The sequence below is a fragment of the Sceloporus occidentalis genome, unplaced genomic scaffold (genome assembly GCF_023333645.1).
Source record: "Sceloporus occidentalis isolate IW3139 unplaced genomic scaffold, rSceOcc1.0.p SCAF_4, whole genome shotgun sequence".
Taxonomy (NCBI): Eukaryota; Metazoa; Chordata; class Lepidosauria; order Squamata; family Phrynosomatidae; genus Sceloporus; species Sceloporus occidentalis.
Window position 1 is genome coordinate 107459630 of NW_028316984.1, and position 141341 is coordinate 107600970.

Sequence of the window (141341 nt, forward strand, 5' to 3'; positions counted from 1 at the left end):
GGGAAACCTATCCTGGGGTTTTCTTGGCAAGATTTGTTCAGAGGAGGTTTGCCATTGCCTTCCCCTGAGGCTGAGAGTGTGTGACTTGCCCAAGGTCACCCCAGTGGGTTTCATGGTTGAGCTGGGGATCGAATCCTGCTGTCCAACACTCAAACAACAACAACACTACTCCAGGAAAATCCAAACAAAAATCCACCAAACGGCGACACTTTTATTGGACAACCGAAATGCACAATATACTTGTTGCAAGCTTTCGAGGCTCCACAGGCTTCTTCACCAGGCAAGGTGTCACCTAGCAAAAACAGAAGAGAGAAAAATTGGGAGATAAAATAATAGATAAAACTTTTATTTGTAACCCGCCTCTCTGTTTATGACAATCGAGGCGGCTTACAGGTGAAAACTTACATCCAATCCCATATCCCCAATCCCACCCTCCCCTTCAAACACCAATTAAACCTTCACCATTTAAAAACCATACATTAAAAACATCAGGAAAACAACATCAACAAGATCAGGCAAGAAACGGTAGCGAATTGCAAAGGCGCGAGAGGGTCTCCGGTGGAGGAGAGACAGACTCCGCCAGGGGCTCTTCCCTCAGCCAAACCAAAGCCCCCCCCCCCCTCTCTCTGGCCAAGAAGCAGCCACTCCTTCCGGCTGGAAAAGTTTAGAAGAGTTTTTGGGGCTGGAGAGGGAAAAGGTGGGACTGAGGCTGAGGCTGGCCTGCTTTTGAGAGAGGGAAAAACAGCAACTCCTTCTCTGGGTGTGTGCCTGAGAAAGCCAGAGAAAGAGGGAGGGAAGAAGGAAGGCGGGAGGAAGGAAGGGAAAGAGTGGGGGGGGGGGCGCAGAGCAGCCTCCAAGCCTCGGAGCCCTTCCCCTTCCTCGGGGAAGAAGGAGCAGGAGGCGGGCAAGGAAGGAGACCTTTCTCCTGGAGTTGTTTTTGGGGGTCCTCCTCCGCCATGGCCACCTCTCCTCAGAAGTCGCCCTCGTCCCCCAAGTCGCCCAGCCCCAAGTCCCCCCCCTCTCGGAAGAAAGACGACTCCTTCTTGGGGAAGCTCGGGGGCACCCTGGCCAGGAGGAAAAAAGCCAAAGAAGGTAAAAGGAAGGAAGGAAGGAAGGAAGGAAGGAAGGAAAGAAGAGTGTGTGAGAGAAAGGGAAAGAGGGAGGGAGGCCGAGGGAAAGAGGGCTCTGGTTGTGCCACGAATGGGGAAGGGAGGAAGGCAAGAGATGCAGCGTAAAGGCGCCTCACTCTGGCACAAAGGCCGCCTGGAGCTGCTGCTGCTGCTGCTCCTGGGTTACAAATGGAGCAAGAGCCTGCTAAAAGGTCGCCTCGCTGGAGCTGCTCCTGGGCTGGGTCTCCTCAGCCGCCTCTGCGCCCAGGAAATGGCCTCTAGCCCTCCCCGAACCCTCCAGAGGCTGGCTCCCCTTCAGCCCCACTGCCCCCCCCCCCCCTCCAGCCAAGTTGGACAGGCCCTGGCTGGGGAAAACCACCACCACAACAACAGCAAGTACGTTTCAATCCCGCTTGTCAGTGCACTTATGCACTCCCTAAGCGGTTTACAAATGCATACCCTCATTGCCCCCAACAAGCTGGGTATTAGCGACCAGGCTAAGTCCACCCTGAGCCCCTGGCTGGGATCCAACTCACAACCTTGCCATTTGAGAGTGAGTGGCTGCAGTACAGGCATTTAACCACTGCGCCAACAACAACAACAACAAAGGGAAGACCTTCTCAAAATACAGTATCCACAGATTTCTGTACCCACAGGTTCAAGCATCCCCAGGTTGAAAATATGCTATATACTGTATATGTGTGTGGGGGTGGGTGGGTGTGTATTAGTTTAAATGGCAAAATTAGCACTTAAATATTAAATTGCCATGTAATAGATTAAATGGCAAAATGGCCCTTCGATCAAATGGCAGAATTATATATTACATAATACATAATGTTATATATATATATATATATATATATACATACACACACACACATACAGTCTGCCCTCCCTATATGCAGGGGAACCACTCTGGACTCCCCTGCATATGGTGAAATGAGCGTATGCTCAAGCCCCATAGGAAATAATGAGATGCGCGCTCACAGCAACACGCAGGGCGCACACTGCGGATACGCACCTCATTACCTCTAATGGGGCTTGCCTTCCACATAAGCTCAAGCCATAGAAGGCAAGGCCACTTATGAGGAGGGCCAACTGTATAATAAAATAATATATGATTATTTATATGAAATTATATGAGGCAAAGGTTTCCCCTTGACATGAATATCTAGTTGTAACTGACTGTAGGGGGTGGCACTCATCTCCGTTCCTAAACCAAAGAGCCAGAGTTGTGCAGAAATGACCCTGTGATCATGTGGCCAGCCTAACTCCATCAAACACTGTTACTTTCCCACCAAAGTGGTACCTATTTATCTACTTGGATTTGCATGCTTTTGGACTCTTAGGTTGGCAGAAGCTTTGTTCTTTTAATATTGTGAAGGCATTCTGAGTCCCAGTTCTGGGAAAAGATATCCTTCCATATAATCCACCCCACAGATTTAGGTCTTCTGGGAAGAATCTGCTGCAGCCAATCAAAACTAGGTGGGTTGCAGTCACCCAGATGACCTTTTCATCGCCTGCTCCCAAACTGTGGAAAGGCCTGTCGGAAGAGATCCAAACCATTACTAATCTTGACAGCTTCAAAAAGGCTGCCAAGATGAATCTTTTCCAATAGGCCATTCCTTGAATAAATCACCTGGTCTCCCAGAGATATGGATTGTCACACATAACACTCCAAATTGGCCGTCTCCTCACCGTTGATTGCTTTGATTGTTTAGATTGTCTCAATGGTTTCGATTGTTTTAATGGTATTTTATTAAGGTATTTTTTTGAGGGAGGAAATAATGGGTATTTTATAATGTATGATGTATTTTATATTGTATTCTATCGCTGTTGTGAGCCACCTTGATCCTGTAGAAGAGGTGAGATAATAATAAAAAATAATTATTATTATAAGTGGGATACAAATATATTAATAATAATAATAATAATAATAATAAGCTGGAACTAGTGGTAGGCACTCACCCCATCATGCAGCACTAAGGCCTTGCACTGCCAACCTTCTGATCTTACAATCATCAGATTTGGAATCTTAACCACTAAGCCACTGCATCCGTATATATATAATTAATATATGTATAAATTCTAAATAGCAAACCTTGGGTTTGCCACTTAATATCTCTCTCTCTCTCTCTCTCTCTATATATATATATATATATACACACACATACATACACACACACACACACACACACACACGCTAAAACATCCCTATACATTCAAAGGTACAGCCATGCTAGTCTGTAGAATCAGTGTGTAAAGAGAGTGTGTGTGACTTGCCCAAGGTCACTCAGTGGGTTTTCTATTACTTGAGCTGGGAATCAAATCCCGATCTCCAGATTCATAGTCCTATGCTCAAACCACTGTTGTTGTTGCATGCCTTCAAGTTGTTTCTGTCATAGGGAGACCCTAAGGTGAACCTATCATGGGGCTTTATTGGCAAGATTTGTTCAGAGGATTTGGTTTGTCATGACCTTCCCCTCAGGCTAAGAACATGTAACTTACCCACCCAGTGGATTTCATGGCCAAGCTGGGAATTGAACCCTGTTCTCCAGGAGTCACAGTCCAATACTCAAACCACTACACCACACTGGCTCATGCTTCTTTAGCCCTGATCCGTATGGAAAGCATTTTGGAATGCCTCCTGGGCAACATGGGGTTTTATATATTTATTTCATTTTTATACCACTTATCTCCCACAAAGGGACCTGGCTTCTCACAAGTCAAAAAGAAAAACACTTTAAAAAACTTTGTATTTAAAAAAATAATCCAGTTAAAACAGTATAAAAAACATTAAAAACATACAAAAGTTTAAAAACATAACTAAAACACCCCCACTCCCCACAATATAAAAAGTTGAAATGGGGGACACATCCTGCAAAAGGAGTAAGGCTGCTCACCTCTCCTCTACTCCTGGATCTGTTTGAGGGAAAGATGTCCAATTTGAGGGGTTCTCCAGAGAAGAGTTTGTTCAAATCCCACCAGAGCAGCTCTGTGGTAAGTTTCTCACAAGTTGGCTGCTTGGCTTTTCCAGCACACCTCTGAGGCCTTTTTGTGTGCCTGGAAGGGAAAGGTGAGCTCCTGGCCTTTCCCACCCCCTCAGAATCGGATTGTAAAGCTGGTTTGTTCCCTGAAATGAAGAGGTGGAGAGAGAAATGCTCTTCTGGAAACAACATAACAGTGGTGGCTGCTCTGTGTTTCTGCATTTAGACTCAGCTGAGTATTAGACAGAATATTAGACATATAGACAGGAGACTAAGGAGATTACCACACAAGGCAGTAGTGATGAATGCCCTTGCATAATTGCCCTTGTATCTTATTCACGGATATGCAGGATTTAAGATTTCTAAGAAGGAGGTATTTAAATCAATCAAAGGATGCCTTAAATCGCCTGACCATCTTCCCAATTCCACTAGACACAAGGGCAGCAAACAGCCCCTCATAGTAGTGTGGGCAGGGTAACCTATGGCCTTCTAGATTAGAGCTTGGGGAGTTTTAATTTTTTTAAAAAAACTGCAACTTATATAGACTTCCAGCTAGCAAGAGGGTTCTGGGAACTGTTGAAAAAATAGAGGGCTCGAACAGACAGGCCAAAATTAAGCTGCTTTGGGTCACTTTGGAGGTATACTCTTTAAATGATGATGCATCCTAAGAGGCCAGAAGCCATGCCAAAGCCATGCTCTCCAGTCCTAAGGACTGGAGTGCAGCTTTGGTGCAGCTTCTGGCTTCCTAAGATGCATGTTTCATTTAAACAGCATACCTCCAAAGTGATCCAAAGCAGCTTTATTTTGGCCTGTCTGTTCAGGCCCAGAGTTTCCAAGTTTTGCTACCTTAGTTGTTCCATTTCAACTACTCCTAGTCCTGGTGAGGTGTGACAAGCATTCAAGACCAGTAACGTTTGGAGATTGGCAGGCTTTCTACTACTGCAGTAGGGCATGCTTTTGGATGAAATGACTAGCTGTTGCAAAGTGTTGCAAAGTGTGTGTATGTGTTTTCAAGTTCCCTGTTGATGACTCATGGTGACCCCATGGTTTTCTTTGGCAAGGAATACATACTCAGAGGATTGCATTGTCTTGCTCTGAAATATTGCCCACGACACTTGGTATGCATAGAGCCAGAAGGAGCACTATGGGACATCAGGTCCATCCACCTCCTCAGTGTAGGATCTCCTGCTAGAACATCACAAGCAGGTATCTGTCCAGCCTCTCTTGGATTCTCTCAGGGCTCCCCATCCTCCTTCATTTTTTGAGCAATTGCCATATGTGCTTCTGGGCAAAAAATACTTTTATGAATAAATTTTTTGTTTCCTTCTTTAAGAGTAAATCCAGTGCTGGTGAAAGTAAAAATTTTGATTTGATTTTTATTGAAAATCTCCACCCAAAATCTTTGGGCTTTTGGCCAACACCACTACATGTGAAAGGAAGTATTTATAGCATCACAATTTTTCCAACATTTCGAAGCTGTTGAATTGGCTTACAAAGAGTCACAACCATGTCATATGCATAAAGATTTAAGATGGAACTCTTACCATTAATCCTGATACCTTTAAGATTTAAATCATATTTGCCAAAACCTAAGCCAGAAGTGGCAATGGACCATCCCTGCTTGCTTTCTCTTAAACAGAATTGGGCACACTGATTTCACACATTTTTTAAAAAGCCAAATGGGTTACCCATTGCCAACAAACTTGCAATATGTAGTACCAGGGAATGCTTTGCATGACCCTAAGTTTGTTTTTGACCATGTGTGTCAAACTAAATTGTAACTGGATTTTAAGTATTTATTTTGGAAGTAGCGTGGTTATGTAGCTGCTGTATATGCTGTATAGAATGGTTACTGTTGTATAATTCTTGATTGATACATTGTAAACTGATGTGCTAATGTCTGAGAGAAAAGGAATTTTGCTTTTAACAGTGTACTAATGCTTTACAAAATGATGGAGATGCACTTTTAATATCTTGTGGGAAAAGTCAGTGGTGGCAGACAGTTGATGCGAGCTGCATCCGCACTCCAGAAACAATCCAGTTTGACATCACCTTAACTGCCATGGTTCAATGCCATGGAATTCCCAGAATTCTTAGAATTCTGAGAATTCAGTTCCCAGAATTCCATAGCGTTAAAATTCATACAGTTCCCAGAATTCCATAGCATTGAGCCAAGGCAGTTAAAGTGGTTTCAAACTGGATTATTTCTGCAGTGTGGATCCAGCCATAGAGAAACATGATGAGATATTGCTGGCTGTAGGGGGTTAGGTGGAATAGAGTTATTAAAGCTTAAAAGAAGGATTGACACAGTTAAAATATTTACACTCTTGAATATGCTAAGCATGTTAACAAATGTTGCTAAAGAGAATAGAAGGGTATATATGTATTTTTGACTAGCTGCTGGATTCTCAAATCTCACATTGCCAAAACAAATGTTAGATTTTGCTGTTTTGGTGATGTTTTATGTTTCTCTGTTTCTTGTATAATAAAAAAGTTTAACTGATTATATTTAGCAATAACCAAGTTCAGTTCTTATCAAAGAAGTGGCAGAAAGTGGGGAGTTCTTTGACAAAGAACTTTATTGAAAAAAATGTTTGACTGCATTTTTATTATTATTATTATTAAACTTTATTTCTAAAGCGCTGTAATTATACACAGCGCTGTACAAAGTCGGTAAAATTAAAGAGAATATAAAAGCCTGCCCAAGGTGTACATTCTAAGATAATAATAATTAAAAGAGGAATAGATAAAATTACCATATAGAAAAGAAAAAAACAAATTAAAAACATCAAATATAAAACAAACCACATCACATCAAATAATTTTAATTGTGCAGTGTAAGGAAAGACTCTGTTGATGGCAACAAATGTGAAAGGTAGAAGGCCAGGCAGGAGATGGTGAAATTGCCTTCTTGGGGGTCTTGCGTATAGTAGATATGTGAAGGGCTGTTAACCAGTTTGCTGCATCATACCAACTTAAGCTGAGGAGCCAGACACCCGCTAGTGCCCTGCACAAAATGTGTGCACGCCCTTGATATATATGGGGCTAAATACCCTCCCCCCCCCCAAAGATGTCAAATAATGAAGTTCACTCCTTGAAAATAGTTTAGCTTAGTGTTAAGCATCCCACCATTTTGGAGAGCTGCTCTGCTTGTTTTCTCTCGTGCTTTGAATCCCCCTCCCATTCTGCTGATTCTAGGCAAGCCTTCCTTAAACTGTCTAGTAGACAGCATAGCATAGGGCCTGACTTCACATAAAAAGTAGTTTCTATGACTGCCAGGGCATTGACTCAGATTCCTAACATAGCAGTCAAGACTTTGTCAGCAGAAAGAATTTGTTGCTTTAATTGGTATGTTTTTCAGAGAACTGCTGTACTGTAGTAGGTTGACAGTGACATGGGTTATTAACCATTCATTTGCCTAAAGTAAGAGTACAAAGTATGAGATCTTTTGGATGTTTGTTGGACTGATGCTCCCATTAGCTGTAACCAGCATAGTGATGCAAATTTCCATCTCTGCAGAGATATGTTATTCACTTAAAAAGGAGTGATTTTTTTAAAAAAGCAATGGACTACATTTTCTAAAGCAGTGCTGTCTCAACTGTGGCCCTCCAGGTGTTTTGGACTTCAGCTCCCAGAATCCCAAACCATTGGCCAAGGTGGCTGAGGCTTCTGGGAGCTGAAGTCCAAAACACCTGGAGGGCCAGAGTTGGGACATTGCTGCTCTAAAGAGTCTCACACTGAAATCTTACTGGTGGTTCCTGGCAAAACATCTTTACATACTGAGGTATTTCTGTTGTCATTTTTAAAAATTGTGTAGCTTGTAAACATTGTGTTTACTTTTTGTCAAATGATGGCTCAATGGTATCTTGTCCTGAAATCAAAACAGAATGAAGGGTTGTATGGAAATATTTTTAAAACAAATAAATTCAAAGGTAGAATCTGCATTCCTTTTAAGTTAACTCAAACCTCACTTGTAATCTCTGAAGCACTTTTGGTATGAAAAAGAACAGACTGTTTTGACCCTTTACATACTATTACAGTTATTATACTGTATGCTTTCATGAATGGCAGTCTTCTTCATAAAATATTAATGCTAAGTTGTGATACATATGTACACATGGTTGCATGCACCTCCTTTTTTATGTATGGTAAATGGAGATTAGATAATGGAATTGATGTGTGAATTGAGTATCAGGTATGAATAGATCTCCTAATGCATTCATGACATTACTTCTGTAGGTTCAATCCTTGTAACAAGAAGACATAAATCTATAAAATCCAGAATATTAACAGTGATGATTTCTGACAGTTAGAAATGCTGTGTTTTTAAAACCTTTTTGTGGTGTTAGAACCATTAGCAGAGAAATCTTCAAGGTAATGGTGAAAGAGAATAATCTCCCCTGCTCCTTTTCTTCTTCTCCTGGAGTATTTCATTATTATCTTATATTATGGGTTTCCAGGGCGAGAGTAAAGCCACATTGATTGTGCTCCTTCACTGTTTCTGGGCTTGACTGGCTGACATCAAAAATCCACACCTTGTAATAACCTGCCCTAGAGAATCTTAACAATTGGACCCTGACATTCTAATAAATCTGTGATACATTCACCAAGGGAGAGCAAAGTTCAAAATTGCTTAAATTGGTGTAGGAACAGATGGAAAACAGACAGTTTGGGCCCATGAATTTGATGGCAGGCAATTATGGTGCAGTGTATGGTCTCAGTCAGCTTCCCAATTGATATGACTTCAATTTAAGTAATTTGCCCACTCTTCGCCTTATTTGGTTTTGATGGTGCAAGAAAAGGGAATCTGGCTCCAGCTTTTGTAACTCTTTCTTTCTTTCTTTCTTTCTTTCCCCACACCCTTTGGTCTTACTGCTGAAGTTGAAAAAGCTGGCAGTTTGGCCTAGCTCAGAAGTGAATCTGGTGTTCCTAGAGATGAGTTGTTTATCTGAAAGGCCTGTAGGTCATAAAAATATATGAGATAATCAGAAGACCTGAATAAATTTGGTCTTTGAGATCAACAATAGTATGACATTTGGGGGAAAATAGTGCTTGTTAGAGGTGGTTATCCTGTGATAAGCACATCTACAAGCCAGTGCACTTTAGGCAATAGAAAGTTTGAATTATTTTACTGCTATTCAGAATAAATCATAAATGTTTTGTCTGTTTAACAGAATTTAGCTTCACCAGTGCTGCGTCTTGTCATTTTGAGGCAGTCATGAAAATATTTAAAAAGTAATTCCTTATAATTCTAACTGGAAAGAACTTTAAATTAGTCGTTGGACTTTCAATTAAATATAAATCAGGATTTACATATAAGATGATCTTGATATCTCACTGGATATTTATGGAACAGTTTTTGTCTGATGAAAGACCCTCCAATTATAAATTATGAATGCTGTGTAGTTTTGTTTGGTTTGCATTGTAAGTTAGTCTGTGGATAGTGACCCCAATAGTCCTTCACTATCAAGTGCAGTTTTAAATATTTAAATGGTTTGATTAAATTTGATGGATAATATCTGTTGTGGTTCACATGGGTCCCATTGTATATGGGACATCTAATATTGGGATCATATGGGATGCGCCAAATCCCATAATTAAGAATGTTCACCACCCATATTCCCACCAGACTGCCCTCAAGCTTTTGATATGTATACAACAAGCACACCTTACATACCAAATGCCAGTGATCCATCTACTAGGATTGTGCCTGGCATGGCACCACTCTTCATCTTCTCTGCCCTGCTGGGCTGATGCTGAGCAGTGGACTAAAGTTCTCATATACTGATGGCTGGGCAGCCACTGCAGGATTTTCAGGGGTTTTGGGGTTCCAGTGAGATTTGAAATTTGTGTGAGCCCTGAGATCTAGTGTAAAGCCCTCCTCTCGTGAGGCTTTATTTTTATGTACACTTACCTCTTGAATCTTGTATTGCTTTGATGAAAACCTAACTGCTCTAGAGCTGATTGTAGATGATGACTCCTGTAACAAATCTGATTTGACCACATTGGAGAAGCTGAAAGAAAGTCAGATTACTATTTCCTTGTTCAAAGGGCCTGACAAGTCCTTTTGTTGGATGAGACGTTTGGACAGAATGGACTGAAGATGGGCTCCCATTTTCCTTGTTTGTTCTGGGGGCTGGTTACATACTGTGGAATGAAATTTGAGTTCAGGGTGTACTTGGCTTCTCGGTCATCACACACATGGCTATCTGGATGCATTTTAGATTTCTCAGGCCTGTGACCATCTGATTTTCCATAGATGGTCAACAAAATTACCTTTTGTTTGTTGTGAAAGTGTTGAGTAATTGCAGATTCTTTGGCGCATCCCATATGATCCCAATGACAACCCAAGAAATTTCTCTTTTTGTCCTCTCTGTCTTTCCTGACAACTTCAGCTGCTGAGTGATAGTTGCAAGGCAGTTATAGGTTAACTCTGAAGGACAGATTTATTGAATTTGACAGAGACAGATAGAACTGCCTCATGATTAAAATGCTGGTAAGATGCATGAGCTGCCTTTTCAGACAGAGTCATTTTCAAAAATAGCCATGTGTTTTTTTTTCTCTCTCTCTGTTTGATTTGTAGACAGGTTGATCCATTTTTTAATTCAAGCCTTTTTAAGCTCTCTTGATAGTTTCTTCATGGCTTGGTTGGGAAACAGGTAATTTGAGAAATTTTGTTTATGTTTTTCATAAATTTGCATAATAGTTTCCTTAGAACTGAGCTTTCTAAATCAGTTGTGAATTTCATGCAGAAAGTATTTTATCATCTTTGATGTTCACTGTTTATTTTTAAAAACAATAGAATGTTGTTGATGTTTGTTGTTTGCCTTCAAGTTGACCTCAATTCAAGGCCTCTGCTTAAACCTTGTTCAGGCCTGTGGTCTTCCTGATTGAGTCTAACTATTTGGTATGCAGTCTTCCTCTCTTTCTACTGCCTTCTACCTTTAAGCATTATTGTTTTTTTCTAATGAGCCATGCTATCTCATGATTTGGCCAAAGTACAACAGCCTCAATATAGTCATTTTGGTTTCCTGGAAGCGTTCAGGCTTGATCTGCTCAAGAACCCACTTGTTGGTCTTTTTGGCCATCTTTGGTATCCTCAGCACTCTTCTCCAGCACCACATCTCAAATGAGTTGATTTTTTGACCATTCACTTTCTTCACTGTCCAGCTCTCACATCTATCTGTACATGGTGATTGGGAATACCATGGCTTGGACAATCCTAACTTTATAGAATATTGTAGAACATGATAAAGGAGTTTTAAATATGTTGTGTTATACAGTTATACACTGTACTCAGATGGATATATTTCTTGATTGTTATTATTTTTATATGATTATTGGCTTGAATCTAATAGTGTACTTCCACTAGATCCTACTTGATTCTACCAGAATTTCATACAACCCTGCCTTCTGTAATTGTCCAATTTTGTTGTTGTTGCATGCTTTCAAGTTGTTTTGGATTTACAGTTACCCTAAGGCAAATATGTGATTTATTATTTATTTATTTTTGGCAAGGTTTGTTCAGATGGGTTTGCCATTGCTTCCTGTCTGGTTGAGATAACATGCCCAGTTGAGTTTTATGTCTAAGAAGGGCTTTGAACCCTGCCTACAGAATCTTAATCCAATGGGCTAACAACTACACTATGATGACTCATTTGTCCAACATACCTTTAAATATACTCCTGAGGCTGGGAAACCCCATGGAGCAGGGGCAATTTTTCTGGTGTTGTAATTTGGCCAACGTTGTATTTTACTTTTATTGTTTGGTTTTTATATCTTGATGGTTGGTTTGTGGGTCACAACTGGAGGAAGAAAGTGAATAAAATGTTTAGTAGAAATGATGATAGATAGATAGATAGATAGATAGATAGATAGATAGATAGATAGATACTCCAAGTCTCTGTAATGAGTTGACTCAGGGTGCCTAGTGAATGGATGACTGAGATCAGAAATTGGGACCTCTAGCTATCATTGTTTAATTAGTAATGAAAATCTATAAGTATGTTTGTTCCAGAAAGTACACTAAGGTACAGAAAATTTACAGTGGGATAGAGGAGAGCAGTGCTTGCATTCTGCCCATGTGGTTCTGACGACAATTTGCTATACAACCAGCATGCTTGGGGAATGATGTGTAAATCATGTTGATTCTACTGTAATTCACAACACACATTAATAAAATTATAATTTAAAATTAGAGTTGTAGATAACCTGCAGCAATTAAAAGGATGGTGATAAAATAGGGGATTTTTATAACCTTTCCCCCCCTTTCATCTTGATCTAAATATGCTAATTTTTGTCTTATCCTCTCTCCAAGCAATTCAGGATAGCATGTCACACACACACACACACACACACACCCTGCAGCAACAATAAGCCACAAATATATATATAGAAGGAACAATCATAACATCTCCTACTGTGTCACAAATATTATGAAAAGATTTTCTTGACCTGACAAGTGATTATTAGTGATGACAGCACTAGCACCTGGAAGACCACCTTTGGAGGAATATTTAGAAACTGGAGCATTTCACAGAGCCAGCCTCACCATGAAGCAAAATGAGTTGTGGGGGGATCTCACCCTTGTGCCCAACCTGCTCATGTTCTTCTTTACTCTTTCTAAGCCATTCATCCAGCATATACTCCATGAAAACAGTATGGCTGACAGGCAGGCAGCAGGTGGTTTCCTTGTCAGTGGGATTCCAACTACTGTTCACACTTCATTTCTGTAGAGTAAAAACCTTTGTTTTGTATGCCATGCCTTCCCATTTTGCTCTGTCAGCTCTTTTTCAGCAAGTTGTTTCTTTGTTTCTTCATTTTCATTGCTTTCCCTTGTTGTATGACCCTGCTTTCCTTCTACGTCTTGCTCCTGTTTTTGTCTCTTCCTGGCTTTCCCCCATTAATGCCTTTTCTCTATTCCTTGCTTTCCCCCACTTTTTCTTTCTTTCTTGCCTTTTTTTTATTCTTTGTAACTGTTAGAGATCCTTTCTCCCTTAAATAGGTCTAACCAGACTGAGGGGAAGGAGATTTATTGGACAGGTGGGATTTTGAGATAAATCCTGAATCCCACTGTAGTGTGTTCCACTAAATTCAGCAAATTGTAGAGTTAGCTTTCCACATTTGTGGATTTGATTATTCACAGATTTGATCAATATGCTCTCCCTAGGAATCTCTAGGTCTTCCAGCATGACTCTTCCAGAGGTTGACCATAGAGTCACACTAGAGGACCTGAACATTTCTAGAAAAATATTTCTCTAGGCATTTGTAGGCCCTCAAGTGTGATTCTATGGTCACCTTCCACCAGATATTGACCACAGAGTTGCACTGGAGGACCTAGAGAATCGTAGAGAGATTTTAAAAATAGTGGTTTGTTTTTTTTAATTTGCAGGTTTTCCACTTTCATGGGGGCGCTGTGCCCCTAGCTCTAGTGAGTGTGGAGGGCCCACTGCATTTCCAATTAAGTGTACATAGTACAGCTTTTCTTAGAAAGCAAAGGAGAGATGAAGGCAGGACATGCTGCAACAAGACTTTTTAAACAGGTGTGGGTAGGGCTGCCATAATTGTCCACTTTTACCAGGGACAAAATGTAGGACAAATTCAAGACCAAACTGTAGGGCAACTGCAGGACAAAACTCAGCTCAAAATGTTGGACATTTAAGGTCCACCATTTTTCTTCAATGTCCTACATTTTGGGCTGAGTTTTGTCCTGCAGTTGTCCTACAGTTTGGTCTTGAATTTGTTCCACATTTTGTCCCTGGTAAAAGTGGACAATTATGGCAACCCTAGGTGTGGGGGAAATACAGCTTTCGGGCTGCATGCAGATCTTGAACCTAACTTATGGCTCCCAAAACAGTTCCCCTAAATCCTACATTAAATTATTTATTTTGGGGGTGATATTTGCACCCGATGGGGGGGGGAGTCCCTGGTTTCAACTCCACCAAATGCATCTGAGGAAGTTGGCTAAAGTCTATGAAAGCTCATGCTGCCAACTTCTTTCTTCCAGTTAGTCCCAAGGGTGCTACAAGATCTCTCTACATACTCACAGATATATCTGTTTTTCTCCTCCCAACCTTCCAAAATTCCAAACAACCAAAACTGCCCCATCACTTTCAGTGCACAGGATGCATTGGTGTGGCCTGCACAGGGGCCATGGGGGTGAAAGTTGGTTCTCGCTGGTGCAATTGCCCATTCCTGTTACAAAATGTTGACAGCCAGATAGAAAGATAACTTTGGCTAACAATGGAGGAGGACCTCTCTCATTTCTATCTGATATACCATGGAAGAGGAGCTACTTTGAGAATGTTCCAAAAGGGCATTCCTAAAAGAGTTACTGGATATAAGGCTACAAGCCAACATTTTACTGATCTTGTTCAAGTAAGGTCGTCTAGTGTGCTTTATGGCTGACAGGTGTTTAAACCCATTCTCCATATATTTTGTCCACTGCAACATACTAGTTCTCAGTTGCCAAATGGATTAGGAAACAAAATGTCTGTGGACTAAAACATTCAATGGTTTAATCTTCAAAGATGAATTAATCCTTTCTTCCAGGTCTGTTCAATATATAATGGTAAATATGCTAATTAGCATATTTCATTAATTCATCTGTACATTCAGTCCAAAAATTGAAAACAGCTTTGAATCTTATAAGAATGCTATTTAATAACCTCTTCAGGTCTGGAGTTAATCTCCCTGATTAAAGAGTGAGAATTATATTGCTTCTGCAATATTTAAAATAGGCTACTTACAGTTTACTTTCTGTCCTGTTCCTGAACTCCTAGAAAGTCAAAATAATTTGAAGAAGGCATGGCCAATTTTAGTGCTAGGTCCTTATGTACTCCTGGCCGTGGAATGACCAATACGAAAAAATCCTTTGGTAGCAATTTGGTAGCCTTCATTGTTGCTGCAATTGTATTTAGATTTGATTAAACCTCTAATTACATGCTTTTCCTTCTGTTCCCCTCCATTTATAATCTGGCATATTTATTTTATTCGTTTCATTCATTTTTATTTCCCACATGGATCCCAGCAAAAATTTCAGTATGAAGAGCTTCAGGACTCAGTTTGCTAGGACAGATCAGGAGCCTCTGTATGGTGTAGTGTGTAGAATAAAGGAAGACAATCTAGATGCAAAGATCACTCCCCTTCCAAACTGGAATACTGTAATGCTCTTTAAGTGGAACTGCTCTGTAGGACCAGGAGATGCCGCAAGTGCAGAATGCAGTGGCTAAATTATACCATGGAGTTTCTTAAGTGCATGTAAGATTCCTGTACTGAAAGCTTTGAAGTAAATTTCAGTTAGCTATTAAGCCATGTTATTTTGGGTTTGGAAGGTGTAAAAAACTATGGACCATGTTTCCTATGTAAGTACCCAACCTTCATATTCTCGAGGGAAAATCTTGCTTAGCATTCCACAATTTATTGATGCTCACTTCACTGTGGCTGCATCTGCACTGCAGAAATAATCCAGTCTGACACCACTTTAACTACCATGGTTCAGTGCTATGGTATTCTGGGATTTGTAGTTTTGTGAGATATTGAGCCTTCTCTTTCAGAAGGCACAACAAGCTACAAATTCCAGGATTCCATGGCACTGAGCCATGCCAGCTAAGGTGATGTCAAAACTGCATTAATTCTGCAGTGCAGATGCAGCCTGTATTAAGCAGGAGAGCCTTAACCATCATAATGCCCATGTAGAATGATCTCCCTTTTGAGATCAGGTAGGTTATATGGTGAGGTTTCATGAGGAATATGTGAGACATTTGTTTGCCTGGGTATTGTTGTGACTGTTGTTACTGCTAGCTCTCCCCCCTAGTTAGTTTGAGTGGGACATTTTTTATTTTGTTTTATTATTCTAGTCATTGATCAGTTTTATTAATTATTTTCTTTTGTTAACTGCTTTAGATTTTTAAAAAGTAACATCTAATTTTTTTCTAAAATATGCTATTATTCTGACTACAAAAGTGGCAGATCTGTGAATTATGTCCAATAATAAAAACAATACTTTTTTATTACGAAGTCACTTATTTCTTGTCTGGATATGTCTTTGAAAGTGCTACCATTGCCCCCACTGAAATGAAGGTTAATGCTAGGAAAAGTAGTGAATACTAAGAAGACAATTCATGTTTCTGAAGTCTTAAGGCTTCATGTTAAGCTTTGCTGGAAATGTCTCCGCTGCTATGTTGGTGGCAGTTTGATTTTAAATTTAGTTCATGATAGGTAGAACTAAGGGAATACTGAGGTTTGTTTAATTGGAACTGAAAACTGAGTGCTGAAAGGGTATGATGAGATTTCAAACTATAGTCACTTTTTCTTTTGACAGTAATATGTGGAAAATCTTCTTTGAAAATAGCTAGCCTATTTAATCAAAGGTATTGTTATCATAAAGCAATAATGTAAAGTATTTATTTATATTTGGGGAGTTTATTTTAAAAGAATATATCTTTGTATATACCTTTTCCCTAAACATTTCAAAGCTTACATAAAGCAAAATGGTTCTTGTTCTGAAGTAGCCAGTTAAGAACAGTGGAATATTTGTGTCAAAATGCTCTGATGTTGCAGATGGAAAAACACTAAATAATTCAGATTGTTCATAATCAAAATAATATTACCACAGTTGTCATAGCTGCTAGGCAAAAGTATAATCACGTTCCAAGGGCACTGGAAATAAAACATATCTGAAAAACTAGATTTAAAAGATAACTATCTTGTTTATATTGTTACATGGGTTATGTTAGATAGAGGTTTTTATACTGACAGTGCAATGCTGTACATGTCTGTGCATTACCCTATTGCCCTTTGTACAGAGGTCCATTATATGTCCACATTTTAAATAAAAGTACATTAAGTGGATGGCCATTTTTATATACTAAAGTTGATTTAACTGCTGCAGTTAACATTGATGTAGATTACCTGTATATAGCTGAATTCAGCCAATCTTCACAAGCAGTTAACTATGCGTATTAATTAAAGTTTGCAGAGTATAGCTTTGTTCAAACTTGCTTGCTGACATTTCCTGTCCTGGGATGAATTTTCTAATTCAAGATATGTAAGCTGCAGGTGCTTCACAGGGCACCAGGTGGCTCCAGTAACCAGTGCACAAGGAATGTTTTGACGGATCTGAGTAGTAGAGGGGAAAGGTTTCATAGGAATTGGTTAAATATGTGTCATCATGGAGATTTTTTTTTAAAAAAATTCAGTTTTAATTGGGTCTCCTTAGGAAATACTATACAGCAGATCTTCACATAAATGGTAACAAGTTTCTCACGAGTTTTACATGCCTCTGTTTTTTTCTATTCAGTGTAAGTGTTTGTTTCTGCTTATAAATAAACATTCTGTTTAGAAACTGCATAGTTTTTCATTATAAAATGAGCATAAGTAAGAAGCATAATATAGCTATATTACTACCATACAAAATTCTTGTTAGATAACGGTGCAAACTTTTCATGTTTATTTAGAAGGAGTTCCCAATATGTGGTAGTGGATCTCTCAGTCAAATCTGTCGCCTGTTACAGACTGCCAAAATAAAGCTGCTTCGGGTCTCTTTGGAGGTATGCTGTTTAAATGATGCATGCATCCTAAGAATCCGGAAGCTGCACCAAAGCTGCACTCCAGTGCATAGGAATGGAGTGTGGCTTTGGTGCGACCTCCGGACTCTTAGGACCCATGCATCATTTAAATAACATACCTCCAAAGAGACCCGAAGCAGCTTTATTTTGGCAGTCTGTAACAGGCCCATGTCTTAAGGCTACATTCTTACCTGAAATTAAAACTCTTGGAACTCAGTAGGACTTACTTCTAATTAAAAATGCAAATAATTGTGTTCTCAATTTGTATAATACACATCTGTTTCACAGTTCAAGTTTATATTATAGAATTCAAAACATAGTTCAAAAGAAGGATTAGGGTTCTCACTAATTTATTTGTGCTCCACAGTTCATGGAACATGTAAGTGAAAGCTATTGCTCACATAACATGCAAGGAAGTTAGGGAAGTGTTCCTACAGTCTAATGTATCATACGTTCTTATGTTTCTGGGTACTTGGAGCTGAGTATTAAGAAGAAAGTGAGCATGGAATAGACAATAGAACTTCTATTCTTCTTTGGAACATGGATGTACTTCTGGCTCATCTATTAAAGCCAAGATCCTAGAATGTAAATTGAATTTGTACAGTATTTGAAAATGAAATTGAAAATGATCAGAAAACATGCAGGGGGAGCTGCGTTGGCCATATAGCAAATCCAATCAACAGTCCACCAAACAGGGATACCTTTATTGGCCAACAAAAATGCACAATATACATGTTGCAAGCTTTCAAAGCTGCACTGGTTTCTTCATCAGGCAAGGTGTAACAAACCAAACAGGAGGGGGAAAAATGAAGATGTTAGTCATAGGCCTACATTTTGCTGTTTCTCTTCTTAGTTAAGATGGTATGGAGGTGCATAGCTTGCAGGCTGGCACCTGCTCCTTTTGGCCATGTGGCAACTGGGAGATTCTCAAAGTCCAGGAAATTTGCAATATCTTTTCCATGGTTTTTCCAGATCTGTAATTATAGCTTCAAAGTAAGTTCACTTGTAACTTTTGGTCTAACTGTATAAATGGAGATAAATGTGACACACACACACACACACACATTTTTATTGGTGTTTTTCATTTGAATTAAATGAGTGAGATTAGCCATTTCCCCCTTTATTACTTGTAAATAATATATTTTCCAAATGACTTTGATGTTCGTAGACAAATTTTGTGTTATAACAAAGTAGAATCCCAAATTAAATTAATAATAAAAGAATAGCTTACTTTCTAAATATGACAGATAAGTTTCCCCCCAGAAAATGTTAATCAGGAAATATTCCTACTGAGTATAAAGGAAACTTGTCATATCATGGGTTCAGCATTTGTCTTAAAATTTATCATAAGGTGACATCATCACTTCTCTATATCTTATTTTTGTTGTTGTTTAAAACATCAGTGATAGGTAATTGGGTATTCTTTCAAATTAATGCACAAAAAATGATTTGACTGATATTTAAAAAAAATACTGATATCTGGTAGCCTATTGTTTATTCTGAGCAAGTCTGTTTTGTATATTCTGTGGATATCTGGTTAGGCCTTCCAATCTTGTTATTCAAGAACATGTCAGAAATCACTCTGAGAAGGTTTTAATACATCTGTTTGTATTGGACATTTTGGTCTTTTATTGCTAACATGTTATATTAAATTATAATGTTACATTTTTGTTATTGTTTGCTGTCTTGGTTACAATTTGTTTAGTGACGCTTTTACGTTTTTAAATATCAGAAGACAGAATGCTGGGTTGACTTGGACTGAAATGGTAAGCAAATGGCATAAAGAATTAACAGCATTTTGAACAGAGATTCCTAAGTAAGGCTCAATAGAATGCTTAATGTAATTAAAGTTTGTAAAATTAAAACAAGCGAAACCAGCCCATTAGCTTATAGTACCTTGATCAATGCTTAGAGGGAAATTTCTTTCAGAATTGTTTAAGGTGAGACTGTTTACAGGTTTTCCCTTCCTTTCTGCATTATTGTCAAGGCAGTAATTCTTGACATCAGAATCTCAAACTACTTGGCAATAGTGTATTATTAATACTCTGATTTCCCTATTAAAAAGTATGCCTCCAAGAATAGTTGAGCTAAACAGCAGAGAAATGATAGTATATATAGTGTAATTTTAAGGCCTTAATGTTTGGTCTGTGTCATAGGTTATGCAGTGGTACCAAAGGTCCCCTCAGAAGGGAATGTACACCTAAATGCAATGCCTAAACTGAAGAACTAACCCATCAAATGTAGAACTTTTGTTGGCAAAATTTACCTTCAAATAAATAAGTAATGTCTGTTGGCACATTCTTAAGACCATACCATTTTAGATGTTCAACCAGCACACTTGCAGTAGCTTAGCAACATTTGCATCAATAGTAATCACTACATGCATTGTAACACTTCCTATGTATTACTGTGTGATGAATGAGCACAGCTGAAATAGGTCTGAAGGTGAAGTATGTTAGACATGGGAGTTTATCGCATGCACTTTTCAGCCTGATCCGGGCACTGGATAGGATTGGGCTGGAATGGGGGAAAACAGGTTTTATCACACACAAAATTTCTGCTGTACTGCCGCCTGACCATCACCTATCCCTCAGCAGTGCTCTGCCAGCCAATTTTGGTGGTACAGAAATAGCAATAGCAATAGCAAGTACAGTGCTCCCGCATTATACACGGGCATGCTATATGCAGCTTTGAGTGTATGAGCTCAAGCCACGGGGAGTGTGTGGAGTGCAAGGGGTGGGGCATCCCATTCAGACGAATGGGGTGTGCACCCATGGCGCCCCGCGTGCTCCTGTGCCGCCACACACACGAGCCCCATTCAAATGAATGAGGCTCCAGTATAGGCGGAATTCACCTTGTGGGGGGGGGGTCTGGAATGGATCCCTGCGTAAAGCGCATTTCCACTGTACATTTCTATACTGTTTATCAGTGCACTCCCTAAGTCAGGGGTAGGCAACCTTTTTGACCTAGGGGCTGGGTTGCTGTCCCTCAGACAACTCGGGGGGCTGAAGCCAAAAAAAAGTAAATAATTTTTTATAAAAAATTATTTAATTAAATAAACTGGGACAAATGTAGGACAAAAATTTAAAATGGAGGATACACAAAAAATCAGCTGCTTTTTAAAAAATGTTAATATAAATGCATGTTTCTGAGGCTTCTATAGACAATTGCCCCCCCTTGCTCCCCCTTGCCCCCACTTGCTCCTCCTTGCCCCCCTTGCCCGCCACTTGCCCCTCCTTGCCCCCTTGCCCACCACTTGCCCCCACTTGCTCCTCCTTGCCCCCCTTGCCCCCACTTGCTCCTCCTTGCCCCCACTTGCTCCTCCTTGCTCCTCCTTGCCCCCTTGCCCCCCACTTTCTCCTCCTTGCCCCACTTGCCCGCCGCTTGCCCCACGCGCAAAAGCCCCACGCACCTGCGCTGGTGGCCAAAGCCCCTGCATGCTTGCGCTGGAGGCCAAAGGCCCCGGCGGCAATCTGTGGCAGGGCCGGGTTGGAGCCGGTCCCTAGGCCTCGGCGGGCCGCATGTGGCTCGCGGGCCATTGGTTGCCGACCCCTGCCCTAAGTGGTTTACGAAGTGTCAGCTAATTGCCCCCAACAATCTGGGTACTCATTTTAGTAACCTTGGAAGGATGCAAGGCTGAGTCAAGCTTGAGCCCTTTCACTGGTATTGAACTCACAACCTTATGGTTTGTGAGTAAGTGGCTGCAAGTACAGGCATTTAACCACTGCACCACCAGGGCACCAAAATCTCTGGGAGGAGCATGACTGAGGGACGGGAGATGGTCGGGCAGCAGCGCAGCAGCAATTGTGTGTGTGATAAAATCCATTCTCCCCCATTCCAGCCTAATCCCGTCCCTTGCATGGATTGGGCTGATAAGTGCATGTGATAAACTCCTTCCTGGCTGGCATAGGACAAAACTGCTTTGTGACATCTATTCTCATAATTTCACTATCAAGTTCTATTACTTTGTTATTCATTCATAAATATAAAAAATTCTAGACCATCCATTGTTTGGTGGTACATTTTTAAAATGAGTTTAGATCTGATGAACTGCATAGAAAGATAAATTTGTTCTACATTTCCTACGGAGAGGAGGATTATTATTGCTTGCATATTTTTGGTTGGATAGAAGGATTTATTTCTGTTTTCTTCCACCACAGATACACACTAGTTATGATCATGGCATCATATGTAACATTGGCAAATTTGCAAAGAGTCTGGCAGTTCTTAGATCTCACATCTCAGTATTTATTAGCATGTTGTGACAGAGAAATGAAAATGTGAGAATATGTCTTCAAAATATTTTCCTGTTTTCCTGAACTAACGAAGAAAATACAAGTAACAAAAATATGCTGGCATTTGGTTAAATAATATATCTGAAAATGCAACATGCAAAATCTGTTAGATGAAGTTGTGATTAATAGTAATGTAATCATAATTAGCTGGCTTCCATCTGGATGCATTAAGCTTTGTGTGAAGCTCAGGCTGAGGGAAGGAAGGACATAAACTTCTGTGTTTGCCAGAGCTGCTAATACAACAGGTTAAAGATCAATGTTCTTTTTAGGTGTATATTATATGAGAATTCACACACAGAGAGTTGTTAAATGGGCCTAATCCCTTGCTCACTAGAATGAAGGTTAAATTTCACTTTATTCAAAGATGAATTCCCCTGGTTTCCTATTTAAATAACAAATTTGAAGCAAAAACTGCCATTGTTCTGACGTTTGTTGCAGATGGGTTTAAAGGGAGCCAAATGTGGGCAAGAGCTACAGTATTGTAGTTCATGCCGTGCTAGACTAGCATTTAGTGGCCTTCAGGATAGCTGCTTGTAACAAAAATGATTGACCAGTTTGACTTGGATGAAGGAAGAGAGAGCATGCTGATTAAATTTGTAAATGATACCAAACTAGGAGTGGTTGCTAATTCCTCAGAGGACAGGATTAAAATTCAAAATGACCTTGACAGATTAGAGGGCTAGCTAGGCTAAAGCTAACAAGATGAACTTCAACAGGGAGAAATGTCAGGTCCTACACCAAGACAGAAAAAAAAAAAATGAAATGCACTGATATAGGATGCGAGACACCTGGGTAGACAACAGTTCACATGAAAGGGATCTAGGAGTCTTAGTAGATCACAAGCTGAACATGAATCAGTAGTTTTATGCATCAGCCAAGAAAGTCAACACAATTTTTGGTTGCATCAGTAGGACTGTATAGTGTCTGGATCAAGGGAAGTGATAGTACCACTGTATTCTGCTTTGGACAAGCCTCACCTGCAATACTGTGTCCAGTTCTGAGCACCTCAGTTCAAGAAGGATGTTGACAAGCTGGAACATGTGCAGAGGAGAGTGACCAAAATGGTGAAAGGTCTGGAAACCATGCCCTATGAGGAGTAGTTTAGGGAGCTGGGAATGTTTAGTCTGATTAAAAGAAGATTAAGAGGGGACATGATAGTCCTGTTTAATTGTTTGAAGGGATGTCATATTGAAGAGGAAAGATGCTTCCCCCCCCCCCCCCCATGGCTCCAAAGACTAGGACAAGGAGCAATGGATTCAAACTCAGGAGGAACTTCCTGACAGCAAAAGCTATTCAACAGTGGAACACACGCCCTTGGAGAGTAGTGAAGTCTCCTTCTTTGGAGGTCTTTAAACAGAGGTTGGATGGCCATCTGCTGGGGGTGTTTTGATTCTGAGTTCCTGCATGAAGGGGATTGGACTGGATGGCCCTTGCGGTCTCTTCCAACTATGATTCTATGACTGTATGACATTTTAAGGCTGGAAGTAACACAGAGCTATTTGAAGTTAGGAGAAATACTAGGACTGGTTTGCTGTCCCTGGAGTCTGTCAGAGACACTGATGTGCTGTGTAGTGGAGAGTTAATTTATTTAATTTATTAAAATATTTATAGTCCACTCTACATCTTGAGATCTTAGGGTGACACACAAATAAAATGAATTTAAATAATTTTAAACAGTTTGGAATTTGAAACAATAAAATTGTTTAAACAAACTAAAAGCATATTAAACAATTTAACGAGTTAAAACAGTTTAAAATGTTAGAACAGTTGAAAATCATATACATGTACATTTTCTTAAAAATCTGAATTAGGCCTCAGAAGTTTATTAAAAAGTCATGTCTTAACTTGTCACCTGCCAATAGCCTCCAATAACTCAAATGGGTCTAGATAATATTTCCTCCATGTTGCCTAGACACTACACACTCAAGCATTTTGTCCAAAAAGGATTTTTTTGAAATGGGATGTTTCTGGATTCAGAGAGATTCTCTTAGCGATAGGGCACACTACAGCCTCAAGGCAGCAAGCCCATCTCCCAGAAAACTTGAGTCATTTACTGTTCTCTGGACCCACCTAATTACTCCACCTCTCTGCTACATCATATTCGCCAAGATGGGCAAGAGTCCAGATCCCAGTGATCTTACTGGGATTGAACCAGCCTGGTGAATAACATTAACCTACTAAGCCAGGGGTAGGCAACCTTTTTGAGCCGGGGGCCGGCTTGCTGTCCCTCAGACAACTGGGGGGCCAAAGCAAAATAATAAATAAATAAATAAATAAATAAATAAATAAATAAATAAATAATATAGGACAACATTTTCAAATGTAGGACACATTTTTAAATGGAGGACATGCAAAAAAATTAATGCTTTTTTAAAAAATGTTAATATAAATGCATGTTTCTTAGGCATGATCAAAATGGAGGACATTTGGGCATTATTCCTAGACATAAATGTACTTTCCTTTTGGCCACCCCCCCTCCCCCCATTCCAAACAGCACATTTGGGCATTGAACATGGCTTTACTTAAGATGGCCTCTTGCATATTTCAGAGGCTTACTGCATAACCAAACTCTTTGGGTTTCACACTGAACATGGGTCCACATGGCTATGCATATTTAACATGTCAAGCTGGTTTAACAAGAAGTGATTTGCTCTTGGGTTCAACTGTACTTCTCAGAAGTGTGTACTTGGTCAAGGGACTTTGGTTTTTCTTCACAGGGCATGAGTTTGTAAAAATCAGAGCAACTTGCATTGGCCGTGCCTCAGAAGCTGGCTCATATCAATATCACCATCATCACCACCACCATCATTGTCACAACAAGGCAGCATTAAAAGGACAAAAAACGCACAGAAAGACACTTGGAAAGTCAAACTCTTTCGGCTTCAGAAAGAGTGGGCCCATATCTCAAAAGCTGACAGATATCAATAAATAAGGGGGAATATATAAATAAGGGGGAAATGTACATGGGAAAATTAAATCCAGAGGGAAATGTACATGGGAAAATTAATCCAGGGGGAAATGTACATGGGAAAATTAATCCAGGGGGAAATGTACATGGGAAAATTAATCCAGAGGGAAATGTACATGGGAAAATTAATCCAGAGGGAAATGTACATGGGGAAATTAATCCAGGGGGAAAGGAGCATGGGAAAATTAATCCAGAGGGAAATGTACATGGGAAAATTAATCCAGAGGGAAATGTACATGAGAAAATTAATCCGAGGGAAATGTACATGGGAAAATTAATCCAGAGGGAAATGTACATGGGAAAATTAATCCAGGGGGAAATGTACATGGGAAAATTAATCCAGGGGGAAATGTGCATGGGAAAATTAATCCAGGGGGAAAGGAGCATGGGGAAATTAATCCAGGGGGAAAGGAGCATGGGGAAATTAATCCGGGGGAAATGCATATTGGAAATGGCACCTTCCTCCTTTCTTCTCCTCCTCCTCCTCCTCTTGTTGCTCATTTTCAGAGCCAAAGGGGTTTGGGAAACAGCCCTTTCTTTCCCTTCCCTTTGGGTCAGAGGTGCTCCTCCTCCTCTGCATCCTTCTGCTCTTCCCAAGTTTCTCTTCCTCATTGAGGCTGGCCAATGGCAGAGTGGGGCTGGAAACAGCCCGGCCCCCGCCATTTTGCTATTGGCCAGCCCCTGCCAGGCTTCCTCAAGAGAAGGAGCTGCTCTTTGCGAGCTGACTCCGGCCCCGGAGAAAAAGCACACAGAGGCACAGGAAGAGGAAGAGGAGGCTGCAGGATGGCCCAAAGGCCGCGGCGGCGGCAGGACAGGGCGGGGGCCGGTCCTGTCCCCTTGCCGGGCCGGATGTGGCCCACGGGCCGCAGGTTGCCTACCCCTGTACTAAGCTAAGAGAATAGTACGGGTATTTTGGAGGGAGAGAGCTTACTAGAGCACTGAGTCACCTCTTTAATGGCTCTCAATCTTTGCCCTGTGAAACAGGCTGGCACAGATGTGGTTTGCCTCAGTAAACTAGGAAGGATTATACAGGATTATGTCAACAAGCAATAAATATTGCCCCTGAAGAAGAAGGGATGGAGATATATAGTGCACCTGCGTCATATGTGGGCATGCCATATGTGGCTTTCAGTTTATGCTGAAGACATGTGCCAGAAGACAAAATGGTGCATGCACCACATATTTTCAATGGGACTTGAGCATACGTGGTATTTGCTGTATGCGGGAGGGTCCGGAATGGATCCCCCATGTAAGGGAAGGTCCCATTGTAATAATGCCAGATCAGATCCATCAGATTGGATCAAAATCCTTCCTGAACCGGTATCCCAGTCAGATGTTTCTGAGAAACTTAGAAGCAGGACAGTTAACTTTCTTCTGCTGATACATCCCGATACTCAGCAGCATATTACCACTGAACCTAGATGTTGCATATAGCTATTCTAACTCGAATAGGCTAACCCTCCATGAATTTGTCTGATTTTCTTTTGAACCATGTCAGCTAATTGGCATCTGTCTGTCTTGTGGTGCGAGATCCTATAAATACGTTATGTACTCTGTGAAAGATTTTGATTTTATCAATTCCTGAATTTTCTAAAAGTCATTTATATTGAATGATAGGGAGTTTGAGTATTCTCCAGGAGAAAGACATCACTAGATTTACGTTTTCCACCCTATGCATAATTTTAAAAATCTTATCATGTCGATCCCCCCCAACCATAAAGCTGACCTTTGTTGTTGGCCCCTTCATCTCCCACAACCAGATTATTTGAATTTAAACCCCACCACCACCACTGTTACAAGGTTTGCACCTTTTCTAACATCTAAAACAGAGCGGCCGAAATCGCATACACCATTGGAGCATGTGCCTACACAACAGATTTGCAAAAGGCAAATCTGGTACATTTGAAAAGTGACTTTCCTACATGCTTGTGGGAAAAGTGCCCAAGTGAATAATTATGTGATAGAGCTGTAAACTTTCATCCTAGTGGGTGCTACATTTATTAAACATTTATTAAAAATATTTAAAATGTCTTGCACTCTATTATTAAAACTTGTAGTCCTGTATTCTATATTGCTCTGAATAGTTAAGCTATTTCTTATGACTTCATTATGCTGGACATATTGTAAACAGCTGAACATTCACTCCAAGATGTTGTTGTTTTTTTAGTAGAACAGCTTTATATTAAAGGACACATCTGCAGTTGAAATCTCAACAGTACTACAGAAAGTTAATATAAAACACACTTGAATGTGAATAGGTATACACCTGTCATGCTAATAAAGACTTATTCCAATGCAGTATTTGCTTTTGTTACTCTATGGAAGAAGATCCATAAAAAATATTTGTGCTACAATGGAACACCCATATAGGTTGCCCAGAAACTAGATTCCTGTATCTTTGATTCCCTTGAATATGTGGTTTTTGAATTCTAATGCAACAATTTTACAGGTGTTCTGCTGTAACATTGCAGTGGAAATTTATCTAGGAGTTGTACATCATTTAATAACTTGATATTGTAAATTATTATTATTATTATTATTATTATTAACCTTTATTTATAAAGCGCTGTAAATTTACACAGCGCTGTACATACAATCTTTTTAATTGGACGGTTCCCTGCCCTCAGGCTTACAATCTAAAAAGACACGACACAAAGCGAGTGGTGGTGGGGAAGGGGCCTCTCTAGTAGGATAATACATATAAAATACATAGCAATACAGGAAATGATTCAATAAAACAGGCAACAACAACAACAACAATAATGATAATAATGGGCATTAGAGCTGTAGTCACTGATGCATTAATAATTGCTCCATTTGTTTCAGAGTTCCAAAACACACCACCAAAATAATCCAGTTTGAGACTGCTTTAACTGCACTGGCTCAGTGCTAGGGACTTCTGTGAACTGTAGTTTGTGAGACATTTAGCCTACTCTCTCAGAGAGATATGGTGCCACAATAAACTACAATTCCCAGGATTCCACTTCACAGAGCCAGGTTAAAGCAGTCTCAAACTGGATTATCTGCATTCAGGGATGTAGCTAGGATTTTAGGAAGGCGGGTGGGGGGGGGTGTCCAGACTAAGTGCCACCATTATAATGGGGCTTGGGTGCGGCGGCGCAGCAGCAAACACCATTCATTTTTCTAATGGAAGGGGGGGTCCAGACCCCAAGAACCCCCCCCCCCCCTTGGCTACGTTCCTGCTGCATTGTGTTTTGGACCAGAGTTCTGTTTGAGATGCAGAGGTATAACCTGATTGGCTAATAATTTTTTAAAAACGGAATAATTTTTTAAAAACAGAATACAACTGATGCAAAAATTAATGATTCCAAAGCCTATGCCCTCAGTTATAGTCCAATTTTTGTGGATATGTAAATTTGGGTTTTCTAACTGTTCACAGAAAGAAACATTTAAAAAACATAATAAGACAGAAACCCTCTTGGGGTGTAATTCTATCTGCCAGTGCTACTCAAGGCGAGGGCCAAGGGTGGCTGCTCTGCAACAAGTTTCTAGGAAACCAAGAAATAATTGTAGCCAATGTGCCCAAATATATCTGTCTCTGGAACATTTGGGGGGAGGGGGGATCCTGCTGGTGCCACACCTCAGTATAGAACAGTGTTTTCAAGCTATCCTAATTGCAGGCAAGATGAGAAGAGAGCTAAGGCTACTGGCCTGCCATCCATTGATGGGGAGAGTTTGAAAAGGGGAAAATTTACAGTAGGGGTCAGCAACTGCTGTAGGTCCAGTTTGCTGTACCTGGGGGGTACAAAGATAGCCCAAAGGGGAAGAGAGGTTTGTTGGTTTTTTGATAGTAAACTATGCAAGCACATCCTGCGATCTTTTTAAAAGTAAATTTTACTCCTAGAGGCTTTCAGGAGAGGTAATGCACAAACATCCAATTGTGCATCAGAAAAAGGCTTGACTCTGGAGTCTGGAGAAGTCAAAGGTCTCAAAACCAATCTGTGGACTATACATGGCTCAGAATTGCACTTTGTCCAGCTTGCTTTAGGCCTTATAAGTTCCCATTGTGCTTGAGGACAATGCCTGATTACAATTCTGTATCACCAGCATAATCACATAGGTAGAATAGGATCCCCACTTCAGACATGAATTTCTAATACTTGGTTATCAGAATACAATGGCCAATGGGATTTCTGTCCCCATCCATGTGAACATGATAGTTCAATACTTGAAGGCGAGCATTGTCTGTCTCACTTAGGGGGTGTTCCCACTTGGCAGATAAGACGGATTATATTGGCGCGATTCTGATTCGGATTATGTTCCGGGAATAATTCGAATTTTTTCCATCGTTTCCATTACGAAAAGGGGCAAATAACCTCGATTCATTTAGACCCTGTTTTCATTCCCATTTATTTTAAATCGCTTTATTTCAAAGCGGATTAATTTGCTCCCCGTTCCCATTTGTATCTGCAAGCTGTCAATTAAGCGCGTAGGCTTCAGACGTCACAAGTCTTGGGTTTTTTTGGGGGGGCAGCCAATGAAAATCGCCCTAGTGGCGGCCTATCCATTCTGATTTCGACAAGCATGAAACATGTTTCTTTTTCCATCCCACCATTAGCAAATTTGGCCTCTTCCTTACTAGTTAGATTTAATGATATTTGGCTGCTAATAATAAATGTTTATCTACCTCCTATACATCAAAAAGAAGTGTTAAAAAACACATGGTTAAAATTAGAAACTTACATTACTAATACACTAGCTGAACATCCTGAAGTTCTCCTGATATTGGCTGGAGACTTCAATGCAAGAATTGGTCCCAACGAGGCAGATTTGTATGATCATTTCCACCTTGTTCAGCCTGAAATAGATGTAGGCTTAGTCCTTCCCCACAGACAGTCAAAGGATAAAGGATGTAATTGGGCTGGTCTTTATCTTACAGAACTATCTCATAAGTTAAATTTAATTATAATGAATGGTTCTACAGAAGGAAATGATGAAGGAGAATATACATTTGTGTCCAACCGTGGATCCTCCACCACTGATTACTTCTTGAAAATCAGCTGCATCCAAGACTCTTCTGTTTTGTCTCCCCAGACTAGAAGGAGCCTCTATTCATCCTAAAGCCCTTGCTCTTCTGTGTCTCCCCATATTAACTGCCATAACTCAGTGCTAGGGAATCCTGGGAATGATAGTTTATTATGGCATCAGCACTCTCTGGCAGAGGAAGATAAATGTCTCACAAACACAACAGTTCCCATAATTCCTTAGTACTGAGCCAGGGCAGGTTAAGGGGTCTCAAACTGTATTAGTTCTACAGTGGGTTTTGAACTACAGATGAGGTTTTTTTCATAAATTGAAAAAGTTGATACTTTATAATTTACTATATATATACACACACACACACATACACATACACACACAAACACGCATACACACACAAATATAAAACCTTCTGTTTCAGTGGAGAGAGATTCTGCATCCAAAGCCCAGGGTTGGAATACACACACACACACACAAATATAAAACCTACTGTTTCAGTGGAGAGAGACTCTGCATCCAGAGCCCAGGCTTGGCAAATCGGATCAAGGGGGAAAGGCAGCAGGCTTCAGTGGGGAGAGACTCTTTGGGAAAGAGAGAAGAGAACGCTCGATTCCCCCTCCCCCCTCAGATCCCTGGGTGTCCAGGCTCCTGTGTCTTCCCATAGTTCCTCTGGGAAAGAGAGAAGGCGCCCCCATTCCCCCAAATCCCTTTGCCTGCCCCATTGCTCCCTGGGCTGTCTGGAGGGTGATCAAGCAGGCATGTACTGCAAAGCCCATCTGCTCAGGGGCTCAGGCAGAGGCAAAAAAAAAAGAAAAGAAAAAATAATAGTTGAAAATGGTGTTCAATGGGTCTCCTCACACATCGGTCTATGAATGTGAAGCAGAGGGGAGGTTGCAATCCACCGGAGTAAAGGCTATGCGAATGGAAGAAAATAGCGCTGGCGATGCAGAAAAAGAACAAAGAGGGTGACACCCCCAGGCCAGCCCCTTGAGCGCTGCTCCTCCTATCTCTAGGTTCCCGAATGAGACACCCTTGTCGTTCCCATTCGGATACTGCGAATCGGACCCCGGGAAGAAAAATAATCCACGTTAAAACCTACAGTTTTTTTAAACTGGTTTATAGGTATATAATCTGGATTATACAATAAAACCCGAATCAGATTCGAAACTGAATGGGAACGATTCCAGGGCAATGCAGATCGGATTCGGGGTTATATGGGAATGATGCCCCCTTAATTCGCATCCTAATTGGCGTTTTAGGCCAGTTGCAACGCCACCTTTGAGTATGATGGACAGTTCTAAGGGCAGTTGTGTAGATGGAGCTAAGAAGATATAGGCCCTGTACAGATGGGCCAAAAAGCACATACTCAGTACGTGCTAGGGTTGCCTGGAAGCGTCCTTTTCAGATGCTCCCTAACCCTAGTACAGGTGTAGGCAACTTTTTTGAGCCGGGGGCCGGGTTGCTGTCCTTCAGACAACTGGGGGGCCGAAGCAAAAAAATAAATAATTAAATAATTTTTTTTAAATTTAAATAAACCGGGACAAATGTAGGACAAAATTTTCAAATGGTGGACACTTTTTTAAAAAAAAATGGAGGACACGTGAAAAAATTTGCTGATTTTTTAAAAAATGTTAATATAAATGCATGTTTCTGAGGCTTCTATAGACAATTGCCCCTGCGCGCGAGAGGCCAAAGGCCCTGTCGGCAATCAGTGACAGGACTGGGCTGGGGCCGGTCCCAAGGCCTTGCCGGGCCGCATCCGGCCCGCGGGCCGCAGGTTGCCTACCCCTGCCCTAGTATGTACTCAGTACGTGAAAATGGCAGCACCCTGTCTACATGGGTGCCACCATTTTGATGTAATGGCCATGATGCGTCCAAATGGCATGGCGCGGCATGGCTATTACGTATTGGAACCGCTGAAGGTTGCTTGTGCCCTTTCAGCGGCACCGAAATGAGCTCCAAAACGGAGCTCCTTTCGCGCCACGTATTGCTGGTGCAGCCTTTACATGGCCACACCAGCGATACTGAAGAGAAAGGGGCCAAGTGGCCCCTTTCTCTGTCTCCCCGCTGCTGTCGGGGTGTCCTTGAGGCATGAAGCCCCAAGGACACCCCTTTCCAGGCTGTGGGGAAGTGGCATTTTGCCGCATCCCCGAGGCCTGGAAAAGTGGCAGATGAGGGCCTCTGGGGCTGCCACTGTGGCAGCTCTGGCCCCGATCCGTCGAGGAAAGGGGCGGGTACAGGCCGCCCCAAAGGGTAAGAAACATTGGATTCAAAGTGAGTCATTTCTGAGGAGACATGCATAGGATTGCGCTGCAAATTTCTCTGTCCACAAATACACTTCTGGTTAATATTGGAGCACAGGAAAAAAATAGCAAAATCAAGTTGAAGTACTGCCCTTTTGGTGTAGTATTGTGTAACCTGAATTGTGCCAAAACCTAATGGATCTTTTTTCCGGAAACTGAAAATTAAAGAGGATGAGTCAGTAGAACACTTCAAGGTTTCATAATATGCATTCAGCTTAAATAATGAATGCCAAAATCTGGAAGCAGCCAGTCAGCTGCAACACTTTCTCTGCAATAGTCTTTACCACTCTCTCTCTAATTAGGGGTCTTTTGCTTCCTCTTTATTCTACCAGATAATAGGTGTGTGAAAATGCAGATTAGGGGATGCTTTGAAAGAGTGGAGAGGAATAGTTCTGTGTCTAATATTAATACATCTTATCACCAAGAAAAGGATAAAAATGTATAATTTTCATTTTGGGGTGTTTCATTCTCTACCCCTTGCTAAAAAAATCTGCACTGTAAAAAAAAAACTTCACAAAAATGGGATTAATAAACAATCTGATGGATGAACTGATTATTAACAAAAGTTTCAAACTTTCTTGTTCAGCATAATGCAGGGCTGGAGAACAAATGGTGTTCAGGCTACATGCAGGCCAGCATCTAATTTTCCACATACCTCCCAACTCCCTTGGATTCCCCCTGTCTAATTTATCACAGCAGCAAAAAACTAGCCTCCCCCCTCTGCATGGGATGCTTCTTTTTTTCATAGGCTACCAGTGCTACCCAAATTTTCTATGGGGGAAAGTGTTGTCCCCTTTGTAAACAAGGCTTAAGGGCTCCTTTCCTGACATACCTTTCATCCAGTACAAGATCACTTCTATGAGCCTTCTACAAAAACAATTATCCTTGAAGACGTACTCTTTTTTACAGAGCCAATGTGGTGTAATGGTTAGAGAGTTCGAGTAGGATTTGGGGAAAACAGGTTACCGCTGGAACTCAGCCTCTTGAGCCTGTCTGGCTCAGCTCATAGTTCCTGGGAGTTAAAGCTGGTGAAGAGGAAAGCTGTGTATGTTGCCTTGAGGTCATTTGAGGAAAGGCAGGATGTAAGTGTAATTACAGAATGCTCTTCCCTTATCCATACTTGGGACCCTTATCCAAAATGCTTGGCAAGATTTATTCAGAAGAGGTTTTCCATTGCCTTCCTCTGAGGCTGAAGAGAGTAGATTCCTGTGGCCATAAGCAGATGGGTGGTTTGGAGCAGCCTCTGGCCATTCCAATCGTGAGATCACCCTCAGAGGTGCAGGACCACAGTGACCAGATGTCACGGTCCTGAGACCAGCTGCTGCCATGTTCTGTAATGGACTGCCAGCAAGGAGTGCTTTTTTTGCACTCCTTTTTCAGTTGGGTTTGGGCCGCCTTAAGCAGTCATGGCACAGTTTTGGCTCAAGCTTGCTTTGTGTGTGTGTGATCTGTATGCCACACCCTTGGATTTGCCCAAAGGTGGTGTTTTTTGCCTGTCTGTTTCGGGCCCATGATTCTGCTATCCCAGAGTCCTAGTCCAATATCTAACCACGGCATCATATTGGTTTTCTGGTTGGGGCATCACTAGGGAGTGTGGGATGTGCAGACCTCACTAGGTGACATCCCAGAGGAGGGTGTACACCCGGTGGGACTGGTGCGGTGTCTGGATGAGTGAGAAAGAATGTCATCTTCCTTTTTTGCTTACCTACCAGCTGTGCCAGATTCTAAAGGGGCCCTCCAGAGACCACAGCACTACCCTCTCAGTAGTGGGTGCTGCTGAGGTTGCTTTCTATTTAGGTACTGGTGTCGCTGCTCTCCCCGAAGCTGTGCCAGACCTCTGGATGCCTCAGCACCCCCCACCCCTCAGTAGTGTTCTGGCTGGCAGTGAGATATGCAAGCAAGGCAGTAGGAGGGAGAGAAGGCATGGCAGTTTGCTCACCACCCCCTATGTGTAGCCCTTCTTTGGCACCCACAATGGGTGACACCAAGCTCAGTGATTCCACTGTCTTTATACCATAAATCCCTTTATACTGTACTTTTTTCTGTTTTATGTAATCTTCCTTCTTAGTACTTTTATTTTTGGTTGTTGCTAACCATATATCTATTTCCTATTTATGATTGTCAAACATATGCTGAAAGAGAAATTATGTTAAGATTATGGGCAGGCTCAGGGAGAGAAATAGCAGAATCTATTACAGTTAATTTAACAGAATGGGTTCAGTGTAAATAAATTCCAGTTATGATAACCTTTTAATGTGAGGGTGAAGGAGAGGAGTTAGAACCACAGTGATCAGGAAGTAGGTGAAAAAAAATATGGAGGAGCTGAATAAAAGCTTAGCAGCATGTGCTGTCCACCTAAAAATCAGATATGGCAGTGTTTCTGTTTAATGTAGGGAACTAAAGCCAGAAACCCAGTGAATATGAAAATCTGCCTTTGTGTTGTTGTTTGCTTTCTGATAAAATGGGTAAGCTCCAGTTTAACATTTCTTTTGTTTTCTCCAAAACCAAATCACTTTGGGAATGAATACAAAAGAAAAGTTATAAAACTATCAAAGCATGCTTCGTAATTTTCTTTAACAAAGCAATTAATATGGGGCATGGGGAGGAGGCAACTGTGGAGCCAAATGCCTCTGTTTTGTTAAGCTAGCCAGCCAGAGTTTGCACAGCTGCATCTGTCAAGATAACTTTAACCCTTCTTCCACAACATTAGCCTTAAGTCTATTCTTTAAATACATATCATTTTTCAGATTTGAGTTGTGCTTTTTCAAATAAGAGCTGCTTTCACATTTTCTGAAAGAATATCCAAGCTGTATCATATGTAACAACCAGGCATAGTTTGACACTATGAAAAATAAGCTTTTGATTCCCTCCCCACCATGTGACAATTTCCATTTTTCTTCTGAGGCAAATTTAACTTGCTGTTTCATCCATATTGTCAAAACACAGTTGTGGACAGTGGCCTTCCATATTAGTGAGGAATAAATTTGATCTGCATTTTAGCTTGCATCTAAAGTGGGTTATTCAAAATTGGTGCTCCAGTGGGTCTTCCTGATGTTCCTTTACTTGGGGATTGGAATGTACTGTATATTGCGCATTTCCAATCTGTGGGTCATTGTTTTGTTTTCCATTGTTGAAAGATTTTAGCTAGAATTAAAGTAAATTCTGTCTGTGTAGTTTCAAGCAACTTTCAGTTTGAACTAAATCCCAAAGTATCCTCACCAATCCACTGACACAGAAGCCACCAGCCTCCATTGCTGGTAGTCGATCAAGCTTAGTGTGTTGGAAAAAAATCACAAGGCCTTGTTTGTCTCAAACTCAGTAGGGAAAGAAACACTGAGGTGAAAGAGATGAGCACGAAAAAGCGGCTTGAAGCTGCCTTTTCCAAAGCCACATTGAAACCCCACCAGCCGCACTGCCCAATCCCAAGGCAGCTAGAGTGCTCCTCATGGCGCAGCTTCAAGCTGCACCACTGGATACTTTTAAAAAAATCTTCCCACACCATCCCTGTGCACCTTTGCGGGAGGGAACTACAGTGACTGCCATCCCATTGTATGGATGTCTCTATGAACCTGCACACATGCGCATCTGCAGTGCTTCACTGGGACAGGGCATCAGAGCAAAGGAGTGCCCATGCAGATGGCAGCAAAGTACAATCATGCCCCCCTTCACCTCATGCCCCCTCTTTGACTGTTTTGTGTACATTGTACTCCTCTCCATGAGAAGTGTCATGATTTCTCTTTTGGGCATTACAACCCTCATCGCTTGGGTACAGCAGCTCCATCACTTTTAAATGCACTCCTGTGATGGGGCGTTTATATGCACAATTAGGGTTAGGGTTAGGATAGAGTGCACCTTTAGAACTGCCCTGGTGTCAGTGCTTTTATATATACATGCAAATGTGCACATTTTCTGGGAAGAAGCGGAAAAATTCAGCTACTTTTTAGTCCAGTTTTTCTCCCTATAGGGCAGATTGAGAGTGGTTTTGGATGGCTTTGAGGTGTGCATCATCTAAATGCCCCACCTCAAAGCAGGCCTGAAACCTGCTTATTTTGACCATCGATTTCGCCCCATTATTTGAATGAAGACTGAGGCTCTGTGGCACTGAGCCTCTTCGCAGGCTTATTCTTAAGTTACCATTATATCTGAATCAGCCCATGGTATTTACCTTATTTCTTTTGCAGTGATCTGTGACAGACAGCCTTCAAATTGCCCTGATGCTAAAATACGAACTTTCTGCCATTACAATCCTATCTGCCCTTAAACTCAAATTCTGAAAGTTGCTTCAGACGTGTCATCCCCTGAAAGCAGCAAAGTGTGGCAAGGTGATAAGTATGTCGTCTACACTTTCAATTTCACTCCTTTGGTTCTCATTCCATCAAGCGATCTGAGAAGCTTTCTGCATTTGATTTCAGATCCCACTAAATCTGGATAATGGTAACAGGATTACATTGTACTCACTTTTGGAATGGAAAGGGAGGAATCCAAACTATATTTACATTTTTTCTTAAATAAAACAACATAATGACCCAACTCTGTAGGAAATCATGGCAACAGACATTTCCTGTAAAAGAAGTAAGGGGCCATTTTCAGCAAATACACTGTGACACAATTTTCCATTCCTTCAGATTTCAGTAAAATCAAGATACTAGCCATAGAAAAACAGAAGAGAATACAGAAAGTCTCTGGTGTGTTGTGAAATCTTCAGTTTTAAAATAGATTTCAGGTAGCTGAAAACCGGCTGCCTAATTTTCTTATTTTACCTCAAGGAGTTAAAAACCCAGAGCTGTGCTGGATGAGCCAGATGGTCTTTAACAGTAACATAGTTCATATTGTTTAGATTACCCTGTTGGAAAGTACAGTGCCTCGTTTACCTTTTATGGAAGAAAGTGTGGAAAATTGACCACAGATGTACGCAACTAGGAGTGATGGCTCAGGCAACACTTACCAGGCCTCCCTCTCTAACGCACTTGATCCCACAGATAAAAAATACACACTGAAATGTGAGGAGGCAGCATGAGAATTCTGTAGCATTACCTATTTAAGTATTTACTTTTAGATCTCTGAGTTACTAAAGCTCTCATTTCCTTAAGTCAAATGCCATTTGTTTCACTTTTACATTTAATTACGTTTAAGCAGCTTCAGCACATAAATTTAACCAAGTACTAAACTGAACATGATTTGTAAACACACACACCCACACATTTAAATCATATAGGAAAAGAAGCCAAATTTACTGACTTCAAACGTAGTTCATAATTTAGAAGAAAGAAAATAGCTATTTTTATTGGTTCTGTGTAACAGAGATCATACACTTCCTATTCATATAGCTTTGATTACTATCAGAAGCTAAGCTTGTGCCAAATTAATTAGCTAGATTGTTGCCTTTTTTTTAGTCATGTGTTACTGAATTTGCTCTGTAACTTCAAAGGCGTATTAGAATAAAAATGTGTTTCTTCTTGGATTGGGTCAGATCTTGATTTTGAATATAGAGCATTTAGAACAGCATAAATGAGATTTACAAATGAAAAGCTAGATGCTCTGTTCTGTAAAGTCCTTTTGTTTCTTATCGCTTTCCTTTCTATCCCTCATTTCCTTCCTCTCCCTGATGGTTGATGTCAAGCTGCATTTATTTCTGGCAAGTGGGCTCCCTTTTGGAGTTCCATTGCTGACTCTACAGTATTTGCATGCAGGTGCGCCAGGCACAGAGCACAGCTGCTCAAATTTACTTGCATAACCCTAGGGAGCAGAGAAGGCCAAATATACAGACCCCTTTGGTGCTTGAAGCCACCAAATATGTAGTCTGATAAATGGAAAGTGCATGATAGAAATATAGATGAGAGGTTGGTCATCTATTTATCCAGCAAATGTGTTGCAACTTAAAAACAAGAAATAATGGACAGGCCTAGCAGATACCTGAAAGAAGTAGGCCAGTCCATAGACTACAGGGAGACTACGCTGTAGGAATGGAAGGAATATTTGAAAATATTTTCCAAAATGGTCAATAACATATTTTTTAAGTGTTGAGAAGGCTTGTTGTGAATATCTGCAGCCCCTTGCCATATTCTCTATTTCATAAGATGCTGTAACAAGACATAGACTCCCATCAGCAATGTTTTTCCTTCCTTTCTCTCTCATTTTGCTTTTAAAAAATCCTGAACCATTATGGAGAATGACAAAACTTGCACATTCTTTTCTGACTTTTAATGGGCCTAATAATGATATTGCCTAAATATGGGTCTGGGTATTATTCAAATAACAGATTTTTGAATTTCCCTTCCTTTCAGCACACAGAAATCATTTATGCACTTTAAACAAAATGGGAACTTGAGAGCAAAGCAGAAACAATGATCATAAAGCATTCTTTCTCACGTTGCGTCATATTTGTACAAGAAGGGCTCATAATAATCCCAAATAAATTGTATTTATTTATATACAGTATTTGCATTCTCCCTTCCACCTTTTTTCCAAAATGAGCTCTAGGTGGCTGTCAAAATCAAGAGCACTACATAATGTTAAAAAAAGTTTTAAACAAACACCATATTTAAAAGTAAACATGCATTATTCACATTGTAAAAATACAGTTTTGAGTACCATATTTTAAAAAATGAACGGTTAAAAAAACAACCTCAGAACATCAGCTACAACCTTTTAAAAGAGTTGAGATGATATTAGTTGTCCAAAAGCACAGAACATACAAATCTCCCTTGTTTCTCTGAGTACAATATTCTGAGTATAAAAATGGGTAGAATGCTGTTTCCCTTGTGTGTTGTCTCTAGGTTTCCAAAAGCCGTTGGCTGGCTACATTTGCAAGCAGAGTGCTGGGGCTAAATTAGGTGTTGTAGCTGTGGCTTTCCAGATCTTTTTGGCCTACATTGAATTACAGTCTAAAAACATCTGGAGGGCCCCTGTTGGCCAACCTTGGAAGGTCACAAAGGGTGGTGACCCTCAAAATACAAAACCATGATTTTGACCACCACTTTGCTGCTGCAATACCCTCCCATCACCATGCTAATCCAAGTAAATACTGGAGGGGGTGGGGGTGGGCTAGAGCCACAGGCAGGATGCCATGGGCTGGCCTGTGGCATCCTCCAGTGTGTTCAATGCTTTTATTTTTAGTCACTTTCCACTGCTGTTCCATTAAAGAAAGGAAGATGACTCCACTTCTGTCTTACATAAGTACAGCTTCAAAATATGATTATAATTAAAATTATTATTTAATGGGATTGTGGGGATTTGAGGAAATAAAAAACCCCTAATAAACTATCCTATTAGAAACAGCACTAAGTTTCAAAGCATTTAAAACAGGCATGGACAACTGTGTGGGGTCCCTGCTCTATATGGGCCACTCAGTCCCATACAAGACAGTAGATATTTGGGGTCTAGGTTGCTTGTGGAGGTAGGATTGAGGGTATTTATACATTTCCACATGCTTGGGGCACTTTCTACATGCTTTGGGAGGAAATATTAAAATACGTTAGAGAGTTGGTAGACTTGAGGACCACAACAGTGGGTTTTCAGGAGCTGCATGTAGTCTCCAGACCGCATTTTGCAATCCCTGCCTTTTAAATAACAGGGACAATAAAATACATCACAAACACACATACCATTAAAAGACTGTTATAAAATTAAAACAATATAATACAATAACCAAAACCAGTGTAAATCAAAAAGGTCTTTGCTCACTAGAGGAGAGCAGAAAGGGGGCCATGCTAGTCCCCCGTGGGACAGAGTTCCAGAGGCTGAGAGCAGCCAAAGAGGAGGCCCTGTTCTCACCAAACATGTCTGTAATAGTGGTGGGACCAATAGAAAGCTCTTTCCTAGGAACCTTTGAATTTGGGCAGGCTGACATGGGGAGGTGAAGTCTTTTGGAGCATCAAATCTGCTGTTCTCATTGACTTCTTAAAATAGGTGGAACTCAGCATAGACAGTATCACTCCTCTCCTCCACAGGTACTCTGAGAGCCAGGGTGCCCCAGATGGCATTTGGTTACTCCTCTTCCACTACTTTGTCACCATAGGGGTGCTTCTTCACCTCTCTGCCCCCTTTTCCAGGGATTGGTACCCCACAATCCATTCAAATCAATATAAACAGAAATTACAAGTTGGATACAAAGAAGCTGGGTGTAGTGAATAGAACCTCAAGCTGACCAATGAGAAGGCAGCTAGAGCTCAGCCAATCAGGTGCTGGCTGAAGAATTGGAAGATTCTGACAGTTGGTTTGTTCAGTGAGAGTTGAGAATTCTGACAGTGAGGATTCTGACAGCTGGAGGGGAACAGTTAAGCCTGAGGGAGTGTGTGTGTTCCGTGGGAGTTCCTGAGGGAACAGATTAGAGTTGTTGATAGACCATGGAAGGGTCTGATAAGTCCAGAGTGGGACGGTGTTAGGTACAAGCCGGACTCTGAAATAGGAGTTTGGTCAGTTTATATTCAGAAAGATAATAGTGCCTTTGTGGCTGAGGTAATATTAAGAGTCAAATAACAACTTGTAACTAAATAACCAAGTCTAAAGTAAGAAGTCAACAATAACAACATTGAAACCAAGTTAAAGTTTATTTTCTTGCCTTACAATAAACTTTTGTTATTACTTAAGAAATACGTGGCCAGTGTTTTACAATCAAACTATGCTACCAAACATTAGAAAGAGTGGTGTTGGCCATCATAGGAGAGACTTGTGGGTGGACGTCACATAAATTGGTGGCAGCGGTGGGATAAAAGGCCCAGGGTGTTGTCATCAATAAAACTTAGTTGTGTGCGTTACACTGGGACACCTCCCCCCCTTTCCAAAAGTCTGGCACTGTACAGCTTAAAATAGCTTTTTTACCCCTGAGATGTTATGCATCTGTGTTTTGGGCTTCATTCTGAATTTAGCAGTGAGAGTTAAGATGTTTTTTACTCTGCTTTCCCTTTAAAATACAGGGTACTTCAGATTAGTCTGTAAACATTAACCCAGGCTGCTGCCAAACTGTAGAATTAATGCAATTTGACACCTCTTTTAAAGCAATGTCAAATTCTGCAGTGTAGATGCAGCCCCAGTTATGTCAGATATAATTTGGGAATAAAATAATAATATAGAATGCACATAAACTACTTGGATCATACTGTTTGTGTCTGATTCCCACTCTGCAAAAGACCACATAGAAGACAAACATCAGCAGGTTGTTCCGTCTAAAAAGTCGATGTATGATTACTATCCTCACTCACTGTTTATGGGTTGACTACTATTTTCTGAATAGTTCTCAAAGGTTCAGCCTTTTCTCCTTAGACTTCTCAAAAATTAAAAGTTTCATTGATGATTTTGAGCAGCTTCCTATAGCTACTTGAAATGGAAAGAATGCATATTCTATATCAAATCCCTTCCTCCCAGTACTGAATTATCAGACCACAATTGATAAAAATGTACTTATATGACAGAAACCTTGATGACCACATCTCCCAGCTAGTATATTAGGTGTGACACACAGTCTTCTGTAATCAGCTTAAGCGTTATGCGATGAACGTTTTTGGATAATGTACACATTCCATTATCCAACAGAACAACAACAAAGAAGGTTTTGATTTCAGTGTTGAGGCAGTATCCACACAAGTAAGTCTGTATATGTTTGCGTTGGGGAAGGGTGTGTAGACTGAACATTCACCAAAAATGTTATGATACTAATGTAACACATACAAATGGATCAAAGCAGTAGGTTTGGTGATAGAATGACAGTAAAATAAATTCCAATATAGTTTTACTGTTTTTCTCCTCATTGGTGTTTATCATTCTTGTTACAATGATTTTGAAAGATATGGTCACTCTGAATGGATGCTAATTCACAAATTCCATAGCCACCAGTAAATAATTTACAGTGATAAGGGAGTTCATCTCTGGGGAACCACTGCAAACTCAGTACACAAAAGTTCTTCTTGAAATACAACACGGATATGGGGTTTTTTTTGGGACTTTTCACCTACCCTTTGGGGCATATTGCCCTCACCAAGTAGTTTATACAAAAATTAAAACATAAAATATCAGCAAGAAAGTAATTATGTATTACCATTCAAAGCATTAATTAAACCTAACAGCAGTTAAAAACTTTCAAGCACAACACATTAATATTAGATATACTGAGATTAAAGTGTATTGATTGCAGTCAAGGCTGTGCTAAATATATTTTGCCTGATCATTGTGAATGTCAATCTGAGCTATCTATGCTGTAATAGTTAATGTTGAGAATGTAGTAAACATTTAGGTCTAACTGAATGTCATGCTTTGAATAGGGTCCATTGGAATGAATAGGATCCACTGAAATAGCCCCACTGCAAGTATCTATAAGAGAATGGTCAAATTAAAGTGTGCTGCATGCCGAAGAGCAAGACTGTTATCTAGCTGGGATAAAAAAATATTGATGGTCTTGCACTAAACAGTTTGCTGCCTGCTACAGTATTTGGTGGGGGTTATGGTAGAATTCACCCAGCCACCATTATGCCTTTTTGTATTCCATGGTCAGCATTATAGTCTACGTTAACAAAAACATTACCACACACAACAGCATTTTAAATGTAGTCCAAGGCAGGATACAGACCACCCAAAAAATCTCCCAGCGCCCTGGTTTGCTCCACAGGGAAGCCGCAGCCTCCAGACTGCGGGGCTTCCCCATGGAGCAAAAACAATGCGTAAAAAGCGGGTTCTTCTTGCGGCGTGATTGTGATGTCACAGTGTGTCAATGGTGCACTCGCGGTGTCACAATGACGCTGGGACATACAGACGCTAGGTGTCCATCATGTCAAAATGGCGGCGCCCATGTGTACAGGATGCTGCCATTTTGACGCCATCGTCACGTGCGAGGGGCATCTGAAAGCGCCGCCCTTCACACGTCACAACGGCGTCTCATAGCGCCCGTCTGGAATGGGCCCAAGGCTTTTTTTCAAGGAACACCATGAATATGTATATTTATTCCATTTTATTTAGAAAACATAATATTGCCCTAAACAGATAAAATTCCAAATGTCTTTTAATAATTAAAGCACACAAAAAGAGCTCTGGCACTAAAAGTTAAAAATTATTCCTCTGAAATGATAGGAAGACTGGATAAATGTTCCCTAGGGTGTGGAGGCATTGCACCCAGAGAAATTGAAATTCATGCCTATAATGAATATATAGAGTAACACTTTCCTCTGTTGCTTGAAAAAGACAGCTCAGTGTAGCTAGGGAGCCAGAGGTCATCTCAGGGACTGTACAAACCATCTAAAAGGCCAGTGTCAGGGTGGAATAGGTGTTTGATGACTGCACACTGCACGCCTCGACTTCGCCCCTAAGGCACCATCACAGCACCACCCCAACCAGAAGGCAGGCAACATGGGAATGTTCCCGCGGCACAGCTTTTATACACACTGCGCCAAAGAAATGTTTAAAAAAATGCTGCCTTGGCAGCAAGGATGGCTTTTTGCAAGCTCAAAAAGGAGTCTTGTTTTGCTGCTTCTTTTTGAGCTGGCAAACCACCGGATCAGAACAATGGCATGCGGTTGCTGCTCAAAGGGGAGGCGTTAAGCCGCCCCTTACCCGCCATCTGTTTTGCCCCTGAGTCTAGAAACATTTTGAGGAGGAACTGAACCAAGACTAGAAATAAGGTTCCTAGGCATAGGCATAGAGACCAATCTGCTAGAGATGATGTCTAAAAATGAATTTTCTCTAGTCACTTGGTATATACCAAAGATGGCTAAAGGAGAAGATTAAAAATCTTTTCCTACTATGCCCTCACTGACACTTTCTCTAAAGTAATAGTGTGGTTGTAATTTCTTGCATCCTATCAAACAGAGAGGTTTGTTTTCCATTCTATACTTCAAAGAATGAAGAGTACAACAGAGGAATTTGGTTTAGTCAGGCAAAGGATCATCATCATCATCATAGTTTTCAGAGCTCCTTAGCTTCCCAGGGAATGTCCTTCTTTTGTTATTTTCCCCCAGCAGGTTACATTCTTCACCTCTACATGAATATTCCCTTTACTTCTAATACCTAATAGCCAAAACTAGGGGAGGTGATTGCCTTTGGCCTGGTACATACCTCTTTGAAGGTCTGGGCTGGCGTCGGCGGCTTTTCCGCTAGAGAGAAGCCGCAGCCACCAAACCACGTGGCTTCCTGCTGGCAGAAAAAACCCTGCAAAAAGCAGGTTCTTTCTATGCTGTGGTGGCAGAATAACAAGTGCGCCACAGTGTGCCAAAGGCGCACTCGTTATGCAAGTGCCTCATGGCACTGTGAAGATGCCGCACAGCGCTTGCATAACAATGGTGGCACCCTTGTGTACAGGGTGCCGCCATTTTGACACCTTCTTCACGTGCTAGGGTTGAGGGGCATGTGGAAGCAATGCCCTGAGGCAGTGGTTCCCAACCTGTGGGTCGGGACCCCTTTGGGGATCGAATGACCCTTTCATGGGGGTCGCCTAAAACCACTGGAAAACACCTATTTAATTACAGTTATGAAGTAGCAACAAAAATAATTTCATGGGTTTGGGTCACCACAACATGAGGAACTGTATTAAAGGGTTGCGGCATTAGCAAGGTTGGGAACCACTGCCCTGAGGCAACCCTAGCACGTGACAAGGGTGTCTTAAGGGGCCGGTATGTACCAGATCTTAGTCAGTGTGGTGCTGAGAATGTTACATTCACCCTATGTCAACTTGCTGTACAGCTGGATGTTTTTGCAATGTCTCCTCTTCTCTAGTTTCACATTTACTCAGCTGCACAGGGAAGAAACACATCTTGCCCTGTTGAATGTGTGGTGGAGAGAAAGTATCCCACACCTTGCCATAGGTAGTGGTAGTGGAGGCTTCCACACATAGCTCAGCGAAATTAAATAAAAAGAGAAAAGTGGAGAAAAGCCACAGATGATAGCAGTCAAAGATGACAGTGACACACTGTTGTAGAAGGAGGAGGCCAGATATCTTCCACTTCTTTGCATTTGGGCATGCAGGACTGTCACACCAGCACCTGGTGTAAGTTGCTTCTTTTCCTTCTCTTTCACCTTGTCCACACTTTATTCTGTGGTTCCAGAGTTGGGCATACCTCCATTGCGAAGCTTCAGGGTTCCTTTTGCCCTGATAATAAATAATGTTGATCTTGCTTACATCTTGATGCCAATTTGTTCAATTTGTTGTTCTAAACATCCTAAGTGAGTTGGTGTCATCAACAAAATGAGATACCTCAGTACTCACTTTAACCTTAAACATGATAGACACAATGATTTTTTTGGCATATATCAATGAAAATGTCAGATTAATAATTTTCAGTAAAATGGCATCATTCTTTCTGTCATAAAGGGTGTGTTGTTGTTTTTTAAAAAAGATAATGCATTATATTGTTTTGTTACACTGAACGTAAGCAGGTGATTCACAGAGTGGTTATGGCAACAAATATCAGGTGCTGTAAGTTATATTTCAGAGTAATGCAACCAAAAATGGCTATATTTCAGAGGAACTGGCAACCCCACCTCTGAGTATTCCTTGCTTATGAAATTCATGGGGTTGCTGTAAGTTGATAGGCAACTTGAAGGAACATACACATACACACACTGTAGAAGAAATGCCTCCTTTTTCTCTTCATCTTCCCCTCTGTCTAGATACCCTTTTGTCACCTTTTAAACTGTAATGTAAATACTCTTTAAGCAAGGCCAGGGAACAGGAGATTCACTTGAGTTATGCTTCTGGGTAAACTGTAGTTACCTGGTTTGCTTGCTCGATAACCTAACCTTCGTTGTCTACTTGCTCAAGTAGCAAAGTCAAATGGTTGTAATGCAATTAACATGTTTATTAATTCAAAACCCACAGTTGTTTTGTGTTGAGTTGCTTCTGTGGTGACAGTGTCACATTCATTCTCTGTGCTTCTTCAAGATGTGTCATTCTTGCCAATAGTCCTCTGTCTTGTGTAGAAAAGAAAAAGAAAGTAGTTATGCTGGGGAGAACTTCATACTCAATCTAGAGCATATTATCAAAGGCAATGAAGTAGAGTGGTTCTAGCAGTTTCCATTAAAAGAAAAATTGCCTGAGTACTTAAAAAAAAGCTTACTTATTTGTAAAGTAAAAAAGTTATGATGCTAAATATGTGTCATTAGTTTATGCATATAAATTGGAGCCAGGCTAGTTCTAATGTAATCAGCACTTTGAAGAAGATCTATTAGTAATTAAATTGGACAACATATGATGTTAGGTAAAAAAGCATTTTCTCCACACTGCTATCTGGATTTTCTCATAGCCTAGATAATTTATCCTATTAACATCAAACATGCAGGTAACTTTAGAATCCTGCATCTGCATTATTTCTAGGAAGGCATGATATAATTAGAAATGACAGTAATTGGCATTACATGGTTTAATTAAATTTCCTCCTCTATGAACAAAACCTTTTAACCAACCATTCCAGTGCTATTTCTGTATTTTTTTCTGTTATGTGACTAAATATGTTATGTGGTAGATATGGTATTTATCCATTTTCACAAATTAAGGTATTAGTATTATGTTGCCTCTAGATCGTTTCTTTAAATGATGAGCAGAACCACCTGAGAGAGACAGAGCTCCCACCATTCTTGCTAAATTTTCTGTTTTCACTAAGCTGAAAATTGCAGAGTTGAGAAAATCTGTGAAAGCTGATAAGAACACATTTTAAAGTAATGCTGTGAATCTTTTTGCTCAAGAGAATACTAGCCATGATATATTAGTAAGTGAAACTGATAAATAACATCTTATGTTTGTTGTCACCCGCCTCAATCCAATACAGGGTGAGGCGGGATACAAATAATAATAATAATAATAATAATAATATTAAAATGTTCTTAATTCAGTGGAGAGAGGCTGCTGAAAGAAACATATAAAATAAATAAATTGCAATGGCTGTGTCCAAATTTCCACTGGCACCAATACTTTGTCCACCTGAAAACCAGTTTTGGAGGGTTTATCAGGGAACATAGGCTGTAGTGAGTACAGCAGTCAATCCCCTTCAGTTTCACTAGATCCTGCTGTTTTGCTGACAGAATACCACTGTTGGATCATACCCTATATAAATAATTGTATGAGAAGCAAGATTTGGATTTTATAAATTTGAAAGTACAGTGGGCCCTTAGTATCCACTGGGGTTTGGCGAAACATCAGGAAGAAACTCTTCTAGAACATGGCCACATAGCCCGAAAAACCCACAAAAATCTATGGATGCTGGCCATGAAAGCCTTCAACTTCACAAAATTGAGGTTTGAAATTTTTGAAATTTGTGTGTGTGTGTTAAATATTTTCAAGCCATGGATGCTTGAATTGTGGATAGAAAGGACCAAGGAACAGTAGTCAGCCAGCTCATCCACATAGGTGAACTAGGCAGCCACCTAGGGTGGCAAAATTAAGGGGCGGCACAGTGGCTTTTTTTGGTATACTTTTTTGTGTAATTAATATTAAAGTGAAAACTCATTACAACAAGCGATGTAAAAGCAAGCTACCATATGACGGTTTCTTTGTACAATGGCCAAAACATAAATGTGCACCCCCTTGTGTCCTTGGAACCTCAAGGTCCATAGTTTAGTAGATAACCTAAGCCCTACATACAAGTCCAGTGCACTAGTATAATGAAATAGTTCTGCATTGGACCCTAGAGGAGAAATATTTTGGCACCCCCCTGTCGCCCCTCATTATTTTCACCCCTTGATTTCTGCTGTTTCATTTGTTACAGCTAAACATGACATAAAACTTAGGTTCCAATCTCTCATCATAGTATTGAGAATTAGTCAAAAAGCCAATTAGGTTTTTATAAGGTTAAAGATTTTTTATTGCTGTGACATTAAAGCAATAAAGTTTTGGTCTTTTTAATTATAATTTGAGATCTGTTTTTTTATTACTTTTATTGCTTTTAAGTTTAATATTTCTCCCTAGGATGGCCAAATACCTAGAGCCGGCCCTGACAGTAGTTACGGAAATTCTCAGTCATCCTATTAAGTTTAAAATTTTGTAACTTGAATAGTTAATCCTTACTATACAATGCAGAACTATTTCATTATACTTGTGCATTGGACTTGTATGTAGGGCTTAGGTTATCTACTAAACAACCTATCAAAAATGGACTGCATGTGAAGGGTATGCAATATAAACAGAATTTTCTCATGCTGCTTTTGACCTTGGATTGTCCATGGAGAAAGAGTGCAGCTATCCCATTGGGATACTCAATTTGGATCTGCATCAAAGATCTGACCACATCATCTTTGTGGTTGTTATTGCCTTCAGGTTGACTCCAATTTATGGCAACCCTGTCATACAGTTTTCTTAGCAAGACTCATTCAAAAGAAGTTTGCCATTGCCTTTCTCTTAGGCCAAGAGAGTGTGACTAGCTCAAAGTCACTGAGTAGGGGTTTGAACCCTGGTATGCCTGTGTCCTAGTCCAACACTCAAACCAGCACACCACACTGGCTCTCTGTGTCATCCTATGGCAAAGACAAGTGAAAAGAACCAAAAATATTATAGTGTAGTTATAACAGAAAAATTAAATATGAATTTAGTGCATTTCTGGTAAAGTTCTTGCTTTGCCATTATTGGAGTCTTGACTGGTCCAGCCTACAGCTTCGTATATTTCTGCCTTTGGCCTTGCAAAACAGTGTTATAAAAACACAGTTTTACCAGAGATGCCTTTGATGTTAGTAATAGGGGGGTGTAACTTATTGGGCTATTCCTCCCTGGTTACAATTCCCACTGCCCTCCCCTAAGACTAAAAACACAAAAACTAAAAGGCCTCCATTTACATTAGTGAGTTTTCTCTTCGGTTGTGTAGAAGCAGTAGTTTATGGATCATGGAGACTTAATGCCAAACCATAACCTTGCAGTTATCCCTTCCTTCCTACATAACCATATTATGACAATATCTTTCATTTATTTCATTCTCTTTTATCCAGCATGGATTCTTGAGAAAGGCAGCTGAGTCTTTTCACCATCATCTAACCTTGAGGTAGTAAGAGGAGGAAGTGGAAGAACAATAAGGAGAGACATAATCTTTGTAATATGATGGCCACAGTCTGTACACATGGTTGTTGCATTCTGAGGCTTTTGTTTTTCAGAGAACATTACATGTGTCCTATTTATTCCATGGGCAAAGTGATGGTGAAGAAGTGGAAGTGCAAGAGTGAAAGAGGAAGAGAAAGGGGTGGAGGAAGGTGAAACCAGGTGATAGGTGGGTAGATTATGATGTTACCATTCAAATGTCTGGTCAAGTAGACTTGAATAGACAGTGAAAGGGGTGTTGAAGGGAAGGGGTAGTTTACCCAGCATCCCTTAGTGATGGCTTAATATCTGCTTTGTAAGCTATTACACACATACACCGATGCTGCTGCTGTTGTTTAAATTATGTTGGACTTCATAAAACCTATTAGCCTAAGAATTCTGTAAGCCAGTTGGATAAAGGAGCTTGCACTGTATGTCAAACATTCAGCTTTCCAGAATGAAATTTGCCAAGATGGGAATGGCAAACTTAGTTTGTTCTGCAGATGGTCTATGAGTCTCATGTGGCATCATATTAAATTATATAGGCAGGCAGGCAGGCAGGCAGGCAGGCAGTTGTACGATGCATTGAGCTGAGAGTTGCAATGTGCATTGTGTATTCTATTGAGAAGCGGACTTGAAAGCACAAGAGTGCTACGTAGGACACCAAGAAGGAAGGCTTTAAATTAGTGGGCTTTTTAGTTCGCTGATAAAATGAGGGCTTGGATAGTGTACAATGGGATGTGGAGCCTTTTGCCCCAAAGGTAAGGGATGCTACAGCCCTTCCTAATGTGTCTTTCTTTGTTTTGGTTTTTTTCTTTTTGCTGTGTAGATTACTGTGACTCTGGCTGATTAAACTGTCTTAAGCATTCAGGTGTTTCACAAATGATGTTGGCTTTTGATTGTTGTATTTTAATTTTTTTTAGCAAAGTTGTTTTTACATAGCCTTACTTAGCTGCCACATTCCGGTCATATAGTTTCAGTAGATCTATAAATATATGTTTTGCTAATAGATGTCGTACTAAGGAATCGATTATTTTCCCATTTGAGGTTTGTGACACTCAGATCAGCAGTATCTGAACTGCAAAAAACACAATATGAACTTTTAAAAAAAAATTTCATAGTTTTGTGCTTTGGTGTAACAAAACCTGTCTTCATCTTTTCATTTTAGAACCTTTTTATTGTGGGAAGAAATATTTACTCACAACTATATTCCTATGTATACAGAGAAATTCCTTTCCATTTCTTTGTATTCTAAGTATGTTTATTCACATTTCCTAAAATGACTGTCAAGGAGAATAGGTGGTTATATTCGGGGAACTTTATACAACATAATTCTCTTGTGAAAGAAAATTATACTGTATAAACTGCCATTTGCAAATACATTTTTATGGTATCCAGAACAGGTTAACATTCTTAACATTAAACTGCTTGGTGGGATATGGTTTCCTTGAGGTTTTCTGCACTCCTGTGAAACTATATGGATAGTCATTCATATCAGAATTATATATTAATCACAGTGAGTTGGATCCAGAATTCCCATGGGCAGAAGTCCACTTTTAGGATGTTCCTACTGAGGGAGGTGTGGTGATTTCTGCCACTTCTCTTTTCCCTTCCAACACCCATTCACCCTGGAAAGCTAGTGGGTTTGGCGATTCTCTGGAACAGGAAACTGCACTTGGACTGTAGAGGGAAAGGGGGAATTAGTGAAATATGTCTGTCCTCATTTCCTTGTTAGAGCTTCTGCTGAATCTCAGTCCCTTCCCCAAATGGAAGAAGTCCTGTCATTTGTAAAAGAACAACTGTGGGTCCAGCTGAGTATATTGGAGATTGAAAAGTAATGTACAGTATGATGAAGTGAAGCATATATGATTTAATTCCCTATGTTCATGAGTTCAAATGCCACCAAAATCAGAGGACTAGCGATTAGTGTGTGCAAGACTATGTTGTAGGTTGTTGTTGTGTGCCTTGAAATTCTGACTTACACCGTAAAGTGAACCTCTCAGTGGCTGAGTGTATGTGACTTGTCTAAGTGGGTTTCCATGGTCAAGTGGGGATTTGATCCTTTGTCTCCAGAGTTGCAGTCCAATGCTCAAACCACTATGCCACGCTAGTAACTGAAGACAATTTTGTATGTGCTTGTGTGAATGGTTTGTGCGGTGTTGTCTTTCTCACTGGCTAGTGGCCAGTACTCACAAATTTTTCTCCTTTACTCTCATTTCAAACAACTAGAAATTTGGCTGAATTTTATTATTCCCACTCTGACTTGACATACCTTTTATTCTCTTTAGGTTTAGAAATGCTGACACTTCTGTCCCATGAATTTTCAACTCTAACATTCTGCAAAAGAATCAAGGGGTTTTGAAATAAACATATTTTATATGGGTGAAGGAAAATATGAAAAGATACTGCATGTTATGCGGCAAATTGAAGCTTTTTTCCTGTAGCAAAGTTTCTGCTGAATGTCAGCCCCTTCTATAAATGCAAGGAGCCCTTTTATGTACTTGAGAGGAACTCTGGATCCAAGTGCGAGTTCAGGCTAAAGATATTCTTGTGGGTAAACCTCAGGCATCTATTCTCAGTGAGCCTACCTATCTATATGATTCAGGGATGTGTGTGTGTGTGTGTGTGTGTGTGTGTGTTTGTGTTTGTGTGTGTATATATATATATATTGGGGAGGGATTTCATAGATGGGCCTGAATGTTCTGAAAGTGATTCTACTGCCTGGACTCTGATGCCCTGCAGTTTCCCAAATCCAGGCAGCCTAATTAGCAATTTATTTTAATTAGGCAAATCATTCTCCTTCCACCAGTTACTTACCAGTTGCTTTGTATCTGTTCTGGCAACAATCTCAAGAAGTTAAAGAAGAATCAAAGAAACAATCTTGCAGCTTGATTGTTTATTTGCTCATGCTTTCTTATCAGAAATTGGGAAAGCTAGTTTGAGAGAAATGCAGCCAGCTGCTCTGTCCTGGAGTCTCTGATTCTGTCGCTCCATCAGTACATGGCTCCGCATATGCTTAGTTAATATGCAGCTACATGTTGTAAATATGAAAGGCCCTTGTTTTTCTGCCAACTCTTGAACCCTGACAGCTGGGTAGTTAAAAACAACAACTAACTTTCCCTTAATATGGAGAAAGGAAGGGGAAGAGGGAACTGCATCCAAAGAAGTGGGTTTACAGTCGACCCTTCTTATACACGGATTTTTTATACACGGATTCAAGCATACACGGTTTGAAAATGTTCAAAAAAAGTATAAATTTCAATGATCAAACCTTGATTTTCCCGTTTTTATGAGGGACACCATTTTGCTATGTCATTATATTCAATGGGACTTGAGCATACACAGATTTTGTTGTACACGGGAGATCTTGGAACCAAATCCCAGCGTATAACAAGGGTCCACTGTATATCCACGGAAACTCATGCAAAAAGAAAAATCAGTTAGTCTTAAATGTGATACCGCATTCCTTTTTTTCCTTCCTTCCTTCCTTCCTTCCTTCCTTCCTTCCTTCCTTCCTTCACTGCAAGAGACTAAGATGGCTATTTCTTTGAAAACTATCACTTTCCCTTAATGTATAGGGTTTAGGCTTCATTAGGAGGGGGGGAAATGGAGGCCATTGGCAGTAAGACTTATTTGGAATGTCCTTTTCATGTTCATCCCCACTGGCTTCCGTGAAAGTTGTTCTAAGTGAGATGGATTGCATTGGAGACATTAAATAACTGCATCTTTAATATAAGGATAGAATGTTATTCTTACATTCAGCCCTAATTTATTCTAGAAGTAAGGCTCTGTGCATCAACAATTAGAGCCTGATAGAATCAAGGTATCTAATGGATCAGTTCATAAATTGTGTGCACCCCAGGCAGCAGTGTGCCAAAACCCTTGCCAATAATAGATCACACTACCTCCCTGTCTCCCTTCAGTTTGCAATACTTAATTATGCTATTTATTTTTCAGCTTAGTTTTGTTTTTTTGGTTTTTTTTGGGAGGGGGGGTTAAAGGCAGATAGAATGCAGAAAGAATAACAAAGAAATAGAAAGGGGGAAGCTGTATATTTTAATGCATTACAGTATTTCTTTAATTTTTAGCTAAATTCAATTGCTCAGTCTTTCACTCCCCCCTGAAAATGGGATTGTGCCATAGTGTAGTCTAGTTTAAGAGATATGAGGGGAAATGCAGCCAGCAGCTGATTACTGTTGCAACTCTTATCACTACTTGTACTGACTGAGCAATTGAGTTGAATAAACAATCTCTCCCCCCACCCTGCCACCCCAAATACACAATTATTTTTCTGTGCCTCCATGATCCAGATTGCACCCTCACACACAGAGAGAGAGACACACACACTCACCTTTTGCAGCCTAGGCATATTGAAAGTGAACACTTTGAGCTTTGGCCCAGAGTTGAATATACTCAGTGAAGGCATGTTTGCGGGGGGGGGGGGGGAGTTGTCAATAAATAAAAGTGGTTTGAGTGAAGACTCTGGAGACCAGGGTTCGAATCCTAGCTCAGCCATGTAAACCCACTGAGTGACCTTGGGCAAGTCACACTTTCTCAGCCTCAAGGACGGCAATGGCAAGCCAACTCTTTAAAAAATTGTCAAGAAGAACGCCATCATAGGATCACAATAAGTAAGAAATGACATGAAGGCACACAACAACCACAAGAAGAAAACATTCATTTCTGTATTGATAAATAAATCTGTGCTATTCCTTGGATCTGATTTTGAACAGGTTCTGTTGTGAATGGGGGGAAAAACATGCAGAAGGAAACTGTGGCAGGAATAGGTATGGATAGAGCTCAGTTTATTTCAAAATGTCTGTGAACTTGAAAGCTCTTGACATCTCAAAGCTTCCTTTCAAAGTTGTCCTGTCCACTTGAATGCCTCCAATTATCTTTTGAGCCCAGGTACTCTGGTGGCAGTTGAGTCACTTTCTAAAGGCTTTTCTCCCACAGTGGCAGGTGGTGGCTTCAGTATCAGTGAGGCAGTGAATCTGTTTTGGGTTTGAGTGTGAACTTTAAAGGTGCTATCCAAAGTGATTAAAGCTATCCCTAACTAGTTTCAGCATCTTGGAATGGATTCATTACCCCATTGCCATCAGAGGCACCAGGGACCCATTGAAGAGCCCTTTGGTCATAATACCACCATGGTACTGCAGGCCATTTTTATGGTTCATAGGTTGTTGAACTTTGAAACACTTCCAGCCTTTGAGATCTCCAGTCTTAACAATCTTAAAAGCAAGGATATAACAGTTGGCCCTCTGTTCACAGATATTGCATGTACAGGTTCTATAATCCACAGACTGAAAATTATTTTTTTAAAAAATTCAAAAAAACACCTTGATTTTTGTAATTTTATATAAGGAACACCATTTTTACTATACCATTGCACAGTATATAATGGGACTTGAGCATCCATGGATTTTGGTATTGGGGTGGGATAGGGGTCATGGAACCAAAGTCCAGCAAATACCAAGGGCCTGCCCTACTGTATATGCACAGAAACAGAAAAAGGACTTAATCCCTATGAAAGAAGTGTGGCGGTCCAAGATGAAGGAATTAGCAGAGATGACAAGATTTTGGAAAGACTGGAAATTGTTAATTCACTTTTTGAAAAACATAGAGGGTGATTTGATGATTGTTGGTTTTATTAATAAGAGTTAAATATGTAGATGATGTGTAATATGGTGAAGATAAAAAGGAGTGGAATTTATAATGAAATGTACCTGCAGAAGAGATAGTTGGAAGTAATCATTTTCTGTTCTACTGAGTTTTGTTACTTGTAGCTTGTTTGGTTTTTTATGTAATTTGTTTTGTAGATTTTGTGACTTGTAGCTGTGATTTGTGCTATTTATGTTATTCATTTCTTATTCCCTGTAGTTTTTACTTAACAAAAATAATGTTTATAAGATGCACATCTGCACTTTATTAAGTACATTCTGAAGAATACGGTGTTAAAAATTTTGGGAGTGCAATCAGGACAAAGTTCTTTTCACTATTTCATTCCTGTGTGAAGAAGTGATGTTTGTTTTTCATCCCATCCTCCCTCTTGAGAGAGAATGGGATATATTGAAGGTATAATTCAGTCATAGTGGTGCTGTGCTGAGAACTGAAATGAGTCAGTTTGTCTCTGAAATCTAACCACAGAAATAATTAGATAACCTTTGGTTATGGTTGTCTTTTGATCAACAACTTTGTAATATTTATTGGTTCCCTTTAACAGGACAGAGGAAAAAAGTAATAGTTTAGCCAGATGGCAGTAAATACTTCTCCATGGAACAAATTTAGGCAATTGAGAAAAGTTCAAGGCATTAGGCCTTTAATTTATATTATGCAGAAAGCAATTAGATTGTGTAGTTTTGTCTTCCTTCCCTTTTGTTATGTTTTATTTAAGAGAAAAATGAGACAGCCATTTAAAAAGTGTACTTTTTAGAAGGTGTACTAATGCATCACCATCAGATTGATGCATGTTGTTTGCATATTCACTTTTACAAGTGGTTGGCTTGGAGTCAGCAGTTAATGGATTAGGGACAGTACTCTGCCACAGATGGTTTCCTGAAAAACATTTTCAATTGTAAACATATCTGTGCTTGGTTTAGGTTCTCCATCTACCTAATTTATTACATCTTTTGAGAACGAATGAGTACGTATTGCCTAACAATGTAAGGTTTACATTCTGAAGACACTGTTTTGAATAAGTACCTCATAAAAGACCATCTGCATTGTTGCAAATATATATTTGTGGATTTTATGATGTCAATATTTAATTTTGAATCACACATTTAAACATTTAACTGTAGTTCCATCATTTCATTACTTCTCTTAGAAAAAGGTCTCCTGTGCATATGACACAACTGTTGTGTTTTTATGAAGTATTTAATCAAGATAATACAGTGGGCCCTTGATGTCTGCTGGGATTTGGTTCCAGGAACCATGGATGCTCAAGTCCCATTATATAGCATGGCATAGTAAAATGGTGGCCCTTATATAAAATGGCAATATCAAGGCTTGCTTTTTGGAATTAAAAAAACCAAAAAAATCAAGCCATTAGTGGTTGAATCAGTGGATGTGGCGCACAAACTGTATATCTGTAATATGTTAAATTAAGCTCACTTAATAAATGTGAATTAATATGGTGATTAAATATGGGTATCATTTTTACATGGTTATTTTCATTTTTACAAGGTCCACAGAATTTCTGAAACTGAAGCCAGAGTTGCCACTGAATTTCCATTTGATATTCCTGGTGGTAGGAACCAAGATTAAGAGAATAGAAAAGAATATTCTGTTTTAGAATTGTTTTTGATCTGCAGTACTCAGCACTGATTGGTCAACAGGGCTGCTGAAAGTTGTGGTTCAGTACTATCTGGCAGGCCACACAGTTCCCAGTACTGTTCTGTAATATTAGCTCATATTTTGTTACTAAGTGCATTTAGTTATTATTATTATATTTATCCCCCCCCCCTCCGCTGTTTTCCCAGAACTTGGACTCAGAACAGCTTCACAACATTAAAAAACAGTACAATTAAAAACATAGAAAAATACATTAAAAAGGAATTAAATTATTACAACATTAAAACAGATAGTTATTAAAAGAATAAAATACATTTTAAAAGATAAAACTATATATATATAAAACTATCAATTTTTATAAAAATGAAACCTATCATTTATCTGGGTTTTACATCATATCAGACTGCATCTACAGATAGAAAGGCCTCCCTACATCAAACATCTACCCAAACAACTAGGACAATAAGAAATGGAATGGAAGGGCTGCTCTTACTCATCCTGCCCCACCTCTCTCCAAGTTGTCCTGAGTAAATTTACAATGTCTAATGGAATCCAAAGCATCTCTTCTTATACAGTCACCTTTCAATGGTACCATGTCTAAAGGTTTTTTGTATGTTGCCTTGGTGAGGGCATAGCTCTTCAAAGGAGCTTTAATAGATTTGAAATAAAAATGAAATTGACACTTCAAGTACATATTAGACCCAAGGTATTGTTCTTACATTGTTGCCTCTATTGTAATGCTATATGTGCTAAGGAAAGCAGCAAGTAAGTAATACACTAAAATTGTTTTTATTTAACAATTTAAAGAAACCTTGAAGGAAGGACAGGTAATCATAGTAAGGCTTCTTAAGTTTTATCAGAATAGCTGATACCACTCTTCAGTTTCTTTTTCTTTCTCATGACCAAGACAGATATTTCAGTAATCTGTTTCTGTGCATCCAGGGAATTTTTGTCTTTCTAGGTTCTCCTTTTGGCCACTAGAAATCCATATTCTGTAACAGCTATGTGTGCTGCTGTATAATAATTACTGGAGTGGGGTAAATGCTCCAAGTTACTACATGCAGAAAAGAAAGGGAAGACAGAGTATACAGATATTTTAACTGGAATATCTACTCAACTATAAGTTGATTTCACGTATAAGTCAAGGACAGATTTTGGGGCCAAAATTATGGATTTTGATATGACCCGTGGATAATTTGAGGGTAAAACTTAGGGGCATGCAACAAAGGATCTAAAAGATGAAGATGGTGCCTCTTTGACAAGATCAAGGTGGCTTACATATTTAAAAATCATATAATACAATAAAATAAATCCCACTATCCCCTCCCTCCTTAAAGCAAATCAAAATAATAATTAAAACATAACAATAACTGTAATAAAATACAGTTAAAATTATTAGAAATCACAATAAGAACAGGACATCATGGGGTAGTCATTAGGATAGTCCATATCAGTGGGGGCGACTGAGTTAGTCATTCAGGGAAGGCCTGTAGGAAGAGATCCGTCTTGACAGCCTTATTAAAGCCATTAAGGTTGGTAATATGTTGGAATTCCTCTGACAAACCATTCCATAATTTGGGAGTGGCAGATTAAAAGGCCCTTTGGGTAACTTCAGCTAGCCTGGTCTTTCTTGGCTATAGTAAATTTTTCTCAGAGGACCTAAGTGCATGGGGCGGATTATATGGAAGAAGGCAATCCTGCAAGTAGGCTGGACCCAAGCCATAAAGAGGTTTAAAGGTCATCACCAACACGTTGTACTGTGCCCAGAAACTAATAGGCACCCAGTGAAGTGATCTTAAAATGGGTGTTATATGATCACCTCTAGATCTCCCGGTGACTAATCTGGCTGCCATATTTTGGACTAATTGAAGTTTCCAAACTAGGCACTACTCCATCACCTAGCCTTGCTCTCAAGACTCTGTGTCAGCACAGACACATAAACCATACAGTAGCATGAAGCACAGCCTCAAGAGCCAGCATTTGAACCAGGTGATAGAGATTAGAAATCCTGTATTCTCCTCCCTTCCTTCTTTTTCTTTCTGCCTTCCTTAATCACCATTTACAATGCATAATGAAATTATAAAGTAGATATTGTTTATGTCATGCCTTGAGGGAACGACTACTTGAGGGAACCCCCATACAATCCTTCCCGCACACTCAGGTCCTCTGGGAGGAACCTACTACAGCTGAAGAAAACCAGGCTGGTGGCGACTTCCCAGAGGACCTTTTCAGCCACCGCTCCAAAAATATGGAACGACCTGCTGGAGGAGATCCACCAAATTACATCTCTCTCTGGCTTTGCTTCGCGAACGAAGATTCAGGAAGGACTCATCCCGCGCTTTGTACAAGCGTGTTGGTGACTAAAAAGGCCAATCCGGGACAAACAGGTCCAGTTGAAGAAAGCACAGCGGAAAGTCTCCTTGGGTGATGTTTCCGGGTTGTGGTTCTTTCTGCGTTGTCGTTTCTCTTCGAGACTCGTTCGGTGTGAGTTTTCGAAAAAGGCTGCAGCATCGTGGATAGTGTGTCTCCATGCCTCCCGATGCGAGGGCAGGGCAGACCATTGTTGGTGATCAATTTGGCCAAGCCTGAGATGTTGTTTCAGGGAGTCCTTGTATCTCTTCTTTGGGGGCCCCCTCTTACGCTGACCCGTGGCGAGTTCACCATAGAATACTATTTTTGGGAGGCGGTGGTCCTTCATCCTAGAAACATGTCCTGCCCAGCACAGCTGCGTCCTCAATAGCACGGCCTCAGTGCTGGTGATCCCTGCTTACTCAAGGACAGCAACATTCGTCACATAGTCAGTCAGTCCAGTGTATATTTAGAATTGTGCGTAAACAGCGCTGATGAAAGCATTCAAGGAGTCGTAGGTGTTGGCGATAGGTGACCCATGTTTCAGACCCATAGAGGAGAATAGACAGTACAATGGCTCTATACACACTGATTTTTGTGCTTCGCCTCAAGTGTTTGTTACTCCAGACTCTTTTGTGAAGCCTTCTGAATGCACTATATGCCTTTGCCAGTCTGTGATCGATCTCTTTATCAATCTTGGTGTCTGAGGAGATGATGCTTCCCAGGTAGGTGAACTGCTGGACGGAATTAAGCACAGATGTGCCTACAGTGATGTGGGGATGGTAGTGTTCTTCCTGAGGTGCCGGCTGGTAAAGAACTTCCATTTTCTTCAGACTGACTTCCAGTCCAAAGAGCTCTGCAGCTGTTGCAAAGCAGGATGTTAGGTGCTGCAGAGCTGCTTCTGTATGGGCAACAAGGGCAGCATTGTCAGCAAAAAGCAGCTCACGGACTAGATAGTTTAGAGTCTTAGTGCGGGCCCTCAGGCGGCTTAAATTAAACAGGCTACCATCAGTACGGTAGCGAATATAAATGCCGTCTTCTTCTTTGAGATCTGCCGTAGCCCTTTGGAGCTGAAGAAGATTGTAAATAGAGTTGGAGCGAGAACACAACCTTGTTTCACACCGTTTGTTATTAGAAAGGGCTCCGAGAGAGCGTCGCCATATCTGACTTGACCTTGCTGGCCTTCATGTAGCAGGATTATCATTTTGAGGAATTTGGGGGGACATCCTAGTCGTTCCAGGATCTGCCACAGACCTTTTCTACTCACAGTGTCGAAGGCTTTGGTGAGGTTGACAAATGTTACATAGAGTCCTTTGTTCTGCTCTCTACATTTCTTTTGCAGTTGTCTAAGGGCAAATACCATGTCTGTAGTGTTCCTATTAGCTCTAAAGCCACATTGGCTTTCAGGGAGAAGTTCTTCTGCACTAGCAGGGACTGTATACACAGTCATATATGAGATGATTCATTTAATTGAACCAGATATAATTCTAAGCAATTCCCCCTTCCTTATTTTCATAATGCATGAATGCTTGCATTTTTGATGTGTGAGTGTGTATATGTATTGTTTACATCATGCTATCAAATTTCTTAAAACTAGTGAAACAAAAACCAAATAAACACAGATTTCATTCTAGAAAATGTGGAATTAAGGTTTTAAGGCCATGTCCTTATGGCTGCTGAAAATGATAGCAAGAAAAAATAAGGCAAATTTCACATAATTATTTTCTTTCTTTCCCTCAGTGTCTGAACTACAAGAAGAAGGAATAAATGCCATTAACTTGCCACTCAGCCCAATTCCTTTTGAACTAGATCCTGAAGATACTATGCTAGGTAATGTTAAATATTATTTAGCCTTAACTTAGATGATTGATGTAAGCCAAATCTCACCAGCATTTTATCTTTGTGATGAGTACCTTTTTCTCTCTCTCTCCACATTTTCCTGAAGAGGAGAATGAAGTTCGAACAATGATAGATCCCAATTCAAGAAGTGACCCGAAACTACAGGAGCTGATTAAGGTAATTATATCAAGATTTTAATGCTCTTCTGTTAAAACAAAACAATTTTGTGCTACCAGTTCTATTTTCAATTTTCTGTTGGCATTTAAGTACAGTGGACCAGATTCATCTTATTTTAACACCATCAGCTTTCACACATCCTTTTCTCCTTGCAATGTCCTATCTTCTAGAAAAATTAAGCTACATACCCTAGACTTCTTAAGGCAAAATTGCTTTGAAGACCACAAGCTTGATGCAGAACAATCCCTACTGTGCTTTTTTAGTATTTCAAATTGGGTTAGAGCATTTACTTATTTATTTAAAATATTGTACATCCTGCTGTTTTTCTCTGTCGGAAGCTAGCGTAAGCAAGTGTACATAAAATACTGACAACAATGGAATAATTCAGACTTGCATCAGAAATGTTTCAGATGACAGAAGAACAAATTATGTTTTTCAGAGCTTAATCAGCACTCACTGAAAGCTGGTGAACTTTGCTGCTGCTAACAGAATTGAAATTGTATTGTCTGTGTTTTACCACCCTTTGTCACCAGTCCCCCCATGGCCAAGAAGGGGAGTGTCTGCATTGAAATCCCTACAGATTTTGCCTCAGATGTCTCTCCTGTTGTCAGTTGAGCCATCTCAACTGACAACAGAAGAGACATCTGAGGCAAAAGCTAGGCCTGATTGTGTTAGGCCTCTAACGTAGTCATTTTTCAGTCTGAAACACGCAGCAGAAATAATCCAGTTTGAGACTGCTTTAATTGCCCTGGCTCCATACTAGGGAATTCTGGAAACTGAAGTTTTGTGAGACGTTGAACATTCTCTATCTGTGGTGCCACAATAAACTAAAATTCCCACGATTCCCTAGCACTGAGTCAGGGCAGTTAAAGTGGTCTCAGACTGGGTTATTTTTGCTGTGTGGATTCATTATGGGATTTATTCTGGATGTTCTTTAAAACATCATGTGAATTAAATCTTCACTGTAACTTATTGTTAACAGTGTTTCAGTCCTATTGACTTCATTTGGAGTTAAGTCCCTTTAACTGTGTTTTAGATTGCAAATTTACATTGTAAATTCATTCTGTAACTTGTGATATATAACTAAATAACATAAACTGAGTTTGCTAGGCTGTTAATAACAGGGTCTCTTGGAAGCTTTTCATTCATAGGATCTCTGTAGGTTCATTTTACACAGCATAGAACAGCAGCAGACTGTAAGCTATTTCTGTGTCCTACCTCCTCTTACACACATGGCGAGGGATGTTTTTGAAAACTTTGCATCTGGACAGATCTGTACACTCGTCCCTCCACGTTCACTGGGGTTAGGGGCATAGGACCCCGTGAATGTGGAAAAACCACAAATAACAAAAACACTTATGTTTTTACCTGAGAGAACACCTCTCTAGGAATCTCTGGGTCTTCCAATGCAACTCTGGTCAACATCTGCCAGACATTGACCATAGAATTGCGCTGGAGGAGCTATAAATGCCTATCGGAGTGTTCTTTCTATGAATCTCTAGGTCCTTCAGTGCAACTTTTGGTTAAAGTTGACCATAGAGTTGCACTGGAGGAGCTAAATATTCCTAGAGAGAACATGTTAATAAAATCCGTGAATAATCAAATCCGCAAAAGTCAAATTTGCAAATGTGGAGGGACCAATATACTTTTAAGTTGCTCTTCTTTCTCCTGCTCAGTCAAGATAGGTTTTTCTTCTTCAAAGCAAGACAAACATGTATGAGGCTTCTCTTCCCTGCTCAGGCAAGCAGAGGCCTACTACAGATTGGTCACTCTACTTTATCTGAACATGGTGAGATAGAGCAAATCAATCTATCCTAATATACCATGCAGGGCATGCAAACTAATACCTTTAATACCTCTGTTTTTTATGACTTTGTATAAATATTCAGTACACCTTTGATAACTTACTTTATTTGCTGTTGTCTCTGGTATTGTAGATTCTTGTGAATGTAAATATGTAGAACTGATAAATCTTTGTCTCTCACTCAGGTGCTAATTGACTGGATTAATGATGTGCTAGTGGGAGAAAGAATCATTGTAAAAGACCTAGCTGAAGACCTGTATGATGGACAAGTACTGCAGAAACTCTTTGGTAAGAAGTATTTTTATGCAAACTCTTTTGTGGGAACGTCATTTGGAGTTGGGTGTGACAAAGGAGATTATCACACGGGAGGCACAGTGTCCTTCTCCTGTCCTTAAACTCTGATACGTTGGGGGCCGAAGATTATCACACCTCCATGCACTTCTCCCATCCTTCTCCCATGTATAAAGTGTAATGGAGCCGTCCCCGTAAGGTTCTTTCATCAGTAAAGTGTGATGGAGCTGTCATTTGGTATTAACAGGAACTAATACCAAATGACGGCTCCATTACACTTTACAAATGGGAGAAGAATAGGGGAAGCACTGTGGGGTGTGATAATCTTCGGCCCCCAATGGCACAATTAGCAGAGTTTAAGGATGGGAGAAGGACAAGAGAAGGACACTGTACCTCCTTTGTGATAATCTCCAAAGTCTCTAGGTTGTAGTCTCCACACTTTGTATCATTCACCACTTCCAGCAAACAATAGCATAGCAATACTATGTCTGATGTTAGCGGTGTCTTTGCTTAACACATTCCTCAATTTATCTCAGATTTGCAGGATGGAATCTAAAAGCATAATTCTTAAAATTCCCAGTCACTCCACCTTTTACAATGACAGATCTCACTAGGTGCACAATCACTTCTAACTCCAATTTATTTACATTGGATATTTGAATATCCATCCATTTAATACTTCCAGGTGATGATATTTAAATTTAATACTGTAGAATATCCACATGTAGTAAGGATTAATGTAATTTTCTTTAAAACCAAGGTGGTCAGTTGTCAAAGACTGGGGAGCCCAACACTGGCCCCTCACAAGATCCTAGACAGCTTGAGCTTCTATTTTGCACCCCTTTTAACCCACTAAAACATGGAGGTGTATTTAATACACACACAAAACAAAATGCACACAAAATGATTAGTTATGCCCCCAAAATCTGAAAGGTACCATTCGCCATTTTTCTATGTTTGAAGTCCCTTTTGTACATCCACTCTTGTTTGGAAAAAAGCCCCAGACAGACCTTTAAGAAGTGAGTAAAACCCCTACCAATTACCAGAATGCATAAAAAAGCCAAGCTTTGGAGGCACTATTGGTCACTTTAGGGAAGGAAATAATTTTTGACCTCAAAATTCAGGGAGAAGGTAGGACCTTTAGGGGCCACTCCCCCAAAAAAATAAAACCAGGCATGGAGGCTAGATGTAGGATGCCTCTGTTATAGCAATCATTTAGGATTTCATCAAAAATTCTAATATTTTACTCTTTTTCTGCCATAGCTCTGTTTATGTATACTAAATGTATATATGTATTTTAGTAGACATGCTACACATTTTTCAGGATTGTGTTCTTGTAATGAAATTCATTTTTAGTGAGATTAGTAATATTTAAGATCCAGATTGATGTAAACAATATCTGTAAATACCATTAAATTTACCTGGATGCTGGACACATGGGAAATACTAGCTTGCATCCTCTTAGTGGCACATTTATGCACAAGATACCCCACACATGCAGAGTAAACTATTCACCATAGCATAATAGATGTATTCTGCTGACTGTGGTGGAAGTGGAATTGCAGATACAGCAACACTACACTGAGGGGATGTTGGATTCCAGCCACAATGTGTGCAGCATAATATTTAATTAATAATCCCAGAGCTTTCGCCATTACAGTCCATTTCTGCAAAAACAACTGAGAGTTTAGTATGCAAAAGGATCTTGTAGTACCTTTTACCCTAACTGTGCAGAAGATGTTGTAGCTTTCATAGACTAGGCCTACTTCCTCTGATACTTCCTCAGATGTAGAACAAGTCTACAACATCTTTCACTCAGTTCATTCCAAAGGTCCTACAAGATCCCTTTGCATACTGTTATTTCAGATTAACATCGGTATGTCTCTGAATGAAGAGTCTTGTGGCACCTCAAACATAGTAAGTTTTATGTAGCATAAGCTTATGTGGATTGCAGCCCACTTCATCACATCTGTTTTTTGTTATTCAGAAAATAAATAAATAAATAAATAAATAAATAAATAAATAAATAAATAAATAAATAAATGGGAAGTGAGTTGGCTGACTTGTGCATTCCATAATATAACACAACACAAACATTCCCATGCTTATTTAAGCTTGAGAAACTGTTAGTAGTTAATTCTAAATTACAAAACTAGTTATTGATAGAAACCCCACTGTAGTATGTGGGAACAGATTGTCTTTACACTGCACTTGGTTACATGGAGTTGTGGTATAAATTTGCTGTTTTTTTCTTCCATTATCACTTCAGAGAAGCTTGAGAGTGAGAAACTCAATGTTGCTGAAGTCACACAGTCTGAAATAGCTCAGAAACAGAAGTTACAGACAGTACTTGAAAAGATCAATGAAACCCTTAAACTTCCTCCAAGGAGCATCAAGTGGAATGTTGACTGTGAGTTAAGCATTTTATAGTGGAATTCTCACCTACTGATTATATTAATGTTACATTTTCCTACTGCATTGCATAAAATCTAGTTAAATTAGACAATAGCTAGAGAACACTATTAATCAGATAAATTCTACACCCAGATGTTTATTATCCAGAGTTTTAATGTGTGCAAAAGTAATTGTGTATATGTCCAATTAGTGAAGCAGATCGGTTGACTATTGCACACACACACACAAATACTAAGCAGCATTTCTTTTAAAGGGTCAGTGCTTGAAGATCCTGTTGCATACACAGTACACAAAGATTTCTAAAATGCACAGGGGGGAAAAACTTTTTCTGGCCAGCAGAGAGAATTATTTATTTATTTATTTAGCCATATCCTGCCTTTCCCCCAGTTTTGGGGCTCAATCCAGCTTTGACAGAATGGGGAAAAAACAAGTCATAGTTAATAGAATTGACGTAATTGATATCCACTTCCTTGTCTCCAGCACCACAGCCCCTGAGGCACTGCCACCTCCTTGTCCTCCTCCTTGTCATCCTCCTCTCTGTTCACGCCTGATGGAAGAAAGGACAGATGGTAGCAACTATTCCTTGTAACATGTCAGCACTACCAGCAATAATTGTAACAGAAACAAGCTGCTCTATGTCCCTATAAACAGTTGCTGCTATTTGCTACCATCACCACATGACCATTTGCCCACTCAGATGCAAAACATTAATGAGTGCTGTCATTGGCAGAGGGTGGCTTTCTGCCTCTCCCTTTGCACAATGATAGAGGAGGTACATTCACTGGTGGTAGCCCCTAGAGAGAGACCTTTCAAATCCTAATGTCAGCTTTATGCCCTTATTTATTAGGTTAACACTGGGCACCATAGTAAGGCACCCTGGTGCAGTGGTTTGAATGCTGGACTAGGACTTCAAAGAACCAGAGTTCAAATTCCTGCTCAGCCATGGAAAATCACTGAATAACGTTGGACAATTTACAGTTGATCAAAGTATCTTATTGGATCATGTCCCTCAGATGGGAAGAGAGGGCACAGTTTTATGATGGTTCCTCTCCTATCTGTGAGATCAGTTCCAGACGGAACTCCTGTTCAGCCCTATGGCCATATTGCTGTGGTATGCCTCAACATTTTCTCTTGTCTCCCATGCTGTTATGGGCTGAGTGCCATCAATATGCTGATGACATTCAGCTGTATGCTTCTTTCCTGTTGAAATCAGTTAGGGCTGTGCAGATACAGGACCAGTGCCTGGATGCTGCAATGGGCTGGATGAGGACCAATAAACTGACACTGAAATCAGATAAGATGGAAGCTCTCTGGATTGGTAGATGCTGGAATTGCATAAGCTACCTACCCTGAACGGAGTTACAGTTTCTTTGAAGGAGCAGTACTCTTGGACCCATCTGGCAATGGAGAGCTAAGTGGACTCTGTGGCTTGGAGTTCTTTGGGCCAGCTTCAATTGGTCCATCAGCTATGGCTTTCCTGGGGAGGGTAACTTGAGCAGGATAATAATAATAATAATAATAATAATAATAATAATAATAATAATGTTTATTTATATACCGCTTTTCCAAAGTAGATCAAAGCGGTGTACAACAGGAAGTACAATACAAAGTAAAACAAACAAACATAACAGGCCTCTCTCCCCCTCAAGATGGTGGCTGAAGGAAGGGCTTTTCTTCTTCAGGCAGGCAGTTGGAGCTAGCCTGCCTCTCTCCCCTCAAGATGGTGGCTGAAGGGAGGGCTTTTCTTCTTCAGGCAGGCAGTTGGAGCTAGCCTGCCTCTCTCCCCTCAAGATGGTGGCTGAAGGGAGGGCTTTTCTTCTTCAGGCAGGCAGTTGGATAACTTTTCATGTGCTGGTAACTTCCCGATTAGACTACTTCAGTGCACATGGGGTTGCCTTTGAAGAGGACTAGGAAACTTCAGCAAGTTTAGCAACAGCTAAAATGCTAACAGGAACACTGTGCAGAAACCATGTAACACTAGTTTTAAAGGATTTGCATTGGCTGCCAGTACCTGTCCAGTATGAATTCAAGATCTTAGTGATCACATTCAAAATCCTATGTGGTTTGGAACCTCAGTACTTGAGGAAGCACCTAGATATGCCTGCACAAGAAATGAAGTCTGTTGGAGGGGCTCTCCTGTGTGTCTCATTGGTGGAGCGATGCACTGTGGGAAAACATGGGAGAAGGCCTTCTCTCATTGGAATGTTCCATTGGCACCAACTGTGGTTGTCATTCCAGGGACAAGTCAAACCATTTTTTAAATTAAAACTTATAGGTCCTGATTGATTTTATCCAATTTGTATATATGCTATGGCTGGCATTATTTTAAATTGTTTATATTTTTTAAAAAATACTCTGATTTTAAATGACAAATTGTTTAACAAGTTTTTAGTCTTTTAAGATTATTATGTTTGTTAATCATTGTCTAATAGATTCTATTGTATGTCACCTTAGGTTAGGGCAAGATATAAATATTTACATAAATAAATTGTTCCAAGAAAACTTTCCAATAAACTTTTCCTATGATAAGGGTCACCCTACAATGCATTCAACTGGAAGGCACATAAGAACAAATCATGGTGATATTTGATCTTTTTTCCCCTTCAAATTCCTAGTGAGTTGGGTCACATAGAATAAAGGTGAGTTTCTCAGAGAGCTTCTTGGATAAGAGGGGAGTTCAGTCCAGAACATCGTTTACAAGTCCAGCACTTCAGCCATTACCCCACACTTGATCTTAAAGAACAGTGAACATCTAGTCTGTTAAAATGTGCTTGAAATTATTATTATTATTATTATTATTATTATTATTATTATTATGTATACCCCACTCTTCAGCCAAAAGGCTATTAGAGCAGCTTACATTTTTTTTTTAAAATTAATAGGTTTGAAACATCCAACCTTGGTAAGTGAAATGTTGTGTTGGTCACAGTCCTTTTTATGCAAATGAGGGATTGTTGAACCCCACCCCTTCCATAAAAAGCTTATAAAGTTTTTTCTACTGGAGTACATTGTGTGGCAGATTCAGAGAGGAATTTCTGCACAAAAATATGTAAGAACTAAGGATGCTGAACTTACCATCATACATTTCTTTTTTGTAATGGATACAAGGAATTTTCCTCCACTCTTAAAAAAATTGAGGTATTTCATTGACTCCTCTCTTATTTGGGTTGTTCAACAATATGTAGGCAGCCTAAAAGTTCAAAATGTTAGCAGCAGCCGCCACCACAACAATAAGAACAACAGTATGCAAAGGGATCTTGTAGAATCTTTGAGACTAACGGTGTAAAAGAAGTTGTAGCATAGGCTTTTGTAGACTTGGGCCCGTTACAGAGGGGCACCCTAATATGTGCTCGGCACATACTAGGGTTAGAAAGGGGCGTCCTTTCCGGACGCCCCTAACCCTAGTACATGCTGAGCGTGTACAAAATGGCGGTGCCCGTTCTACACGGGCGCCGCCATTTTGACGTCGCGGACGCCTAGCATCCACATGTCATGCGGCAGGAATGGCGCTGTGAGTGCACCATTGGCGCCTTGTGGCGTCATTTCCGTGGCGCAAAAAGAAGCCACTTTTAGCAGCTTCTTTTTGCTCCACGAGGGAGCCCCATGGTATGGAAGCTGCAGCTCCCTCACGGAGCAAGCGGAGGTGCCGACAGACCGCCCTTTTCGGGTGGTCTGTAAAGGGCCTTGGTTTACAAAAGTTATGCTACACAGTTAGCCTGTAAGGTGTTACAAGATCCCTTGATCCAGACCAACACAGCCACACAATGTACTCCAACAATAGTTGTTGAAATGTTTTCGGTAACATCTATGAGACTGAATAGGTTAGAAACATAATAATCCAGTGTACAGGAAGCAGTAATAAGAAAGCTACTGCTAAAATATAGTTGAAAATTATTTTCTTTGATGCTAGGAGTTTGGTCATGAATTAAAAATTTCCTACAGTAATCTTTTTTATATATACCTTGCAGTCTCATTCATATTAACTATACATATGAAACCTGCTGTGAATAAGCTACAATAACAAGAACTCTTAACAAGTTCATGAGGAATGTTTGAGTCATTCAGTTTAGTAAGTTATTGCTCAAGGGTACAGGCTAAATGGGCTCATTCATCTTCCTGCAGACATTGTGACACTTAAAAATGAATTAAGTGCATGTTATGAATACAGAAATATCCTTCTCATAGTTCATAAATCGACACTGGAATAGTGAGGATAAAGGAACGGCACAGGGAGTGCATAGATAGCACTTAATCCAGCTGCATAATAAAATCTGCCTTTTGAATCAAGCTTAGATTTCCATCTTTCAACCGAATGGAATCTAGGCATGCAACAAAAATCTAATCTGAGGAATATAGTTTATTGAGTTGTTTTCATAGAATAAGCTGATTTATGATAGGAAAAAGAAACAGAGGAAAATACCTTTTCAGTAATCTTTAGTGGGCAAAGATGCCAAAGGATAAAATATTGCACATAGTTAGGGAAAGGGGTACTGCATGTGAAAATAAATATTTATTTTAGTTTGTTTTACATAATATGAGTTCTTAATCTATTTCAGCTGTCCATGCAAAAAGTCTAGTTGCAATACTACACCTTTTGGTTGCGTTGTCACAGTACTTTCGGGCCCCAATCAGACTGCCAGATCATGTATCTATTCAAGTTGTGGTTGTCCAGGTATGAATAATAGTTCTTTAAAATTTCTGTGCATTTTTAGGAGCTTAAACACTGTATAAAACCAATCAGTTTAAGATATTTGCATTGAATCTTGCTGCTATTTCCTCTGTATGAAAAAGACAAAAGGATCACATCTTCCTTAGACAAAAAAATACACTATTCTCATTTTTAAATGACATAGCAGCTTAACTGTAATACACTCTGCCCTCCTTATCCACAGAATTTTTTATCCATGGATTCAAGCACCCACAGATTGAAAATATTCATAAACATTATAAATTCCAAATAGCAAACCTTTATTTTCTATTTTATGTAAGGGACCCCATTTTTTATACCATTACATTTAATGGGACTTGAACATCCAGGGATTTTGTTATCCACAGGGAGTCCTGGAACCAAATCCCAGTGGATAACAAGGACCCACAATCTATGGTCAAATTTGAGTTCAGTTTGGAGTGCAAACGTACAGTAATCAAGAAATCGGTTTTGGAATTAATATAGTGGTCTTTTCAAATGGTCCTCCTGTAGGGCATGCAGTACATTATGTGGAATACTCTGTAATCAGTTTTTTTCACTAAATAGAGATTTAATAAATGTTATATGGGCAATTGATTGCAAATATAGGTATTTCATAAACTTGGTGAATGCCTGTCAGTCATGCTCTGTAATCTTCATCCTTATACTTTATTTACTTCTTTTTGGTTCTTGTTGAAGTTTGCTTTGCTTTGTTGTAGCAGTTTTGGTCACTCTGTTTTCTTCCAGTAATGCATATGCAGAATGCATATGCAGAATTTTATATCACATCTCTCTCCATATCATCATCACCATCATCATCATCACCTCCTCCTTCTGCTGCTCCTGTGTTATTCAGCTAATCGTGTATTAGAGACTCTGGCGGAAAAACTTAGCTTGTTTGAACTATACACAAATTAAATCATGTTACTTGGATATACAAAACTCCTCTCCTTGATTGAAGTGTATATCATACATCATTTTGTATTAGGTGGTTTGTTGATAAAGGAAGTTTCTGGGATGTTTGCACAGATGTGCTGAACTCCAGTATTTAACTTCCAGGCTCTTTACATTCCATTAGGAACCTTTACAGATTAAAAATGAATTCCATGACAACTCTGAACTGATTTTCTTGACAGATATGCCTAACTCCAACTGGTTTCTATCCACCCTCCAAAATAGAAGTGCAAGTTTATATTTAAATATGAGTAATAGGAAAAAGCCAAGGATGTAGCCATGGATAACTCTATCAATAACAGTGGATAACTGTAGTAACTGTATGATTGTAGGACTGTTTCACCTGTGCTGGTTGGAGTTCAGATATTCCTGCTAATTATTTATACATAATTATTTATTCATGAAAGGTTGTTCAGGCAACATTTCTGGGAAATATCTTCTGATTCTTTTTAGTACTGACAAAATATGAGAACAAGTTACCTATTGAGTAGTGTAATTTGCTATATTTGGAGAACAGTACCAGAAATGTCATTATGGTCTGATTTATGCAATTATCCATGTTTTGGTAATCCCAGATCTCCCATGAGGGAGATTTTTTAGCAAAACCACCCAACTAATTAATAAAATGAATGAATTAATAAACACACTAGTTTTGCTTCTCTGATACTTATGTGTGATGAATCACCACAATATTGTTTTTGTGGGTAAGAAACCAGCTGTTACTCCACCTGCAGCCTACGCTCCCTCAAAATATAATCTAGAAGGTTGGGAAATCTCTGGAACAGATTTAGTGGCCTGTGAAGGAGGTGCAGCGGGAGAAAGGGAAGTATCATGGAGCACAGCTTTGAATTTGACACAAACACACACAATGAATAGTATGTTATAAATACTATAAATTATAGTATAAATAGTATAAATGGAAAACCTCCCTTTTTTTCCAGAAACGTGAAGGAATCCTCCAGTCCAGGCAAATCCAAGAAGAAATCACTGGCAATATTGAGTATGTCTAAACCTCCACAGACTGATGAAAATTCAAGCATTGCCAACATTTAATTTTTATTACCTGGGGTTCGAAGGGAGGGGGTTTTCTGACAGTGATTGAAATCCAGCAAATGTCTTCATGAACAAAAAGGCTTCTCTCTGTGGAACCAGAAGGGTGATTTCCTCTTCTTTCTTGCAGGACCCTCTATGCCCTGCTCTAAGAATGCTTAAGGTCCATCTGTTTCCCAAGTTGCAAACTTAACGTATATATTGGTCTATGTCTAAAAAACTTATGCCCCATAATTGACTCTAAAATCCCAGGTTGGCTTATTTACAGAGTGGTATGGTAATGTGACAGAAGTTCTTTCAGATTTCCCCAGTCAGCAGAACAGTTTATTTCTCTCTTGGGCCAAGGAGAAAGAGTCCTGAGTGATTAATTGCTGTTAAACAGAGTCCCTCTGGCTGCCACTATCTGGGTGAAGGCTGAAACTAAAGTTGAAACGCTAAAGCAAAAAGCCTCAGAGTTTCTCCTGCTGTACACACACATACACACACTGAAGGAGCCTCCAAGTTTTACCTTGACTTATCCATGGGTTATGGCAAAATCCATAATTTTGGCCCCCAAATCTGTCCTCGGTTTATATATGAGGTCAACTTATAGTCAAGATATATGGCAGATTTTACTAAACTGCATCCCAGAAAATTAAGGGGCAGTGCAGACTGACCCTGAAGGGGCAGCCTGCAGCAACCTCCATCTTCGCTAGATCGGAGCTGTGGCAACCACACACCATGACCCCAATGTGGCCTTTCTGCAGTGCAAAGATGAACTACAAAAAGTGGCTCTTTTTTACACCCTAGAAAGGGTGCCGTAACTGCCAGTGTTGTGGCTTTAGGGTACTCCTTTGGTGCTGAGTCATCAAAATACAGCACCAGAGGAGTGCCATGATTCCGCACACCATGTGGTGCAGTGTTGTGGACACCATGCCCTGACTCTTCTCCCAGGCAGGCCTTAAAGGCCAGTCTTTACAGGCTGTAAGGGCTGTGTAGACTGGGCCAAAGGCTCTAAGGGGCTGTACAGTTTGGGAAAGCAACCAAATGGCTGATAAGGCCAGCCTAGTTCCCAAACAAACAAACCCCCAGCTAGCAGAGTCAGTACAAACAACAGAGTCTTTGAGTTTAAAGGCAGTATCAGAAAAAGGATTACCAAAAGAGGTGTTAAACGTTCTGTGATATTAGATAGATGGATATTAGATATGGATTAGATAGGCAGGTCGATAAGACAGCCCAAGGTCAAGGGTTCCAAATAATCAAGAGAGGTCAGTAGTTTAAGAAGCAAGGGTTTGGTCCACAAAGCCATTGGGGCTACAGATAGTCTTTCCTCCAAGAACGTCGGATAATCACTGGCAATCACACACACATGCTCCAGCTACCTAAATAGGCAGGCAGCAGGCATTCAGGTGTGTATGATTACCAAATTGTTTCTGATAAAGCCTCAGTGACCTTCAAAGGCCTTCACTTTCAGCTCAAAGCTCCCTGAAGGTAGGCACAGTCCCCTGATTTTCCTCTATGTCCACAGCCTCAGCACCAGGCAGACTTGGGTGCTGAACCTCTGGAGAGGCCACAGACTCTGCTACAGGCTCCCCAATTGCAGGCTCAGGTCCCAGAGGCTCTGTCTCATCCTCTGAGTCCTCCAAGTCATCCTCCAGGCTGGGCATGACATCCAGATTGGGGCAAAGGTACGGTGGGACATTGCCTTTTTTTGTCCAACAGTGATCCGGCCTGTAGAGAGCGCAAAAAGAAGCTGGAAAAACCAGCTCCTTTTTGTGCCCTCTAAAGGGCGTTATAGCCACAACTGGACAGCATGAAGATGCCCCTTTGATGCTGCACTGAAGGTGTGTCTTCATGGCATGTGCCATGTGTCACCCTAGCATGCCAAAATGGCACCCTGGCAGTGGTGTGAGGGCACTGAGTGTGTGGACGCTCAGCCCTGACTCTACCCACAGTCCAGTGCTTTTTGCCAGTCTGTACAGGGCCTTTGTTCCCAAACTGAGACTAAGTAGCTGATCCCTTTCTTCCATTATAGATTTTGAAATACAGTAAGGGAAAATCTGCGTATGCTCTCATCCCATTGGAAACAATGGGGTGCGTGCACGTGGCGGTGCAGTGGTGTGGGCACACACACCATTGTTTTTCTCCCCATGTAAACTAGATTTCACGTATAGTGCACACATGTATGGCATGGGCGCACTGTATAAATGTTTAATCATCACCTTTCCCCCGCTTAAGTATCTTGTAGATTAATATTTGATTGACATGGTCCACCCTTGAGTGATACAGATTTTTGTGATCATACGTAATATTGCCTACTGGTAATCAACAGAGGTCCAAAACACAATGCAGAAATAATCCAGTTTGAGACCACTTTAACTGCCCCAGCTCAATGCTAGGGAATTCTGGGGACTGAGGTTTTGTGAGACATTGAGCCTTCTCTGTCAGAGAGCTCTGGTACCACAATAAACTACAGTTCTCAGGATTACCTAGCACTGAGACAGGGCTGGCAAAGCAGTCTCAAACTGGATTATTTCTGTAGTGTATTTTGGACCAGAGGCAGGGAGAATCCAGTTTATACCCACCACACAGCTTTCCATTGCTTTTTTGAGTTGTTTACAATTTCATCCACTCTCCTGGTGTTCTGTTCCATATTCCAAAGCCATAGCATCATTATCAGAAGGATATTTGTGTTGAAGAGATGGGCCTTTGCAAGACCAGCAGTTTGTCAAGAGTGAAAACATTGCCGATTTTCCCTAGCCCTACCTTGTATTTCTATTCAACGACTGGCCTAGATTCCACTGCCCATCTACAGAATCTGTCCTATTTTTGCTTAAATGGGATTTAAATAGGCAGAAAGAAATTGCAAAAGCATCCAGTTTAATTGAAGTCAGTGGAGATTATAGTATCTTATTGAAAAGCCTTTGGGGGACTTTTCAGTTAGGATAAATGTGAAGCCATACATATGGCCAGGTAAATATTTACTCCATATATATAGTTTGCTTTCTGCACTGAAAGAACTATATTAAATTACTGTAAGTGTGTGTACACATATAACTGCATTATTTCTTTTTTCTACAGGGCATTGTCAGGACGGCATGGTAAGTCTCATTTGTTTCCAGCCTTTTCCATAGGCTTCTAAAGTGTTCTTCCTTTCTGTTGCAGTTGAATTTAGTACCAGCTAAATTTGGATTAATAATTTTCTTGAGCTTGTTCCACCATTAGGAATATGAAAAAATACACAAAAAAGAGGAACTGGCATTTATATCTAGAGGGTAGTTTTCTGAATATGATAAATTCCTTTTATTTGTGGAGGCCCTTTATGCAATGTGGAACCTGGCATGGGGGAACACTGTTAAGATATAGCATGATATACTACTGATATTCTTGCTCATTATTTATATACCACCCCTCTGAAAATTTCAGTTTCTTAAGGTAAACAATGGAACATCTATACTTACAAAAAAAAAAAAAAAAAAAAAACCAAGACATATTGTGTAACTTTCAGCTTTTCTGAGAATGTTCAGTACATGCTTTAGAAGATGGTTTTTAAAAGCAAAGTACATGCAGCACAGCAACAGTCTTGAATATCTAGTATAATTTTTAATAAATAATTTGACTGAAATGCTTTTTTTAAAGGGCTGTTTAGATTGTACCTATGATATTAGACTCTTCCAATGTTCTTTTCTTCATGCTAACTTGCTTCATGTGCACACTGTAGTCTGAGAGAAAGGAATTTTTGATTATACTGAAATGTGAATTTGTAAAACAAAGATGGGAGATTATTTGGGCATGGGAAGTCTAGTCTCAATTAAGTGCAGGTGACAAGTCTGCTCCCATCCTGGAATTTTCATCCTTCAGCATTCCATTATCTAATAGTTTGTTGTCATCACCTGTATTTCAGAACGAGATGCATTTGACACACTGTTTGATCATGCTCCGGACAAACTTAATGTTGTAAAAAAGGTTAGAATTTTGGTGTATTTTTTTGAAAACATTGAAGTTGGCAAGAATTGCACATTGCTCAGCTCTTTTATTTTTGGTATTGCCTACTAGATGTTTTTCGCTGCCTAATTTGAATTTATTCAAAATATAAAAATGGATACAGAGAAGTTAGTGGGATGGTTTGCATTTTGTAACTTGATGCATAAGAGGAACTACAGCTGTAAACCGCTTTGATCTGTGGAAAAGCGGTATACAAATAAAATTTATTATTATTATTAACTCTCCTGTATTTCATTAAAAGAATCAAGCAGTTTTGTCCCTGGAGGGTTGGGGTATTCTTTTTCTTGTTGCTGCAACCACATTGTACAGAGCGCCCACACCGTAGGCGGGTGTGCCACACACAGCTTCCAGCCTATGTGGAAGTTGCGTGGGGGGGGAACAATGATGCATTTGCTCATGGTACACATGCCGCACCGCAGGCTTGCACCCCATTATTTTTAATGGGGCATGAGCATATGTGCTTTTTCCCTTATGCAGGGTAGTCCAGAATGGATCCCCCGTGTAAGGGAAGGGTCCACTGTAGATTGTTTCCCATCTGTGCTTCATGTTTTCACTGTTTTAATTACTGTTTTTAAAATTATTCCTTATTGAAATGTTTGTAATTGTTCTGACATGTGTTATATAGTTTTAAACCGCTTTGATCTGGAGGAAAAGCGGTATATAAATAAAAGTTTTATTATTTGTTATTATGTATAGTGCCTCCTTATACAAAAGTATACAACTTCTGCATGACTTCCTCAACGTAGTGTTCTTCAGAGTGCAACTCCTACCATAGAGAGTATGAGGAGTCTAGTTCTCACCTTTGCTTTAAAAAGTACTCTGAAGGTCTTCATTATATTGCTCCTGCAGTAACCATACAGATTTTAAAGTATAAACATTTCACAGCAGTGTGTATTTTTTGTTTGCTCTCTTCTCATGGTCTTAGAAATGGTTTTCCTATCTGTAATCAGATGACAGGATATAAATAAGAATATTCTGAACTTTAGTGTTTGCATTTGTTCCATTACCATATTTTTTTAAAAAATTAAAATGTGCTGATCTAAAAGTTACTGCATATGTTCTTTATTTTCAGACCCTCATAACATTTGTGAATAAACACCTGAATAAGCTAAATTTAGAAGTTACAGAACTAGAAACCCAGGTAGGATCACATTGTTTTATCTAGAAGATGGGAATATTACTACCTTGTGTTCTTCTCCTTTTACTTTTTGTGTTTGCAGATTTCTTCTGTCTCTTTTTTGTGGACATACTATAACCAGTTTCCAATGACATCAAAATTCAGCAGCTACAGTTCATACTTTAACATTGGTTTGCCAACCTACTTCAAATGATGATTTTAGTTCAATGAGGACAAAAAGAGGGCATGCCCTTCAACTGTCATAATTTGTTCAGGATCATTTTGATTTTCTGGGTCCTAACCCAGGGGAATTGTTGCTTTGGTATTGTCCCATGTTTATCCTTGCAAAGCAGTGCTTTTAAAAAGACATAGAATATTGTCTTTCTTCTTCCAAGGAGGTGAGAGTGAATTCCTTAAATTCCTGAAAAACTGCTCCCAGCAAATCTGTGGAGTGGGTTGTGCTGAGAAGTGTTGCGTTGCTTAGATTCACATATTGAGGTTTATGGCTAAGTGTATAAATGTGAGTAGTATGAAAACTGTTCCAAGTCTTTGCTGTGTTCTGTTAGCCTGCCTTTTTTTCTTAATAAATGCTGATTATTCTTTTGTTATTTCCTGTATCTCATTCTCCCCCCCCCCCCCAATATTAAGATGACAACCAGAAGGCCTTTGCATTATCTCCTGAGAAGGGTGAAGGGGCAGCTTGGTGTGAAGCATTATATAGGAGATAGTGTTGCCTTCTGCTGTAGCATGCATGCATTTGATGGTTGCAACAGCAGGCAAAATAATATGTAGTAGAGCTCATAATCCTAAAATCTGATTTCTGTTTTGTCACTGGCTAGGGAGTCGATATCAGAAGCAGCTCTAGGAAAATCTCATGCAAAGGTCTAGTAAGTCACCAACACATTTCAGCCTCCTTCTGTCAGAAAAAGTGTTCTTTGTGCTCTTACCGTATAGTATAGAGGTGGGGAACTTGCATTGGTGCTGTGAAAGGACTACATTGCCTCCCCCCCCCCCCCCCGAATCCACCAGAACCCTCATACTGACACAGTTGCCACTGAGCCACCAAATACACACTTTTTTAATTGAAGTAAGAAGCATAGTCCACATGTTTCCTCTTTTTAGGTTAAAATACAGTTTTGGTTTTTGGTCTACTGCAGCAGTTTTGGCAGGGGTAGGAGGAATGAACTCTACTGAAATAAGCAGTGGCACTTCAGGCAAGTTGTCTATCCTTTGAATTGTGGTCATCCACATCTCTTCATGTTTGCTCATAAAGGAGTTGGTTTCATTTGTAGCAGGGACCACTGGTGACATGGGATTAGATCCAGACTTAAGCCATACTGGGAACTGACCTATTGAAACTGATTGGAATTTGTTTATTTATTTATTTGCTTCCCAACCCACCAGGGCCTGCCTGCCAGTGGATACACAGAAATCACAGAGGAAAAAAGCTAAGAGCAAATTGAAATCCTTCTTCTGATCTTTCAAAAGAATCTAAAATCATCCCTAAAATATTTTTAAATTATTTAGTCACATCTTAAGAAAGTCCCTCTGAATTCTGTGCCTCTGCTTTCAGGGTATTAAGTTTAGATCAAAATCACAGCATGTTTAATTTATGTACAAATACAGACATAGACTAGAGGTGGAGACCAGCAGCCTGCACTCTGCAGACATTCTAACTCCCATTACATCCCCAGGTAGAAGCACCCTGAGAAAATTCCAGCCCACAGGTAACTCTGCTCTGTATCTACTCCTGTGAACTTTTTCCAGAACTTCACACAGAGAGCACATAGAAACACAGCCCCATTGCTGTGCAGAGAGGGGAAGAGGTGTGACACTTTCTCCAAGCTCTGACAGCTTTACATTCCAGAAATTCTAGACCAATCTCTCTCTCATTCAGATCACTGGAGACCAGTCTCCAGCTGTTTTCTAACCATTAGCTTCCATTGCAAAAGCATTTACCAGCCATTGGGCCTTAACAAGCAATTTGCCTAACAAAAGGTACCAGCTCTTTTATTTTCTGTTTGCAAGCTGCAAAATTAGAGAGTTCACAGGAAAATGGTAGGTTACAAAAGAATGTTTTCTTATGGGAAAGGAGGATATTGTGAGTGCAAAACAGTTTGTTTGTACACCTTTCCCTCTCTTCGTAACAAACATGAAACAGTTTTTTCCCCCTGCAAAATGCAATTAGCACACAGATGGTGAGTGAACCACCCAGTTTTATGAACTACAAATAGGAAATGAAAGGGTGCCACTGTATTATCTCCATAGCTACCACTAGGGATGGGAGAGAAAGCCATTGGTTTCAAATTCCCTATGAAAATACCGATTTTGTACCTCCTGAGGCTACCAACAGGATGAAGCACATCTTACCTCAGAAAGGCATACATTTACAAGCCTTGAAATGCATTTCAGCTAAGAAAAAAGATGAATAAAATTATGCAAAAATTTGAAAATATGAATGACTAAAAATGCAGATACAGATATGCCACACTATAACAGAGTTTGTGTGCTCCTGGAAATCGCTTTTAACAGAAAATTTGATACCAGAAACAAACCTAAAATGGAAAGAGTAGGAATAGGTTCCTACACCACAAAAAAGATAAGTTCAACATGTGGCAGGAAACTTTTTATTCAAAAGTAATAATTTGTATGTGTGAAATGATGCAATCAGATGAGGAATGTCTTGTGTATCTAAACAAAAACATTTTGAACTTCCTATAGACCATTTAAAGACTTCTTCCAAAATGCAGGGTTGTCTGCCCTTGCATTTCATTTCTTTTCTCATGTTGCATCACACTTAAACTATCTAAATGAATCCAGTTTTCTTAGGCTTCCATTTAAGGACTTGAGTGGAGTCACTGAAAACCTGATCACAAAGGCCACTAAATTGTTTGGTGGATTTTTATTTGAATTTACTAAATGGCCAAATATAGCTACCCCTGCATGTTTTCTGGTCACAAAGTGTTAATCTATACCCTACTGAGTTAGGAGGGTCTTTTGGAAATTCCCTGCAACCATTTCTTGTCTCTGTGTCCCTCTTGCAGTGAGAGTTAATCTGCTCAGTTCTGAAAATACATGTATGCTTTAGTTCCAATAAGACTTTATTAGCAATGGAATCTCCTGCCTGCTGTGTTAGAGAGAGCCAGCCTGGGATAGTGGTATGAATATTGGACTACACCGCTGGAGAAGAGGGTTTGAAACCTTGCTCAGCCATGGAAACCCACTGGGTGATCTTCAGAAGTCACACTCAACCTCAGAGGAAGGCAAAGGCAAAACCCTTCTGAACAAATCTTGCCAGGAATACACTGTGATAAGTTCACATTGGGGTCCTATGTCATTTCTGTCATAGGTCAGAAATTACTTGAAGGCACACAACAACAACTGCCTTTGAAAGACTGCATTATCTGTTTTGCATATTTTGGCTGGCCAATAAAGGCATCATTCCTTTGTAGATTTTGTTTTGTTTTGCTGTATGGCCAGCATGGCTACCCCTGAATATGTTCCCTTGCCTCAGATATAGAGATGATTCATGAATACAGCTTCCAGTGTGAAACTTTTCTCTTCCATCAGAGGAAAGGAGTTAGAGAAGCAGCTCACATCTAGCCATGTGTGCCCAAAAGCCTTGGTAAAAAGAAGCTTCATTCTCAGAGGCTTTTTAAACTGACGTATGCCTATATTTGAAATAGGCTGACATACGTACTTTACTCAGTAGGGAAAATGTTGGCGGGGGATGAATACATTATGAAATAATATTCATGATTTTCCATGCCAGAAATAGTAGGTCTTGGAACTAGATACATTACTGGAACAGAGTATAGATCCTAGTGGGATTCTGACAATTGCAATGAAGGATGGCACATTTTCATACCCCTACCACACATGTGGGCTACCATAGGTAGCCAGTTTCTCCTGTGTAGTAAAGAGTTACCTTCTCTTGATATAAAAATCCCTTCAAAGTACCACATTTACAGAGCTTGGGAATAACTAGTTATGTGTAATTATAGTTTTTTTGTGGCCATGTTCTAGAAGAGTTTATTCCTGATGTTTCGCCAGCATCTGTGGCTGGCATCTTCAGATTAATTAATTCCTTTGTCCAGTATCAAAGGTATGACTATATAAACATTATGACTGTGACTTATTGAAGAATAACTTCACTCCTTTCGAGGTGTAATGGTAACATTTCGGTTATAAAATAGGCTTGTATAACTATGTCAGTGAATATCAAATAATTCATGTACTGATGGATACTGATCCTTGTGCTCTGTCGTGGGTGTTGACTCAAGAATGAACTACACAGGAAGACAGTGTGCTTTGTAGCATAGACTCCCAGCTTATAGCATTAATGGTTTAAAGTAAATTAAAAGTTATTCATTACATTTTAGAAATGGAAAAGCAAGGAATTGTTTTTACAAAACTAATTATCATGGAAATGAACTACTTAGGAGGGCTTGGCACTGCAACTAATCACTTTTTAAAAAGTAGTTTCCCAAGCTCTGCCATATATGAAGCATTAATTTGCAGAAGAAGGGGAAAGGAACATGTTATATTCTTATTAATCTTGTTTGCATTGTGGAATGCCAAGTAACAAAATAAGAGATGTAATGAATTTAGGAGATCATCACAGATTCAGTTCTAAAGAACTAGATTCATCAAATTTTAGAGGCTAAACTCCATGAGGTTTGAAAGACAGGGGAGGCTGTTTTTACACAGAGGATTACACCAATGTTAGCACCAAAGAGGCTTTTATTAAAGAGCATTATTAAATATTACACACACACACACACATACACACTCACACATTTGGAGCTATTTGAGATTTGCTGTTGCCAGTGGAGCCAATTTAGACTTCTTGTTGGGTGATTACTTACAATGCTTGTTATTTTATACATAATGAAGGGCTAAGAGAGTGGTTTTTGCCATTGCCATGAACAGGCAAGCTATTTTCTCTGAGCTTCACATGTCAGTATGCAGATAATAATAGTGATTTATTTTACAAGGTTAATATCTACAAGTGAAATGTTGTGAACATGAATCAAAGCAATTGTATTATAGTAGTAATAGTAATGGTGGTGATGGTAGTAGAAGTAAAATGATTTAGCTTCAATTTGGTACTGCACTTAATTTCAGATTATTTGTTTATTATTTAGTGATATAAGAACTTGCAGCCTATCCTTCTTGTACCTCCCTCCTACTGAGGACAGTTAACAAAAATTAAAATACATTTATTGACTAACAGTAGAAAGATAAAGCAGATGAAAAGAATTAAAACAGTTCATAAGGCAACTGCCTGCCTAATTAAGAAGGTCTTCAATGTACAGCAAACTGCCATGAAAGAGAATGCCAATCTGGCAGGGAAAGGATTCCACAGTTTAGAGGCAGTCACGGAGAAGGCTCTTTCTCCTGTCCCCATCAGTCATTCCTCCCAACAGCTGGGACACAGTGAATGGCCTCTGACTCCAGTCTTTAGGTTCAGACAGCTGTCACCCTAAGGTATCCAGAACCCCAGCTGTTTAAGGAAGAACATCACAAACACTTTGAACTGTGCCCACAAACAAACTTGTAACTGGAGCAGCTTTTGCTTCCTTACATGAGCACCTACCAGCGTTTTAGCTGCTGCCTTTTGGACCAGTTCAAATTTCCAAAGTCAGTTGTGCAGAGCAGTGCTCAAAGTACTGGTCCACAAGCCATTAGCTGCTGGTCCCTGGAGAGTTTTCAGGAAAGAAAGAAACAACTTTAGCCATTGGACACAAATATATTACCAGCTCCCCTCACACAGAGGTTGGGAGAACTACCATTTTGCCAGATCAGTTGTCTTAAGAAGCTTTGATGTAGAGCGCATGGGAGTAACTCATATTACTTTAAGGCATCTGTTACCAGGGTTAGGCCTGGTACAGGAGATCTTGCTTATATAAAATATTATTTGTATGCCATCCTATAACTGTATTCTCAGGATGGTTTACAGCAAAGATGAAAAAATGCATATAATAAATAAGCAAAGCTCATATGAACAGCAATAAAAATCACAGCCCATTTCTTGGGGAACATGTCCTATCATTTCTAGCCAACAAAGGTCCAAACACACTGCAAAAATAATCCATTTTAACTGCCCTGGCTCAGTGCTAGGGAATCCTGGGAATTGTAGTTTATTGTGACACCACAATACAGAGAACTTCTGAGAGAAGACTAAATATCTCACAAAACTACAGTTCCCAGAATTCCTATCATTAAACCAAAGCCATTAAAGTGGTCTCAAACTGGATCTTTTGCAGTGGTCACACGGGTGGTCAGACTTCGTCCTCTGTTCCCCTATCTTTTGGAGTTCCCCAGGGCTCTGTCTTGGGTCCCCTTCTGTTCTTTCTATACACACTGTCCCTAGGTAAACTCATCAGTTCTTTTGGTTTCTCCTATCATCTGTACGCCGACGACACTCAGCTGTATCTCTCCACCCCTGACCTTTCGACGGGGCTTGAACAGCAAGTTTCTTCTTGTCTGACTGCCATCTCTCAGTGGATGTGGCTTCGGCGCTTGAAGCTCAACATGTCTAAGACTGAGCTTCTTGTCTTTCCACCTAAACCCACCCTTCACAATTCCTTTTCTGTTTCTGTCGACGACACTTCTATTCAACCGGTTCATCAAGCCCGCAGTCTTGGCTTCATTTTTTACTCTTCTCTGTCATTTATTCCCCAGATCCAGGCCACCGCCAAGACCTGTAGATTCTTTCTCCACAACATTGCCAATATCCATCCATTCATCTCAGCCTCTACTGCCAAGACTCTGGTCCATGTCCTAGTGGTTTCGCGACTAGATTATTGTAACCTCTTTCTGACAGGGCTTCCTCTTTCACACCTCCATCCTTTAATCTCTGTCCAGTATTCAGCTGCCCGTATTGTCACATCCACTTGCCGCTTTGATCATGTTTCTCCTCTTTTATCCTCCCTTCATTGGCTCCCCTTCCCCTTCCGCATCCGGTACAAGCTTTTGTTATTGACTTTCAAAGCCCTCCATGGATTGGTCTCTCCTTACTTATCTGACCTTCTTTCTCCTTACATTCCTACTCGCACCCTCCGCTCTGGTAGTCAAAGTCTCCTGTCACAGTGTAGGACTACCACTGCCCCCTCCCAAATTCGTCCCTTCTCACTTGCTGCCCCTTACTCCTGGAACCTTCTTTCCCCACATGCACACCTCATCACTTCTCTACCTAGTTTCAAAACTGAGTTAAAACTATATTGTTTAGAGAAGCATTCCCAGAGGCGAGACCCTCTCTGACCCAGGAAGCCTCCTTTTAACCATCCATTAAGAAGCCAAGTCCTTCCTCCAGTCCATCTGCCTTGGTCCAGGCCTCGGAGGTGGAGAAGAACTGCTGGACCTGATCCCATTCCCCACCACCACTCCCTTCTCCTTTTGTGTCATGTCTTCTTAGATTGTAAGCCTGAGGGCAGGGAACCGTCTAACTAAGAGATTGTATGTACAGCGCTGTGTAAATTTACAGCGCTTTATAAATAAATGTTAATAATAATAATAATAATTATTATTTTTGAAGTGTATTTTGGACCAAAGCCAACATACTGGGGCAGCTTTTGGTTATAAAGTCATTATATAATATCTAGGTTTTTAAAAAAGGGTTCCAAGTAAAAGGACAAAAGGGGACAAATTTTGTTTGTTTGCTTGGTTGCTTGCTTCTCTTTTCCCATTTTTGAGACTCAAAATGACCTACAAAAGTTAAAACACATAAAATTCAAAGCTATCATCAAAAGAGCATGTAACAAGTTAAAATATAAAACTATCAACAGAATAAGAAAGATCATCTGCTTTAAAAATTCTACAGACATCTGTGCTGAATCAAAGGTATCCACTCATACAGATAATTTATGACAGCCTATGGCATGGTCAGAAAACAAATAGCAATGAAACTTCATAATCCAGAGATAAGATTGCACCAGTGTTTATTAATGAAATGTTTTGGCTAAAAATGCCAAGAAGTTTTGTTTGCTTGGCATACTAAACAGACCAATCCTGTATCAAATATTTGCTCTCTTTCTTTCTTTCTTTTTTTTTTTTTTTTTTTTTTTTTTTTTTTTTTTTTTTTTTGCATCCTTTTATGAGGATTTCCTATCCAGCTCCCTTCTGATTCAGGGGCTAGGTTGTATTGTTGCTTTTTGCTGAAGAATATTGGCTGTATGAGATTTGGAAGTCTCCCTCTTTCTCCCTTGTTCTGCTGAAGAGAAATTCAAAAAGAGCTTCTTGTTCACTAATGCTTTTTGTTTCCTTTTGTTGGAAAATGTATAGCACATATTTTTGTAATTGGTTGCAAGACAAAAATAAATATCGTAGAGCTTCAAGAAATTTATATGGAATGCATAGATGATCCCATTCTCAACCAAAGCAAAAAATTCCCACAAAGGGTGGATGCTGCTGCTGAATGGATGGGGGGAGGTCACGGGGAGAAGGAGGAAATTGAGCAGATATCTTCTGAAAGTGGAGTTCCTGGTTTCAGACAGTGCCCAGTTTGGTAGGATTCCTCTCCTTCCTTCTCAGTTCTCAATTCCACCCCCACCCCCATGGCTCCCCAGTTTACAAGGGAGCTTTTTTCCAGGGCACTGGGGATAAAGTGAATGGAGGTTACTTTTTTACTTTGGTTTGGATTAATCCTTTTTCATCTTTTCTTTGGGGTCGTTCAGATTACATTTTGAACTGGTTTAAATTGGTTTGTAAACCAATTTAAATTGGGGTCATTCACACTTGCGCTGGGCTTTTCTGACCCGATTTGGGGGGGAACCGGCGCAAATCCATCTTAATCCTAGGTTTTCAGAAATAGGGAAATCAGTGGTTCTTTTGAAAAGAACCAGTCTTTTCAGCCATCTGCAAATGGGAACTTGCAATCGAGTACATTCAGAGCAGAGGAAGGGAGGGGTTAATGCAAAAGGGATGGATCATGCCCACTCCTGGCTTTCTCCCTCCTGTCACCCAAAGTCCAGGATCACCCGCCAGTGGTGAGACTGTCAGGGGCCTCCAGGTGGGGTGAGGGAAATTCTTCCCTCGGGCTGCCCAGGAGGTCCAGAGGAGACATCGGAGTCTCTCTGGAGGCAGATCCCGAGGTGGGCCCTATGGCCCAGTCTCCCTCAGTGCCCCAATGGTGTGTACTGGGGGGCAGGCATTCCTTCCCTCCCTCCCTTTGTCGGTGGGCCAGGACTCTGGGGCAGATGAATGGAAACTGCTTTCCCACCTTGATGCCTGCCTTGCCTCACCTTGTCTTGCCCCACCTGGCTTCTCCTTGCCCACACAGGCTTTGGAGGAGATCCTGAGAGTAAGAGCCACCAGTGCCACTACCTCTGCTGCCTCTTCCTCCTTCACCCCTGCCACTTCCCTCTCGCCTCTCTCCCGTTGCCTCCGCCACCTCCTCTGCCTCTTCCTCCCTCCCTCATACCCTTGGGCCGCTACCGCCGCTGCCCTAGACTTCATGCTTGGCAGGCATGTGATTGACACCAGTCCAGGCAGAGAGGGACAGGGAAAGGGGGGGAATCGGGGCCTGGAGGGAAAAAAGGAGAGAGGAAGGGAATGAAGGAAGGGGAGGGGGAGGGGAATGGGAATGGGAAGGAGAAGGAGAAGGAGAAGGGAAGTGGTTTGAGTGTTGGAACTTTTGGGACCTCTTGCCTTGCCCTGCCAGGCCTCTCCTTGCCCACTTGTGTGAATGAGCCCAGAAAAGCTTGCCATCCTCCAAGGCTGACAGTTGGGGGGGGGGAAATTCCCCCAAACAGTGTGACGTAGGTGTGCATCATTTGATTGGCATTTTAAAAAAATGGTCAAAATGGCGGCTCCATTTTACAACCGATACAAATGGCAATGTGAACTCTAAACAGGGTTAAACTGCCACAGAGAGATTAAATCAGGGTAAGCATAGTGGGAACTTTGAATCGGGTATTACATCGTCAAATCTCCCCAGATCTACCCAGCACAAAAACATGAGTGTAAATGGGGCCTTTATTGGTTGACCATGATCTTAAAAAGTTAATCAATCAAAGATGGCAAATTTCCATAGCCTTGTGTTTGAGATTGGCTAGTTCATTATTACTTGGAGTTGGATGCAGCCATCATACCATTCATCAGGAAGGAAGGAGTGGGCTATGAGAGAAGATGTTGAACTATCCTATCCCAGTGTCCTGAGACAGGCATAGTGAAAGAGCCAGTGTGGTTTAGTGTCTACAGCATATGGCTGATGAATCTTCCATTCAAAAGCCATCTAAGAGACGTTTAGCTCGCTGGTGATCATAAGCCACTCCCATTCTCTCAGCCTAACCTATCTCAGGACTGTGAGGATAAAAGTGGTGTGGGGACATATACTGCACAGAACCTTTTAGAGGAAAGGCAGCAGAAATGTAATCAATAAATGGCCCATTTATTCATCCTGCAATGATAGGCAACCATTTATCTGTCTCGTTTGCTAAATATGGCTAAACTCTCACAGCATATTTACATTGGTTCTCTCTCTCTCTTCCCCCCTGTGTATGTATGTGTATGTGCATGTATGTGTAGGCTGCTTCATCTTTCCTTGAGTATTTCGGGGCATTCAGAGTCCCCAGGTGCAGCTTTGTTTCATTTCCTGGCTATTTACTAGTATGCCCAAGCATTGTCTTATTGCCCTTATGAATCCAGGGAAGAAGAAAGATTCTTTGCTCCTGCTTAAGGGTGAAGACTACTGTTTCTTCCTGGAATACACAAGGCACTTGAGCACACCCTTGCAACCGATCAGTAGCAAGGGGCACAGTTGCCCTGGCATGTTTTGTCTGCCTTTGCACATGTGGGGTGAAAGCGTTGTTCATTCACTGTTACGTTATGTTTGTAATTTGAATTTATTTAATGTTGCTTTGTTTGGAGTTGTGTTGGGGGCTGGGGAAGAGATTTGAGGTTTATTTGAATTGTAATGTACTTTTTTTCTTTTGATTTTCATTGATTTGTATTGGAATTATATTGTAGTTTTTTATTGCTGTAATCTGCCCAGATTCTACATGATTGGGAGGGATATAAATAAATCATCATCATCATCATCATCATCATCATCGTTATTATTATTATTCAAGAAGGTACTGGATGCCTCCTTGACAACATTTAAAATGTACACTGACATAACTAGCTGTTACAGTTATGTATATCACCAACAAGACTCTGGCCTATGTTTATATAGTAATCCCCATATTTCTCTAGGGCTTTTACAAATGGAATAGTAAATTATATGTAAGATGTGGAGATATATAGACATAGGCGGGATACAGACGGGCAAAAAGGGGTGTATTCATGACGTCATGAAGGTAGAGCCTTCAGACGGCCCTTACCTGAATGCCGTCATGAACGCGCCGCCCGCACGCCCCAAGTGGGAAGAAGCGGCATTAAAAAGGTGCTGCTTTTTTCCGCTTCTTTTTGATATGCGGTGTACGTGCGCATCTCCGTCTGTAAGCTGCTGCACCGGTACGCCACAATTGCCACGCCGCAAATATAAGTTGCCCGTTTAAAAGCTCCATGTCAGCTGCGTCGCATAATGGGTCGGGGTCCGGGACATGCGTGGTTTGCAGTCAGGCTTTAATTGCAGCGTCCGCTGCCATGCAGCTGTGGAAGCTGCGGCACAGCTGCGGCGCATTTTAAGTCTCGTAACCCTAACCCTAGAGCTCCATGTGCGCATGCGTTGCTGGAATCGCGGGAAGTCGTAAGTTTTGCCGGCGGATGTTTTGGTTGTAGAAAGTGATAAGGGAAAGTTTGGAATTTAAAGTGACTCCCTACACACATTCCTGCGCCATTTTCACCTGGGAACGGGCACAGTTCGGCTGCTCCTGGCACAGCTGTGCGGCGGCTCTCCTTTGGCACCAGGCAGGACGGCACAGCCATCCACCAGCACCCCGAAAAAAGGCAGGGGGACGTCTTGGTCTCATGCGGAGACGGCTGACCTCATAGCTATATGGTCCCAGCCAAACATTCTGCAAAAATTGGAGCAGTCCTACCTGAATGCTGACACATATCGAGAAGTGGAAGAAGCCATGAGAGCCAAGGGCCACAACAGAACTTTGGAGGAGTGTCGCCGAAAATGCAAGTCGCTAAAATCTCAATACAAACAATACAGAGATGCCCAGGCCAGAGATACTAAGAAGGGCACCCCCCTGCCCTTTTACAAGGAGCTGCATGCTTTCATTAAAAGTGATGGAAGCATCAGACCCAACAGACTAGCCACCAGTGGGGAGCGTGTGAGGGTCCCGGCAGGCCAGCCAGCCAGAGCCGAGCCTGTGGCGGTGGAGGAGGAGGACGAGGATGAGACCCCGGACCTTGAATGTGCCCAAGACCTTTTGATGCCCCCTCAGGGTAAGATGCGCCAGGGCCCCTGGGGGGAAGGGAGGGGGAAATGGGGGAAGGGGAAGATGTGGCCCCGGGGTGGGCACAGGGCAGAGATGACCCTTGTCCCTTGTCATACAGATGAGGAGCAGGAGGAGGAGGAGGAACACCCCGACTCGGGCGATTCCTCCAGCAGCCAGACACCTCTGGACCCCCGCGCCCTGCTCAGACAAATGTCTGCTGGGGCCGGGAGCTCCAGAAGGAGACCACCATCTCGTGCTGGATCCTCTTCCACGACCAGCAGCTACCGTGACCGCTCACCTGTCTCCCGGGCCAGTGCACCTGCCAGCGATGGCAGTGAGGCCGAAGAGAATATGCAATGTAAACCCTATATTTATGTTTATAACTGCATGGCTCAACTGCGCAATTGTGGCATGTTTCTTTCACTGCTTACTGTGCTGGTATGTTTGCAAGGTTGCTGTGCAAGTAGGATTGTGAGTGTCCCTGGCATGGTCATGTGCTGCATGTGTCCCACATTCCTAAGGCACCCCTTCCTTGCATGTAAATCTCTCCTTTCCCCATGCCCTTAGTTTGAAGCTCTACCCTTTGCCACAGCTTCGAGTGAGAGTTCCTGCATGGCAGAATGGGGTTGGACTAGATGGCCCTCAGGGTCTCTGCTAACTGTAGGCTTCTGTGACTCTCTGCTTGTATGGCCCATAGTAGGAGGACGAACTGAAGCAGAAGGAGAAGGAGAAGGAGAACCACCTCCAGCTAATCCCATAGCTGCCATGTCAGCAGAGGAGAGACTTGCCACCAAGAAGAAAAGGGTGCGTCCGTCAGCAGCTACTAAAACTGTGGCGGCTGTGGATCAGCTCAAGGCTTGCTCAGAAGAGCACATGGCAGCACTGATGCAGCAGGGGCAGCGAGCCTTTGAGGACAGGGAGAGGGGCAGACAGTCCCGCAGGGAGATCATGGAAAGGGCACTGGGATTTCAAGAGACGGCACTAGGATTTCAAGAGAGGACACTGGGAGTTCATGAGAGGAACCTAGAAGTTCAAGTGAGGGCACTGGGATTTCAAGAGAGGAACCTAGAAGTTCAAGAGAGGGCCGTTCAGAACCAGGAGAGATCAATAGACAGGTCAGACCAGGAGCAGAGGCGACTCAACACCACCTTGGAAGCGCAGACTGTTCTGATGGGGCAAATGCTGGAGATCATGAGGGGAGGGCAGGGTGGCCCGAGACGCAGAAGGGTACGTAGGGAGCAGGGTGGAAGAGGCAGGGCTGTCCCCAGGGTCATGGATGAAGGGGTTGAGCAGCAGGAGCCCCCAGCAAGAGCTGGAAGAGCCAGGGCTGTCCCCAGGGTCGTGGAGGAAGGAGTAGGGCAGCAGCTGGAAGGATTGCCCCCAGCAAGAGCAATCCTTCCAGCTGAGGAGCAGGGAGTTGCCATGGAGGTGGAACTGTCTCAGCAGCCTCTTGCTGGGCCATCCTCCAGCCTCTTCAGTGACTCTCTGGCAGTCCCACCGCCCACAACTCGCCCCCAAAGGCAAAGGGCAACTAGAGGGGGCCTGGGATCAAGGGGCAGGGAGCACTGACAAGGCACTAGGTCCCATGATGTCCCATAAAGACATCATTTCGCCTCCCAGGGCATGTGTTCCCTCCCAGCCCTATCTAATCTATTCTACCCTTCCTGTTCTCTCCTCCCACCATGCCTGGCTCACTGGTTCCCAAACCAGCAATGTCCAAACTCTGTCCTTCCAGGTGTTTGGACTTCATCTCCCAGAAGCCCCAGCCACCTTGCCCTGTGGTCTGGGATTCTGGGAGATGAAGTCCAAACGCCTGGAAGGACAGAGTTTGGACATTGCTACCTCACAGCACTCCTGCCTAGCTTTAGAGTGCACAGTTGCGCCTAAGCTGTCACATTCACACTCACAGCCACACTGCCGCAGTTGCGCATAATGAACCACACAATTTTTTTTTAAAAAATAAACTTTTTTATTAATACAAACAATAAAAATTTTTTAACTATATACAATATATACAAAGGGAAGGGGGAGGGTGAAGGGTGGTGGTGAAGGGGGGATGGCAGAGGGGGAAGGGGAGGGAAGCTGCTTCAGGGAGGGGGAGGAGGCGGTGGGGCGGGCAGCCGGCGGAGGAGTTCCCGGAGGGTCTCTTCCATGGAGGACACTCTCTCCGCCAGCTTGTCCACTTTCTCCTCCAGGGCAGCGAACCTCCTCTCCGTCCGGTTCTCTGTGGGGGAAAAAGAAAGAGGATGGTTAGGATCAGCCTGTGGAGCCCATCACCCACTCCCACAGGCAGGGTTTCTGGGTGCCCCCGCTCCCTTCCCTGGGTTCACCTCCGCACTTACCTTGCTGCCGGGCTTGGAGGACTCGATCCAGGGCCTTGGCATCGAGGGCCAAGTCCCCTGGCTCCCCTGGCAGGCGGCAGCTCGGCCCAGGCTCCTCTTCCTGCGCGGCGGCGGCAGCAGCAAGGACATGAAGCCCTGCCAAAGGGGAAGGAAAGGCCCAAGTTCCCATGCTGGCATGGCAGACGAGGGCACAAGTGTCGTGGGGGCTGCAGTCAGGCAACCCCCACCCCTCACCCTGGGGACCTACCTTCCGCCAGAGGAGCCTGCTCTGGCTGCGGAGGGGCCACAGCAGCTGGTCCTGGCTGTGGCCCACCCTCGGGGACATCCTCATCCCCCGAGGATGGTGGAGAGGGCGACCTGGAACGGTGCCCTCCCTCCCTCCACCTCCGCCTCGGCCGCACGCCTGCAGAAGGGAAGAGGAGGGATGGCATTGGCACCATGCAGGAAGGAGAGGAGGGCAAGGGAAGGGCCAAGGAGGGGAGGACAGGGCATGGCAAGAGCTCTGACTTACCTGGAGGACGGCGATCTTCCGGTCTTGGCCGATCACCCCTGACCCACAGGTCCTTCAGCCGCGAGAAGAATGGTGGCCGCTTGTCAACCGGGGGCTCCTCTCCGAAATCTTCAAGGGTTTCAAAGAACGCTGCCTTGAGAGTTTTAAACTTAATTCTACATTGGTGCAGCGTTCTTTGAAACCCTTGGTTTCGGAGGGCACGAGATGACTCTAGAAAATGCCCCCGGTTGGGCTTGTTGGTGCTGGCCATCACCCTCCTCGCAGCTGCCTGTGGCATCAGGGAGTCCAGGAGGATCCCGACCTCCTCATCGGTCCAATAGGCGAATCGGACCGGGACCCTCCTGCGTGGTGCTGCCATGTTGATCGCCATCCTGGGGTCTTGCACAGTTGCGCACGGGTGTATATGGGCACCTGCGGCTCAGGGCCGTTAGGCCAAGGTGGTCCTAGGCCAATGATAGCTTTCAGAGGAGCAGTTTTAATCTCTCCCCCAATAGATGCCCTCTGGGTGCCCTATTGATACATTCAAATGGGCCATTCGGAAAGCTTGAATTTGAGGGGGATTGATACATTGTCAAAGGGGCAATTGGCAGTTGGAGCTGATGTATCTTTTTGACCCAGGAAAACAGGCGCCAGGAGACCTTTTGTGTGTGTGTGTGTGTGTCCCCCTCAGGCACATGGCAAAACATGCCCACAGCACAGATCAGGAATGATAGGCAGACTCAAACTGTGGATAATGGGATACATTTATTCATGTGCTTATGCTATTACAGGACAATGCACTCTGACATCACAGATGATGGCACAGGAGCCATCCTTCAGATTCTCCTTGTCAGAAAAAAATCTGCCAGGGCATTCCTCACAGTCTCCCCTGCTTTCTTCTTCTCTTTCTCTTGAGCCTCTGTGATTGGTGCCAGGGTGGGCAGCACAAAACGGCGCCTATATCGCATGCCCTCATCCAGGACCCTGCCCTTGGTCTCACCGATGTTGTGCAGAATGACGCATGATACCAGGATGGGCACCACGTTCTCCTCTGCCACCAGGAGTGGGGCAGTGAGACAGCGCCATCTCGCCTACAATCTGCCAAACGATCTCTCCACGGCCCCCCTCAAGTGATTCAACTTCTTGTTGAAGAGCTTCTGTTTGGGAGTGCGGGGGGTCTTAAACGGTGTCATGAGCCACTTCCGAATGGGGTAGGCACAGTCAGCCAGTATCAGGGGCCCGATCTGCTGGCCTCTGATGTTGATGCTGGGGTTCCCTTGCACATAGATGCCAGCCTCCATGGCCTCGTAGATGAGAGAATTCCGTGCCACCCTGGCATCGTGGGCTGACCCATGCCATCCGAGCTCCACGTCCACGAACCTTCCTGTGTGGTCACATGTCCCTTGCAGGATGACAGAATAGGAGCCCCTTCTGTTGACATAGGCATTCCTCAGCCCCAAGGGTGGTATGATCAGGCAGTGGCACCCGTCCATGAGGCCAACCACTTGTGGGAAGCCGCGGCGACCAAAGGCATCCATAATCTGTGGGGGAAAGAAAGGAGAGAAACAGAGGAATTGACATGACAACTCTTTTACACATGCGCGACTGCACCATAGCAAGAACAGCAAATGTACAGTGAGGGGGTGACACTTGACACAGAATATCACAGAGCTGCCAAAGATGAAAGGAAAGGTGGTCTGGCTGTCCCTACCTCACGTGCGTTCCCCAGGTACACGGTCCGTGACAGCAGCAGCTTCTCCATGGCCAGGGCAAACTCCACCACGATCTCCCCCACGGTGGCAACGCCAGTCCCAAACAGCGCCCCCGTCACAATGTAGGTGGACTTGTGTGCCAGTGAAAAGACACCAATGGCCACTCTCTTCTCCACCGGGATGGCTTTCCTCATCACTGTGTCTGCCTTCTCCAGTTCTGGGCACAGGATGCCCACTAGCCTGTGGAAGAGGGCACGGGGCATTCGGAAGAAATGCCTCCATTGCTCATCAGACCATATGGTTGACACAAAGTTGTCCCACAAGTCTTGTGATGCAGGGACCTTCCAGCATCGGCGGAGGCGTGCCACTCTGGCCAGGGCCATGGCACCGCCAACAGTAGCCTGATGAAGCGCTATGGCAGCCACTGCCGTTCGCTGTTCTGTGTCATCATCATCATCACTACTGCTGTCATCCAAGTCTACAGCTGTTATGGTGGTGGATGATGGGACCTCCATTGCAGCGGCAATGGAGGCGGAGGGGCCGGAGGGGGCGGAGGAGGCGGAGAAGACGGCGGTGGCACCGGCGACAGCTGTGGCTGTGGATTGCAGCTTCAGGAAGACCACAGGGAACAAAGGAGAGGAGGCATCCATGATGCCAGTGGTGGCACTCGCAATGCGCAAGCGGGCAAGGATGCCAACATCAGCTGATCACCAGCTGGCAGGAGGCCACCTTTGTTCTTGGGCAGGGCGGGGAAAAAAGTTTAAAGGGGCCTGGGCGCTTTAAATGTGCACATGCGCATTCCGCAGCCGGCAAAAGGGAAATTGCCGGCTGGTGCTGAAGTGCCGCAGCTGCGCACTTCTCATGCGGCAAAAGAAAAAAAAAAAGCCGCGGTTTGGGCCGCCCGTGCGGAAGCTGCCTCTTTCTTTGCGGCGTCCTCCGAGGCGGCGGTATAGAAGCTACGGGTCCGAAACGGACCCAGGTGAGGCGTCTTCACTGCCCCCCGTGTGGAAGCCCCAACACCTGAAGCACGCCCCCGGGGCGGGTGGTCTGGAGGCTCCGTATTCAGCAGAATACACCTCCAAGACGTCTTCTCCTGCCCGTCTGTATCCCGCCATTGAGATCAAATCTTTTAGAATGTCTTTAAGCTTATATCTCTTCAGGCACTGCAATTCTTAACATTTGGATTTTCTCTTAAGGACCACTGATTGTTTATTTATTCAAAATTATGCACTTTGAAAGATCTGTGCTCAAAAAATTATCATTTTAAAGTTTGCAGATGGTGTGTACCTGGTGCTCCTTATGGGTCTCCTTGAAGGCTATTTTGTGCCTCTTCACAGCTTTTTCTTGACTCCTGATAGTTTTGAACAAAAGGTAATGCTGTTGTTAGAATCTATGTTTGCATTTGAAGATGAACTAATTTCTCAGTGTATGCCTTAGAGATGCATAAAGTATTTTAAAGATATATAATGTGTACAATTGAATGTTATGTTTGGCAGCTATTTCAGACAATGGCATATGCATATATATAGATTTTAGAAATTTGTAATTTTTTAAAATATTTATGCAAAATAATTATTTGTTGTAGACAAGATACTTGTATGCTTAGAACTGTGTGTGATTGCTCTCTCTTAATTGAATCTTCAGGTGCTCAATGTGTCCTTTGCATTTGAGCTAATGCAAGATGGAGGGCTGGAAAAACCAAAGCCAAGGCCAGAAGGTACCTTCTTGAGCTTTTTGAAGTTCATCTTGCCATTGGTACAAGTGACTGAAAATTATAGGAAAGTTTTATATTAGATTAAGGAGTGAGGGTTAAGTACTGTAAGCAAGGGAGGTCAGGGAAGATAAATAGAGTTCATTTGAAAGTAATGAAATTATGAGGATCACTTCCATTTTCTCTTGCTTTTTATGCTCTGGGAAACACATAAAGCAAAATGTCAACACCTAACATTTCAAGTGTGCAAGTAAATCTTCCTGCTTTTTCTCAGTAGTTGCTGGACCTAATCCAGAGGAAGGTAGGTGACCCCAAGTTTAGTTTTATGCAATGACATTTAAAGCAATTGGATTTATAGTCTCCCTTCTTTGCATGAAGATTTGGTAGAAAAACTTTGAGGGGATTTTGAAACTGACAACTGTCAACCTAGAAAGAAAGGGGAGGGGGAGATCCCTCATCCTTATCAGAATTAGCATTTATACAAGAACTCCAAAAGAACAGCAAGAGAGAAACTGAGGAATTGTTATCTGAAGAATTATAATTTGCTGTCAGTAAACATTTCTGGCAACAGAAGGCAACATGCAGATGTGGTCCCCCATTTCTGGCATTCAATGTTTGATCAGTCAGATTTCTTTGAATCCTGCAAAATCTCCCATGATAGTTTAGTAGATAGTCTCATTAAGGAATGTTTGACAGAGTAATGTCTATACCTGATATATCTCCAAGGGTTCAGCATGGGATCGAGAGGGGAATAGGAAGAATAATAAAAAAAAAAAACCTGATAATCCCAGAAGAATATGGGGAACTAGGAAGAGGGTCAGCTTCAAGATCCTAACTCTACAAACTATATTTGGAACAGTTTGATGGAATCCACTGTTTTGCATGGAAATATCCAAGATCTAGCATTACCTGAATGGTATAGGGAGATAGCACTTGATTCCTAGTCCTCAATTGCTGCCCAGTTGATCATTGAAAGGGCTGGCAGCTCTTTGATTTCAGTAAACATGGAGTAACTTTCTGTGAGAAGTTCCCATGATGACATTAGGGCTGAAAAAGATGGGTGCAGGCTTACTCCCTATACTTTGCCTCTGAAACCATTATGGAGGCTTGTCAAGGACTCTGTTGTGTCTCTAGAGCTTGAGAGGAGCAGTGTCAGTGTTCCTACAGTCCTTCCACCCATCCTGGTTCTCACACTCTCCAGGCAAGCTGCGCATTGTTGCAATTTGGGTTGAACCACGCCTGAGGAATTTGACAGGAAATTTTTGAGACAAAAAGACTCCTTCCCTGATACCTCAGGTGATGAGTGCAACTCCAGGTTTTGTGTTAAAACATCTGAGCTGTGTGAGAAGACTTCCTTCTCTCAAGAAATGCTTTCTCACCCGGTCCTAAAGGAGTAAAGGGAATCAATAGAATAGTGGAGAGCTTTATAATAGCATTTGTTTCTTCTTACAATTTGAGAAGGCTTTCAATTCTCAGTAAACAAGCTCTGAAATGGCATGTTTTCCTTTTTTTAAAAATCAAGGCATAGGAACATGACTGAGATTGCCCACCTGTACGTAAATCTAAAAATCACCATAGGATTATTATTTTCTTAGGATCTAGTGTCCAAGACATGAAGTAAATATAGATCAGAATTTATCATTTAGAATGTGTAACTGTAGCAGCAGAGAGAGAGAAGCACTTTGAAAGATGTGATTACGCCAGTGCGTGCCCACACAAATTTGGCTTTCAGATGCTCTCTTTAGTGTGGTAGAGAATGGCAGATGCCTCTTTATTGCATTTCCCAGCCCTTCGAACAATTTTTTTTGACTGCGTGGAAGCAACATGAGGATGAAATCACTGTTGGTGGGTATCTAGGTTATTCTCCCTGAGTGCTCATCGTGTAGCCAGGGTTGATGTCCCCCACGCTGCTGGAGCAATGTGGATAGTGATCTTTGTTGTTGTTGTTGTTGTTGTTGTTGTTGTTGTTATAGTTATTTATATCCCACTCCCCCAAAAAAACAGCTGTGTTAAATTAAAGCTTCAGTTCTCCCATTAATCTTGATGAGGATCTCTAATAACCTCTAATGGCATCAATCTTTTGTCCACCACCTCGTTGATGGATGGGTAGTGGTGAAAAGAAGGCAGGGCTTTCCATGATTCCACAGATTGTGCAGAAAACCAAGGGGCATATGTGGCTTGTGGGCTATGAGTTGCCCACCTTTGGTCTAAAGCATTCTCTTTCAATGCAGTCACATATGCTTACGTCTCATTCTGTACTTCAGTTGCTTTGGATTTTGTTTTCCTTAAATCAAAAGCACTGGAAACATTGTGAATGCAATGATGCACTATTAACAAAAAAGAGAGAGTTTTTTTTAAAGTACTGGTAGGACCTGTTCTTTGCTATTTGTTTATGTGAATTGATGTTGACTTCTAACACATGGCCTCACCCAGAATGAATGGAGATAGCATGGGAATTCTAGAGCCAGAATGAAAGTGGAGAATTAGTATGATCCCCTCTCCCTTGGGGACAGTTAATGTCACAATGGTATTTGAAGTTTTCCAGGTATTTATTGCTTAAAAAGACAGCTGGTTAGTTCCCCCCCCCCCCCCAGTAAATCTAACAATATGGACATTGCAACATTCATTAGGGTGTGTGTGTGTGTAGGACATTTCTCGAGCAGTTACTGAAAAGCTTAATATGAAACTTCCTGCTCAATGTGAATGGAAAAACACATCTGTTTTATATGTGGTTATGTTGGGCAGAATGCCCATGATCAAAATTTCCAGCAAACATGAGAGTATTGAAAATGAATTTAATAATGTGGATACAAAATAGCTTTTAAATACTATAATTGCTTTGATTAAAGGTTTTTCTTAAAGTAATGATATAAAAATACCTAGGGTTCTCCCCATCCCCAACATGATAACTGCATTCTGTTGCCACAAATATAGTAAAATGGTCATTTTGTCTAATGTACAACCAATGTCTTTTTAAAAAATTGACTCCCCCCCCCCCAAAAAAAAAAAAAAAAGGATTTCTTCGATTTCTTAGCCCAAGAAGCTGCAAGGAAAGTCTTTCATCATAATCTTAATATATTTACACATGCAAAATGTTGACAATTTTGGGGGTGAATCTACTACACACCGGAACGCTGCCACCGGACATTCCCATTCCAGTCCCAATCTGTCCCAGAGGAGGTGATTTTGGGGAACTGTTCAGAAGTGTTCCCGAAAATCGCCTCCTCTGAGACAGATCAGGAACAGAATGGGAACGTCCATTGGCGGCGTTCCGGTGTGCGGTAAAATGCGTCCATGGCCCCCTTCCATTCCCATTCCGCTCCCTTTCATTCCGCCCCCATCATGTCCCTGGGGGCAATGCAATAAGCTTAATAAAGAACTAAAAGTACTCTGTTTCCTATAGCTGACGTAGCAATCCAAATTTTGTAGTAGTTAATCCCAATAACAGAGGCTATGTTTTCCTAAAAACCAGGAACAGTGAGCATATCCAGTCTTAGATTCATGTTCTGTCTGTGTCTTAAATCAGAATATGTATATCCAAGACACCACACAAGTGAAAAAGAACCTTTCAGTGAGTAGTCCTAGCACAACCTAAATGTAAATGTGTTGTTTCTAGAGCACATGGAACTAAAGTTTAAAAGAAGAAGAAAAAGATTAATGGCTATGCTCTATAAATCCATTTTTCATTTTTTGGCAGTATAAACTAAATGGAAATAAAATGGAACCTAATCTTAACAACCTCAATTTCAGTTCCATATGGAAACATTTAAGCCTCAATAAACATATAAAATGTTACGTTCTCTGATTTCTGATTAGCATTAAGGATCTGAGTTATTGAAGAACTGTTAAATATTTTAGAAAAGTATCATACCGGTACATACTGCTGAAGAGTCTCTGAAGATGCCAGCCACAGATGCTAAGAAAATATCAGGAATAAACTCTTCTAGAAAATGGCCACATAGCCCAAAAAATCCACAAAAAACAATAGGGAGCCAGTTTGGCATAGTGGTTTGAGTGTTGGACTATGACTCTGGAGACCAGGGTTTGACCATAAAACCCACTGGGTGACCCTGGGTAAGTCACTCTCTCTCAACCTCAAGAGGAGGTAATTGCAAACTGCCGCTTAACAAATCTTGTCAAGAAAACACGATGATAGGGTCATCTTAGAGTCATCATAAGTCAGGAATGATTTGAAGGCACACAGCAACAACAATAATGGACATGAATAGAATCTTGAAATTTGCACAACATTTTTAGAATCAAGATGCAGATATCATAATTAATACGAGCATCAGCATTCACTCAGTTTCCTTTAGCACACCTGCAAGGTTGAAATTCTTGGAGTGCAGATTGTCAGGATGTCCCAAAAAGACCCAAAAGCCCAAGATCTCAAGAAAGTGCCATGGAACTTCAGTATTCTGCAAACTTTGTTCTACATGTTGCCTTATTGCTTCTTGTTAGCCTAGGTCAAATAAATTGTTACACTGCATAGTATACAATGTATGACCATATTAGTTTGGAATATCAGTATGCAAAGGGATGTTGAGGCTAACTGTGTGAAAGATGTTGTAGCATAAGCTTTCATTGACTCAGCTGACTTCCTCAGATAAATCTTTGCAGACTGTCTACAAGAGCTCATGCTACAACTTCTTGGGCACAGTTAGTCTCAAAAGTGCTGCAGGATCTCTTTGCATATTGTATAGTATAGTGATGGTATAATTAGATTTGTGAGTCCTTAAAAATGTTTCTGAGCTTATAAAAGCCCATATGATGATGGGCTTGTGACATTAGTGGTTTCATTTACCTATTTCCATCATCCCCTTTGTGCAAATGAAATTTATTATAAATATGTCACCCTGTGGTGTAATTGGAATCTACCTTATAGATGTTGATCTGGGGTTTGGAATATTTATTCATGTCATCACATGCATAGCAAGTAGTGTGGTTCTGATATTATTAAATAATCTGTTGGCACACTGTTAAAATTTAAGGTACATACAGTCTGCAGAACTATTTAACAAGAGCTAGGAATGTTTTAGTTTTGTTTTGTTTTGTTTTTGGTATATTTATGGAGATAAAATTACCACTGCTAGGAATCAAATAGACATTTAAGGCCTGAAATTTATTTCTCTGTGATAATACTTAACATGAGTGTAATAATGTTTATAACAAGGATGGAGAACTTCAGGACTTGCAACCAAAGGTGGCATTCCAGTGGCCCCAATCAGGCATTCTGGGCAGCCCAAGATGGCTATGTCCCTTTCAGCATAATAGAGTCTATTTATTGCACTTATATCCAACCTATCTCTCAAAATGGGATCCAAGGCAGCGTTTCCTGTTCCTGCACAGGTTTTTCACCTTTTTGAAAAGTGGAAATTCCTCTTATTGGTCACTAGCTATAAAACAAATTGTGCTGATATTTTTGGTCCCATCTCTATTCGCGACTGGAATGTGGGGCCCAAATAACTTTTTTCAAATTGAAATTGGCTGGTGAGTTGAAAAATGTTTGCTATCCTTATTTTAGAGACTCCTCATTTTTCAGCTAAGGCAACAGCAGGCCTCCATAACCAAGCCAAAAAAGTGAACCAACCCAGGGCAGTGGTCCCCAAACCGTGCTCTTCAGCTCCCAGAATCCCAGACTATTGGCCAACATGGCTGAGACATCTGGGAGCTGAAGTCCCAAATCTCTTAAAGGACACAGTTTAGGAACTACTGCATTAGGGCTTATTCTCCCAATACAGATTTATGCCTAAATAATACCTTGAATTGAAATATTGGGTGGGTTGCATTTGGCTTGGTGGATCACAGGTTGTGCAAGCCTATGCCTAGTTTCACCTATACTTGTACAGACAGGTGCTAAACTCCTGCTGAAGTAAACTGGATTTCAGTAGTCTATCTACAGTAAAGCACACCTTTTGAAAATAAAATTAGATATGCTCCAAATTTTTAACCTTCTTATTTATGCACTGTTATGTCTTTCAAAGAACTCATCTTGGTTCTCCTTTTTCCTCTTCTTTTAGACATTGTGAACTGTGACTTGAAGTCAACACTGAGAGTGCTATACAATCTCTTCACCAAATACAGAAACCTAGAATGAGAAGGTCCATTGGGATGCAGTAGTGGCTATTAGTTAACCAACCAAAGAACCACAACTTCCTTTACAGTTATCCTTCTCCCGCCCGCCCCCCTCCCCCCCCACACACACACACTTTGCTTTTAAAATGAAATGGCATACTTCTCAGAATATTCTTGCAGCATTTCTTATAGGATGTCTTGAATCAGAACTCTTTTCAATATTGTAAAGTGAACACCTGAAGGAGGATTCTTACTGAGGGACTCTGTGGCTAGATCATCCTTGCAAGATTACAGTTTCTACTATTGCTTGTATTCTTGGTGAGCAACCAACATAGACCCAAGCATCAATGCACAACCGACTTAAGGAAAATATGATGATCAATAGAGATAACAGCCTGTTTCTATTAGGTTTGCTGAGGCAATGACTGAGACGATGCTGAAATCCATGCATACAGGGTCCACCTTCATGGAAACAACTTGTGCAGGACTCACCATCCCTCAACCTGTTGTTACACCTACTGTCTTTGGTACTACTGCTTTAATGTTCCTTCCTGTTCTACATGTAACATAGCCACTCAAAAGTCATAATCAGGCTTTGAAGCCAGCAGCCTATTCTCTATGTTATAGGTTGTTCATCAGCAATGGAGTGGGGAGAATTGGACACCTCTGTACTACTTTTACCATATAGTTAGGTGGAAGACAGCTGGAAGTGACTTTCCCTATTACTTACCATCAACAAGGACTGTTTTGTAAGGTGTATTGTTTCAGCTGGTCCATAGAATCACTTATATTAAATTGCTTCAGTATAATTAAGTTTAATTCACAATAACATATAGGAATGCTATTGTAAAGATCATGGATGGTGAAGAGAGAGGGAAATGAGAGCACAACCACAGATCTGCACATTGTGCAAATTTGAGTTTTAAAACAGTCTTGGAAATACATGTATGTCATTATAAGGAGCTAGGTTATATTCCCTGTGCTTACATTCCTCGATTTTTCATTTGTTGGAAGTTTTCTGTTAAATATACATTGCAATGTATTTAAAACACTAAACAATTTTCTGCAATAGGATACTCTTGCTTAATTGCAAAGGCAATGGTACGAACTGTTTACATGATTTTGAAACAGCAACTCTCTTAGAGCAAAGCACATATAAATTTAGTATAGTCACATACATTCTAAAATAAAGGTGGGATCAGTTCTATCAGTGCAGTGAAAGGAACATTTACTGAGTGATGTTTACTGAACTGAAATGACAGTTAAAAAATGTACTTGGTACCCTAAGACCTGTTTAGTTATAGAAACAGAAGTATATAATTTTAGATAATTAAGTATTTTTGTGTTATCTTGGTTTCTAAAAATCTAAAATTAGTGAGAAATGTTGATAACTAACTTAAAGTCAGTCTATGTTGTACTAGTGATATAAAACAACAGGATTCAAACACATAGCTGTATTAGTCTGAAAAATCAGTATGAAAACTGGTCTTGTAGCATCTGTCTTAAAGGTGATACAACATTCCTTTGGATAAGGGCTTGGCAAAGCGTGTTGAGAAAATTAAAGTTAGAATTGTGATTCCATTTGTTCTACATTTTGTATAGATTTTTTAAATATAATTCCCTACTGAAAATGGTCAAACATAAATGTAAAAGATATTTTAGATACACTTTCACCTAGTTTATATTTTAATATGATTTCAGGTATATCTTGTCTTTAGTGAGGAATAATTTAACTCCTGTACTTTACACTGAATTTGTTTTGGTAATGCAAGTGAAAGTTTTCACTTTCTATGAGAATCATCCCATTGACCTTCTGAACCTATTGCGTTGCCCTTAGGCATGCAGTAGCCATGGGGCGGAACACAGCACCACAAAAGGGTCTATTGGGGCTGCCATGGAGCTAGTCGCTCCAGAGCCACAGCAAACACATAACTGGGATCCCGATCCTCCCTGACACTGGCCCAAATAGGAACAGAAAAGACCAGCTTCTATTTGGGCCAGACCTTGCGGCATGTAACCCCCTGCCCCCCCACCCCCCAGAGCAGCTGGAAGCCTCCCATTGCAGGCACAACCCCAGGGTGACTTCTGGGCATCTTGGGGGTGTGTGTGGCATCCAAACACCACACCCCCAAGCCGCCTGGAAGCCAGCTTTACTGGGCTATCTGTTCAGTCCCTGGGGCCATTTTTCATCTTAGTCTGCACTGTAGCAAATTTCCAGTGATTGTAATCCCGTCAGTTTTGTATGGTACGTATTTTGGACAAGCTTCCTTGTATATGTGAGTACATTTTGTTGGAATAACATAATGCAGGTAAAACTGCCATTGATGCTGCCATAATATTTTATTCTACCCTGAAGCCACAATTAAAGTCATAGGGTTAGAGTGAATAAAAATATGGTAGTGATACCCAATTTCAGACTTAGTGTTGGCCAACAAAATTAGAGCAATTGAGCTGCTGTGGAATCTCAGTTCTGTTATTTAGATCAGATGTACAGTTGGACCTCTGTATCCATGGATTCTTCATCCATGGATTCGATCATCCACAGCTTGAAAATATATTTTTTTTAAAATTCCAAAAAGCAAATATTTATTTTTCCATTTTAAATAAATGTCACCATTGTACTATGCCATTGTATATACTGGGACTTGAGCATCCATGTATTTTGGAACTGAACCCCAGTAGAAACCAAGGGCACACTGTATAAGATTCCCAGTCATCTCAGATGAGGGCGGAACCAGTTCTTCTAGTTTACACTATATTCACTGGGGCTTTAACCCGCCTTCTTATTACGAAATTATCAGGACAAACCCAATCCTGCAGAATTATAACTGACTCTTTAGTGGACATTCCAGGGCCAAATTTTCCCTTCCCTTCAGAACACCCTCAAATAATATTTTTTTAAAGATTATCTGAGTACTGTGTTGAGCTAGTTAATCCATTTTTCTTTTAAGGGTTTAGATTGAATTTATAGCAGGGGTAGGCAACCTTTTTGAGCCGGGGGCCGGGTTGCTGTCCCTCAGACAACTGGGGGGCCGAAGCCAAAAAATAAATAATTAAATAATTTTTTAAAAAATAAATATATATATAAATAAACCAGGACAAATGTAGGACAAAATTTTCAAATGGAAGACACTTTTTAAAAAAAAAAATGGAGGACAAGCGAAAAAATTTGCTGATTTTTAAAAAAATGTTAATATAAATGCATGTTTCTGAGGCTTCTATAGACAATTGCCCCCCAAAGGCCCTGGTGGCAATCGGCAGCAGGACCGGGCCTCGCCGGGCCACATCCGGCCCACGGGCCATAGGTTGCCTACCCCTGGTTTATAGCAACAGAGATTTTAGGATTTGGTTCCATTTTAGCTTGCTCAAAATCTTTCTCTGAGTGGGTTTCTGGGTTTGAATTTAAGGTTTGATTCAGCTTCTTTAACAGCAGTGTATTTCATCAAGCACATAGGCTCAGGACAAAGACCATGCTGGGTGATTGTGTTACAGAAGCAAAGTCAAAATGGTGAAGTCTGTATAAGAGAAAAGATGCCAAGAAAAACTAGAGATTCTTCACTGCTTGAGGACTGAATTGTAGGTACTTTACAGTCATCCTGAACAGAGGAAACAAATTACATCACAGTGAAAAATCTCTGTTTGGCTCTTTTCAAAGCAGAGCACCAGCAAGTTTGGAGTTCTGTTACAAATTTTATCAGGTAGAGGTGTATAAAATACAATCAACTGTGTTGTTGTTCTTTTTTAAAAGGGAATTCCATTGATAAAAAGTATAAAATGCATATAAATAATAGGAAAAAGTGAGCCAATGCCATTTTGAGATATTTTTTCATGGGAAGGTGGTTATATTCTTGATCCAATTATGCATACATAGCTGCTTCAGCTGTATGTATGCAGTCCTATAGAAAATCCCTCTGGCAGCAGGATCTATGAAGGATCCATATATAAATGTACAGTGTGCCTACATGGAGTTTTTCATCAAGCCTAAGTCCTCTCTAAGAGGACTTTATCACATGAGGGGAAATGGGGGATTTAAACAGACATTTTCCCGGAAAAGTTGCGTGATTGCACCAAAGATTTTCATACACATCACGCTTAGAGAGGACTTATTCAGGGAAGAACCAGAAATGCTCCAGGAACAAATCATTCATAGGATTTCCCGGGATAAGCCCTCTCTAATTGTGAGGTCGTGTGAAAAGCTTCGCTGTGATCGTGCGACTGTCCCTGAAAAATGCCTTAAGTCCCCAATTTTCCCCATGTAATAAACTCCCAAGATAAGGACTCTAATTGGATAAGGATGACTGAACCGCTATCTAGCTTTTTACCCTTGGCAAATGGATCTCTGTAGTACCTGGATAGCTTACAACAGAATTCCACAACACCAATTCCTTTATAAATCCTTTCTAGTGATTATTTTCTGATAGTACTTCCTTTCTGAAAAAAGTGAATTTTAAAATAACCTAAATTTTGTTTTGTATATTGTGACTGTATTCTAAAGTTCTTATCTGAGATCTGTTTCAAAAATAGGCATATAACCAAATCAGAAGTGCATCCATCTTCAGTATTCCAAATGGTTCACATTTGAGATGATTTGAAAAGAAACTATACTGGAGAACAGAGTTATGTTTTGTAGTCGATTTTTTAAACTGAAGAACTTTTTCTACACTATACACAAATGCATATATTGCAAACATAGAATGGTTTAATACTTTTCATGTTCAAGCTTATATAAATGGATCTCAGCTTATATTTCTAATAGAGATTTATCACCTATATGAAATTAATATGAAATAGAGTCTATAGATTATAGCTAATATTTATTGTATCTGAAAACATAGAATACATATATATAAATATATATATAACTATAGTAGCAGGTTTATTTCTATATCAAATATATAATTCTTTTAATTTTTAAAACTAGTGTTAACCTAATTGGATAAAATTGTGTTACTATACCATAAAGTCCTGATTTACATAGCACTTGCCTCATTTGTTGTTTAAGAGTTTTAGAGTTAATAATACTTTGTTTGTATCAGCAAATAAATTCTCTTTCCAGTACTATGCTAGTAATATAAAATTAGCATTGCAATTACATTATACCTCTATAGGGCTATGACATAGTTGTTTCAGATTCTTAAAAGCACAGACCGATGAACCAGATAAGGAAGACCAAAGCAAAAATTAGTGCTGCAGAGTGCTGTAAAACTGCCACAAGAAATCTTATCTGTTTTTAATCCCTCCTCCCTCCAGCCTTTTCAGCTTTTGGCAGGCCCCATGCATACTGCCTGCCAGCATGCATGTGCGGACTCACAAGGTAGCCAGATTCACATAAGCACAGATTTAAGAAGCACTACTTACCCATGAGAAGTGAATACAGTTATTGCAGTTTGGATTATCATAGCTTCTTAAACACACACACACACATAAATGACTGCACAGATCACAGAGGTCAGGTGTTTGCACATATCCACATGTGTGCAATCTTACTGTTTGGATCTGTGTAATGCAAAGGAGCCCTGATGGTGCAGTGTTACTGTTGCCACAATGTTGTAAGTTTGATCGTAGATGAGGGCTCCAAGGTCCACTCAGCTGTTCATCCTTTCGTAGGTCGCTAAAATGAGTACCCAGCTTTGGGGGCCATTGGCTTAGACATTGTAAACTGCTTAGGAAGTGTTAGATCACTAATAAGCAGTATAGAAATGTACTTGCTATTGGTATTGCTATGTACTCTCTACAGAATCATATCCCTGCAATGTAATTCCATATATTCCTGAAGATAATCATATCTTGGAAACTCTCAAACTTGTGAACTGGTATGACTTTCCATTGTTTATAAGGTGGGTTCCTCTTCCATATCCTTTTACTATTGTGCTGCTCTTTCCTGTTGACTGTCACTTAACAAGAAGCCCACTTAGATTAGAAGATTTCCACTTGTGCAAAATATACTGTATTATGTTTTTGCCTCCTTTTAGAAATCTTACTCTCTGGCCATTTGGCAGAAAATGTCTTAGGATGAGGTCACTGGCTAATGTGTTTTGTTTTGTTGTTCTTTTTCTCATGGCATGGTGTTAGGGGCACCATAAATTAGAAAAGACTTGCAGGCACATGACAATAAATGATGTTAATGCTGTACTAAACTGCAAGTAATGCCTAAATCCAGTAGCTAATACTAATAACAGCAGAAGTGTTAGATCACTGGGAACTTGATAAGTCAATATGTATATAAATTCACTTTCTCCAATGGGTTTAGCTGAGACTAACCATTGAATTTAGGCCTGAATATTAAACCTGTTTGATAAATTGAAATACTGAAAATTTCATCTTTCAAAGAGAATGAAGGACATTTTAACCCTTGTGGTTCTGAGAAAATCAGATTCTATGAGAAAAATCTGAAGACTCAAAACTAGTCAGTCTGTCTTACTCGAGAACAAAGCTATTTATCCCACTTCTGGCCTTTTTGCTCTTTTCTGTCCACCACAGATATTTGCCAGTACTCTCACCTTCACTTAGGGGAAAAAAGGAAAATCAAATGTGAGAGGGGTTTTTATAGCAGGCATATTGAATGGACAGCTATTAAAATAAATGACACAATCAGTTTGAATGGACTGTGCCTATTTTTAATCTTTTTATCATTACAAATTAATGTTCCTCTATTTTCATGTATGCTTTGTTCCAGCATTTTTTTAGTACTAGGTATTCAACAAATTTTTTAAAATTAATTTAGCTTCTTTTCCAAAAATGTCCAAAGCAGTATTGAATATATCAGCATTTTGAAACTATGATCTTGTAATGGAATTTCATTACCACTTAACAGAGGGATACATTATAAAAACAGATAAGCTTGCATGAATAAATGCTTCTATCCTTTCACTGGCATTCTAATGAGTGAGAAGTTGCAGTCTTAAGAATTTGCAGTAAAGACTTGCACCTCCTCCGGTGCACTATGTGGGGTATAATCAATAAGTATTTAACCCATTGAACTGAACAAGTAACTGCTGCTGTGTGCATGTGAGGTTGTTAAATTAATAGACATTTAAAATCAATTGTAAGTCAGAAAAAAATCCAGTTACTAAAGTACATTGGAAAACATATTTAAAATTTATTTGATAGAAAAAATAAATTATCATTGTGAGCTGGATATTGGAAAGTCTTTGAATAGCTTGAGAAGTTCAGGTATTCTGTGTTAATAGTATGCTTAAGATTAACTGATGTTCAGTCATACACTGAATCTGAATACATTTTCTGTCATCTACATTCTCAGTTACACACTGAAGAGGTTGCTTTTTATGTACATCTTCAACTGCAAATTCAATAGCATTTATAAAAAAATAGTGTATTCTGTGAAGTCTACATTCAGTTTTCTTTATATGGGTTCAGTTGTTTTTCTTTAAATGTGATTCATCAGTGATCACAAAAATCATGTGATTATTGGAATTGCTAGTTCTTTAAGTTAAATAATTTGTAACACAAATTAGTTTGTTACAGGTTTCTATTACAATAAAAGAAATTATTTCACCAAATGTGTTTTCCATATTTATTAGAATCTTTTTGAAAATATCTTCTTAGTGATTGGACAGTCTATTTTTATTATTATTAACCTTTATTTATGAAGCACTGTAAATTTACACAGCGCTGTACATACAATCTTTTTAGTTAGACGGTTCCCTGCCCTCGGGCTTACAATCTAAAAAGACATGACACAGAAGGAGAAGGGAGGGGTGGAGGGAAAGGGTAAGAGGTCCAGCATTTCCTCTCCAAGGCCTGGTCCAAGGCAGATGGACTGGAGGGAGGGCTTGGCTTCATAATGAATGGTTAATCTTCTTCCAGGGAAAATACATACTCTCAAGTAGGATAATACATATACAGTACATAGCAATACAGGAAATGGTTTGATAAACAGGCACCAAAAGAACATCAAATAGTAAGCGACAATTATGCAATGCCTGGGAAGGCTTCTCTGAACAGGATGGTTTTCAACTCCGTTTTGAAGCTGGTTAAAGAAGTGATGGTTCTTGCTTGTGGGGGAAGAAGGATCCAGGAGTGAGGGGCAGCAAGTGAAAAGGGGCGAATCCGGGATGGGGCAGAGGAAATCCTGGGCTGAGACAGCAGACCTTGACTACCAGAACGGAGGACCCTGGTGGGAAGGTGAGGAAAAAGAAGGTCTGATAAGTAAGGAGGGGCCAGTCCATGGAGGGCTTTAAATGTTGACAGCAGGAGCTTGTATTGAATGCGGAAAGGGAGTGGGAGCCAATGAAGGGATGGCAACACAGGAGAGATGTGGTCAGAGCGGTGGGCGGATGTGATAATGCGTGCAGCTGTATGCGGGACAGAGATTAAAGGATGGAGGTGAGAAAGAGGAAGCCCAGCCAGGAGGACGTTACAGTAATCAAGTCGTGAGACCACTAGGGCATGGACCAGGATCTTGGCAGTAGAGGCGGAGAGATATGGTTGGATTTTGGCAATATTGTATAAGAAGAATCTACAAGCCTTGGCTGTGGTCTGGATCTGAGGGATACACGACGGAGAAGAATCAAAGATAAAACCAAGACTGCGGGCTTGCTGGACTGGTTGAATAGAAATGTTGTCCACAGAGACAGAAAAGGAGTGTTGAAGGGTGGACTTAGGAAAGACAAGAAGTTCCGTCTTGGACATGTTGAGCTTCAAACGCTGATGGCACATCCCATGCGAGACAGCCGTGAGACAAGACGAAACTTGCTGTTCAAGTCTTGGAGAAAGGTCAGGGGTGGAAAGATACAACTGGGTGTCATCGGCATACAGATGGTAGGAAAAACCAAAAGAGCTAATGAGTTTACCTAAGGACAGTGTAGAGAGAAAACAGAAGGGGACCCAGAACAGAGCCCTGGGGAACTCCAACAGATAAGGGAACAGAGGTCGAAGTCTGACCACCTGTGACCCCTGCAAAAGATCTGCCTGACAAATAAGATCTAAACCAGTCGAGAACAGTGTCTGAGAACCCAAAGTCAGAAAGTATGTCAACTAGAAGGCAGTGATCAACGGTGTCAAAGGCTGTAGACAGATCAAGAAGGATGAGAACAGAGTAAAGGCCATTAGCCTTGGCCCGTAAAAGGTCATTCGAGATCTTAGTGAGAGCTGTCTCTGTAGAATGCCGTGGGCGGAAACCAGACTGAAAGGGATCGAGGATGGAGTTGGATTCAAGAAACCCAAGACAGCGAGAATAAACAACCCGTTCCAAAACTTTTGAAAGAAAGGGAAGAAGAGAAATCGGACGATAGCTAGACAGAGAGGAGGGGTCAAGAGAAGTTTTTTTTCAGAATTGGGGAAATGAGAGCATGTTTGAAGTCCAATGGGAAGGAGCCTGTAGAGAGAGAGAGATTGAAGATATGGAGAAGCGAGGGCAGAAAAGAGGGAGCTATAGAGATTAGAAAACGAGTAGGAATTGGATCAAGAGGACAGGTTGCAGGTTTGCAAGAGTTCAGAAGTGTAGCGAGTTCATCCAAAGAAGCAGGAGGAAATACAGAAAATTTGTTAGGTGAGGGCAAAAGAAGATTATGAGCAGAAGAAGAATCGGGAGGGACTATCTCAGAGCGAATAGTGGTGATCTTTGAGATGAAGTAATTAGCTAAGTCATTGGGAGAGAATGATGAAGAGACAGGAGGAGAGGGAGGTTTAAGCAAAGTGTTGAAGATGGAGAACAAATGCTGCTGGTGCCTCTCATTGTCAGAGATCAATGATTTGTAATAATTCTGTTTTGCCATAGAGAGGGCGCGTGAATAAATTTGTAATGGATAAAATCAGCCCACTGTTTGGACTTTCTCCAAAGACAGAAACAGCTATAATTGCTGAAGAGGAAAGAGAGTTACTTCACAGCATACACACACACACACACACACACACACACACACACACGCACACACACACACACTTCACAGCCACTCTGCCACTCTGAGAGCCTTTAGGGCTGAAGGGCAGGGTATAAATTCTGTAAATAAAAATAAATAAAATATATACTCTGAATGGGTTGATGAAGGATTGCCCACATTGTAGATAGGCTGAAATGGAAAGAGGATGACATCCCTTTGTAGGGTCACAGCACAGAAAGAGTTTAACCTTCCTGATTTATGCTGATTGGGCTTTCTGATTTATAGTTCCATTTCTTAACTGTTGCCCAAAGAAAGGTATGACAGTATTTTTAAATTGTTGGGAAAATCAGCTCACAAAAGGCTTGGGTAACCTTTAGGACCATTTGCATCTGTGTATAGCAGTAATAACTGAAGAGAAATCCAAGTTTGGGGTATATTAAGAGCTTTGTTTAGAAAATATGTAGAGTAGCATCTCACACATACAACAGCAATTCATAGAGATGCAGCATACAGAGCTAACCAAAATGGAAATAATGGAAACAGGATAGTGGAGTTTGAGCAATTTGCAGGGACGGTGATAATTACCTGTCTGATGAGTAGACCATGGAAAGCTGGAGTGGCTCAAACTGGGAGGTTTGAGGGCGACACAGAAATACAGAGTGTGAACGTGCATGCTAGCTGTGTGCACAAAGGTTAGCTTTTGGAACCAATATTTATTCCTGAAATATACTCCCACATGATGGCAATCTCACCAGGTAACAAAGGTTGGATATCCTTTCCCAGAAATTCACAATGGGATTCTAGACCAGTTGATTGTTTTAATTTTAGTGTAACAAAAACAGTGATTAGATTAGGATATTCCCAGGATGGATGGACAGAAAAGTTTGGCTGCGTAGGCAGAGAAGATGGCTTACTACTTTGGGTGCAAGGAGATCCTTTGTCGTAAAATGCAAGATGAAATTCAAATGACTCGAGGGAAGGAAGGAACAATTGCTACACCCATCTAGATTTGATTGTTCCATTCCCTGGATGTGTACACATGCCTTGGGACACACTCGTTTTCTCCTGGAACCCTAATCTAGTGTTCCTGAAAGGTAACTGATCTCTCAAAAACAGATATGAGATATGAAAATATGGGAAACTCCCAAAGTACAATATCATAGAATCATAGAATCATAGAATCGTAGAGTTGGAAGAGACCACTAGGGCCATCCAGTCCAACCCCCTGCCATGCAGGAAATCCAAATCAAAGCATCCCTGACAGATGGCCATCCAGCCTCTGTTTAAAGACCTCCAAGGAAGGAGACTCTATCACCTTCTGAGGAAGTGCATTCCACTGTAGAACAGCCCTTACTGTCAGGAAGTTCCTCCTAATGTTCAGGTGGAATCTCTTTTCCTGTAGCTTGCATCCATTGTTCCGGGTCCTGTTCTCTAAAGCAGCAGAAAACAAGCTTGCTCCCTCCTCAATATGACATCCTTTCAAATATTTAAACAGGGCTATCATATCACCTCTTAACCTTCTTTTCTCCAGGCTAAACATCCCCAGCTCCCTAAGTCGTTCCTCATAGGGCATGGTTTCCAGACCCTTCACCATTTTTGTCGCCCTCCTTTGGACACGCTCCAGTTTCTCAATGTCCTTTCTGAATTGTGGCGCCCAGAACTGGACACAATATTCTAGGTGGGGCCTGACCAAAGCAGAATACAGTGGCACTATTACTTCTCTTTATCTAGACACAATACTTTTATTGATGCAGCCTAAAATAGCATTGGCCTTTTTAGCTGCCGCATCACACTGTTCACTCATGTTCAACTTGTGGTCTACTTGGACTTCTAGATCCCTTTCACATGTAGTTTCATTCAGCCAGGTGTCACCCATCCTATATCTGTGCATTTTATTTTTCCGCCCTAAGTGCAATACCTTACATTTCTCTGTGTTGAATTTCATTTTGTTAGCTTTGGCCCAGCTTTCTAGTCTATTCAGGTCATTTTGAATCTTGATCCTGTCCTCTGGGGTATTAGCTATTCCCCCTAATTTGGTGTCATCTGCAAATTTGATAAGTATGCTCCCAATTCTGTCATCCAGGTCATTGATAAAGATGTTGAATAGCACTGGGCCCAGGACAGAGCCCTGTGGGACCCCACTGGTCACTTCTCTCCAGGATGAAAAGGAGCCATTGTTGAGCACCCTTTGGGTTCGGCCGGTCAACCAATTACAGATCCATTTAACAGTTCCTTTGTCTAGCCCACATTTTACAAGCTTGTTTGCAAGAATGTCATGGGAAACCTTGTCAAAGGCCTTACTGAAATCAAGATATACTATATCCACAGCATTCCCTTCATCTACCAAGCTGGTAATTTTATCAAAGAAAGAGATTTGATTTGTCTGGCATGACTTGTTTCTCTGAAACCCATGTTGACTTTTTGTGATTATGGCATTGCCTTCTAGATGTTCACAGACTGTCTGTTTAATGATCTGCTCCAGAATCTTTCCTAGAACTGATGTCAGACTAACTGGACGATAATTGTTGGGATCCTCTTTTTTCCCCTTTTTGAAGATGGGGACAACGTTTGCCCTTCGCCAGTCTGCTGGAATCTCTCCTGTTCTCCAGGAGTTTTCAAATATGATAGCCAATGGCTCCGATATTACTTTTGCCAGTTCTTTTAATACCCTTGGATGGAGTTCATCTGGTCCCGGAGACTTAAATTCATTTAGATTAACAAGGTGTTCCTCTACTATCTCTTTACTTATTCTGTGCTGAAATTCCCCTATTCTGTCCTCTGCTCCATTATCCTCAGGTTGAGCACCCTTTGCCTTTTCTGAGAAGACTGAGGCAAAGAAGGTGTTGAGTAACTCTGCCTTTCTCTATCTCCTGTTAGCATTTTGCCATCTTCTCCACGCAGTGGCCCTACCGTTTCCTTCTTCTTCCTCTTGCTGCGGACATATCCAAAAAAGCCCTTTTTATTGTTCTTAACCTTTCTAGCAAGCCTGAGTTCATTCTGCGCTTTAGCTTTCCTGACTTTACCCCTACAAATGCCTGCTATTTCTTTGAATTCCTTTTTCGTGATTTCCCCCTTTTTCCATTTCTTATACATGTTCCGTTTCAAACTTAACTCGGTTGAAAGTTCCTTAGTCATCCATCCTGGTTTCTTGAGACACCTCCCGTTTTTCTTTCTCACTGGAACTGTTTGAAATTGTGCCTTCAGTATCTCCCTTTTGAGAAAGTCCCATCCGTCCTGAACTCCTTTATCTTTTAGTATTTCTGACCATGGAATCGCCCTCAATACTTCTCTAAGTTTACTGAAATCCGCTCTCCTAAAGTCTAGGATGTGTGTCTGACTCTGCCTGGCTTCTCCTTTCCACTGTATTACAAACTCCAGGAGAACATGGTCACTTCTACCTAATGATCCCTCCACTTGCACCTCATTAACCAAGTCATCCTTGTTGGTTAGGATCAGATCTAAAATAGCTGACCCCCTTGTTGCCTCTTCCACCTTTTGGAAGTGAGGCAAGTGAGGAATTTGCTAGACCTTGAGGATTTTGCTGAGTTTGACTTCCAGCAAATATCAGGATAGTTGAAATCGCCCATCACTACTACATCTCTCTTTTCTGACTGTGTGGTCATCTGTTCTAGAAAGATATCATCCAATTCCTCAGTCTGACTTGGGGGTCTGTAGTAGACTCCCACCGTAACACCCTTGTTGTTTCCCTCCCCTTTGATTCTTATCCAGATGCTCTCCACCTGGCTTCCATGATTGATGTCCAGGATCTCTTCACTGGTGTAAATATCTCTGACATATAGTGCTATTCCTCCTCCTTTCCTGTTTGGCCTATTTCTCTTAATAAGGTTATACCCCTCTATTTCCACATTCCAATCATGAGACTCATCCCACCAGGTTTCAGTGATGCCTATTATATCATATTTGCTTTGTTGTACTAGGAGTTCGAGTTCATCTTGCTTATTTCCCATGCTCTGTGCATTAGTGTAGAGACATCGCAGACCATGGTTCCCTTTTACTTGCTGCCTGTGCAAGTTTTTTTGCCTCCCACTGTTGGGTCCTTGCACTGTTTGCCTTGTTTCCTCTATGTCAGTTTGACTATTTTCGCCATCCCTTTCGCCTTCCTTAATATTGTCTCCCTTCCCCTCGGAACTCAGTTTAAAGCTCTCCTGATCAAGTTCTTGAGACTGTTGGCAAAAACATTTCTTCCAACTGGCGTGAGATGCAACCCGTCTGTTGCAAGAAGTCCCTCCTCATGGAACCGCAGCCCATGATCGAAGAATCCAAATCCTTCTTGGCGACACCATCTGCAAAGCCAGTTGTTCACATCTGCTATTTTCCTCTCCCTTCCTGGACCATACCCCTCAACTGGTAGAAGAGACGAGATGACAACCTGTACATCCATTCCTTTCAGCTTCCTACCAAGCGCCTCATAATCCCTTTTGATGTTCTGAATGCTGTGTCTTGCAGTATCATTAGTTCCCACGTGGACCAAAAGGAAGGGGTATTGGTCAGTAGGCTTGACCAGTCTTGTCAGCCTCTCTGTCACATCACGGATCTTTGCACCTGGAAGACAACACACCTCTCGAGACATCCTGTCAGGCCTACAAATCACTGCTTCTGTACCCCTCAGCAAGGAGTCCCCCACTATGACCACACGCCTCCTCCGAGGCTTAGCAGCGACTGTTCCCTCAGGTGGGACTCTCAGGCTCCCCTGCTCTGTCCCTGAAGTCTGTCCATGCTGCTCTTCTTCATCCTCCTTGATAAGGGAAAGAGCTTCGAATCGATTCTCTAGCTGCAAGCTCCCCGAACAATTCCTTCTTGGCTTACTTCTCTTTGTGACATTCCTCCATCTGTCTGCCTCCTCTGTTTGGCAAGTGACCTCTTCCACCCTAGCATCTTCCTCTACGTGGTACTCATCTAAGATGGTTAGTTCTATTGTGTCCAGGAAATCCTCTTGTTCCCTAATATGCTGAAGTGTAGCTACTCTGGACTCCAGCTGCTGCACTTTCTCCTCCAAGAGTGCTACCAACTTGCACTTGGTGCATGTGAAGTTCTCCACTTCTGTAGGCAAGAAGAGAAACATCCCACAAGAGTTGCAGGTGACTGCGGCAGATCCCTCGTTGTCCATACTGCAAAGTCTTTAGTAATAAATATAACAGTCAATCTACTGGGAATACTTCTTTAAAGGTAAGTACTGGCTGCTATCTTACACTTAAAGGGACGGTTCTGTTTCAATATCTGATTCTAACCTGATGCCACTTGAGCAGAGTTGTTGAGTTAAAGAAATGAAAACGGCGTGCGGCTCTGGAAGGTGGTATATAAAGCTAGTCTGCTAGCTCCGCCCCCTTGTGACTCACAGATGTGACTCACAGAAGCTCCGCCCCTTCAGCAACGAGCACACGGTCTCAAGCACACAGTCTCAAAATGGCTGCCAAGCAGCTCCTCTCCTTCTCCTCTCTCTGGCCGGACTGTTCTGGAAGGCTCTGGAAGGTGGTATATAAATCTAGTCTGCTAGCTCCGCCCCCTTGTGACTCACAGATGTGACCCACAGAAGCTCCGCCCCTTCAGCAACGAGCACACGGTCTCAAGCACACGGTCTCAAAATGGCTGCCAAGCAGCTCCTCTCCTTCTCCTCTCTCTGGCCGGACTGTTCTGGAAGGCTCTGGAAGGTGGTATATAAAGCTAGTCTGCTAGCTCCACCCCCTTGTGACTCACAGATGTGACTCACAGAAGCTCCGCCCCTTCAGCAACGAGCACACGGTCTCAAGCACACGGTCTCAAAATGGCTGCCAAGCAGCTCCTCTCCTTCTCCTCTCTCTGGCCGGACTGTTCTGGAAGGCTCTGGAAGGTGGTATATAAAGCTAGTCTGCTAGCTCCGCCCCCTTGTGACTCACAGATGTGACTCACAGAAGCTCCGCCCCTTCAGCAACGAGCACACGGTCTCAAGCACACGGTCTCAAAATGGCTGCCAAGCAGCTCCTCTCCTTCTCCTCTCTCTGGCCGGACAATATGGGGTATGCAAGGTGTGCTGACATAGCCACTGTGGCTAGTACTTGTATGGGAGATCACCAACAAATACCAGGTGCTGCAGCCTGAATTATAGAGGAAGGAAGTGGCAAAACCACCTCTTGAATATTGCTCACCTAAGAAAACTCTATGGAATTTATTGGGTCACCGTGGGTCAAGAGGCACCTTGCACATATACACACATGTCACATCAATTCTGTTTATGAACCATTAATGTCACAAATCTACAGGGGGCATTTGAATCAATAATCTCACAAAAAAGGGGTGCTCAATCTGAAGAAAATGGATCAGAGGACATAATAGAGGAAACGCAGCACAGAAATAATACAGCATAGAATAAATAAAGAGGCAGTACAGAAATAACCTCCTTAATCTAAATGAATTAAGTCTCTGGGACCAAAGGAACTACATCCAAGGGTATTAAAAGAACTGTCAAATGTAATATCAGAGGCATTGGCTATAATCTTTGAGAACACCTGGAGAACAGAAGAAGTCCCAGCAGAATGGAGGAGGGCAAATGTTGTGATGTGATAGCTTTGTTTAAATATTTGGAGGGATGTCATATTTAGGATGGAGCAAGGTTCTTTTCTGCTACTCCAGAGAATAGGACCTGGAACAATGGATGCAAGCTACAGGAAAAGAGATTCCACCTCAACATTAGGAGGAACTTCCTGACAGCAAAGGCTGTTCGACAGTGGAACACACTCCCTTGGAGTGTGCTGGAGTCTATTTAAGCAGAGGCTGGATGGCCATTTGTCGGGTATTCTTTGATTGAGATTTCCTGCATGGCAGGGGGATGGACTGGATGGCCCTTGTGGTCTCTTTCTACTCTATGATTCTATGAAAGAGTATATGGAATTCTGTGATTTGTAGTTTGTTGTGGCACAAGTGCTCTCTGACAGAGAAGGCTAAATGTAAAGTCGAAGGCTTTCATGGCCTGCATCCATAGTTTTTTGTGGGTTCGGGCTATGTGGCCATGTTCTAGCAGAGTTTCCTTCTGATGTTTCGCCAGCATCTCTGAAGATGCCAGCCACAGTGAGGAAAATGTAGCATTTGGGGCCATTTTGGAGGAAGACAGTGTCCAGCAGTTTCCTGTCCCCTATGCCTTCTGGGGCTTGTGGGGAAATTTTGTGATTTATAAAAATATAAAACAATCAGTTTCAAGCCCAGGAGAGGCCTATTTTCTTCTCCACTTGGACTTACAATGGCCCAGAAAGGGCCAAAAACCTGGTGAAAAATACCCAATTGATTTAACAGTAATTACAGGGATGTAAGGAAATATTGCAGTGTGTTTTAAAGAAAATATCACAAAGATTTACACAAACAAACCAAAGGAAGTTGCAGTATCCCATGAGATAAATTCCACAATCCATAGTAGGCAGTAGTTTCATTAGGATCAACCGATAGCTAGCTAGCTAGATAGATAGATAGATAGATAGATAGATAGATAGATAGATTGTAAGCCTGAGGGCAGGGAACCGTCTATTATCCCCTATGTTGCAAGCCACCCAGATTCCCAGTGACTGGGCAGCATATAAATAAATCCTATTATTATTATTATTATTAGTATTAGTATTAGTATTAGTATTAGTATTAGTATTATTAAATGCCACATACTATGTAAATGCCACCTTTGCTAAGCTGTGGAAGGAGTAACAAAGCTGAGTCCAAGAGTCATCAGAATGGAAGGGTGAGAAATGGAACATCATACAGTGGTAATGATGGGGAAGTTTAATGCTTCTCTCATCGCTTGCTATCTAAATACCACCATCACCCATTACACACCCAATTGACAGGAGGATCTCCCATTACACCTAATGGGAGATTTTATTTTACTAATGCAAAGCTACACAAGGCAATTTTTACCAAGAGCCCAGCTGGAGAAAGAAAATTGTAACATCACTCCCTGCATATTGCAGTGCTGATCCCAATCTCCATCCTGGCCATGCCCATTTTTTTTAATGCGCAATCCAATGTTTAATCACATCATTAACATGTAGTTAGGCCCTTGGAATCTAGGGAGAATAGGGAATTGAAGCGTATTAACTGATAATGAATATACTAGACAGCAGGAGACTTTGTTAAGCATTCTTTTCCTTTTAGTGTTCTGTTAATAATTTCTGATTTGCATGTATTTATGCCTTTCAGATCCATTCACACACATGCTCACATGCATAATGCAGTTCAGAGCCTAGCACCCTGGCAATAAAATTTTAATTAACTTGGCCTACACGCAAGCACTTTTTACAAGAAAGAGATAGTAGATCAGTCATAGCTTACTATCAATTTTTACAAGATCATGTTGGAAAATACATCATAAGATAGAATTTAAAAGCAGAAGAAGCCTTCAGCTGTTTCTCCTAGCAGCTGAATCCTTTAAATAGTCACTAAGGTAAGCCAGTTGAAATAATTATCCATTATACTGCTAAATTTGCAACACCAACAGCAGATGGAGGAAAGAGCTAGAAGATGAAGGAGTTTGAAGGTGAAATGGAATATATGACCATCCCTTCTCAATTAAACTTTTCTGTTTGAGCTGAAAGTCAAGGCATAAGGGCAGCCGCATGCATGCCATTCAGTTCTTTGCCCTGTACCCATTAAACAGAATAGGGAGTCTTAAACATTATCTTTTGCTAAAGGTAGGGTAAATTTACCTCTTTCCCTTGCATCAAGGATCTTCACGACAATCTGACAAACTTGCATATCAAAAAAAAAAAAAAAGCCCGATAGGAAAGTGTTTCAAGGAACAGATGCAGAAGAAAAATGATGTTACCTCCATTCATGTACACCTTAGGTTCTTCCCTTGGTTTTATATGTAAGCAAAGATGTTTGGTTACCCATTATGTCTAGCTGGATTTCAAGATTTTTTAGCAATTTAAATGTTATGTAGAGAGATGCTAAGAACAGAAAGCTCAGTAATATAAGCAGGGATAAGGCTGAGCTGTCAAGCAAACATGTACTAATTCATGTTATTACACATTTATAACAAATAGCAGCGAGGCAATTTAGACCAACCTTTAGACTAATTAGGTAGTAATCTACAGATGTAATAATGAACATTTTCAATTTGTTCCACAATCCTACTCTGCGGTAGTTACACTTCTGTCATGTGTCCAAGGATGATCTACCTTTTGTTAAATTGTTTTGTCCTACATATGCTAATGGAGAGTCATCCCCAATAGTAGTTGTGTTACAGAGTCATAGAAGTCATAGAATCACAGTGTTAGTCCTCTTCCACTCGTAGTGAACCAGGATGAATATTGGGCATTTTGCCTGTACTGAAAGTCAGTCACTCAGGGGTGAAACAGAAGGGCAGGAAGGAGTGGCCAGAAGCCATCCCATGCAAAATTGCCCTGAGGCCACACCGAACAAATTAGTAAGTAAGTAAGTAAAAGTTTATTTATATACCGCCTTTATAAGGCCAAGGCGGTTTCCAACATACATACAACAATACAGCAATATAAAAACATCAAAACATAGCATTAAAAACCTTTTACAATAAAACAATAAGCACCACAATTCGTGCCAGCTTGACATGCTGACGAAGGGGGCAAGGAGAGAATACTTTAGGGGTCAGGGGTAAGCTTGCTCGAACAAGAATGTTTTTAATCCCTTCCTGAACTGGGTAAGGGAGGCGGCTGAGCGGAGCTCAAAGGGCAGCGCGTTCCAGAGGCTGGGGGCCGAGATGGAGAAGGCCCTCTTAGTGGTGGCAACTAATCTGGCCTCTGGAACCCTTAACAATTGCTGCCCAGTTGATCTGAGTGTGCAGGGCGGATTGTACGGGGAGAGGCGGTCCTCTAAGTACCCTGGGCCCAAGCCATTTAGAGCTTTATAGGTAACAACCAACACCTTGTATTGCACCCGGAAGCGAATAGGCAGCCAATGGAGGTCTTTTAAGACTGGTGTTATATGGCTCGTTCTAGGTGTATTAGTAACCAGCCTTGCTGCCATGTTCTGTACTAATTGTAGCTTCCGGGTATGGTACAAGGGTTGCCCCATGTAGAGCGCATTGCAGAAGTCCAAGCGAGAGGTTACCAGAGCATGTACCACTGTTTCTAGGTCAGCCCGGCCCAGGTACGGATGCAGTTGGCGTATCAGCCGAAGCTGATAATAGGTGTTCCTGACCGTCGCACTCACCTGAGATGTAAGGTGAAGCGACGAGTCAAGGAGCACCCCCAAACTGCGTATCGAGTCCTTCACAGGAAGCGTGATCCCGTTTAGGACAGGTGGAACCACCGCCATTCCCGGACCGGGGGAACCTATCACGAGTACTTCCGTTTTCTCTGGATTCAAGCTGAGTCTGTTTTCCCTCATCCAGCCCATTACCAACTCCAGACAGGCCACGAGAGGAGAGATGCCATCCCCGGTCACTGCATCAGTCGGAGACATAGAGAAGACTATTTGGGTGTCATCAGCATACTGATAACCCCGCGCCCCATGTCTCCGGATGATCTCTCCCAGCAGTTTCATGTAAATGTTGAAAAGCATGGGAGACAGAATGGCTCCTTGAGGGACCCCAGATGTAAGGGCCCTCCTGTCGGAGCACACGTCCCCCAGCTGCACCATCTGGAACCTCCCAGAGAGGTAGGATCGGAACCACTGGAGCGCAGTGCCCCCGATTCCCAACTCTGCCAGGCGCTCCAGAAGGATACCATGGTCAATGGTATCGAAAGCCGCTGAGATGTCTAAGAGCACTAACAGGGACACGCTCCCCCTGTCCATGCCCAGACGGAGATCATCGACCAAGGCGACCATAGCAGTCTCAACCCCGTAACCCGCCCGAAAGCCAGTTTGAAATGTGTCTAGATAATCCGTTTCATCCAAGATCGAATGTCTTTAAGGCACCTCCTGTTGCAGTCCCAAAAGGAGCAGAAAAGATCCGCTCCTTCTGGTGGCCCCAGTATGGCTCCAGGGTGGCTTCTGGGAGCTCCGGGGGAATGAGTCATGCAAACACCATGGCCCCGAAGCGGCTGGAATCCAACCCTGTCTGCCCATCTGTTTCAGGCTTATGATGTATAGTGGTAGAGAGAAATGGCTGAACATCCTCAAAAGAAATTTTCACCTTATACCAATTTTTAAACGGTGTGCTCCATTATATAACATGTGTGCAATACAATCCTTAATGACTCTTCCTTTCCTGAACCCAGCTTAGACATCGGGCATCTCTTGCTACATACATAGTGAAAGTCTCTGCTGCAGAATTTTGAGCATTACTTTGCTTTCAAGGAAAATAAAAGTAATAGTTCTCTGGCTACTGCCATCCCTGGTGTTCCCTTTCTTGGAGATTAGAATGTATGTTGAGTGTGTCTCAATGTGGTTTTTTGTGGTAAAAAAACATTCAAAGGGGGTTTACTGTGCCTCCTTCTGCTCAATACTAACAAATGCTAGCAATGGTGCCACTGCTGTTGTCTCTGTGAGATCCACCACAAGTGTCACCCCACACTGCTGCTGCCGCCTATTAAATGTTTGGCACATTTAGTCAGGCTCCTCAGCAAAGGCCTCCCTGATGTGGGAGACCCTACCAGAAGCACTGCTGCCAACAGCATAGCCTCTTGCCTCACCTGCAATCCCTCTAGTGTGGAAAGGTAGTGCCATTGGTGGGAAAGCAGACGCTAGCTAGGAAAAATTAACATTCTTTTGCTGTGCCTGAAATTATGTTTTCCATTTTAGTATTTCTTGGTTTTGTTTTATCTTCAAAGCTTTTCAACAGGATATATCATCCAGTCTCTCACTTGTAACTGGAAATAATGCAAGCATGGAAAGGTTGGACTGGTGTGTGGCTTAGCTCTGAGTGCCAAAGCCTAAAACAGTTTGGTTCCATATGTAACTCTGTATTAAGCAGCTTTGGAATGAAATTCTCACTGTAGTTCATCAGAAGACAGTAAATCTGACATCTATACTGCCTGAAAGATAAGATTATCTGTAGCAATCAGCAACTGTGATCCTCTAGATGGTATGCTAATGGAAATTTAAACCACCAAATATTCAGAGGGCCACAATTGCCCCATGCTGTGGTAGACTAACAGGAACTAGCATATGTATTGCTGGACACTGAACAATAGCAGAACTACCCAGAATTTCTAACTGGTTTAGGAAAAGCTAGTATTTGTTGTTAACTGCCCTCAAGTAATCCCCAACTCATGTCAGACCTGTGAATGAGACATCTCTAAGACTCCTATTCTTTACTTTTCTGCTTAGGTCCTTTAATTTCAGGCCTGTGACCTCCCTGATTGAATCTGCCATTTGGTGTACAGTCTTCCTCTCTTTTTACTGCCCTCCACTTTTCCTACCATTATTATCTTTTCTAATGAGGCATGCCTTCTCATGATGCGACCAAAGTTTGACAGGCTCAACTTTATCATCTTGACTTCCAGGGAGATTTCTAGTTTTATCTTCTCAAGGAGCCACTTGTTTGTCTTTTTGGCTATCCATGGTATCCTCATTATTCTTCTCTAGCACCACATCTGAAATGAGTTGATTTTCCTCTTATCTGCTTTCTTCACTGTCCACGCTAATCTGAGTATGGAGATATGTCAACCAGTCCTGGATGGGGTCACACTTTCCCTAAAGGACTGTGTTCGCAGCTTGGGAGTACACCTGGACTCATCCCTTCAGTTGTCAGCTCAGATAGATGTGACGGCCAGGAGTGCTTGTTATCTGCTTCGGCTGAGATGCCAGCTGCGGGCCTACCTGGAGCCGGGAGACCTAGAAACAGTGGTACACACATTGGTGACCTCGCATCTTGATTTCTGCAATGTGCTCTACATGGGGCTACCATTGTGCCATGTTCGGAAACTACGGCCTGTTACAGACTGCCAAAATAAAGCTGCTTTGGGTCTCTTTGGAGGTATACTATTTAAATGATGCATGGGTCCTAAGAGTCCGGAGGTCGCGCCAAAGCCACACTCCATTCCTAAGCACTGGAGTGCAGCTTTGGTGCAAATTCCAGATTCTTAGGATGCATGCATCATTTAAACAGCATACCTCCAAAGAGACCCGAAGCAGCTTTATTTTGGCAGTCTGTAACAGGCCTACAATTGGTTCAATATATGGCAGCCAGACTGGTTGCCGGAAAATCTGGAAGCAACCACATAACACCAATCTTAAAATCTCTTCATTGGCTGTCAGTTAGTTTCCAGGTGCAGTACAAGGTGTGGGTAATAACCTTTAAAGGCCTTCATAGCTTGGGTCTGAAAGGGATCTAGGAGTCCAAGTAGACCACAAGTTGAACATGAGTGAACAGTGTGATGCGGCAGCTAAAAAGGCCAATGCTATTTTAGGCTGCATCAATAGAAGTATAGTGTCTAGATCAAGAGAAGTAATAGTGCCACTGTATTCTGCTTTGGTCAGGCCCCACCTAGAATATTGTGTCCAGTTCTGGGCGCCACAATTCAAAAAGGACATTGAGAAACTGGAGCGTGTCCAAAGGAGGGCGACAAAAATGGTGAAGGGTCTGGAGACCATGCCCTATGAGGAACGACTTAGGGAGCTGGGGATGTTTAGCCTGGAGAAAAGAAGGTTAAGAGGTGATATGATAGCCCTGTTTAAATATTTGAAAGGATGTCATATTGAGGAGGGAGCAAGCTTGTTTTCTGCTGCTCCAGAGAACAGGACCCGGAACAATGGATGCAAGCTACAGGAAAAGAGATTCCACCTGAACATTAGGAGGAACTTCCTGACAGTAAGGGCTGCTCGGCAGTGGAATGCACTTCCTCGGAAGGTGATAGAGTCTCCTTCCTTGGAGGTCTTTAAACAGAGGCTGGATGGCCATCTGTCAGGGATGCTTTGATTTGGATTTCCTGCATGGCAGGGGGTTGGACTGGATGGCCCTAGTGGTCTCTTCCAACTCTACGATTCTATGATTCTATGATTCTATAATTGTGAGAGGGCCTTCCTCCTTATAATCCACTCCGCACTCTCAAATGCTCTCGGGGAAACCTACTGCAGCCAAGGAAGACCAGGTTGGCTGCGGTTAGCCAGAGGGACTTTTCATCTGCTGCTCCTAAATTATGGAATGGCCTGCCGGAGGAAATCCAACATATCACCATTCTTGATGCCTTTAAAAAGGCTGTCAAGACAGATCTTTTCTGAGAGGCCTTTCCTGAATGAGCCTCCCAGTCCACTGTTAAGGATCGCCCACTGAATGCCCTAGAAGTGTCACTCAATTATGTCTGTTTTAACTGATTTTAATCTGCATTTTATAATTGGGTTTTTTTTTAGTTCCAAATAGTGGAATAAGGGGATTATGTAAATTTTAAGTATGTATGTATTTTGTATTTTATGGTGTATTTTTTGTTGTAACCCACCTTGATCATTTTGGGAGAGGTGGGATATAAATAAAAATATTATTATAGAGAGCAGTAGCACACTCCTGCATGCAGCCACAGGTGGGAAGGGGCTGCCTTTCAAGTCTGACAGGTCTACTGGCCAGGAAGGAAAGCAAGTCACTTCCCTCTCCTGCCCACTCAACAGCTATGTTGAAGAGATGAGGGGGTTGTTAAATTTGACACTAGGTATCAAATATATTAGGTATACCACTGGCTGTTCCACAGTATCTTTGCATGGAAGCAGCACCAGGATACTTGTGTGTTTCTAGTATTGGATGGCTTCTAGTATCACCAGTAAAAAGGGCATGCATGACTACTATCCTTCTCTTCTTAAAGTTGGTACAAGATATGGTGGGAAAACAGAGGAGGACTGCAGATGGAAAACTGCATCACCTCAAAATGCTATGCATGTTGATTGGACAATGAAATTAGAGAATGAAATTGGATGATAGTGCCTCAGGAAGTGCCTCAGGAAGCACCATCAGTCTTTCTCTGCCTGTGAAGTAGTCCACAATAAATTCAGCAACTCTGGTCCTCCATATGTTTGCACCCAAAATTCATAAGCATTGGGCACTTCTGGGAATTGAGGTCCAAAACCTCCAGAAGACTAGACGTTGAGAGCTACTGGCTTAGAAGGTACCCGCTGCTATTCCCTTAGGACTACGGCATGGGTTAAGAAGCCTTTCATATTATGCTGTTGCCTAGAGTCCTGCACAGTTAAGTTCCTTTCAGACATTCAACATCTCACTGAATTTAGGCATAAAATGCTTTGGATCAAAAAAACCTTTATTCCAATCAAATTTGGTTTAAGTTCATGGCCTATGTCCCAGGTTCTGCTAGCAGACACCTACTACTTTTGACATAGCTTTCTTCCATTCCCTTCCCTGTTGTAGCCCTACGTGTGGCCAGGAAGGGGTTTCCAGCCCTCTTAAACAGGTTTCAGGGATGCATGGGGTGTGGCTGTGTGTTCAATCCTCCCACTTTTATTGATAAACAGTTTGATCAGCAGAAGCATTCCGTTGGATTCTGTTCTATATGTGACATCAAGGCCAGGTCGTTTTTAAGAACCAAGATACTTAAACAAGGTTAACATGCAAACTATCGCAATGCACTTAAAAACTGAATACAGACTGAGTTTAAAAGATGTACAGTTCAATATGAGGTTACTAAAAATGGAACCAAATACTTTTAGAGTGATACTTGACAAATACCTACAAAGCTGAAAGAATTCATTTCTTTAGGTTATTTTAAACATGCAAACATTAGTAAACACAAATGTTAAGGGTGATATCACTCATCTCCTGTTAATGTAATAGCTCCATTGTGTTGCATGCTTTTATAGCTATATTGTATCACTGGTATTTAAGTAGAGCTCTCAATTTAAATCAATGATTAAATGGTGCAGTGTGACTCAAAGAATGAGAGTATTGACTTTACTGGTTTTTGTTTAACTCACATCAGATTCAAAAGATGTTATTTATACTTTCCTGAAACAGAAATCTGTCTCTTCTAGCTCAGATCAACAGCAGGGACATAGCCAGGATTTTAGGAAAGGGGGGGTCCAGACTAAGTGCCACCATTATAATGGGGCTTGGGCGTGGCGGCACAGCAGCACTCACCATTCATTTTTCTAATGGAAGGGTGGTCCGGACCCCAAGAACCCCCCCCCCTTGGCTACGTCCCTGTCAACAGCATAGCAGGAGCCAAGCCATTAGTTTAGAATCTCTAGTTATTTAAAATTAAGGCTACAATGCTATACCTACTTACTCATGGGTACCCTCCATTGAGCTCAGTAAGGACTCAGAGCTTGGGGAAGTTTCTTTTTTGGACCACAGCTCCCAGAATCCCCCAATCAACATGTCCAGTTGGGAAGTACATTTCCCTACTCTCCAGGAACTCCAATTTGCAAATCATGGCTGAGGGTGAAGTTAGGATGGGTGCCATGTTCCAGGAACTAAAACTGTTTCTTTGCCCTGGAAACCCACACATTTTCCCCATCAAGCAGAAAGCCAGCCAATCAGAGGCAGCCTGGTTGGCCAGCAAAGGGCAGGCTCAGGAGGAAGAATAGGCTATAAACTGCTTCTCTCACCACACACTACAGTCCCTACCACAGGCTTTTGTTTGAGCTTATAAACAAATGAGAGGTTTGTAGTAACATCACTCTGCTAGTATTGATTGCCACCACTTTGGATCTGTTGACCCATAATACCCAGTATAGTGGGGAATACCTTTAAGGCACCTTGGGGGGGGGGTATAAGCAACTAGGTCATGCCCAGCTGGTTCTGCCTGTCTACCAGGTGGCAGGTATGGATGTAACTATTCTGTATTCATGATCGCTACTCAATCAACAAGTATGACAATATCACCACAATCTTAATTCCTCGCTCCCAACCTACTTTACCAGGCATCAGCTGTATGGGAAGAAGGAGGTCCATCCTGCCAGTGACAGGAGCATGGGTAAATGATGTTTTCCTCAGGTTTGGAGGGGTTGGGCCAGAACAGGTTACTTAGTTATATACAGTTAGTCTTCCAATTTTTTTTAATTTATTCAAAATATATCATACAAAATCTTACCATCATAAGACAATGGTATAAAGAATTTCAAATCACTGAAAATTCTTCCTTATTAAAATTAATAAGGTGTTCCTTATTAAGGTTTTAATAAATAAAAATAAATAAAAGTTTTATTTATATACCGCAGCCTTCCATAGATCAGGGCGGTGTACAACAGTGAAAAATACATAAATCAACAAATCGCGCGCAAACAGTGCATCAAAGAAACAATAAAAGCAATGAAAAAATAAAACCCCAGTTAGCCCTTCCTCATGGCCACGGAAGAGGAGGGAGGCCCTAAAAGATGTTCATGGGGGGAATGCTTGATGAAATAAGAAGGTCTTTAAATCCTTCTTAAATTGGGCCAGGGAGGTAGTCGAGCGGAGCTCAGCGGGCAGCGTATTCCAGAGGGCCGGGGCGGCGATGGAGAACGTCCGCTTAGTGACGGAAGAAAGCCTAGCCCCTGGCACCTTCAGGAGTTGCTGCCCAGATGTTCTGAGGGTGCGGGACGGAATATATGGGGAGAGGCGGTCCTTCAGGTATCCTGGACCCAAGCCATTTAGGGCTTTATAGGTAATTACCAACACCTTATATTGAGCTCGGAAGCGAATAGGCAGCCAGTGAAGATCTTTTAAAATCGGTGTTATATGGCTGGTCCTGGGAGCACCAGTGACCAGCCGGGCTGCCATATTCTGCACCAATTGTAGCTTCCGAGTTTGGTATAAGGGTTGCCCCATGTAGAGTACATTGCAAAAATCCAGTCTTGAGGTTACCAGAGCATGTACGATCGTTTCAAGGTCCCTCTGGGCCAGGTATGGGCGCAGCTGGCGAATCAGCCGAAGCTGATAACATGTGCTCCTGACCGTCGCACTCACCTGAGCAGTCAGGTGAAGCGACGAATCCAGAAGCACCCCCAGACTGCGCACGGAGTCCTTCACAGGGAGCGTGACCCCGTTCAGGACAGGTGGAACCACCGCCATTCCTGGACCAGGGGAACCTATCACTAGTACCTCCGTTTTCTCTGGATTCAGCTTGAGTCGGTTTTCCCTCATCCAGCCCATTACTGACTCAAGACAGGCCACGAGAGGAGAGACACCATCCCCAGTCACTGCATCAGTCGGAGACATAGAGAAAATAATTTGGGTGTCATCAGCGTACTGATAACCCCGCGCCCCATGTCTCCGGATGACCTCTCCCAGCGGTTTCATGTAAATGTTAAATAGCATGGGAGACAGAATGGCCCCTTGAGGGACCCCGGTTTTAAGGGGCCTCTCGTCGGAGCACACGTCTCCCAGCTGCACCATCTGGGACCTCCCAGAGAGGTAGGACCGGAACCACTGGAGCGCAGTGTCCCCGATTCCCACCTCCGCTAGGCGCCCCAGAAGGATACCATGGTCTATGGTATCGAAAGCCGCTGAGATGTCCAAGAGCACCAGCAGGGACACGCTTCCCCTGTCGATACCCAGACGGAGATCATCGACCAAGGCGACCATGGCCGTCTCAACCCCGTAACCCGCCCGGAAGCCAGTTTGAAATGGGTCTAGATAATCCGTTTCATCCAAGACCGCCTGAAGTTGGATTGCAACCGCCCTCTCGATCACCTTCCCCAAAAATGGCAGCAGCGAAACTGGCCGATAATTATTATATACCAGGGGGTCGAGGGAGGGCTTTTTCAGAATAGGTTTTACAATGGCCAATTTGAGTTCTGATGGAAATTGGCCCTCCCTCAAAGATGTATTAATAATCCGGCGTAACAACGAAGTTACCGCCGGTCCCCCCTGGGCCGCTAGCCACGAGGGACAGGGATCGAGAGAGCAGGTCGTCTTCCGAACTCTTCCGAGGATCTTGTCCACATCATCGGTACTCACCAACTCAAATCGATCCAGTACAATAGAGTCCACGGAGGCTCTGGACACCTCTACCCTAGGTTTTGCTTGAATGTCGGCGTTAAGACCTTCGCTTATCCGAGAGGTTTTATCCGCAAAAAAGTCGTTAAATTGGTCACAGCAGGCCTTAGAAGGTTCAAGGATCTGGTTCAGGGAGGGGGGGAGCTGAGTTAGCTCCCTGACCACCCTGAACAACTCTGCTGGACGCGACTCTGCGGACGCAATGCGAGCACCATAGAACGAATTCTTTGTTGCTCGTATTGCCTCTCCGTAGTCCTCTAACAGTTGGTCTAGGAGAGCCTTGTCGTCTAAGCAAAGGTATTTCCGCCAACGGTACTCTAGCCGTCGCAGTACCCGCTTCCTTGCCCGGAGGTCTTCCGTATACCAAGGCTTACATTTGGAAGCGGGCCTGAGAGGGCGCTTAGGAGCGATACTGTGTATAGCCCTTGAAAGACCGGTATTCCAAATACCGGTGAGGGCATCAACAGAATCGCCGTCGCTACCAACCATGAGCCCCTCTAAGGCCTCTTGGAACCTTCCAGGTTCCATCAGCCTTCGAGGGTGGACCATCCGAATAGGTCCACCACCCCCGGGGGGGATCTGGGTAGAGACCTTGATTTTTGCCTCTACCAGGAAATGATCCGTCCATGACAAGGGGGAAATATTAACTATTTCCGCCCACGGATTTTCCGCATCCGAACAGAAGACCAAATCGAGAGTATTACCTGCACAATGTGTGGGACCCTGTATCAGCTGGGACAGGCCCATGGCTGCCATGGTTTCCATGAATTCCCGAGCCGCACCGGATGGAACATAGCTGGCCGCAAGAGGGATGTTGAGGTCGCCCAGGACAAGAAGCCTGGGCGTCTCCAACATCAGCTCTGCGACCAACTGTGTCAGCTCGTTAAGGGAGTCCGCTAATGCACGGGGTGGCGCGGTTTTACACAATTCAAATCATTTAAAATAAATCTGACCATAGAGAACAGTGGCTAGATGGAGAAGAAATGGATATAAAATTTGTATTAATATAATCTATAGGGACAGACCATTTTTCCTGAAAGTGTCTTTAATTTTGTTGTTTTGAGTTATATTTCATATTTTCTGATAATTTCTCCATAAGCCTTTCCCACCAGCTATCCAGGGATACAAAATCTGTTTTCCAATTATTAGCCACTTCTAATTGAGCAGCTGTCAACAAAAAAGAGGTCAACTTTCTATTTTTTTAAGAATTTATTACTTCTTGTGTATATTGAAAATAACAAACGGGCTGGGCAAAAAAATATTTTTGTTTTTTAATTGAAGGAATTTGGTTGATCACGTCATATAAACAAATTCTGCATTCACAGATTCTACCATCCACAGCTTGCAAATATTGTTTTAAAAATCTAAGAGGCAAACTTTGATTTTGCCACTTTTATAAGGGACACAATTTTACTATGCCATTGTATATAATGGGACTTGAGCATCCATGGATTTTGTTATCCAGGGTGGTGGTGGTCCTGGAACCAAGCCCCAGCGGATAACAAGGGCTCTCTATATACATCTTAAGTGGTTGATACAGAAAACTAGCCAACAATTTTTATATGTAAGCAAATGTCTTAAAGATTATGAATCAATTAGGCTGCAATCCAAAATATAATTAGTAATTACTAAGCCCTTCTGAACACAGTAAGATAAAAGCTGCTGCCACACTGCATAAATAAAGCAGTTTGACACCATTTTAACTTCCATGGCTCAAAGCTATGGAAAGTTTGGTGGGGCATAAGGCCTCTCTGATAGGAAAGGCTAAATATCTCACAAAATCCCAGAATTCCATAGCACTGAGTCATGGCAGCTAAAGTGGTTCAAAACTGTTTTATTTCTGCAGTGTAGCAGCAGCCTTACTTCTGAAAAAAAAACATGCATAGCACAGTACTGTTAGTTTCTGAAACAATCACAAAGATCTAAGTGACTTTTAATAAACTTAGGGCAATGCTGGGTGTGATCATATGATCAAGAACAGTAAAAGAGAAGGGAGTTCAGGACGGATGGAAATTTCTCAGAAGGGAGATACTGAAGGCAAATTTTAAAGAATTCCAATGAGGAGGAAAAATGGGAGGTGCCTCAAGAAACCAGAATGGATGACTAAGGAACTTTCAACTGAGCTAGGTTTTAAAAGGGAGATGTATAAGAAATAGAAAAGGGGGAGAATCACCAAAGAGGAATTCAAACAAATAGCAAGCACATGTAGGGGAAAAGTCAGAAAAGCTAAAGTTCAGAATGAGCTCAGGCTTGCTAGAGAGGTTAAGAACAATAAAAATGGCTTTGGTGCGTATGTCCGTATCAAAAGGAAGAAGGAAACGGTAGGGCCACTGCATGCAGAAGATGGAGAAATTCTAACGGGACAGAGAAAAGACAAAACTACTCAGCACCTTCTTTGCCTCAGTCTTCTCACAAAAGGAAAAGGATGCTCAACTTGAGGAAAATGTAACAAATGGCACAATAGGGAAATGTAGCACAGAATAAGTAAAGAGGTAGTATAGGAATACCTGGTTAATCTTAGGGCTCATTCAACCTACAAAAGAACCTGGTGTGGAAAGTGGGTTATTTCCAGGTCATTCATATTTGCATCGAGTGCACTTGGTGCAATTTTTTTGGGGGGGAGGGGGCTGGCAAAAACTCCACTTAACCTGGGGCTTTTACCTCGCCTTTTAGAAAGAAGCTATCTTTTTTAAAGAGCTGCAAATGAGAATGCACCCTTGATTCCATTCAGAGCACTCAGGAAGGGAGGGAAGGGATGGGATACATGCAGAGGGGCAGAACATACACACCTCACTGGTCTTGCTCTGCCGGAAAAGCACCATTGTTTTCCTTCTCAACACTCAGTTGTGGGGATGAAGAAACTGGCTCTGTAAATGTGGTGGATTCAAACTTTCCACGCTTCAGAAAGTGGTCCCTTTAAAGCACTGCCCAACTTTTTTTTCTCTTCTGCCAGTGAATTAGTCCCCTTATCTGCACCAATGGCTGATTCCCAGAACTCACAAAAGGCAGGGGAGTTCTCTTCAGAACATGATGAGATGGTGTACTTTTTCTTTAAAATAAAATTTGACATCTTATGCATACCATTGCTTTTGCATAGCTGCCATTCTCTATCAGTATGAAAGTACCTTTAAATACTGACATAAGTGGTATGCTAAAGATGCACATCATTTGATTGACATTTTCTAAAAATGAAAGACTCCATTTTAAATTGATACCACAGTAATGTGAACATCAATAGGACTGAACAGCCATTGGGTGCTTTGATTGTGTATTCCTGCATGCCAGGAGGCATGATATTAGTGTTGATTATATTAATGTGGTTAACTACGTTTGGGGGGGGGTTTGGGGGGTGCACTCCATTGAAAATTATGGAGGTCGCCCCTATGTGAACTAATAAAATTCAAGTATAAAACCATTAAAACATATCAGCACCCTGAAATTACAAAGCTATCAACAACACCCACTTTAAATCCCAAAGGACTGTTTGAATCAAATGTTATGGAGTCGCTCTAAAGAATAAGTGCTCTGACAAAGGTTTGTTTTTGAAAAACAAAAAACAAAGTATATATATTTCCCTCACCACAGTTGAAGAAATTCCTTGAGTTTGTTTTTTTAAAATTTTTATTTAACTTTTTAAAAGACAACTCAGAGGAACTCAAATATCTGCATATTTTTGAGGAAAACATTGCTGGCAAATAATGTTTCTTGTTTGTACTAGAGCCAAAGAGTTTAATGAAATGTTCATGAGAATGTCTGGCAACTAGCCACATTCCTATGGGAACATTGCTGGCGAGGTTTAACAGAGCATAAGGGACATCAGGAACCAAACATGGGGGCGTTTTTAGGGTGAACTGCAAATGATCAAAACTTTACTTTAAAACACACAGTCTGTTTTGTCTCTGAAGTGCTTTCATGTATCTTTAAGTACAATAAAACCATCAGACTGCCTTCTCTCGTGATCTTTCTCCCCAAGAAGCTACTATAGCTTCATTCTTTCAAAATTATAACAGATGGTGTATGCTGAAAACTGTGGTACCACAACCTCATTTAAAAAAACCCTCTCTTTCTTGTGTAATAGGATGCCATATATAATGCTTTATGAATGTTTGATCCAAAAGTAAACATCATCGTGGGTAAGCAACAATCATCCTTCAGCTCTGCCCCATCAATTTTATAGCTTGCTCATGCTCTCTCCAATTACTTACTGTTCTTATAATATTTATATTTTATTCATAGTTGAAATTTGCCTGTTCCTGCCCAGGTCCATACCTAATATCACAAAAGATATCTATAGGGTTTCTTTTTCTCCTGCCCTCACTTTTAACACAACGAAATCTTACCAGCTATACCTCAGATAACTCTCTCCAAGGGTCCATTCATACTGCAGAATTATAGCACTGTGATTCCATTTTACACTATTATTATTATTATTAAACTTTATTTCTATAGCGCTGTAATTATACACAGCGCTGTACAAAGTCGGTAAAATTAGAAGTAAATAAAAGCCTGCCCAAGGCGTACATTCTAAGATAATAACAATTAAAAGAGGAATAGATAAAATTACCATATAGAAAGGAAAAAACAGAGTAAAAACATCAAATATCAAACAAATCACATCACATCAAATATTGTCAGACAGCCAGATAACAATCACAAATTCCCTGAGAACGCTTCCCTAAACAATATGGTTTTCAGCTCAGCTTTAAAGCTGGTTAGGGAAGTGATGAGCCGTGCATGCAGAGGAAGAAGGTTCCAGGAATGAGGGGCAGCTAGAGAGAAGGGACGGATCCGGGATGGGGCAGAGGAGATCCTGGGTTGAGAGAGGAGACTTTGGCTACCAGAGCGGAGAGTGCGAGTAGGGATGTAGGGAGAGAGAAGATCAGTTAAATAAAGAGGGGCCAGCCCATGCAGGGCTTTAAAGGTGAGTAGCAAAAGTTTGTACCTGATGCGGAAAGGAAGAGGAAGCCAGTGAAGGGAAGACAACAGAGGGGAGACATGATCATAACGGCGAGCGAGTGAAATAATGCGTGCAGCTGAATGCTGAACAGAAATTAATGGGTGGAGATGAGAGAGGGGAAGCCCTGCCAAGAGGAGGTTACAGTAGTCTAGTCGTGAGACCACTAAGGCATGGACCAGTGTCTTTGCGGTAGAAGCTGAGAGATATGGACGGATTTTGGCAATATTATAGAGAAAAAATCTACAGACTTTGGCTGTAGTCTGGATCTGTGGGATAAATGACAAAGAGGAGTCAAAGATGAAACCGAGACTGCGGGCTTCCTGGACCGGCTGGATCGAGATGTTATTGACGGAAATAGAAAAGGAATAGTGAAGGGTGGGCTTAGGAGGGAAAACAAGAAGCTCAGTCTTGGACATATTGAGCTTCAGACGCCGATGGTGCATCCAGTGGGAGACAGCTGTTAAACAGGATGACACTTGCTGCTCTAGCTCTGGTGAGAGATTAGGGGTGGAAAGGTACAGCTGGGTATCATCGGCGTAAAGATGGTAGGAGAAACCAAAAGAACTGATAAGTTTGCCAAGGGAGAGTGTGTATAAAGAGAACAGAAGGGGACCCAAAACAGAGCCCTGAGGAACTCCAACAGATAAGGGGACAGAAGACGAGGTCTGACCACCTGAGACCACTGAAAAAGATCGATCTGACAAGTAAGATGTGAACCAATCGAGAACAAGGCCCGAGAAACCAAGGTCAGAGAGTACATCTATTAGGAGACAGTGGTCCACGGTGTCGAAGGCCGCAGACACCTATGGTTCCATTCCATGGAATCCTGGGATTTACAGTTTGGGGAGAGATATTTAGAATTCTCAGCTGAATTCCATGGGATAGAACCATGGAAGTTAAAGTAGAATAATAACACTGTAATTCAGTGGTGTGAATGGGCTCATTTTCCTGCCCTTTTAAAAACCTTAGGAATTGTAGCAATGCCTTAGGTGTCTGTCTGTCTGTCTGTCTGTCTCATTCTCTCTCTCTCTCTCTCTCTCTCTCTCTCTCTCTCTCTTTGCCTTTTTTATTCCTGACTCAAGGATTTTAGCAAAATGCTGCAGAGAGTTCACTGCTGTTTCCTAGCCTCTTTAAAAATATTTTTGATCAGTTATATTTGTTTCTTTTTAGTAATACTGACTTGAAATGCACCACTATAATATCAATATGTAAGGGATCTTGTAACACCTTTGAAACTATGGGGCTATACAGACTGGGCTGAAGGGATGGCGGGACGCTGCCTTTTTTTACCCCAGATCAGTGCTGCGGCAACTGCATGCCGCAGCACTGATCCAGCCTCTAGAGAGCACAAAAAGAAGCTGGAAAAACCGGCTGGCTTCTTTTTGCACCCTCTAAAGGGCATCATAGCTGTGATGGGGCAGCATGATGATGCCCCTTCAGCGCTGCGCCATTTGGACACAGCACCAGAGGTGCATCATCATGGTGCGTGCTGTGTGGACTGGTGTACGCCCAAAAGGAGCCCTGGCGGTGGTGTAAGGGCATCGAGCATGGGGACGCTCAGCCCTGACTCCGCCCACAGGCCAGCGTTTTTTGCTGGTCTGTACAGAGCCTAACTGAGCAATGCCCTTCAACACTCTGCTTTAGCCAAGCAGGAGGTCCCTACACCAGAGGATAAATGGACATAAATAAGACATAAGGAATAAGAATACACAAAAACTGCTTGCAGAACACTTCAGTATTTCTGGGTATTCCATCCCAAAAAGCCTCAGAACAGGTCACTGGCCATCTCGATCCTTGAACAAAAGAACTACAAAGGAAGATTTGAAAGATGTTAGGAAGGATCTAATTAGGGGAATTTTAATTAGCTCAAATATTTCCGAGAGGTGGCCTTAACAACACCACGTGCCGGAATCGGGTCCCAATAGTGTATACCAGAGGTCGCCAGCAAGCCCCAAGAGAAAGAGATGCTGCTACCAACTAGGTCCAATTACAACGTAGTGTTTATTAAAGCACAGGGAAAATCACACAGCAAAAGGGGAGCACACACACACACACACACATTCAATGCTACAGCAGGGGGAGGGAGATAGGTTTGAGAAAGAGAGGCACCACTAGGGAATACTACATTAGAAGTCTTCTCCGGGAAGTCCTGATGAAGCTTGGGTGGACAGTGAATCACGGCCGCAGGAGCGGAGGAAAGAGGGCCACGGGAGCTAAGAGAAGAGTTCAAATTGGTGTGGACCAATTTGCAACCTGGTGACAGTGCAAGCTCAGCTCAGCTCAGCTCAAAGCTCAGAGTTCAGAGAGGGTCCAAAAACTTGGGGTTTTTATAGTGCGAAATGTATCCGGAGGCTATGGGGATCTGCTAGACAAAGGTATTGATTGCTTGGGCTTTGTTAAGCCAAGAGCAAGTAATGTGTTGCACAATGCATTTAGGTCTGGACACAATTCGGAGGGGCATCCAACTTGATTACTAAATCATTAAGCTGATCACTGGCCAACAGGTGAGAAGCCAAGTCTATTGTCTTACTTGGGCAAGCAGTGGCGATTCTGGTTTGGCGACTCCCAAACTTCCTATGGAAAATTCCAATTCTAGCTTTCTTTCTAGGGCTCTGCCTTTGCAGGGTGAGCTGCCTAGGTGGTCTCTCCGCTTTTAGGTTAATGGCAGGTCTTCTCTGCGGTCAGTCAGGGGTCATAGCACAGACCGCATGTACCCAAAATTTTATTAAACCAAACTTGGTAACAAAGAGAAATAGCAGGATTGGAATGCATCCACAGACTCCAATCCATCAGCAGTGGGACAAAGATAATATTTTCCTGGAACACTACACACATTTCAACACTATCTAACATCCTCCCCCCATCTTCATGAGGGAGCCCTTGACTAGTTCATCATATATCGTCTCTGGTTCCCACACCACATTCCAGCACTCATTCATATGGTTAATTACTGTTCTTGGCTTTATGCAAAGGCCTTCCTCCTGCCTTTGTCCCCCAACAACCATAAATAAAACTAAACTTGTCATTTCATCTCCATATGCACAAAGTTTTGAATCTGAATTGACATTCTCATATTGGTTGGCTTCCATAGGTCTGTTTTTGCATTCTCCATTCCAAACATGCATCGGAGGAAGTAGACTCAAATCTATGAAAGCCCATGCTACCATATTGTTTCCTTCAATTAATGTCAAAGGTGCGACAAGATCCCTTTGCATACAGATTTTTCATACTAATACAGCTTTGTCTTTGAATTGTACCACTGTAATACAAGCCACAAATAAAAACACACTGTAAATTATTATTTTTTTTAAAAAAAATTACATTCAAAAGGTTTCTCAGTTACATACAATAATTCCAGAATAACAAAAGCAGGAAAATAAAAATAGAGAGTAAGAATAACATTAGTTGTGAGTTTCTATAAAAGCTGACCAATGTACAAATGTTGCAAGTATTTTTAGATCTTCTCTTCATTGAATCACACAGGCAGGAAAATTTATCTTTCTAGTAATGAATTATCAATCTTTTAGCAGTCAAAGGGGTGCAAATAATTTACTTTAGTTGGCCATTTGTTAATTTCCAAGAAACAGGTAAATAATTCAAAAGAACAGACACGTCCCTGAATAACAAACAATATTGCAATATCAAATTTATTTGTGTGATTACTTCCTCTCAAATGTAGCTGTTATTGGACAACTCCAAAATGTATGCATTAAGGAAGCATTAGCGTCTCCAATAATTTGCTGATTTAGAAAGCCCTTTCTTGAATACATGTTGTGGCAGCCAATGTACCCAAAAGAGTAATTGTTGCTGTATAAGATGTAGTGGGAGATTTTCAGTCATAATAGTTATAAATGTTTAAACCAATGGTCATTGATTAATCAGCATTCATTATTCCAGTTCTCTCTTCCATTCTTGCTATAAACCTCATGTGTAATATATATTTGTAGAAAACAAAACAAAACAACAAAAAAATAGAGGGGGAGGGAGAGATAGAGAGTTGGCTTGGATACTTGGTTGGCTTCAATTAATGTCACTGATTAGATGCACTTAAAGCTACAGAGCCAAACCTGGATTGTAACAATTGTTTCACTTGTACATATTGCCATTTAGTTGACAGAGGTAGTTTAAACGACTTTGCAAAATTGAAAAAGGCAAAATATCTGAAAAACTAGTTTATGCAGTTACACAGTCCTAATGGAGGATCAACATATAGAGTGTGAAGTCAAAGGCTTTCAGGACCAGCATCCCTAGTTTTCTGTGGGTTTCTCTGGGCTATGTGGCCACATTCTGGAATAGTTTATTCTTGACGTTTCATCTGCATCTGTGGCTGTCATCTTCAGAGGGTGGTGGCATGGAAGTATGTGGTATATATATACTTGGGTAACCCTTGTTTGGGAGAAAGTGATTTACATATAAATCTGTGTGTTGGTCTGTTGTTGAATGGCAAGGCCTCAGGGTGGGAGGATATGTGGGAGGATATCTGTTTTTATTTAATTAGCAAATCATTGTCTGCAAGGAAAACCCCTGACACTGGGTGATGTTCATTTACATGCACTGAGTCTTAATTTTGGTGTTCTTCAGGACTGATAGCCAAACTTTGGCCCAGTACAAACAGGCCCTAAACAACGCCCTCATCATGTGCTAGGGTTGTTGTCTATTCACGCTGTCTTGAGTTTCTTGAAACCAACTCCATTCTGGATCCCTTCCAGTCTGGTTTTCACCCACGGCACTCCACAGGGACGGCCCTTACTAAGATCTCGAATGATCTTTTGCGGGCCAAGGCGAATGGCCTTTATTCGATCCTTGTCCTACTCGATCTGTCTGCAGCCTTTGACACCGTGGACCACTGTCTCCTAATAGATGTACTCTCTGACCTTGGTTTCTCGAGCCTTGTTCTCGATTGGTTCACATCTTACTTGTCAGATCGATCTTTTTCAGTGGTCTTGGGTGGGCAGACCTCGTCTTCTGTCCCCTTATCTGTTGGAGTTCCTCAGGGCTCTGTTTTGGGTCCCCTTCTGTTCTCTTTATACACACTCTCCCTTGGCAAACTTATCAGTTCTTTTGGTTTCTCCTACCATCTGTACGCCGATGATACCCAACTGTACCTTTCCACCCCTAATCTTTCGCCAGAGCTAGAGCAGCAAGTGTCATCCTGTTTAACAGCTGTCTCCCACTGGATGCACCATCGGCGTCTGAAGCTCAATATGTCCAAGACTGAGCTTCTTGTTTTCCCTCCTAAGTCCACCCTTCACTACTCCTTTTCTATTTCTGTCAATAACGTCTCTATCCAGCCGGTCCAGGAAGCCCGCAGTCTTGGTTTCATCTTTGACTCCTCTTTGTCATTTATCCCTCAGATCCAGACTACAGCCAAAGTCTGCAGATTTTTTCTCTATAATATCGCCAAAATCCGTCCATATCTCTCAGCTTCTACCGCAAAGACACTGGTCCATGCCCTAGTGGTCTCACAACTAGACTACTGTAACCTCCTCTTGGCAGGTCTTCCCCTCTCTCATCTCCACCCATTAATTTCTGTTCAGCATTCAGCTGCACGCATTATTTCACTCGCTCGCCGTTATGATCATGTCTCCCCTCTGTTGTCCTCCCTTCACTGGCTCCCTTTTCCTTTCCGCATCAGGTACAAACTTTTGCTACTCACCTTTAAAGCCCTGCATGGGCTGGCTCCTCTTTATTTAACTGATCTTCTCTCTCCCTACATCCCTACTCGCACTCTCCGCTCTGGTAGGCAAAGTCTCCTCTCTCAACCCAGGATCTTCTCTGCCCCATCCCGGATCCGTCCCTTCTCTCTTGCTGCCCCTCATTCCTGGAACCTTCTTCCTCTGCATGCACGGCTCATCACTTCCCTAACCAGCTTTAAGGCTGAGCTGAAAACCATATTG

At 41.6% G+C, this 141341-nt stretch overlaps 1 protein-coding gene across 1 annotated transcript; it reads left to right on the forward strand.

Annotated features, from left to right (window-relative positions):
- The first annotated feature begins 825 nt into the window (after positions 1 to 825).
- On the forward strand, positions 826 to 109315 carry PARVA (parvin alpha). The gene is made up of 13 exons (XM_089521195.1): positions 826 to 1092; positions 60589 to 60678; positions 60794 to 60864; positions 62854 to 62956; positions 65229 to 65369; positions 69931 to 70046; positions 71957 to 72015; positions 75126 to 75145; positions 75949 to 76010; positions 77122 to 77190; positions 95315 to 95416; positions 95690 to 95762; positions 101777 to 109315. The coding sequence occupies exons 1-13, from the start codon at positions 957 to 959 to the stop codon at positions 101851 to 101853; spliced, it is 1119 nt and encodes a 372-aa protein (XP_089377321.1). The 5' UTR covers positions 826 to 956; the 3' UTR covers positions 101854 to 109315.
- Positions 109316 to 141341: the final 32026 nt, after the last annotated feature.

What these genes read in the sequence shown, in the direction of transcription:
- PARVA (XM_089521195.1), top strand. Translation starts at nt 957, where the DNA reads ATGGCCACCTCTCCTCAGAAGTCGCCCTCGTCCCCCAAGTCGCCCAGC. An exon ending in GAGGAAAAAAGCCAAAGAAG is followed by an intron (nt 1,093 to 60,588) that starts GTAAAAGGAAGG and finishes TCTTTCCCTCAG; the next exon opens with TGTCTGAACTACAAGAAGAA. An exon ending in ACCAAAGCCAAGGCCAGAAG is followed by an intron (nt 95,763 to 101,776) that starts GTACCTTCTTGA and finishes CTCTTCTTTTAG; the next exon opens with ACATTGTGAACTGTGACTTG.